The sequence below is a fragment of the Danio aesculapii genome, chromosome 24, assembly GCF_903798145.1.
Source record: "Danio aesculapii chromosome 24, fDanAes4.1, whole genome shotgun sequence".
Classification (NCBI taxonomy): Eukaryota; Metazoa; Chordata; class Actinopteri; order Cypriniformes; family Danionidae; genus Danio; species Danio aesculapii.
Genome location: NC_079458.1, coordinates 32880345 through 33024523, shown reverse-complemented (window position 1 = coordinate 33024523; position 144179 = coordinate 32880345). Strand labels below are relative to the sequence as shown.

Genomic DNA, 144179 nt, shown 5'->3' with positions numbered 1-144179 from the left:
ATGGTATAATAATTTCTTTGTGCAAATTATATTGTTTTACACGCACACGCATTTATACACGCAATATTAGTTTTGGGAAAAAACATGCACTCGTTTTCCATATTAGTTGTAATATATGTAAATGGAACATATAGAGCTCATGTTTCCTTTACAAATATTATTGAGAGCATTACATATTATGAAGATTGCTAAAACTGAACTGTAAAAATACTTTGAAAGCAAATTACACCAAAGAGAGATGACTTTAATGCTTTTTTTCCCAAGTTTAAATGACAGAATGTTCTAAATGTGTAGGGCATAGGGGGGATAACTGGGAATATAACACAGCCAGGAACTATGTTTCTAACTACAGCTCGTTGGAACAATAGATTCAGGAAACGCCAAATCATTGAACTATGTTTGTAACAAAGGAAATTGCAACCATAGTTGGCTAACAGTGGTTTTCGGAAATGCACCTTAGATTACGCCCCTCCTTAAACCTAACCAATAGTGTTTTAAAAAGCACCGATTGACCAGATCACCCCCTTCCCTAAACCCAACCGACAATGTTTTCAAAAGCAATCCAGAAAAAGAAAAGCCCCCTGATATTTACCAAATTTTCAGATTTTACCAAATTCTCACCCTGTTATTTACCTGTTTAATTTCTTTTTTGGCTGTTGTTTTTGTCTTATCTGCATTCTGGAACCGTTCTTTGCAGGACTTGAACCCTGTCATTGCGGTCAACTCCTCTCTGCATCTCAAGTCCGCCAATATACGCAGTGAGCCACCGAACAAACTGGTGACTGCAGAAAGCCATCAATATGGAGGTAAGCGGTCAGCTGGTAAGCACAAAAAGGAAACGCCGTCACACCACCCTGTCCCGTTCCTTTTAAAGACAAAATGCAGCCATAAGTATTTCTGGCTGCATAATTCACGATCTCCAAAAATGTATATAGGGATACGTTTTCAGAATGAGCCTATGTTTATGAAATCACTCCTTTTTTACCTTTGCCTCACCAGACGGGTTTTCATATCACAGAATTGGGAAAAAATTTACAATTTTTTTTAGCAACATTATTCATTGCAGGCTATAGGTCAATTAGCATTGCACTATAAGTATGTATATTTAAATATATTGTATGCTTATACAATACTATGAATGGTTGTAAAGAACAGAAATAATCCAAATGTTGCCACAAGTGTTTGTTTATTGTCTTCATGTTTGATCCGTCTCTATCATATTTATCCTCTTTGCCCTGCAGCATGTCTTTTCTTGAGTAACATATGTGTGGCGTTTATACATGAGGACACTCTCTAGTGTCCAGTATAAATGAAACAGAAATAACATTACAATGTGTGATCACAACACTATTTCAGAGGTTTCAGACTCTGCTCCTGGGTACCCTGGCCTGCAAAGTTTATTTCCATCCTGCTTTATCATATCTACTTGTTTATAGGATTCTGAAAAGTTTGATTATCTGCTTTAGTGTGTTTGAGCTTCCATCCAGAAGTAAGAAAATAAAGCAAAAAAATACAATAAAATTAATAAAATATAACAATAAAAAATATATATAAATTTAGAATTTTCTCTAAAAATACAGGACATTGCAGCATAGGCTCATTCTGAAAACGTACCCCTATAAACATTTCTGGAGATCGCAAAATATGTAGCCAGAGGTACGTATGGCTGCATTTCGCCTTTAAAACAAATGCTACAAGGCGGTATGACGCCGTTACTTTTCACGCTTACCAGCTGATCGTTTACCTCCTGATTTTCCGCTTTCACCCGTTTGTCCAGTGGCTTGCCGCGTACGTTGGCGGACTTGTGACGTAGAGTGGCGTTGAACGCAACGACAGGGTTCAAGTCCGTCGAAGAACGGTTCCAGAAAGCAGGTTATACAAAAGCAAAAGCCAAAAAATAAAGTAAACTAGTAAATAACAGGGTGAGAATGTGGTAAGATCTGAAAATGTGGTAAAAATCAGGCAGCCACGAGAGCTTTTCTTTTATTGGATTGCTTTTGAAAACACTGTCGGTTGGGTTTAGGGAAGGAGCGGGTGGGTCATTCAGTCAGCCAGTCAACGGTCTCTGATGCATTTATGCAAGAAGAGTAGGCGCAAATGGCACTCGCAAGAGAAATTTGACATCTCAAAAAGCATACACATCGGCTTCTGGTGCATTCGCGAAAATAAAAACTGCAAAAAAAACATACCTCCAGGGATTTATTTGGTGCTCTCCAGAAATGTATATAGGGGTACGTATTCAATATGATCCTGTGTTGAGACATTTTGTCTCTTATTGAATGCTCATGAATTGTATTTTCACTAATATCGCAGTAAATACTCAATAATAGCATATATTTGATATATATATATATATTTGATACGTTTGAGCCTATTCCTACTTTTAACCAAAAAGATTTCAGTAACAAGAAGAGAAAGGGTTGTGTTTGGCTTCAGAACTGCCAATTGTATTCTTGAACCAAATTTGAAGCATGTGATTCTTTGTCAGATTTTGTACAAAAATTATTACTTTAAAATCTGAAACCAGAACATCTGACACAGATGAAGAAAAAAGCATTTGCTTTTTGGGCCACTGTGTCCACAGTTTTCAGTTATCAAGAATTCATATTTTGGTGTATCACTAGTTTCATTGTTTGGAATGATCTAATCTTCCAGAATGAATAAAAATGATGAGCCAGGACCAATTCTTCACTAGAAAAATCAAGATGGGTGTAGCACAGGACTGAATCCTCATGAAAAAGAAAGATGTCGATTTTGGAGGAAATTCTAGTGCATGGAGCAGGCACGGATTGACATCTGGCTCATATTGTACAGGGGTCAGGAACTGACAAGGCAATGATGAATGAGGAACTAATCTGCTCACTTCCTCTGGTCAAGTGATAAGACAGCGAGAGACAAGAACCCTCTCTGGTCTATTTGTACCCAAAGTATCAGAGATCCATCACACCATATTACTTTCTATATAGGTCTGAATCAAATCCATCTCTCTGTTATGTGCTTCTAAAGAAAAGGTTAATGTGCCATCATAATGTGAACATAAGATCTCTTTTAAAGACGTGCTGAACTCAGGATGAACTCTCCACCACCATAGTCGGCTATCTGTTTGTCATGTTGTGCCAGCTAGAAGCTGAGGGAATTAATACGATAAACTCTCCACTACCACGAACAGAACTGAGGAATTTGAAGGCTACGAAATATGATAATGCAGAAAACTCCTCCCTAATTATGATGTGCGCATGGGTGGAGTTTTGATGGAAATAATGACGGTCTTGAGGGTGGAACTAAAAGCAGCAGGTGTTTTGGGGAATTCGATGACAACGTCAATGTGCCTGGACACGCTTGTTTGAAAGACGGGAAGAAATGATGTTCTGACATAGCTACAAATATTCATCTTCTCAGTTTTGAGCGTTCACCAGAAAATAAGTCCAGGAAAAGATTGACCTACACTTTATCCAATCGAAGATCTTCAGACAACAATAATCTCAGTTTAGCCCTTTATATGCTCAGAAACTGATGAATGAGGACCTGCTGCAAATTAAGCTGGCTGGTGATATCTTACTAAATTAGCTTTCCAAACACTTTATTTCTTTCATACAGCTCATATCCTGTTTACTTTCCCCTTCCCTTCCAAATAAACACCGAGACAAAGTGCTTCGGGCTTGCAGTGTGTGCAGCCTGCGCTCCTCTAATATCTCTGTAAGCATCTTTCATGTTTTCCTCCCTTCTCTCTCTTTCTCATTTAATCATCTATTACTGTCAACTCATCACATAAGTCACCAATGATAGGCACCCTACTAGCCCTGACCATCTTACCACAGAGAAAGAGACAGACAATGCATAAAGGCTTGTCTGAGGGGGACTCTCGTGCCGCTATTCAGGATGGTGACACCCAGCTGTTTAGCTGCGTCCTGCAGACTGTGGTCCATTGTGTTCTTTTAGTCACATCTTGGCCCAATAGACTCCCCCTGATGATCTATAGCTGGGCGCCAGTGCTGACCCAGACCGGCTCCATGGATCTTGCTGGGTGTCTCACTCCCGGGGTTGACGAATAGCCTGTCAGTTACCACAATAGTGCCTTAAATGATAGACTCATCTGTCAATATTGTACTTCTCTTCCACTACCTACTGGGTCTCTATCTAAAAAATCAGTTTTCAAACTTTGGATTCTTATCCCAGTGTTTTGATTTCGACTTAAAGACATTTTTAATCTACCTGGTTTCAATTAAGACCACATAGAACAATTGCAATGGATTAAAGAAAGGGAATACACAATAGCTACATAGATCTAAAGTGTCCAGTTAGAGTGAGCAGCCATTAAGGGCAAATGCTGTATGTGCACATTGTTAAACCAGAAATGGCTCGTTGGAAATATGTGCTTCAGTGTACATTTTTGGGACATTTTCTAGGTAAAATGAACACTTAAAACATTAATGATTTGTATATGATTTGTACATTTGAAAAAATGCTATTTTCAAGAGTTATTTTTTACTGCAAACTTGGGTACAAAAGTGACATGTTTATAGAATTTCACGAACAATAAAAAAAATGGGATTAAGTCAGTTATTTTTATCGTTTTGTGTATCAGTTTATATTTCCAAACATTATTTTTGTTATTAATTGTAATAAACCAATAAGATTTTGATATGCACAAGGAGTCTGACATATATGATATATTGTACCCAAATTTGTGGTTGAAACTACACTGTGAAGGCAACACGCTTGCTCAGTGGTTAGCACTGTTGCCTTACAGCAAGAAGGTCGGTGATTCGAGTCTCGGCTGGGCTAGTTAGCATTTCTGTGTACTGTGTATAAAGTACTAAGCTCGCTTATGTGATCATAGAAAGGGGTGCGTTCTTAAATTTATTTAGCCAACTTCATTTCATTTTTGTTTAACTATTTGTTGTTTTGAAGGGTTAGTTCACCCCAAAATATTAATTCGGTTATTAATTACTCACCCTCATGTTGTTCCTGAGGCCTTCGCTAATTTTCTGAATACAAATTAAGATGTTTTAAATCAAATCCTAGAGCTCTCTTATTCTCCATAGAAAGCAATCGTACAAAATAACGAAAATAACAACTTTATTTAACAGTTTCTTCACCTCATTGTCAGTATAGGGTGCACATTGTCAAGATTATTGAACAACTGAAGGCACATGATCTGTTTTGAGGATGTTTTTAGGCATTTGAACAATCTGAGGCATGGTGGCGCAGTGGGTAGGGCTGTTGCTTCACAGCAAGAAGGTCGCTAGTTTGAGCCTTGGCTTGGTCAGTTGGCATTTCTGTGTGGAGTTTGCATGTTGTCCTGTGTTTGCGTAGGTTTCCACCGGGTGCTCCGGTTTCCCTCACAGTCCAAAGACGTGGTACAGGTGAATTGAATAAAGTAAATTGGCCTTAGTGTATGAGTGTGTATGAATGTTTCTGAGTACTGGGTTGCAGCAGGAAGGGCATTCCGCTGTGTAAAACATATGCTGGATAAGTTGGCGGTTCATTCTGCTGTGGTCACCCCTGATGAATAAAGGGAATAAGCCGAAGGAAAATGAATGAATGAACAACACTGTGAAAAATATATAGTAAAAAATGGCAGCTGTAATTGCCGCAATTGTACCATTAAACATTTAGTAGAAACGTAAAACAAAATGTCAAAATTTTACTGTAAATTGCTGTATTTCATACATTTATAGTCGTACACCACTGTTTTGAAGTACTAATTGATAAGAAAAAAACTACAGAGAACTATAGCAATGTCATACATGCAGGGAATTTGGGGAATGTCAATATACGGTTAAGAAAACTTACTGTTGACAAGATTACAGATTTTTATTGCAGCATTTTTACCGTTAAAACATTTTTACAGTGAACAAAGTATTTTAAGTGTATAGTACTAAAAAAATATTAAATTTCATAAATACAGTAAGTTACTGTCTCCCAAGTACACTTTTCTTTGATTTTAATAATACTGTACATTGTCATATCTACATTACACAATGATGCACACACAAATGTGTGCATGTTTGTGTGAGTGTTAAAGAAAATAAAAAAAAAATAAATAAAATAAAAGCTTGCTTCAGATATTGCCTTACTTAACAATAAGAAATCAGCCAGTCAGAAAATGTTCTGACGTGCTGCACCCAAACAGTAGGAATAACGTGACTGTAAAGCATGAAGATTTTTTGTTTTGCCGTATGCCATTTGTGTTTTGCAGTATGCCCTGTTGTCTATAGCTGTTTATTCTAGAGTAGATTCAGTGATATGAGATGACAAGACAAAGAGTGGGGGAATCACCCCTAGGGCACTTGTGCTTAAAGTCATGTCATTTCCCTTCATGGCAGGCAGCACTAAATAAGTAACTTATAAGCATTTATTGATGCACAAGTGTGGCATCTGTTCCTGGGCTGCAGCTCTGACTGCAATTAACTCAAACCTTACATTTCAAGCAAGCTTCACGCTTTTTAAAAGATGACCGTTCGTACCCTCACTCTGCTTTTATCGTTTGTCACAGTTCACACAACAATATCCTTGAAGCAGCATAGTAGGCTCTGATTGACTTTTGATTAGTATCCTCATTATTTTCATTAGTGCTTTAAAAAACAGCAAACAGTCTCAATTTTTTTGTTTTGTTTTTGTACAACAGTAAATGTGATTTGTTATTAAAGGGATAGTTCACCCAAAAATTAATAAGTAAAGTTATTTTAAACCCATAGGTCATATAGGGGGTTACTTTTTCTCTAGTAGTACATTAAATAATTTTTTCAGCTGATCCTTGATGATTCATATAATGGCAGTCAATGGTTATTTTTTTTCTTTTTGATAAAAAATAAACAAACAAACATGTCAAAATCAATAATCATGACACCTGGCAACACATTGAAGTCTTATGAAGTGAAACGATCGGTCTGTGAAGAATATTGAACATCATTTACAATATTATTAGCTATAATCTATAATCGCCTGAGAGTGAGCTTCAGGTTGCTTGATGTTGATTTAAATTAATGTTTTCTATAGGAAGCTTTGCAATAATATATTTGTGCACATACAGTTGAAGTCAGAATTATTAAACCCGTATATTATTAGCCCCCCGGTCCACCCCCCCAATTTCTGTTTAATGGAGAGAAGATTTTTTTCAACACATTTGTAATAACTGATTTGTCTTTGCCATGATGACAGTAAATAATATTTTACTAGATATTTTTCAAGACACTTCTATCTTCATTTATCGGGTTTTACTGTGCTCAAATTGCTTCATTTACTCAAATGGATTATGTTCACAGTACTCATTAGGATTAGTTTTTGAACTTAAATGGTTTGGTGCAATCGGTTTCCTCAGTAAAACCCAATAAATGAAGAGAACTCAAACCAACTGAGTACTGTAAAACCCAGTAAGTTAAGGCAACTTAAACCGTTTGAGGAAAGCGATTGCAACAAACCATTTGAGTAAAAAAAAATTAATCTTTATAAGTACTGTGAACTTGCTCCATTTAAGTTGAAGTAATGAGGTATTTATTTAACTCATTACCTTCAACACTGAGTTCAAAACTCTTGTCATGTGAGTAGAATTAACTTTCAGTAAATTTTGAGCTAACTACACTTATTTTATTTGATAAAGTTGATTGTTGGGTTTACAGTGTACTAAAACTAAAAATTACAGAAATAGAATGATTTTTTTTCCATTTCTTGATATTCTTTCAAGCTAAACACTGTCTTGCTCGACATTCATGTGAATGTATATTCTCCTTTGAAGTCAAACTGTCAGACACTTTGTTTGACACTCTCCCTCATTATATGTGCTCTCTCTTTGTCTCTATCTGTCTCATAAGCACGTGTTCAAACATATACTGAATTGTTGCAGATCTGGTTAATCAACTTCTATTTGCATATTTGAGCACAAGCTGGTCTCGGCAGCTCTCAGAGTAAATAAACTCATAAATGAGGTCAGGGTGGGGTGGCACAGTGGCTCAGTGGTTAGCACTGTTGCCTCACAGAAAGAAGGTCGCTGGTTCGAGTCCTGACTGGGTCAGTTGGCATTTCTGTGTGGAGTTTGCATGTTCTCCCCATGTTCGTTTGGGTTTCCTCCAGGTGCTCCAATTTCCCCCACAGTCCAAGGACATGCAGTACAGGTGAATTGAACAAGCTAAATTGGCCGTTGTGTATGTGTGTGAATGAGAGTGCATGGGTGTTTCCCAGTACTGGCTTGCTGCTGGAAGGACATCCACTGCATGAAACATATGCTGGATAATTTGGCAGTTCATTCTGCTGTGGCGACCTTTGATAAATAAAGGGACTAAACTGAAGAAGAATGAATGAGGTCAGAGTAAAGAACTCCTCATAAAAATGTAATCTTCATTGAATAAGGAAAGACGTATTGTTTCTTTGCATATTCGTTAAAATCCATTAAATATCATCTTTATATTGCTGACATGAACCACAAAACTATTCTTTTTCATCCATGCACGTCATTATTTTACTAAATTAATGTACCCTCATAATCTTTAATCAAAATAGCATGATTATACAGGTATAACTTTTCTTCTCTGATGATGTTTATGGTGAGACAATCATGGTTACTCGAATATATTGTAGAAATAGCGAGTATCAGGGATTAAATTTACAATGAACTACAAGTGACACTCTGGGCCCTGTCATACACCCGGCGCAATTAGACGCAAAACCTGTTTGGCATGATTTGTGGCTATTTTCAGACCAACGCAACCCTAATTTTCACGTTTTGCACCACGTTGTTTAAATAGTAAATCCATTTGCACCACTGTGTGGACTCATGAGTGTTCCAGTCTAGAAAGAAGGTATGTTAAGGTGCAATAGTAAGGTACTATTGTGAGGAACTGAAATAGACTGCGCAGGTCCAGCACAGATCGTTTAGTTCTGCACCTTAAACACATACACATTGCTTAATACACACAGGATGTACAGAAATATGCAATTATCTTTACAAATGAAAAAGAATTTAGGGAATAAATTATTACAAAAATTATTATTTTCTGCATAAATATAAAAATCATTGTCTCCATGCCTTTTTCATCTCGGGGGGCTTTTTCAGTTTATTTTTATAATGCTATTATTTGTAGTAGTAGTAGTATTTATTATATGTATATTTATATATTTTTTTATAAAATCAAGTTTAGATTTGAAGTTTTTTTATCACATTTGTGTTATTTATTTATTGTATTCATCATTGTGTATCATTTATTCGTTTGCTGAAAATTAGAACTGAATTGAGAATAAGTTATAAAACAAATCTTCGCACTTAACAAACAAAATTAAATGTATAGGCTGATGAATGTCTTTAGTGGAGTGCGTACAACACCATTTCCTTGTCCACGAAAGTTAAGTAAAGAGTAAAAGTAAAGTAAAAAGAAAGTAAAGAAGCCGAATGGAGGAGGCTCATTATTTATACTCGCAGCAGATGGTCTGCTTAACTGTTTTCTTGCTAGTGAAGTGTCCAGTTTTTTACTTACAAAGTCCGCCATGTAAATAGCAAATGCACCATGGCATGACGCAACTACCTCTTAAGGGGAATGGGAGATGAGACGCATTAAGAGAATAAGCACAACCCTGTTAGACCATGTGACATAGCACGAATCGTATTTTTTTCATCCTTAAAATAGCAAAAGTGGATTCCCACACGCCATTAATGCTTTTGCACCATGCACTTTACACTTTGCGCCTAAATCATTAAAATAGAGCCCTCTATCTTTTCTCTTAATCAAGAAGCTGTTTAACTTAGTTATTCCTTTTTCTGTTTTAATAAATCGTTAAGGATCATAACATATAATATATCAGCCTGATCTCATGAGAAAACGTAAGTATTTTACGTTTAGTCAGTTTAGTGGCTAATTCTTACGAATTCGTACGAGTTCAGTCGTAAGAAATTGTACGATTTTAAAAAGGAGGCGTGGCACCTAACCCCACCCCTAAACCCAACCATCATTGGGGGATGAGCAAATTGTACTAAATTGTATGAATTAGATTGTACGAATTCATACGAATTAGCCACTAAATCAAAAAGTTACGAATTGCCGTGAGATTGTGTTGTATATATAGGAAAAATTTCACTGTTGACCTATTTCCTAAAAGTCTAGCTATATTTCTAAGTATGTTTTCCAGTACATTAGTGTTTAGTTGTTTAGTTTTGTTTTTTTGTATGTGCTCTGTGTGGTGTGTTTTTTTTTTTATCTGTAAAGTACAATGTATATTTCAAAGTACATTTTCCAGTGTGTTAGTTTGTGTTTTGTGCTCTGTGGGGTATTTCTTATCATACAATATATCTATAATATATCTAATACATATCTAAAATATTGTGAGAACATTCTGTGCATAGACAGCAGAATTGTATGGCTCTTTGTTTGCTTTGTCATTCTAAAATAAGAAAAGGCACACATGAAATGCACTAAAACACAGCTACAGCTGGCACATTGTGTATTATCTATTTAAAAATTCATGCATATTTTGCAAGTGTCAGTTAGGAAAATACATAATTATCAGTCACTGATTTGGTTAAACTTGCGTGAGAAAATGTTTAGTTGACATGAGAACGAGTGGGAAGTGGAGCAGCTAATTAAATGTTCAGGAATCACCCTTATCTGAGCAACTCAGCTGAGTTCGCTGCGGCTTGGCCTGGTCCAGCACTCTAGCCATCCCGTCACGGTAAAACTCTGCACAGATTAGATCACTGCATCATAGCTCAGCAGCACAACCAACTTTTCCATGACATCATTCATCAAGCATTAACACTGTTAGTTGGCCATTATTTCTCTCTGTTTTCCTCTCCATGTGCATCTCACCTTTCCCTCTTTGTGTTTTGTTGTGGATTTATATGTGTGTAGTGACATTGTGCCAGAGATCTGTGTGTGCGTGTGTGCCCTGTGCTGCTAAAGGTCAGGCTGAGGCAGTGTTGGGGCAGGAGTCAGTGACTCACTCTTTCTGCTATAGCAACTCTCTGTCATATCCTCTGCTGTTTTCCAGACTCACACTTGAAAAACCTCTCTTGCAAACATTTACTGTGTATATAAATACTCTTCGATAAATTCAATGCTGTTTGAAGGAGCTGCTAGCAGGTTTAGTCATTTTGCTTGCCTTCAACCACATGCCATCTCTCTAAATTCCCACCTCACCCAAAAAATGTCAGCACACCTGATCTCAGCAAACCTGAACATTCTGAACAAAACAACTGAGTCTGTAAACCCTTTAGTCTTTAATATAAGACAGTGCAAGCATGTGTATGTGTGTACAGTTGAAGTCAGAATTATTACCCCCCCCTGAATTATTAGCCCCCTGTTTATTTTTTCCCCAATTTCTTTTTAATTGAGAGCAGATTTTTTTCAACACATTTCTAAACATAATAGATTTAATAACTCATTTCTAATAACTGATTTATTTTATCTTTGTCATGATGACAGTAAATAATATTTGACTAGATATTTTTCAAGACTCTTCTATACAGCTTAAAGTGACATTTAAAGGGTTAACTAGGTTAATTAGGTTAACTAGGCAGGATAGGGTAATTTGGCAAGTTATTGTATAACGCTGGTTTGTTCTGTAGACTATTGAAAAAATATAGCTTAAAGGGACTAATAATTTTGACCTTAAAATGGCTTTTAAAAAATTAAAAACTGCTTTTATTGTAGCTGAAATAAACCAAATAAGACTTTCTCTAGAAGAAAAAATATTATCGGACATACTGTGAAAATGTCCTTGCTCTGTTAAACATCATTTGGGAAATATTTAAAGAAGAAAAGAAAATACAAAGGGGGGCTAATAATTCTAACTGTATCATTTCTTTGTATATGCTGTCAAGCTCAAAATTATTCATACCCCAGGCAAAAAGTTACTTTAAGTAACTTTTATTCAACCAGCACGGAAATGACACAGGCTTCTCCCAAAAGATAATAAGATGATGTACAAGAGGCATCATTGTGGATTTTTATTTCTGAGCCTGTATTTACATTTGATCAAAAACTATAAATTGTATGAATAATTTCAGGCTACACTCCCTATCCAAGTTTTAGGAACAACAAATAATAACTGGACTTCTAGTCGATCATTTGGTATCAGAAGTGGCTTACAGTGGAAAAAGAATTAATTTTGTGTATGACTCACTTGAGCTTGGAGGACTGAATCCATACATCTTTGCAATGACTCAAATAACTTAATATAGTCATCTGGAATGGCCAAGAAAGCGTTCTTGCAGGACTCCCAGAGTTCATCAAGATTCTTTGGATTTCACTTCAATGCCTCCTCCTTCATCTTAGATGCTCAATAATGTTCTATTCTGGTGACTGGGCTGGCCAATCCTGGAGCACCTTGACCTTCTTTGCTTTCAGGAACTTTGTGAAGGCTAAAGTATGAGAAGGAGCGCTATCCTCCTGAAGAATTTGCCCTCTCCTGTGGTTTGCAATGTAATGGGCAGCACAAATGTCTTGATACCTCAAGACTATTGATGTTGCCATCCACTCTGCAGATCTCTCACACGCCCCCATACTGAATGTAAACCCAAACAATGATTTTTTTCTTCACAAAACTTGACTGATGTCTATAAGAATCTTGGGTCCATGTGGGTTCCAATAGGTCTTCTGCAGTATTTGTGATGATTGAGATGCAGTTAAAAAGATGATTCATCAGAAAAATCTACCTTCTGCCACTTTTCCAAATGATCAACTAGAAGTCAAGTTATTATTTGTTGCTCTTACAACTGGGATCAACAACAGTACTTTTGTCAGGTAGTGTATATATGTGTGTGTATTGCACAGCTATACACCGCCTTTTAACTATACACCCTGTTTTACAAATGACGATTTTATCAATTTCTCAAATAGACAAAAACAAAACAGTTTTATTAAATAGTTATATTCATTAAAATGAGAGTTTGGTCACCAAACATCATTCTGAATAGAAAGATGTTACATTTTCATTTTAATGAGGTATTACACAAAAAATACAAGCTACGAAATTTCAACAAAATTTTATATATTTGTATGTTTCTCTAGATTTTTCCTCTTTATAAGCTTCATGTAATATTTTTCCCTAATGAAATCATTTGTGTGTATGATTTTGTTTGACTGTGATCTTAGGTTATTTTGGTTAATTAGCTTTACATTTACATTGTCATTTAGCAGATGCTTTTATCCAAAGCGACTTACAAATGAGTACAAGGAAGCAATTTACACAACTATAAGAGCAACAGTGAACAAGTGCTGTAGGCAAGTTTCAGGTGCAAAGTCTAAGAAGCAAAGCATTAGTAATGTACTTTTTTTGAGAGAGAGAGAGAGTTACATTTAGCTTTAGAACTGGCTTTAATCTAATGTGTATATACACACCTATATTATTCTAAAGCATCTAATAGAAAATATTCATTTAAAACAGAGATTCGTGAGGGTGTACTCATTTATGCTATGTGTGCGTGTGCGTGTGTGTGTGTATTTTTAACAAATTTGCTAAACTCTTAACGCACCCAACACACAAATTTCATGCTCAAAATCACTCCCTGCAAACTATATACAATAACACGCTGACACTAAACCATACATCTACCAAAACACTGCAAGCACACCTCAAAATCAAATTATTATTGCTAAACGCTAACATATGTTCTCTTCTGGAATGAACATGTAACCAATCACAACACAGTTAACGTAAAACGCTCACGATGAAATTACAGAAACGTTCTGCTTTTATTGTCAGTTCTAACTAATAATAGATATAATACTGCAGTGACTGTAAATTGTGTATTGTAGCACATTTTATTTGTTTGTTTTTTTCTGAATGTTTGTTTAGTAAATGCATGTATTTAGTTCATTTTGCTGCTTCTTTACAGTTCTGTGTACAAAATAAAACAACTGACAGACAAAGGAATAGCTGCAATAAAGGCTTTATTTGCCACAGGACATTAGAAAAAAATAAGAACTCATGAAAACCAATAAAATGGCATAATTCTCTGTCATGTACATGTCACATAAAATACAAAACAGAAAAAGTCACAGAAGGATAAAAACGAGAAAAACAGCATTTGCATTGTCAACAATCACAATGTTAACAATAACAGGTTTCTTTTCTTCATATAGGAGCTTTCCCTTTTCAATAAAAATGTTGAATCTTTAGACACAGAAAATAGATTTAAATATGTATAATATATAGCGTAGAGTATAAAATAAATATCTAGAGTGGTGACATACAGTCACTGTAATATATGGTAAAAGGATGTAAAACTTGCAATTGGACGAGCTCTTAAACAATAGCTTACCTGTTGGTTTCTCAGAAAAACAGACATGCCACTTGATGTGTCTTGGTTGAGATGTTTATAACATGATCTATTATGTATAGTAGCTCTTATTTCATCAGTTACCTGAGCTCTGGCCTTTCTTTTAATGCCATGCGTTCAAACTCTCCCTTTTTATAGTACTCCCCTTTCTGTCTTTGGCACAGGATTTTTTGTTTGTTTGATTTTGATTGCTTTTGGAGCTCTTTATTGTTCATTTATCACACAAAATCAGCCCAAAGTGGACTATTTTTGCGTTATACCATAAGCTCACGTGATTGAAAGAAACTCAACTCAACTTTACTAGAACCAGCTATAATTTACGGAAATATGTTGTTTCTTATTAGCAGTGAAATAAAATACACTGGACGTATTTGTTTTTCAACTCACAACAGCTTTTTACTTTGATTCTAAGTTAGATCATGATGTTATCAGTTGGAAAAAATGCAAATATAAATAACAAAATTGCTCTGTAATGGACAGAAAAAGATTGAATAATGACCAAATCAGTGTCCATACAATCTCTTAAATGCACAGGGCACTTTATAAATATAGTTTATTATCTTACAATATTTTTTTCATACATGTTTGTAAATATTTGTTATTTTTTAAAGATTTTTTTTTTCCATAAAATCGTTTTTGTAAGAGGTTGTAAATTGACGGCATCCCTTGAACGTCTTCATCAATGCAATCAATGCACGCAACCTCTTAATAAATGACTTGGTACACTTATACAGTTTAATTACTGGTGTATTTACCAAGATTTTAAGAAATTGTTCTGAAATTTCATAATTTAATCAAGGATAATAATGGACTATGACTGCACATGTAAAAGGCTTAACTTGTGGACATCCTCTTACGACTGGAATGGAACCCAAGAGAACTGTAGATATTTGCAAACATGTATTACAGTTTTTTATTGATTGCTAACACACAATTCATTTACCTTATTCTCACAATGATAAACACAATCTCAAAACTGTATACCGACTAGCACAAACCTCAAACTCCCAGCTCAAAAACAAATATTCTAGTCAAAAACATGTTCTCTTCTGTCGATGATCCATGAACCTAACAAATACACAGACTGCTTTGAGCCTAGAAAACACCAGAGGTCGATTCAAAACACTGTTGCTAAAAACTCTTACTGGTAGTCAGGAATCAGTGAAGACACAACAAAATACAAGGAGAGGTATTTAAATTTTTAAAGAATTATTACATGACTATAATTCATTTATGCACCTTTCAAACTAGCAAACAAACAAAAAAACAGATATTTATCTTTCTTATCTTCGGTCTCTGTCCTCTCTGTCTCCAAGTTCTTTCTATTTTCCACTTTGAGATTCTGATGAAAGTGTCGTCAATTTTGCTTCTTAATGTTAACATGAGCAAAATTGTTTGTTGATTATGTTCTGACTGTTATAGCTTGAGTTACTTATGTGTATGATATTGTATGTTTTCAATTATTGAACTGAATTATTAGTTTGGAAAATATGGCCAACTTAATCAATAATATTGTATAAGCATTTAAAAAAAACTGTAGGAAATGTTTTGTTACATATTTTTACAGATTCATGCCTTCCTATCGCAACAATTTTGCCGTCAGACCAATGTTTACTTGGATAGGGCTAGATTTATTGATTGATTAATAGATTTTAATTATCATTTTGTCATTAAAACAGTACCGGCATTATTTACTAATTACATGTGTCAAGGAATATTAATGTAAAGGGGTAGGCGCATCTGTTTTTGTGCCTGACCTTCCTGAATATGCATTTCATTTGTAGGAGTTTTCCGGTCAGACTAAAAATGTTTATGGATGTAGATTATTTAAATCAGCCGAACTGTTCTCATAATGTACATCTCGTGGGCTATCTTATAAATATAGTCAGATTTGGCTAACTGTAAGTAAACTTAAAGCGTGCAAACTGAGCACATGGGTGCTGTCAGGTTTTCACTTTTGTATTTAAATTGTTTCTGTCATTGACGACTTGTGGTCACTTATATTAAGCTTGTTTATATTAAGCTAATAATCACAATTACATAATCACAAAGTTAATAAATAAGTACCTAAATGAATTAAAACTACTTTTGTTCAATATGTGCACCATAGCTGCTTTTATTAAATAACTTCATTAACATCATGAATATTCATATTTGAGGAAAAAAATATATTGTTGCATGCTTGGTTAAAGTATATCATTCGCACCTTAAGACCATATGCTTATTTGCCACTATGCTCAACATAGGCTCATTCTGAAAACGTAGCCCTATATACATTTACCCATATAGAGTTACCAGTTTGAGTAGCTCACCATGTACTTTGGCGGACTTTAGACGCAGAGAGGAGTTGACCACCTAGGTGGGGTTTGAGTCTGGAAAAGAGCAGTTCCAGAAAGCAAAAAAATTAAATGAAGTAAATAACACAGTGAGAATGTGGTAAAATCTGAAAACATGGTAAAAATCAGGTGAGGGCATTTTTTTTCTGGATGGCTTTTGAAAACGCTGTTGATTGGGTTTAGGAAAGGGGATGGGCAGGTCAATCAGTGCATTTGAAAACACAATTGGTTGGGTTTAGGGAAGGAGGAGGGTGGGTCAGTTGATTCGTCAGTCAGTCGACAGCAGCCTCTGGTGGATTTACGTGAGAACAGCAGGTGCGAATGGCACACGCGAGAGAAATTTCAGATCTCAACAAGTACACAGCGGCCTCAGGTGGATTCGCAAAAACAAAAACTGAAAAAAAAAAAAAACGTACGCTCTGGGAAATATTTGGCGCTCTCTAGAAATGTATATAACGGTACGTTTTAAGAATGAGCCTGGGTTGACTAAGCTAGTTTGAGCTGCACTTATTGAGATGTAATCGATATATAAATAAGATGTTACATCTTTGTTCTTTAATTTGCGTATTGTTGGTAAATCATCCACAGAAATTTCCACATCCATCAGGTCTGTTATGGAATTGTGCTTTTGCAAGTATTTGACCAGCTGGGTAGGTTAAATCTTGGCCAAAGTGTGAAAGCATTGAATTATTTGGCAATACAATTATGACAATGACAAAGACAGTTTATTTATAAAATATTTTTTATTTATAATTAAAAACAACCCAAGTTTACCAATGTGCTTAACAATAGCTAAAAACCACAAACAACATAAGTCAAAGACAAAAACAATAAAAAAGCAAAGAATAAATGAAAATAAAAGCTTTCTCCTGGTCAAAAGCCAGTAAAATATTCAATAAAACTCATTCATGTGTAAAATATTTTGTCAAACAGAAAAGTTTTTAGCTTAGATTTCCAAAACAGGCAAATCAATCCAAACTTTAGGAGCAGCTATAGAAAAAAGCTTGATTTGAGAAAGAGAAAGCTACTTTGTTTTGGTCTTGGTTGGGCTTGTGTTTAAAAGAAATGCAAGCTTTTTAAATGTGTGTTAAGTGTATGCATTTTGTTTCAGAGCAACAAGAAATGTGTTAATTGGGAAGCCTACTCAGACCGATGTTGTGCTAACTGCATTAAGAGTTTTACAAAATTGTTTAAAACATTGAAAAAAATCTTCATAGTGATCATAAAAAAGTGATTCAGTATACAATGAGAGAACAAGGCACAAGTTTAACGTGCACATTAAAATCTGTACCTGGTGTCAACAAGTGACATGCTGTATCAACATTTTTCTTATTCTTTTCTGATCTCATTTCTTTCCGTTTTTTTTCCTCTCTCTCTTTTTACTTAGCTTTCTCTTATTCTTTTCCCTTTAAATTGATTTCTTCTTGTTTGTCTTGGCAGTAATGAGATCAGCTGCGGGATTACATTTCAATGGCATAGCACCTTCAACCCCAGGCAAATGATTTGTCCAAACTTAATAATAAAACACTTACGATGTATTGTCAGAGGTAAACAGTAGTTGTAATAAAACGTTGCCTGGGGTACAGACTTCTTTTAACTTGTAAAACCCTATTTGGCTTGGCCTATACACCTGTAGCCATACCAACATGATAAACTGAACTGCATTTAGATGAACAGGTAGTCCAAATATTAGCTATGGAGAGAAATAAAACAAGATATCTTGGTAAACAGGACAACTTGTTTATTTTTTTATTTTGTTTGATGTGAAGTGCTCAGCATAACTGAGTAAAGCTCCTTTTGACAAGGAATATTTTTATCAATTTCCAGTGAATATAGCTAATATATGTTGGTGCATTTAAACTAAACAGTTTTATTAAAAGTGGTACTATTTAGTACTGACTAATCTAATGTATATGCTCAAATATTTTATAGTAATGCATCCTATAGAAACTAATGATTTAAAAGAGCGATCTGTGTGGGGTGTACTCATTTATGCTGAGCGCTATATGTGAGTGTGATCAAAGTTTGTGGTTTGCTGTTTCTATAAAATATATGCATAAGCAAACTTGTTAGCATTTACTTGTAGAAGCTAAATACAGTAAAAATACGTGAAGAGGGAATATCTTTTTAAAAGTTTAATTGTCGGATTTGATCCCTTTAGGTATGTTTTATTTGTACTACATCATTACACGGTAGCTTGGGGGGAAAAAAAGAGTGTGAAGACTACGGTGGCTAAGAGAGCTTAACGTGCTGCAATTTAAGAAAACACAATCAATTACAAAAAACCTCAGCAAATTGAGAAAAGATCTTCATCCATTTAACAGCATATGCAAACACGTTTAAAAAAAAAACAAATTACAAAAACGCACTGCATTTTCTCACAACGCAAGCACATTAAGAAAACGCACTGCTTTTTCTTAAAATGCAAACAAATTAATAAAACACACTGCATTTTCTCACAATGCAAACAAATTATGAAAACACAATGCATTTTCTAACAACGCAAACAAATTTCGAAAACGCACTGCATTTTCTAACAACGCAAACAAATTATGAAAACACACTGCATTTTCTAACAGCGCAAACAAATTTCGAAAACGCACTGCATTTTCTAACAACTCAAACAAATTACGAAAACGCACTGCATTTTCTCACAACGTAAACAAATTACGAAAACACACTGCATGTTCTCACAACGCAAACAAATTACAAAAACGCTCTGCATTTTCTAACAACGCAAACAAATTACAAAAACATAATGCATTTTCCCACAATGCAAATTATGAAAACGCTCTGCATTTTCTAACAACGCAAACAAATTACAAAAACACACTGCCTTTTCTCACAACGCAAACAAATTACGAAAACGCACTGCATTTTCTAACGCAAACAAATTATGAAAACACAATGCATTTTCTAACAACGCAAACAAATTATGAAAACACATTGCATTTTCTCACAACGCAAACAAATTATGAAAACGCACTGCATTTTCTAACAACGCAAACAAATTACAAAAACACACTGCCTTTTCTCACAACGCAAACAAATTACAAAAACACACTGCCTTTTCTCACAACGCAAACAAATTACAAAAACACACTGCCTTTTCTCACAACGCAAACAAATTACGAAAACGCACTGCATTTTCTAACGCAAACAAATTATGAAAACACAATGCATTTTCTAACAACGCAAACAAATTATGAAAACACATTGCATTTTCTCACAATGCAAACAAATTACGAAAACGCACTGCATTTTCTAACGCAAACAAATTATGAAAACACAATGCATTTTCTAACAACGCAAACAAATTATGAAAACACATTGCATTTTCTCACAACGCAAACAAATTATGAAAACGCACTGCATTTTCTAACAACGCAAACAAATTACAAAAACACACTGCCTTTTCTCACAACGCAAACAAATTACAAAAACACACTGCCTTTTCTCACAACGCAAACAAATTACGAAAACGCACTGCATTTTCTAACGCAAACAAATTATGAAAACACAATGCATTTTCTAACAACGCAAACAAATTATGAAAACACATTGCATTTTCTCACAACGCAAACAAATTATGAAAACACATTGCATTTTCTCACAACGCAAACAAATTATGAAAACGCACTGCATTTTCTAACAATGAAAACAAATTACGAAAACGCACTGCATTTTCTAATGCAAACAAATTACGAAAACGCACTGCATTTTCTCACAATCCAAACAAATTACAAAAACGCACTGCATTTTCTAACAACGCAAACAAGTTACAAAAACGCACTGCATTTTCTAACAATGCAAACAAATTACAAAAACACACTGCATTTTCTAACGCAAACAAATTACAAAAACGCACTGCATATTCTAACAACGCAAACAAATTACGAAAACGCACTGCATTTTCTAACAACGCAAACAAATTACGAAAACGCACTGCATTTTCTCACAATGTCAACAAATTACGAAAACGCACTGCATATTCTAACAACGCAAACAAATTACAAAAACGCACTGCATTTTCTAACAATGAAAACAAATTACGAAAACGCACTGCATTTTCTCACAATGCCAACAAATTACGAAAACGCACTGCATTTTCTCACAATGCCAACAAATTACGAAAACGCACTGCATTTTCTCACAATGCCAACAAATTACAAAAACTCACTGCATTTTCTCACAACGCAAACAAATTACGAAAACACACTGCATTTTCTCACAACGCAAACAAATTACGAAAACACACTGCATTTTCTCACAATGCAAACAAATTACGAAAACAAACTGCATTTTCTCACAATGCAAACAAATTAATTAAACATGCTGCATTTTCTCACAACGCAAACAAATTATGAAAACGCACTGCATTTTCTAACAACGCAAACAAATTACAAAAACACACTGCCTTTTCTCACAACGCAAACAAATTACAAAAACACACTGCCTTTTCTCACAACGCAAACAAATTACGAAAACGCACTGCATTTTCTAACGCAAACAAATTATGAAAACACAATGCATTTTCTAACAACGCAAACAAATTATGAAAACACATTGCATTTTCTCACAACGCAAACAAATTATGAAAACACATTGCATTTTCTCACAACGCAAACAAATTATGAAAACGCACTGCATTTTCTAATGCAAACAAATTATGAAAACACAATGCATTTTCTAACAATGAAAACAAATTACGAAAACGCACTGCATTTTCTAATGCAAACAAATTACGAAAACGCACTGCATTTTCTCACAATCCAAACAAATTACAAAAACGCACTGCATTTTCTAACAACGCAAACAAGTTACAAAAACGCACTGCATTTTCTAACAATGCAAACAAATTACAAAAACACACTGCATTTTCTAACGCAAACAAATTACAAAAACGCACTGCATATTCTAACAACGCAAACAAATTACGAAAACGCACTGCATTTTCTAACAACGCAAACAAATTACGAAAACGCACTGCATTTTCTCACAATGCCAACAAATTACGAAAACGCACTGCATATTCTAACAACGCAAACAAATTACAAAAACGCACTGCATTTTCTAACAACGCAAACAAATTACGAAAACGCACTGCATTTTCTCACAATGCCAACAAATTACGAAAACGCACTGCATTTTCTCACAATGCCAACAAATTACGAAAACGCACTGCATTTTCTCACAATGCCAACAAATTACAAAAACTCACTGCATTTTCTCACAACGCAAACAAATTACGAAAACACACTGCATTTTCTCACAACGCAAACAAATTACGAAAACACACTGCATTTTCTCACAATGCAAACAAATTACGAAAACACACTGCATTTTCTCACAATGCAAACAAATTAATTAAACATGCTGCATTTTCTTACAACGCAAATACATTACGAAAATGCACTGCATTTTCTCAAAACATAAATTACGAAAACGCGATGAATTTTCTCACAATACAAACAAATTAATAATAAAACACGCTGCATTTTTTTTACTTAAAACGCAACCAAATTACAAAAACACATTTTCTCACAACACTTGCAAAAACAACGGAGCACAACAGGAATGTTTCAAGGGGACCCTAAAATGTGACCGACGCTGCTATGCCATGACTATTGCTCCGTGAAGTTGTAGGTGATCATTGAAAGGTGAGTTTTTGTTTATTTAATTTAACTTTCTGATTCCTTGTCTTTTGTATTTATTAGCCTGAACAAACATAACCTAAATAGTCGGGTCTGTCATGTTTTAGGGTCCCCTTCAAACAGTTCTATTGTGTTCTGTTCTTTTTTGCTAAATTGCAGGCGTTTTTTCGTAATTTGTTTGCATTCTGAGAAAATGCAGATTTTTTTTATATATATATTTGCGTTGTGAGAATTTGCAACAAGTTTGCTGTCAAACAAAAAAATTATTTTCTCAATTTGCTGGCTTTTTTTGTAATTGCATGTGTTTTCTTAAATTGCAGCACGTCTCTCTGTCACCGTAGAAAACAGCTGAACTAATATCCACTAATATCACTTCTCCTGATACATTTTGACTCAACTATATAGCATTTTCACATAAATAATATTAAGTGTTGTAATATTACAATAGCTATGTGCACTATAATGTGAAGGTTGAAGTTGAAAACCTGTGTGAGTGGTTCTTTAAGTCAGTGTTTCCCAACCCTGTTCCTGAAGGCACACCAACAGTCCACATTTTCAACCTCTCCCTAATCAAACACACCTGAATCAACTCATCATAACATCTGAAGAGACTCCAACACCTGAAGTTAATGGGTCAGAAAAGGGAGACATCCAAAATATGTACTGTTGGTGTGCCTCCAGGAACAGGGTTGGGAAACACTGCTTTAAGTATGCTTCCGTGCATGTGCCATTAACTCTGGTATACAGAGGTGTTCTCATATGGAGGTTTCAGAGTAGATTAGTTAAACACCTGTTTGCAGTGGTGGAGAACAGCAACCGTTAATGGCCTATCGTAAATCGCTCACCCTGTTGTGCTGTCACCAAGTTCCAGTTCCACATTTTTGTGGCCTGGACTTTCAGTTCAGATCAGGTTTTTTATTAAGCGCCCTAAAATGCAAAATGTGTTTCATAGACAGTTTTTAAAAAAAAGATCATTATGAACATGCATAAGTTTAAAATACAAACTGTTCTTGAAAAATTGTTTCGCATTTGTTTGTGTGTCTTTCTGAACAGCCTTACTGAATTCATTCTAATTTTAATTCTTCCCATTCATTTGTGCGAGAAAACCCTGTTTTTCTTTCTTTTTTCTCTCTCATTTGAGTAAGCAGCACTAAACAGGTCTGACTGTGGAGCTGCTTAAACCTGTTAGCCAGCACTTAAGTATTGGGATTTACACCTACAGTACCTAACTCTAAATAGTAACAGTTCTTGACCCCAGTGAGCTACAAACAAAAATTAGGTATCAGTAGAATGAAGACACTATGAGCTTTATTATGGTTCATCTATAACATTTCATGCTGAAAAAAATATGTATAAAAAGTTATACATTATGAAAAATTGTACTGTTCAGTATTTGTTTTCTGGGCAACGCAGTGGCGCATATGTAGTTGGTAGCCGGTTCGAGCCTCGGCTGGGTCGGTTGGCGTTTCTGTGTGGAGTTTGTATGTTCTCCCTTCGTTCGCGTGGGTTTCCTCCGGGTGCTCCGGTTTCCCCCAACAGTCCAAAGACATCCGGTACAGGTGAATTGGGTAAGCTAAATTGTCCATAGTGGATGAGTGTGGGTGAGTGTGTATGGATGTTTCCCAGAGATGGGTTGCGGCTGGAAGGGCATTCGCTGCGTGAAACATGTGCTGGATAAGTTGGCGGTTCATTCCGCTGTGGTGACCCTGGATTAATAAAGGGACTAAGCCGAAAAGAAAATGAATGAATGAGTATTTGTTTTCCATATACAAACACATGGAATCAGTCATATAATAGTCTAGAAATATGCCTTGGAAGCCAAGTGTCTCATGAGTTTATATTTCAAATTTGATGGAGATAGCATGCAAAATAAGATTTTGCTAAAGGTTTTCAGAGACTGTATCAGTGTCCTTTTCTTTCTCACCATCAGAAGCACTTTTTTAAAAAATGACCTTCCCAAACTAAACCAGTAACAGTTGCTGATAAATTTGTTCATGGGTGCCCAAACTTTTTCGATATGAAGGGCCAAAAATCAAATATCATTACTAGCCATAGGCCAAAGATAAATATACCAAACTATTTTACATTAAAACTGCCATGGGGAATTTCCTAATTCATTTCATAATATTAAAAAATAAATAGAAAGCTTTACTTTGAATCGTATTAACTAATGCAGTATATCTTTTTCATGATAACGTATTAGAATAAAAACATAAACAGTCATGTTTATAACACAGTGGAGTTCAATGCTGAATACACCAGTCAAGCAGAAGCTGCATTTGCCTTAATTCGCTCACCAAAGTCTCTGCATTTTCCTCTACCTGTTGTATGTACATTTTAAACTAAATCTGATTAATTGACACCATTTATACACTGTAAAACTGATTAGTTAAGGAAACCGATTGCAGCAAACGATTTAAGTTCAAAAACTAATCCTAATGAGTACTGTGAACTTAATCCATTTGAGTCAACAAAGCAAGTAAAACCCAATAAATAAAGAGAACTCAAAACAACTGAGTACTGTAAAGCCCAATAAGTTAAGGCAACTCAAACCGTTTGAGGAAACAGATTGCTACAAACCATTTGAGTTAAAAAAAACTAATCTATATGAGTACTGTGAACTTACTCTATTTAAGTTGAAGTACTGAAGTATTTAATTTAAGTTCAAAAACTAATCCTAATGAGTACTGTGAACTTAATCCATTTGAGTCAACAAAGCAAGTAAAACCCAATAAATGAAGAGAACTCAAAACAACTGAGTACTGTAAAACCCAATAAGTTAAGGCAACTCGAACTGTTTGAGGAAACAGATTGCTACAAACCATTTTGAGTTAAAAAAAACTAATCTATATGAGTACTGTGAACTTACTCTATTTAAGTTGAAGTAATGAAGTATTTAATTAACACATTACCTTCAACATCAAGTTCAAAACTCTTTTCAAATGAGTAGAATTAACTTTCAGTCGTTTTTGAGTTAGCTACACTCGTTTCATTTAATAAAGTTGACTGTTGGGTTTTACAGTGTATTGAAACATTTAATTTCAGTTAGCTTTTTTGTAGCTTAACAATAAAACAAACAAATATAAAGTTGCATTAAATTTGAAATAGCAATCTCTAAACCATTCTCAGATGGCATGGGAGGCCAAATCAAAGATTACCATGGGCCAACTTTGGCCCGCAGGCCCTAGTTCGGGCATCTCTGTTCTACATTCACAGTTCATGTAGCTTTGTATAGAAGACACTTTGGGCTGTACAATCCTTCATCTAGAGTTTATAATGCTCAAAATGAAAATAAAATGCTTAAGTAATCTACAAAACATTAATAAACGAATATATAATTAAAAATAATAGGTCAAAAGCCACACATCTCCTGAGTATATGTTTTGAATTTGATGGCAATATCACGCAAAATCACATTTCTGGAATGATTTTTCTGAGGCAACGTCCTGACGCCGGCTAAGAGGTTACATTTGACTGGTTATAATATGTTAAACACAGGATAGATACATATAACTTTTTACATATGTTACCAACATAATTTTTTTCCCACGCACCATGATTTACATTCTCTAACAATGCCAATCTGAAGCTCAAGTTAATCAGTTTTATCGAAGCAAATTCTTTTGACTTGAATGATACGAAGCATCAAATTGGAGGAAATGAAGTCAGACAGTCCCAGTAAAAGAGCAATTTGAAACAGACGGCCCTCTCCCTGTGGTTAACACATAAACACAAAAATCAGCAGCATTCTCTTTTTTCTTCACATCACACAAAAGAAAGCAAGCAAGAAGGGAGGGAGAAGGATAAAAAGCAGCACCAGAGATGGAATTAGTTGTGCTTGGTTAAAAAAAAAAAGACTCACCTTTTGGAGCGAGCCCATTTAAAGATGAAACTAAAGAACAAGAGAAAGTGGGTGGAGGACAACAGGACACAGGGGCTGCGCAGACTCTGCCGCTGTCTCTGTCTGGTGAATGCGGGTAGGCTGTAATAAAAAGCCACCATGTGCCAATTGAGCTTCCACAATTAACAGATTAGGGTGATAAAGAGGTGCATGACTGCGAGGCAGGGCTGCCCCCCTAGGCCTCAGGGCATCATGGGTATAGGGAGTGGGCCGTTCTCCTGATGAGGGGGCCAGATAATCTCCTTCTCTCTCGCTTTCCATCCATTCTTAACCTCTCTCCCCCTCACAACCTTGTGCCCTGGAGCACCTCTGCAAATACCTGCTCAATATTCAAGCGAAAAGTGTGTTCAGGGCAAGTGGCACGTCTGCAAAGGAGAGATACAAAAGCCGGGCGGAAACAAAAAAGTGTGGCATCTGCTAAAATGATTGCGAGTAAATATGTTTGACAATTATTGTTTACAGTGACGGTGGTAACAGTTCATGAGATCCAACCACATTTCTGTTTGCACTGAGGCAGATGGGCCTACAGTGATTCATTAGCAGCCTGTCAAAAGCTTCATTCCCAACTTTTTTTTTGTATTTTTTATTGTGTGGATCTGTTCAACAGTAGGAGGAAGCTGCTTAAATGGCTTGATTTTACTGGTACGAATCACTTTTTTGCCTTTCTTTTCGCTGCCCTTTTTTAGACTTTACATTTTCCTGTTTCTCTCCCAATCTTTCGAGTCTGCCACTGTAAATATTTACTCTTTGCTGATGGTTCCTTGATTTTGTGTCTTTGGGCTGTAAGTTAGATTTGGCTTTTGTGTTACTGAAGGATGACTTTAACCTTCGAGAAAACTTGAAAAGGGAAATAGTCCTGATGAGGTTCTGAAGTGAAGCATCAGAATCTTTTGTCAGCCAGAGGAATATTCCAGACATTTCTATACAAAATATTGGACTCCACACAGTCCCAACTCAAATCAATTTAGTTTACTTTATTGTTTTACAAATTTGAACATAAAACAATTAAGTTGGTTAAAAAAAACTCACGAATTGTGCTGATTCAGTCCATTTTCAATATGAACAAGCAGAACAATCGTTTGGCTTGCATTGGAATGATTCGCCACTGTCAGTGTACTTTTTTCCTCTACACTGTAAAACCCAACCGACAACTTTAATCAAATGAAATGAGTGTAGTTAACTCAAAATTTACTAAAAGTTAACTCTACTTATTTGAAAAGACTTTTGAACTCAGTGTTGAAGGTGATGAGATAAATAAATACCTCTTTACTTCAGCTTTAATGGAGTAAGTTCACAGTACTCATATGGATTAGTTTTTTTAACTCAAATGGCTTGTAGCAATCGGTTTCCTCAAATGGTTTGAGTTGCCTTAACTTATTGGGTTTTACAGTACTCAGTTGGTTTGAGTTCTCTTCATTTATTGGGTTGTACTGTACTCAAATTGCTTTGTTGACTCAAATAGAGTAAGTTCACAGCACTCATTGGGATTAGTTTGTGAACATAAATGGTTTGTTACAATCTGTTTCCTCAAACGGTTTGAGTTACCTTACCTTATTGGATTTTTCAGTACTCAGTTGGTTTGAGTTCTCTTCATTTATTGGGTTTTACTGTGCTCAAATTGCTTCATTTACTCAAATGGATTAAGTTCACAGTACTCATTATAATTAGTCTTTGAACTGAAATGGTTTGTTGCAATCAGGTTCCTCAAATGGTTTGAGTTACCTTAACTTTTTAGGTTTTACAGTGTACAAACTTCACAATCTGTAGGCATACATAATTTTTAATCTCTAAGTGTAATGTTGTTCCGTTCATTTTTATTTGATTAAATTGATTTTGTATTTGTCCTATTACACTACCGAGACTCTACAGGGGTAGGTGTGTGCAGTTATGGACATGCAAAGCGCATGGTTTGAATGTGGCACGCAAATGTGCCTGGCGTGATCTGACACAAGACGCTTTGAGAGTAACACAAAGACAATGTTTAGCCACCATCTTTAACACTGTGAAACATGGCCACAAATAGAGACTAATAAATGAGACCCTCTCCCCTTGAGTCCCCATCGCTGCTGATCTGATCCACTCAATCAAATGTGTTAAGTCATAATTAACCCCAGCTCCCATTGCTCTAATTGAAGCCTATTAGACAGCTTGTGATTCCGCCACAAACAGAGGAGGAGACAAACAACCGTTGGATTGGTAAGCAAAGTACAGTGATACCTCACACAGCGAGCAAGCAACACTTAATTATCAATGAGCTTTTCTCAGCTCTCTACCCTTTTTCATTCTCTCTCCCTCTCTCTTTCCTGCTGTTACCGAGCTTCAGGCTCTACATGTAATGGACTTTAATGAAACTTGTGTTAAACGAACAGGAATAGGATGTTTATTGTGCATTTGATAACACGTATCAGTGAGGGACGTGACAGGCAACTACCTGCTGTTTACCTGACCGTCCGTGCTTTGAATGTGCACATATTGTAATCTAAATACCCACATAATGAAGCTGATAAAAGGACAAATCAAAACAAGTGACATGCCTACATTGAATTATGGCCTGCAACTTGCTTTGCATTCTTCAAATTAAAGTATGGCTTATTAACAAGGTATGAACCTGTGATTAAAAAATAGCCAAATAAACCAAACATTGACATGTCATTTGCTGTATAAGTCTGCTGACAACATATATTTTTTAATAATTCCTGAGGTATTTCTATTAGCAGTGAAATGCTGAACAGTCCGCACAATACCTTGATGTTGTTCCAACACAAATCAAACAACTTATTGTAATTATTTTTACAAATTGAGGTGGATTAAATATAAAACAATTAATTTGTCCAAAAAACAACTCCAGAATTGTGTTGTTTCAGCTCATTTTAAATAAGGAGTTTGAAAAAGAAGCAAAAATATTTATTAAATAAATGATAAAGGGTTAGATGGAACTGTTGGGCAACACCTTCTATAACTTAAAATTTTTTCACAATAATGGCACAGCAAAAGTCAACAATTATATTAAATTTCCAATTGCTGTATTTTTTGCATATTGGTATGATTAATTTTTACCTCTAACAAAAATAAAACCTTTTTTTCTGGATCCTTCAACTGGTTATCAGTATTGTTGCATGATGTAATCAACAAGGCTGAAATGTTTTGAGAAAATAAAAACAGAGAGAAAAGACAAGAAACATAGTCACAACCCAAATAGTTGACTTATTAAAGCAGTGGAAGTTTTTACACAAGGTGAAACTGATCATCCCTAGTTGAATTAACATGGAACTACATAGAACCTGAAGTTGTTAATTCAACTAGGTTAGGGTTAGGGTCTGTTTAGTTTTACCTAGTGTAAAAAACTAAATTGTGTAAGGGAACATTTTCCAGCAATTTTCTATTCAAATCAACTATTTCGGTTACGTGTGCATGTTTTCTCCAAACATTGCATGTTAGATGGAAGAGAAAGGGTTTGGGTATTACCAAACAGAGAATGAATGCATGTATATTTGTCTTCAAGTCTTGGAAATCTTCTTTAAACGCAAAAGACTGCAAAAAGTAATTAGTCGCCTTAGACAACAGCCTCTTCATTTCAGCATATACTTAGAAGCTTTACATTTTTATAATGAGTTGTTTTAATTATTCACAGCTGCCTTTGCATTTTTGTGAAGTTTTGTGAAGTAATCAATTGACCGTGCGTGTTTTAAAACGGATGAGTTTGAATTTAATAATATAGTAAAACTATTAATAATAAAAATACAAATTAAATAAAGGTAGAAATTATGCAATTAACATAATTTACACCTGTTAATGTGTCCATTCGTCATTCGTTCTCTTCAGCCTTTCGGAGTTGGTTGACACAAATTTCGGCTTTTCAGCGTTTCAGTTCAAACGCGTTTAAAAGTACGCAACTAATCTAAAGGTCCTATTATTGATGGTTTAAAATGTTTTTTTTATCTGATGTGAAACCCTGCACAGCTAAATTATTCAAATCATTTTCTTTATGCACAATTTAGCCTGTGGACAGGCGAAATTATTTTTTTTAATTTGTTATTAATAGTATTATAATTTAGATTGTTTACAAAGTTTCGTTTTTTAATATTTTTTGTCAAACATTTATAATGGTTACTTTTTGCTGGCTTCACAAAAATTAATTGTTTGCGAAGTTACAAAACTGTATGTATATGTGTGTGTGTGCGTGTGTGTATGTGTGTGTGTGAGAGAGAGAGAGAGAGAGAGAGAGGGAGAGAGAGAGAGAGAGAGAGAGAGAGAGAGAGAGAGACTACGTAGCACAGAAGAGTAACCATCAACCCTACATTTAAAAAATAACCAAATAGATTCTAATGTAAACATATTCGCATTTGTGCAGTGTTCGCTGTGATGTTTGTATAAATATATCCGGCAGAGGTGCAATAAGCCAGACTGAGTGTTGTGTGTATAGTGAAAAAATGAAGAGAGCAACACAAGTGATCTGGCGAGCCTGTGTGTAAGTCGTTTATCAGGGTCGGGCACTGGCGCTGCCTGCAGCTATTAGTCGCCTGGAGGAAGATTCAGACCATCATCATCAAACTTCATCATAACAGCACAGCTGCGCTCTGATGGAACAGATAGAGCCACATGAAATAGTGTTCTTCTTTAGTGTGAAATTATCACGTCTATTAATTCAGTCTTCTCTCTCTTTTCTATCCCCATATCCGTAGTCATGCGATTGCCAAGCAAATGGGCCGTTTGACTAATTTTTTTCATCGATGATTCACAAAGAAGTTTTAAGACAGCAAAATGACAGGGTTCAACAAGTCAAGAAAACTATTTTGCCCATTTTCATTGTATACATTATTATTATTATTATTATTATTATTATTATTATTATTATTATTATTATTATTATTATTATTATTATTATTATTATTAGCCTATTATTGTTATTGTTGTTGTTAGTTTTAAACTTTGTTTAAAACAAATAATCCCCATAACTTTGTCTATATGACATGCAAAAACCTTAAAGCTGCTATATCAAAATACAGTTAGAACATTTTTAATTCCAAGCAACCTTATGAAACCAATTATTATTAGAAGGCCATTTTTCTTGTTCTAAAAAGATAAAGGTACAAGAAATTACTGGTGCTTTTTCGTGTGTGCACGCTAAAATGGTGGGCTAACATCTATATTAGCTAACTGGTTTTATCCAAAATATTTAATTAACCAACTTACTTTGATTTTAACAAAACTAATTTAGAAGTAGCTTTTTGAAATTAGAGGTTACCACAGTTATAAGGTTTTTTTATTTTCTGTCCGCAGCATGCCCACAGCCATTACCTTTGGAACTTTTGGTAGACATTTACATTCATTTTCTGGATCCAAACTCCAAAGAGATATTTTGACTGCAGAAACGTCTCTTGACAGTCCATATTTCGATTCAAAATATTTCGATTTCAAAATAACATATTGCATTAATATATGACTAAATAGATTTAATTATTTGCTGTACGTTTTACCAGAACGTATTTTATTGATGTGTATTTTCACAGTGAAATTTTTATTTGAAGAATAAATGTTGTTATCGCTAAATGTATTTATTGGCGTCGATTATTTATATTCTAGGGTCAGCTCAAGTAGTTACCAAAATGGCTGATAGTGTAGGCATTTGTCACAAGATTTGCTTTTGATAATTTCACAGTCATAATTTGGCTCGTCGGTGAAATCGTCACCATGAGGCAAACCTTTTGGTAGGCTATATATCCGGATGAATATACTGCATGTAAATGTGTGCGCGCGCGCGTGTGTGTGTGTATATATATATATATATATATATATATATATATATATATATATATATATATATATATATATATATAAATATATAAATAAGATGCGATATCATCTTTTTGGTGAGTCGGTTTGTTGAATGTTCACATCACTGGCGAGGTTTTGAGGTTTGATAAAAAGAGACAGCCCTCAAAGAAGTTGATTGAAATGGCGTGTGCCTGGCTGACGAGAGCCAGAACGGGACAAAGCCTGCGAAAGCACGGCCACTCCAGCAATTATTCCTGCACGCTGAATTTGGATTAGTGCAATGGAAAGAAGCATATGTTTGGCCCGCGGCGACACTCCCCCCGGCTGGCTTTAGAGAATGAGAGGAGAGAGAGGGAGGAAGAAACTAGAATATCAACTATTTGAAGGAAAATGGCGAAGCATAGCGCAGTCGTAGACGCTTTATTTTGAGGTACACACGAATATGTGTGAAGACCCTGGGTTGTGGAGGTCAGGAGGTGTAGCCAATTTTTTCATTTTTTTTTTTTTTTTCGTTTTTTAATGAATGAAAAATAAAAGACGTTTATTCTGCTACTACATTGATGGGTTCAATCAATGTAGTAAGCCATACGTGACATCGTATGCTGTTCAATTGTCATGTTTGTATCTGCTTCTTTCTTTTACACCATCATTCGCTTTAATTACTTCACGTGCTTTTTTCAGTTTACTTCCCTCTTAACCACAGAACCACGTGTAGCCTGTGTGTGTATATACTTATTTATTCGTTTACTTATTGTCATATTTTTTTATATTACATTATAATCATAATAATGTATAATGATCAAATTGGATACTCAATAGGGCCCCATCCCATCCGACACTGCAAAGTAAATCCGTATATTTTACATGTTCTGTGAATGCTCTACACCCTTTGGCAATAGTGTAAATGTTAACAATCAACCAATGAAACGCACACACACACACACACACACATATATATATATATATATATATATATATATATATATATATATATATATATAGAGAGAGAGAGAGAGAGAGAGGAGAGAGGAGAGAGAGAGAGAGAGAGAGAGAGAGAGAGAGAGATTACACCCTTACTTCCTAATGTATCTAAATGCAAAAAAAAACTGCATTAATTGAGGAGCCCATTTATTTAGAATAATCTGTTTATTCAAAGACTCTTAATGTTATAATCGATTACCCTATGTCTTAAGTAATCATGGGTGATTTGATGAAGCTTCTGACCTCTTTTGACATTAAGGGGCCCTCTCTATTTAGTCGGGACGGGTCAGTTGAAGGGGTGGTAAAGTTACGGGTCCGGATCAATTAACCATTTTGTGCTCAATTGAAAACGTACAGAATTACGTCATACGATTTCATAGGCTACTTGTGTCATTATTCCAGGCGTTCGTGTATTTTCGTCCTAGAAACAATCAGACATCGCTGTTTAAATAAGCATTCTCTCTATAAGACAATATAAAACTTGCAACCATAATCAAATAAACATCTTGTTTGAGTCATTACTCTAATAATTTGTATAATGACAAAGATCGTTTAGCATCATCTTCTTAATTGTTTTTAAAAAAGTGACAAAATGTTAAATTAAAATGGAAAAACGGTATAAAGACAGCAAATCAACGAAATGCATTAATTTGTACAAATAAAAACTATGGGTTAAATAAGGTGTATATATCGACTTTTACTATGCGGTGAAAATCGCATTTACTGGTTGGTTTTGATATTGTCGTATCGATGAAGCAGTGGTCACTAAATCTGCAGCACATCGCTCAACAAAACGTAAACGTTCGATACGGGAGCTGTCAGGTGCTGAAATGAGGTCAAAATCATCATCGGTATCAGTTGGTCTTTCCAACACATTTGTGAAATACTGCCAAACAAAATGTAGACTAGCTGTGCGTTTACTTCTACTATTAAATTTGTTTAATATTAAACCACAAAGCCTGGTCATTGCAATCTGTAAATTATAAACTATGTATATTAACAGAAGTAGACAATAATGAACGCTTAATGAGATTATCCTACATGCCATGTGTTGGATATAGTTATCAGGGGCTAGGCAAATGCCATGAAACCTGTATTTGTGGCTTTTTGTTTGGGAAAATTAAAAGATGCATGCACGCACAAACAGGATTAAAATGCTGTAATAAAACGAATGATAATTTAATATACAATAACCTCAATATAATAGCATATAATTTATAATGACAGTCGACGTTACTTTTAAAGAGTGTATAAATCATTTTTCACATGAATACAACAGGTTTGGTATGATTATTATAAGATGGCAAGAAAAGTTCCAATTAACATTTCGAGACTTTCGTTTCTACTAGAATAAGGTAACGCAAGTTCAAAAATAAAACGAGTTAAAAGTTGGAAGCAGATCCAAACGCGCTTGCGTAAATGTCTCATGCTCAAACCCTCTTTTATGGACACACATTCTTTACACACATCAAATAACAGACTGTGTGTGTGAGGGTGAGAGAAATACTGTACAGAAAACGTGTGGTAGAACATTGTAACATTTTAAGAATCATTTAAGACGTTTTGCATTTTATGTCACTTTCTTCAAATCTTTATTTGAAGATATAATGAATTTGCTCAACAGAATTCTGCACGTTAATTATTACACACAAAGTGTGTAATTGGTAATGCTGATCGAATCGTAAAAACTCAAATTTCACTAGCCCACGCTCTGGTTATTAATTTTTTATTTTTTTATTTATTATTATTTTTTTATTTTTCCAAGGCATTATTCTTTTCAAATAAACTATTTGAATTATAAATAAATAGGCAAAACAATGGTAACACGTAGAACTACATAGTGTAATGACACACATGCACGTAAAGGAATTCCTAATTCCGATGAATACGATTTAAAATGATTGTGATTTCCCCTAAAATGACTATTCATGCTCTTTTTTTTCTACGCCTGAACAGGAGGAGCAGCCGGGTATCCTTTCTGAGAGAGCTATTGTGCCCGAGGTTAGAATCCCACACACAATCTGAGAAGCAGCCAACAAAAACAGTCTTGACAGACAATGCCTCGCTTCACCTGCTGCTGCACTGTGCATTGCAATTATGCCAAGGACATGTACAGTTAGGCTCCGTTCATGTTATTTGAAAACAACTGCATCTGAGTCAAACAGACTGTCAGAGCACAGAAAAGAAAAGGAAAAAAAAAACATTTTAAACCAATGGTCACTATGGTGAAAATTTTGTACAGGCAGTTCTTCCCTCGGTGCCATGACAAATATCTGCTGTGCTGCACATAAGCAGAATACAGCCAGCAAATTCAGCAAGCACCGGTGGAGATTGATTTCGAGACGTATGCTATCAATAAACAATCAAACTCTATTTGAATTTGAGTTATGCAATGCACAAAATAACCATTCGTGTTTGGGCATGACATTATCTGCAAGGGTACGCAGTGACTCAACGAAATTGCATGAGTAAAATTATGACACGAGTGCTGGTTTTTGCGTTTACGCTAAGGTGCCATAAACACAATTTAATTCCAACGAACTGTAAACTGATTTCAGCAAACCCATAGATTTACATTACAATGACATAAATATTTATCACGGCATTGCTGACAGTGTATGAGGAAAAGTAAGGTGGCGTCTACAAATAAAGGCATGGAAATGGCAACTGCACTAACCTTCAGCTGGATTCTACATCTGACTGATTTAAAGAGCACTCTTGCTCGAGGGCTAAAACTACACACATTCACTTCAAACACGAAAAAGAATTCATTGTTTTCTGTGTCATTTGGCTTGGCAAAAAAGCTCCCTGCCATATTTGAATGATCTTGTTCTCTGAACTAAGAGTTGAAAGTAAGTTTTTTTTTCTTTTTTATATTTGAGGGAAACAATGGGTTCAACTGCTTATTGCATGGAGCAATCGTCAAGGGAGAGTTAAACTCAATTACAGTAACTGTGTTGAATAGAAAAGAGAGAGAGGAATAAATCGCAGCAAGCAGTGAATAAAAAAAAGTAATGAATAAAAATCGACATGAAGCGTATCAAATATTTATTTTTTTTCTGGGCAACAAAGAACTATAATACATTGACAGGCATGGGAGCTATTGCCAGCACAGGTTTATACAATACAGATAAAACCGCCTCCAATTTAGACAGTGGACACACAAAATATCAGATGGTCCCAAATGTTGAATTTATTCTAAAGAGAGAAAAAAAATCCATAGACAATATCCATTTATTGCTCTTGTGGTGCTTTGAGGGAAGAACAAGAGGTGATTGGCACAACACATAAAAAGCTTGTATAAAAAAACAAGAAGATAGAAACACAAAACTAGCATCGTCGGGGTCTCTTTAATGACCTTCTTCGATCTAAAACTGAATGGCATAAGGATCATATGTAGAAAATGGATGTTTATTTCTTTTCAATTTGTTCACTTGCTTCAGTGTCGCCTCAACATGCTACAAGAGGGCTGAATTGAAATATCCCAGAGAAGAATACCCCAAACTTCTGTTTTCTAAGAACCATAAAACCACATGAAGAACTAAGCGAATATTCAAACCCACTAAAACAGGAGGCACCAGATAAATTAAAAAAAATGTTTGAACAGACGTACCATATTTACATTTCCCATTAAATTACACATAAATAAATATATACATACATGAACACAGATTCCCTCATATAACCGTGAATCGTGTTGAAATTCAAAGTTCAAGTTGGTCGCTTAGTCGAGTGAAAAGTCAGTTTTTAAAAGTCATGGCATGGAGCTGTAGATTTCTTTTTCAAGTTTATTATTCACAATACTGATAGAAAATCTTCCTCTTTCAGCTTCTTCTTGTCACATGGCTACAATCGTAAATTGGGATACTGAAGGGAAATCGCTGAATTTCAGTCCGTTGAACTCATACAAAGGAGGTTCATGGAAAGTCCAGTTGTGGCAGATCTGTACTCCTTTTATTGGCACACTGCTTTACTTTAATTTAGAGAAATGCATTGTCCGCAAATCCCAAAATTAACTGTGTTTTATTAATTTAAAAAAATCTAAATGCCAAGATCGGAAGGTGGTGGGTTCAGTGTTTCATCTTGATCACTAGTGTGTTTGTTATATGTAGTTTGTCATATTAGTTGGGAGGTGGTGGTTGGATATCACTTTCTGTGCTTCTCATCTTTGTCACCCGCTTTTGACCCCGTCTCACTGTGGCTGTTGGGATTGTTGTTCAGGTACATTTTGTCCATTGCTTTAATTGCCTCCGTCAGATAGTTCTGCAGAGCTGTGAGGGCCGCACAGACGGCCGGAGTTCCGAATCCGTGAGAAATAAGACTGAAGTGGGTCAAACAGCTCTGAATCCCGGGCTCGAGAATGGGTTGTGGACGTGAATTCCCCAAGGGCGAGCGGTCTTGAGACAGCAGGTCCGTGAACTCTTTGCAGATTTGTCTAGAAGGAGACACAATGCAGGATGCGTGTCAGGAGGAAGCTAATTACAGCTGATGCTATGACGTCAGACATGTATTAGTAAGACTATGTGGTCCATATGTGTCCCTTAATCGATGACACACGTATTTCGTTTGACAGTAGCTCGATGGGCAGTGTCGTGACATAGCGATGGACAACTCACGTTCAGTTTGGGAGAGTCGCATCTATGTCAGAAATAGGCTACACAAGAGAGTCGTCTTGTACGTTTTAATTCTAAACTAGGCCTATTGTTAATTGCAGTATTGTGTGTTTTAATTGACACTGGTGCTCATCTTTTATATTTTGACTTTTAATTATTTTTCATTGCAGCAAACTCATCTATATATTTCATTGCAAATGAAAAGGCTCCAAAAGCCGGAATTAAACCAGCTCTGTTTATTAAACGCTAAATGTTGCACATTTTAGCACACGTATGGGCGATTCAGCATAAGGAAAACTCAAATAAACACGGAAATAAGTCATTAACAGTGAAACACGCTTTGGCTTCTGGATAGAGAGAATAGCACTTACTTCGTAGCCAATAACATGTTTTTTCTTTGGACTTGTTCATTTGGGTCGGAATGCTGTCGGTTCATGTATTCAGCTATCGCCTTGGCTGGAAACTCAGTCTCACATACATAACCGAAATCTCTGGCCAGATGCACAGCTTCACCTAGAAGAAAATTGGAGTTAGTTTGTGTAACGTTACTAAAATGCAGTACAGTAATTTACAATTTTCATGATCGTCATCTAATTAACGTCCTCGTCCAACAAGCAGGATACGGCTCTCAGTCCATTTTGATAATATTGCATCTCTATTTTCCATTACCTAAAATAATTCGAGTTTTGCCACATAAATTCGTTAGAATGTACCTTCTTTTTGAGATTTTAGACTAAAAGTAGACCTTCCTATAGGCCCGGTATATGCATGACAGGCTTCTACGAATAGGTCTGTGCTTAGTTGATTTTTACTAAAGCCTTTGGTTTTAATTTCCTGAAACAGTTGGGTTTTTACTGCGAGCCTTCCTGTCATAAGCCTAGAATCTGGAAGAACGCATGCGCCAATTAGCATCAAAGCTCAACTCTACTAAACTGCTTTCCATAAAATGGAGCAGATCATAAACAATAACAGCACTTCAGAAAGCCAGTGTCCTCCGACTAAATCAGCGTCTGCTTGCGTGTCCACCACCCCCACCCTCGCCCTTATCTCACAGGAATCATACATTTCTTCAGGCTCATTACCATACAAGACTAAATTTCAATGAAGCACGATGAATATTACATTCAGTCTTCAGCGTCAATGATTAACAGGAACCAATGAACCGTCTCCAGCTTTCACCTTTAAAACCCATGGCACACCAAATACCACTGCACGGAATAATCACCTCCAACTTTACAAGCAAAATGGATTTATTCAAAAGCAATGGCATCTTCGCAGTGCAACATAATTAACTCATTTATTTTTTATAATAGGCTTTCAACCTACAGGTCAACTGCATTAAACCGACAAGGATAAAATAAACATAGTGGTAGCAGTAATAACATTAATAATAATAATCATAACAATAATAACAACAACAATAACGTTTGACATCTTTTTTATGTTGCAGCACAAAATTTTATCTGCTGCACAAAAAGTCCAAAAAAAAACATCCACGCTGCCTAAACAGCACAAAGTAGGCCCTACGACACCCGATTCCATACAATTCTCAAATTTAAAGACAAGTGTTTATGTTAAAATGGAGAGGTTGCTATTTCCCCTGTTATGATTCGATTATTGTTTCATATGATGATTCACCTTGCAAAACAGACACTCTCCATTTCAGGAATAATGCAAATTTATACCGGCTCATACGTATCCACAATAAGCAGCTGCTTTATTAAAATATATATATTCAACAGAAAACTTACCTTCCACCAATGACGTCAGGAGAGTGACATTGGCAGCTTTGCGTCTCCCTGCTGGTAGATTTAATCCGATTTTATCTAGTTTTTCTCTTAAAGATCGTCCTCCATTCTTAGATTTGGCCCTATAAATAAGGAAAAAATATGTATGTCTGTTAACCACGAAACACAGCTACTAAAAATTTACTATTAGTGTTAATTCATTGCAAATATGCTAAATGCTTTGTATTTAAAAGATCTGAGCGCGCGTGAGCAAAATTAATCATTTTAGGCTAAACGCAAAACCTTTATTTTAAAACGGGGTTGGCACTGTCATCAAGTATTAATTTCCAAACTATGGTTACAAGTGTCCATCAAATTGTTTTGCATGGAGACATGACAGCATGTGCTCAATGCAACTGAGTAGGCCACTACACAATTATACGAAAATAAAATAAGATGTAGACATAGACTGTAGGCTAATATAGGAAAAATGCATAATCGGCGAGTTTGGTGACCGCATGATAATATAAATTACTCATGTAACAATGAAAATCCACCTCACCTCCTCAAGACGCCGCCGAGCAAGGAGGCGTTCAGGCACTCAGGCGGAGAAAGACGTCTCTGAACCTCCGCTACTGTGACTTTGTACTTTGACGTTGAGCTGAGAAGAGACAGGCGACCCGGAACCGAACAGAACACTTCGTTCGGGTTTACCACACCTCCAAACAGCCCGTCTTTATTTATCGGTATGGCAGAGACATTACTGTTGTTCTTGGATATGGAAACGGGACCTTAAAAAAAAGAACATGATTAGGCCCCCATTCGAGACTACAGCGCCAACCAAATGGAAAAAGATGAATTGCTTTGCAGCAGGCAGCCTTTGAGTAAGATTAGACATATGCGTTTATATGCACATCATCTCGTACGCCTCTGTGGAATCAAAGGCAATGTGGTCTTATCAGAGAGGATGGAAAATAGATACTACTGCAATAGCTTTTCATTCAGCCCATGAATGTAGCTGCTAGAATATGTCCCAAGTAATGAAGTGGCCCAGCCATCAAAATGTGTCACATTCTCGCAATGGTGACTCAACACCAAGCTCGGAGAAAATGACGGTTCAACATGCATGGAATAGGGGGAATTTTCCACTAACTGCGCAGTTTAGCTTCTGCTGCTGGATTTCATATTTTAAAAAATATGCTGTATTTCTACTATTTCAATTAATATTATTACAGTAATATAATAATAATAATAATAATAATAATAATAATAATGATGATTAAACCAAATACTTCCGACAAATAAACCTGCGTATTATTTATCATAATTCTAAAACTAGGCTACTTTTAAGCTTTGAACTCTTGCTAACTTATATAAACCAGCACATGGGTGGAACCATACACAGAAATACAAACAGGCAACACACACTCAAATACACGTCTATAAGTAAGTGTTCAGGCCTAAACCCCCATGCAGCGCTCGTTGTTTCTTTATGTGCTAACCGGAAACAAAAGCGCAGGGACTTTTGGATAGATCACTAGTGACATTAATAGCTCAAGGGAGACTAATAGAAAAAAGAGGAGTTAAACGAACTCGTGAGATCGCAATTATTACGTTCATGTGCAACGAGTATTTTTGTACATATGTGCATGGCGCAACACATTAAAAAATAAAACATTTCACATTGTTAAAACAAAACACATTCTTTTTTAATTGAAAAAAAAAATCAAATTTTCCTGCAGCCCACTTGACAAACTGGAATCCAAGTCAAACAATGAGGCGCATAATTGCAAAGTAAAAAAGATGAATAAAAAATTATTGTGTGAAAAAAAAATCTAATAAAGATATGCGCCTTTAATCAACTTGCGTTTCTCGTCACCTTTTGAATAAGACATTTTACAAATTTCATTAAACAATTTTAAATAAAGTCACAGACCAAGTTAAGCCAAGCGCCATTTTAACGTGCATATATTACATAAATAGCTACTAGCCTACCGGATATGGAACGCTTAGTAAAATGGTTTGTGTCTTATCACCAGGCTATCTTCAAGGCCTACAAATTAACCCAGTCCGCGTCCCAGCAAGGACGAGTAGACTTTATGATCGGAGGGCTTCCATTGGAAGTACGCACGGAATTTGAGAGGAAATTGCTTACCTTTTTTGATTACAGTCTGGTCTGGGATGTGAATTCCTTGATCTTCAACTTGCTGCAAACATAGAAAAGCGTATTAATAATCATCGAATGTTTGAAAACATCGCACTTGCTAACGAAATTAAAAGCGATATTTGAAAATATATAAAAAATGCACCAACGGTATATATATATATATATATATATATATATATATATATATATATATATATATATATATATATATATATATATATACTTCATTTTTTTTAGAAATAGATATGTCCAATAACCTATTTTATGTATCGCTTATTAAAACTTGAAAAGCTTGAACACTGTTTTAAAGCAATTCGATAATAGCAAATATCTATACTTAAGTTAATTTAACAATAAAGTAAAGAGAAAAAACATGCAATGGTTAAGGAACAATTTTTTTTTGGTCTAGGTGCTCTATTCGTCAGTTCTCTTCAGCAGGCACACTGCAATCAGATTACTTATGAAAAGGGGGGCAGCCAAGAATCACGTCCAAATGTGACAGAGTATATTAATCAAAAAGCTCAGTACATCACTCAGTTTGTGTTTCTGGGGTGAACAACAGCGAAGAAAAATACAATAATAAATACATGAACTAAAGAGATTTTCTTTGTATTCTTTTTTATTACTCACGCTTTCGTTCCTGAATATAATTTTGCAATAATATATTTTTTTAATTAAATAAGAAAACATGCTGTGATTGAGTCAAAAAAATCGAACATATATTTTTATTTTATTAAATTTAAATTTTAAAGTTTATTAGGCCTAGCCTACGTTCTAGTGACATTAAAGAAACTGTCACATTTTACACACCAAGTTGCCAATATACAGTGACAAAATTCTCTTTTCTTCATTACTATTATGTAAATAAAACAGCAGATTTAATTAGCGCAACTTAAACAGCCCAACATTTGACTATCCGGTCAATGCATTAGCAGAAAATCTGAATTATCGCGTTGAACGGCTGCACATTGTAAGATTTGAGCTTTTCTTCTTACCTGAACATCTTCTAAAGAGTGAGGTATTCCATGGATAGGGATTGAATCCGTGAGTCCAGTATCAATGCCGTGACCCGAGGGTAGAAGCACTTCTCTGCGGTACTCTCGACATAGTTGATGCGGTAACCCGCGGTGTTGGTGCAGCAGGCTGCTCTCCTGACTTTGTCGCTGGCCGGGCCATCCCGGGTGTTGTGGCTGAGACTGGGCATGCAGAGAGTTGAGGGAGTATGGGTCATTAACGTGAGAGTAAGGGTCCTGCGACTGCGGATAGATGGGCTGGTAGGGTGGCGGAAAGTATGGCGGCTGGAAGTCTGAATTGGGCGTATGAGACAGCGGAGGAGCGCTGGTGTACGGAGACTGGCCCACGCTGCCCAGCTGGGGTAACCGGGCTGTGCCATTGCTGGTGCCGTCATGGCGATCCTTTGGAGAGAGAGAACGATAAAGCGTCATTTTAGAGCTCTTATACATATTTTTATTTTTTATTATTATTATTATTATTTATTATTTCCATTGATAATATATTATTAGTAGGCATATTATTATCATGATGATGGTGATGATTATTATTATCATTATTATAATTATTTATGAAAACAACAATAATAATAATAATAATAATAATAATAATAATAATAATAATAATAATAATAATAACAGCCTAATATAACCAGAAGGGATTTATCGCTCGTAGGCGCTAGCCTATTTTTCATTTCAACAGGAAAGCTAACAACCATTTGATTTGTTGGAGAACAATAATAACAAGAATAAAAATATAGCCTAACAAAAAACATTCTAATTATTAATATCCACTATATCAGGATACTTAAAATGTACGTCAAATGTTTGTTATTCTTTTACCAGTTACCGAAAGGCAACGGAAATTAACAATTAAGCACCGCTCACATCAAGAAAATCTTTGTAATAGCATTTGATACCATGAACGGCTTGCATGATGGAACAGAGTAAACGACAGGATGAAACAACAACAACAACAACAATCGGAAGTAGGCTAAATGTTAAGTGCAGAAAGATCTGTACTCCCGACAGTCACTCACCATCGCGGAAAAACTGTGCACTAACATCTGTGAAGATTCCCGAGGACTTCAAAAGACGAGAAATTCAGAGGGACAAATCGAAAATGAACGTGCAAATTAAATCAAGCCAACAATAATTGTAGGGCGAGGTGGCGGTGGCCAGCGTTCAAATAAAGCAATAATCCATCAGAATCTGGGTAAATTCCCACTGTTCTTCGTCTGCCCTTTAGATGCAATGCTTTTCTCTAAAGTTTCTTAGATCCCCTTGGCGTCTCCCGGCTCTGTCAGTAAGCTGTTCCCTCGCTTGAGCTCATGTTAGCACAAATGTGCCTCTTCCTCTGCACTCCTAATAGTAGATATTCATGACTATTAATATTACACGAATACTTAATAAGAGAAGAATGGTCGGAAATCGAGCGTGAAGCGAGGAAGCAACTCAAGGCAGACTGCACTAAATGACGTCCATTGAATGAGGAATCAGTATATCTAATCAGATGAGGAGAGAGGGAGTGAGTGGGAGAGAGAGGGAGAGAGAGACAAAAAAGAGGGACATTCTCCTGCGTCTGACGAATCAGAGAGAGGGGGGAACATTTTAAAAGGTTCGAGGGCAAGCAAAAGTGAAAGAAAGACAGAACGAGGGGGAAGAACACAAGGAAGGAAACAATATGCACCTCCGATTCTGGTGAAAATCCAGCAAACGCTGAGGGCATCTGGGCTGGCACATTTTTACTGTTCACTGGATGCTCGTCTACCTCATTGTTTTTCATATTAATCCTCGTCTGTTCGTTCTCCATGGCCCACTAGAATCCCTCGCCACGAATTTACGCCGATGCTGATGAACTCGCCGCCAGAGCGCATATTCAATAAAGTTTACAGCTATTTATTCTACATATTTTGCTCAGCGTCCATGACATGCGCAATTACAAAACTGGGCTATTTATTACAGTCAAAACTAGTCTGTGCGCTGAAAGAAATTCGTAAAGACACGTGGAGAAACAGAGGTTCATTCCTGATCATGGCGTGTGATTCTCAGCGAAAACACGTTTTACTGGCTTCGCCACTCCGCAAACTACTCCCATATAACTGCATTCACCACAAACACAACATGGAGGGGGGAAAGACATGAAGAAGAAAAAGAAAAAAACGCATACATTTTAAAAGTAATTTGACTACTGCTAAAATGCACGCGTGATTGGTGATAATGTGTTTTTGACAATGAACAAACTTACCAAATTTACGTTTAGCAAAAATTATTATTAATATTATTATTATTATGATTATTATTATTATACAGAATTTCTGGCAATTTATGATCAACGTGTATTTATTATTTTTCTTTTTTATTAGCTGTTGTTATTATTATTATTATTATTATTATTATTATTATTATTATTATTATTATTAGGCTGGAAACAATTAAGCCATGTGCTATGGATCATGCAGTTTTTAATCACTTATCACAAAATTGCATTTATCACTTCCTGATCTAAATTAAATAGCAAAACAGCAACCCAGTAAAATAAAAACAAACTGAACGAGAAAAGTTAAACCGTTCCGAATTTTAATAAATATCATGCAACATTTTGTATCAAAAGCCTGGTTAAGCCGCTTACCTCGAAGTCTTCATATTTAATATTATCAGTTAATTTCCAAAGCATTTTCATTGGTTGTGGATAGAGTGCAGTGCGCCTTCGCTTGAGTTTGACACAGTGCATACAAGGCTTGAGCTGCGCGCTCAGATCTCCCTCTAATGGTGGAAGAGAGAGACTCGATCGCTACTGTAATAACCCTCATTAGCATATCAAGAGAGCAAAGCCAATGAATATACACAGGTAGAAACTGCAACGAGAATTCCAGCAAGAATACCTTTACTGCGTTTCATTTGTATTTCAAAAGGTAACGGTAAATTACAGGGACTGATATAAATGGTGAATGAGAGCTTCTCCTGTTTATTTGAATCATCCAGTTGGAATAATTCTAGGACTTGAACCATGAACAAAATATCATTCAAACAGTATTTAAAAATGTCAAATTTACACTCCACAAGCAGTTTGTAAAACAGGCTATTTATTCAACAATACGCTTCTGTTGCATTCTCGTGATTCAGTTGGCCAAAATAAAATTGCGCCCAGTCTGACAACTGTAAAATGTTGTTTTAGTCCTACAGTGAACGTTTGCCTGTAAAATACTCGCAATAATGTTATGCAAAAAGTCAATTCTTCAGTAGGTATACATCTATTTACAACGTGTAGCGGCGCAATTTGATAAGTGTAAATAATTAACACAACAACATGGCTTGTTAAATGTGAATGAGGTCAGAAGACAGGTCGCCGAGTCTAAGGCGTTGTCTTTCCATTACCTCCATTACCATTTTTGGTGGGGTGAGTCCAGTTGTCATTAATGAGAGGCCGAAAGAAACTAAGACACAATGATGATTAAGAGAGGCAGAGAAACGCGCAGTAGAAATGAATGGGGTGTGCTGCTTTGTTGTTCGCTGCTTATTGATTGGGGGTCCGCATCGCTGAAACCAGTCGCACAAAAGAAAATTTAGAACTAGTCTGCATTCCTAAAACTTTGTCGTAATTTTCAAAATGAGAAAATTGTATAATCGTGTCGCAAGAATCTAACATTTTCGATATAGTGCTTTAATCACAAAATATTTTATTTTTGTTTGTGTTGCTTTTTTTCAGATTCCCCTTGACCACAATACTTAGGACAGTGTTTGACACAGAAGGACACAGGAAAAACAGTGAGAAAACACATATATAAAGAAAGTAGTGATATAGTCTTTTCCATTTATCCTGACATATGAAAATGTATGCGAAGGCCTGCACAGAATGAAACTGCATTAAGCTAATAACCGAACAACAATAAACAGCAAATAGCCTAAAATAAAACATTTAAAGCAGAAAGTAAAATAGGCTAAATAAGTAGGCATAACTATTTTCTAATAGCAAAGTTGCCCCTCTCTGACTATCTACATAATGAGTGCTTGTTTTAGAGAAATCTGATTTTCTTTTCATCCCTTTCTTTCTGTTGCCGTTACTTATCTTTCAGTCTAAACGCAGAGCTGGGTGATAAATACATTTTTCTTTTTAGCATTTTATTTAAAAGCTTTTTAATCATTAATTTAAATTAATGAATATACAAAACGTTGCCATGGAGAAGTAATACAATTAAAAGTCAAAGCAGCATCACCCTCATATCTTAAGGAAGAGAACGTACCTGCCAGTCTCCCATTTTGCCCATTAGTGACATTCTTGTCTCTTCTTTCTGAATGTGGTACATGACACAGTGTTATCTCATTGGGTCTTGTGTCCTTAAGCAAAATTCCACTTTACCTGAACAAAATCTACTCACCTGGTAATAAAAACAGAGAACCACCTCACGGCGCATGCGCTCTATTGGCACGTGTACGACAACGACACCTGAAAAGGTAAAAGTTGAGATTCCTGATACAAGAGCAGGAGCAGTGTGGCATTTCGCACTTGTTGTTTTAATTGTGACTATTAAAATATTTATAACCTCAGATATTATAACTGAGTTAGCCTACATCACGAGACGTTTACGTTTAATCATTTTCACTTTATTTACATTCACTTTTATTAAGTCATACTGGTATTTTTTCCTGTCATTTTGATCATCTAAAGAATTACTGAGCGAAAACTAAGTAAATATTCTAACCACCCGTAAATCCTTACGGGTCTGTAGGCTGGTGCCGGTCTGTGCATATCAATCTTTTTTCAACATCTTAAGAAATTAGATTTTACAATATGGGTACAATACGGGTACCCCTGTCGCTTTGTTACATTAATTTAACTGTATAAATTATTAACACATGTTAGCGTTGTAAAGTTGCAAATTAACCGAAGTAAGTGGAAGTGTCAAAGTAATTTTCAGAAAGCGGCATTAAACACAAACTGTGTGCAAAATGCATAGGCAACCTCAGTCTGATATCAATTTTGTATTCAGAGATGCCATTCTGATGTTTTTGTTTTTCTGAAAATAATCTTTTTATGACAGCACAACTTAAATGCTTACCGATAACAGGCTATGTAGAATATAAACGGACAATTAACTATTATCGTTGTTGATTGCTAATATATATTATTATTGTTGTTTGCTAATATATAGCCAAGCAGAACATCAGCTTGTGTCTGACTAAATGTCTCCGAAAAGCACCATTATAATCGAGCTCCATTAAAAATTGGCAAAATAAACAAAAATGATAGTTCCAGTATCAGTATTGACTATTGCAAATGTAATTACAATCAAAGCAGGTTTTCTTTTCATGACAGGCCAGCAGTGAAATATAAAATAGCCTTCTCTTTTAGTCTGCACATTTTAGGAAATAAAGTTAGTTCAGAGATCAAGAAAACGGGTTCCCTCTTAAGACATATAACGTTCTCTTGGGCCCTCTATTGGACAATGTTAGAAGTAGACTCTTTCTCTATCACATTTCCATCTTATCGACAAATCGACAAATTATTATCGCATTTTGCTTAATTTATTGTGGCTTAACGACAGCCTAACATATTTCTAATGTGCTAAAAATGTAAGCCGATATAGATTATTATCATAGTTCAGGCTACTTTTTTAACGAGTAGGGAAATAAATAAATAAATAAATGTAGAAAACATATGCTGAACCCTAACCCACACAAACACAACATGTTTCTAAATGTGACAGTGCGTGTGCAGGTGCAGATTTAACAAATAAGCAAGGTAAGCGGCCGCTTAGGGTTGTCCTGGGGGTCCCCACTAAATATCTAGAAGTATAAATTATACCTATAAACTATATATTACATTGTTTTCTATCATATTTTGTATAAGAGCCAAACAAATAAAATTATTACGTAATTCAATATTATTTAATATTTAATATACAATAAAATATATAATTTTTTATAATGCAATGTTATGTAATAATAATATTATGAAAAAATATCCATATATATATATATATATATATATATATATATATATATATATATATATATATTATATATATATATATATATATATATATATATATATATATATATATATATATATATATATATATATATGAGTGCATTTCAGGACTTGGGGCCTATGGCTGGAGTTGCTTAGCCCCCTACCCCCCAATCAATGAATCCGCTTGCAACGACTGCAGAGACCCGCGACAAAAGACAAACGTTTCTCATTTGGTCATCTGGCGCCATCTAATGTGCATTTTAAAAAGTGGCAGAAGATTAAACTGGAACTATTTAAAAATAAAAATAAAAACTTTTAGGCATGGCTGGAAGAAAATAATCATGGGTTATATCTGCGTACGTTTAGCTTTAAGAAGCCTTGTTGAATAAATCGGCAGTTAAGTTTTTTCTTATTTAACTTTAATGCCATACTACAAATGCTACAGTTACTTTATGTAGGTTATTGTTTTGAAATAAAAAGTAAAACGTTATAAAAATAACCGTCATTAAATTAAATTAATTAACTGGACTTGGTTGCTTCCAGATTATCTATTTTAGCTGTGCTTCCAGAAAATAAACCAATGAACAAAAACAATGACAGATTGCTGTCTTGCTAAACTGTTTGATTTCTCTTAGCTGAAGTCTTTTCATGGTGAAAAGCTGTTACAAGACTAATTAAAATATAGCACATAAATTAACACATATATAAAAATATAGCTGATATATTTGACCATGTATATATTTGTAATTCCAGTGGTTGAAATAGATATGTCTGCAGCCATTTTTGCAATATTTTGAAATATGTTGCAAATATGACATACTGTATTTTATATATCCAAATATGAACTTGCAATCCATAGTGTGTATAACTAAATTTGAATGTCGTTAATGCTATCACAACAGAGATTAAAAAATTAAAATAGAAAAGAAAAGCAGTCAACTGAAGCATTGCTGACTGTCTGTCATATGTTTTCATCAGTCCGTTCTTGTGGATTTGGCCACAGGTTCTCATTCACATCACAGTTGATGCTTTCATTAGCCAAACATCTTTGAAAGAGCTTTCTGGCATGTTGAATCCAGTCTTATGTCAGTTACAAGGGATTTCTTGCATACAGTTGGCAAACATGAAAACTTTAAAATGTGTACCATATCTGGCAAAGTATATGAGAATGAAATATATCATCTATTGATATGCAGGGTCATGTTCTGTGGTAACTGCTACCATCTGACCTGCACTGTAAAACCCAACAGTCAACTTTATCAAGTGAAATGAGTGTAGTTAACTCAAAATTTACTGAAAGTTAATTCTACTCATTTGAAAAGAGTTTTGAACTCAATGTTGAAGGTAATGAGTTAATTAAGTGCCTCATTACTTCAACTTAAATGGATTAAGTTCACAGTACTTATATAGATTAGTTTTTGAAGTTAAATTGTTTGTTTCAATCTGTTTCCTTAAATGGTTTGAGTTGCCTTAACTTTTTGGGTTATACAGTGTGAAACGTTCATGATCTAAACAAATGTGTACATCAGTTTCAATAAAACTATGCATCAAATTGCAAAAGTCGCTTTTAATTTTGTGCTTGTATCAGTTTAGTTACATAATTTGAATTTAATGACTACACTATTAGTGTCAGGTGTAGTGTGTGAGTTACATTTTGAAAGTTTGGTATTGATTTGATGCTTTGTTTATTGAAATAAAATCAATTGTTCAAAATAAAGTATCTTTGAAGTGAGTTTTGCAAGAATGTGCGATTCCGGGTGGTTCGGAGGACCCACCCCTCACTGACAAAGGTCCAGAATCTGTCCTATACAGTACATGAGCTCATTGTCCTATTTTGACTACTATGCTATCATAAATAGTAAAAATAAACCACCGAAAAAGACTTTAAGACCAGGCGGAATCCTGGTGTGACTTTAGCTAATCAGTTTTGGCCAATGCAAACAATTATTTTTCATGAGTACCATCTTTCGCTACTGAACTGTTTTAAGTATAGAGAAAACATTTGACAAGTAACTTTTATTCTAAATCTTGGACCTTATTCTTGAAAGAAAACATGACCAATAAAAAAGTGTGAAGCACCAAAAGCAGCCCATATTAAATTCAAGCTGAATACTATTTTGACTATTGTTGTTATCCATGAATTTTCAAATGCACTTTTTTTTACAAGAGAGGCTAGAAAAATTATGAAGCGCTAAATTATATATATATATATATATATATATATATATATATATATATATATATATATATATATATATATTTTTTTTTTTTTTTTTTTTTTTTTTTTTTTTTTTTTAATGGCGTTTGTTATTTGCCTAATACATTACGATAGGCTACCGTTTTTAATTTAAAACCAAATGATGATTTTGATATATGATGTTATGAATTTGTTTTTAAAAAAATAAATATTTGTTATGTTTTTTATTCCAAATATTTAGGAAATATTTTTTTGTACATCAAAAAGTGTGGTTAGGATGAACATCTGACAAGCTGATCAGCTAACAAAAGTGCTTAAAATCTAACTAAATTCAGTATTTAAATCTTATAATTAAATAGAAAATGAGACGAATAACTGCAAAAAAAAAAAATGTACATCATTTTCAACAAGCTGGCTACGGGCCTGAAAATGATTGTAAAAAAAAAACTGTAAAAGTTCCTACAGAATACACGATGGGAATACATAAAGGGAGACATTAGCAAAAGTAATTATAATTGATGCATTTCTTTAAAATATAATTATCATTCAGTAAAAGTTTAGACATTAATCAATCATAAGCAAGAAAAGGGAGGATAAAGGAAAGAAAGGAGTGGGGGTATTTATTTCGCTTTAAAATAAAAGGTTGAACCAACTTCATTTCCCATAAGTAAACAGGAGACGCAAGTACGTCACGTGCGTAAATTTTCATTGGCGTTTGTGTGTCGTTCATTATGACGTCTTACGGAACGTCGCACACTGCGAGTTGACTACACGAAGCAACCAAGGACATCCAGCAGAATATACTCTCAAGCTGCAAGTATTAGTCCAATATTAACAAACATTTTACACTGGTGTATCTTGAGTAATCAAATACGCTGAATAAACACCGTGCCGGTCTCTGTTCTCACTCTTTATAGTATAAATGCAAGCTCACGCTGAGATAAGCTGAAGTTTATCAGTAACGTTTAAGTGTGTATGTCATTCAGACAGTCACTCTTCATTGTTATAAGTGTGGTTCTATACTCTGCTTATGAATTCTACTGCAGTTGTCGTTTTTATACAGGTGTGCTTTGGCATTCAGTTGACAGGGGCTGTAAACTGTCACCGTCTGAGGTTAAAATGTGTCGATATGTGTCCACAGGTGTTGGGGATGGCAGTGGATTGGGCTGGATATGGATACGCAGCGCTAGTTGCATCTGGTGGAGTCATTGGATATGTTAAAGCAGGTAATGTGAAAGCTCGATGAATTTATTTTATTCCAAACATTTAAACCGGATATGCTAGTGATTGTTTGATTATGGTATTGTAGGTTCGTTTTAGATTGAGACATGATTATATTCAGACTTTCTCTTTAATAATATAATTTCAAAAAAGTATTAATTGCAAATTCTAAATAGTGAAATTATATTAGCAGCCAATCACTATCAAAGTACAACATTGTTAACAGTCAATTAAATAGTGCTAATGTTTATTTGAAGGCATGTCATTTCGGTCCAAATATTCAGTATCACAGTTAACAATATAGGGAGTATGTCACACTGAGGTAAAGTTGGTTTTATATTCACACATTCAGACTTTTTCCTGAATAATATAATTTCAGAGAAGTATTCTTTGCAAATTCTAAATAGCGAAATCATATTAGCAGCCAATGACTATCAAAATACAACAATGTTCAGTCAAATAAATTGTGATAATGTTCTCATGAAGTCATACTTTCATGTTATTTCATACAGAATCTTCAAAGTACCACGGTAAACAAAATAGGTAGCATGTCACAAGTTGTCACTGAACGAATGTGCGAATAAAACCAACGTTACTTCAATTAGTTTTACCCGTATGAAACTTAATCATGGTTTTAATACAAAATAATAATAAAAAAGCACAACCATGTGGTTTTTCAAATGTATTTTTTAAAATGGTTACACTTCTATTTTAAAGTAAATTTTTGTCTATAATAAAACCATGGTTAATTTTAGGAAGTGATACCTTTTGAACACTTTATTTATTTACTGTTTTATTTGGAGTAATTATAAATTTGTTTGAACAAATTAGGGGTCTGTTCTTCGTACATCGCTTAAATGATCTAAGATGATATGGCAGATCCTGGATCTTTTATTTTTGATAACTGATCTCTGGCAAATTTGGTTTTTCAAACAAGTTCGTGAATCAGATTAAAATGTCTGGATAAACTGATCTGAGATCGCGGCGTGTGTTGTGAAGGACAGATCTATCGATCCACAAAATCCTGATCAGCAATGCAATGATTGGCTGACGGCATTGGAGTGTAATGACATCATCCGATTAATATTCAATTATCCATGTGAGCAAAATTACATAAAATTAGCTGTAAACAGTTTGTTATGACACACAATAACTTTACACATTTGTTGTGAGCTGCAGGATTTACACTTTCATGTGTCAAGAGTATTCTTCATGTATTTTAATGCATATAAATGTATTTAGTTCTACAATTAGAGAAGATTTTCTTTATTATAGTAGCCTAGGCCTACTCAAGTTTTTTTAATTGGCGTAAGGAATAACTAAATTTATTTCGCATCAAAAAAGTATTTTGATATCGGTAAATGTCAATCACTGGCATATTAGCAGTCAAAACACAACCACGACTGCATGAATTATTATCCTTTTCAAAAAAAAAAAGTCGAATATTGTGCATGTACGCGTTTGTATCCAAAAAGTTAATATCAATAAATTTCTCGTTGAACCACCAGGTGGCAGCCTTTATACTATTACTTAGGAGTGCAGTTTGCGTAAGTTTTATTAATGTATATATTTTTTAACGAATGCTGTTTATATGAAATGAGCCTGCTCCCTAGCAGGTTTGAGTTACCAGAACTGTTGCTATGACAACAAGTCTCAGATGAGTTTAGAAGAACTAAACGATCTTGGATCATGTCAAATCGTCAATATTCAAATCCAGTTAATCGAGTAATCCACGTACGAAGAACGGACCCCAGAATTGAGCTATGCTGGATTTAAGTGTTGTCAGTGTTTCAGTATTCTTCCCTTTAAACTGATTTGTCTTTTAGGCAGTGTCCCCTCTTTGGCAGCAGGGCTTGTCTTTGGAGGTTTGGCTGGTTTTGGTGCTTACCAAACATCACAAGATCCTGGAAATATTTGGGTGTCTTTAGGTTTGCACTTATTTCTGGATCAATATAGGCTCTTTCTGTATCTTGAAGCAGCTTGCATGTATTTTATAAAATTAGGTCATAGTGTTTACTACAACCACATGTCTTCATCGTTTTTTTTTTATTATTATTCCCCAGCTGCATCTGGGACGCTTGCTGCTATCATGGGGAAGAGATTCTACAACTCACGCAAAATCATTCCAGCTGGTCTCATTGCTGGAGCGAGGTAACTAACACATCTCGCAGTTAATTAGTTTAAGAAAGGATATCCATTATTTTTAATCACCCAAATCCCTTATACAAAGCAGTAATTTTATGATAGCGTTGCTTTTAACAACATATCTGATCTTCACTTTTGCTGACCGAGTCCCATAACGTGCATGTCAAATTTTTTTCCATTACTAATAGCTGTTTAACTCACAAACACTCGTATAAAACAAGTTTTTTTGGGGGGTTTTGCAGTTGAACTCCAAATTTATGAGCAAGAACTCTTTCTTTAAAAAGGACATTTATTTTTTTTATTTATTTTTTTTTACACTTCCATATGGACCAAAAGTGGAAAATAATAGGTAATGCACTAAGTTGGTTGAAATCAATGGCAATATGTAATGATTCATGTTGATCTAGATGTTGACCAAGCAGTAATGGACTAACAGCAGCAGGAAAGTTATAACCTTAAACAAGTTTGCAAGGAAAGGTGCTAATTTTTGTGTATGTTTTGCATCAGGAAAATCGCTAAAATATGCTTGGTAGAAGGAGTTAATTAATACACACTTGCTTTTACTTATGCTTTAGTGCACCGTTTGTATAGAGAGGTCACATGTAACAGCACAATATATTTGTCAAGGTCTGTTACACACCACATCTTGCGTCAGTTATCTGTCCTTCACACAATTAGAAGGGAAGTGCCCCTTAAAGGGACACTCCACCTCTTTTTTCACCTCTTCTAGAGTTAAACAGTGGACTTAACCCATTTTTTGAATACATTCAGCTAATTTCTTGTTCTGGCGGCGTCAGATTTTGCTTGGCATAATGAATTGAACTGGTTTTGACCATTAACATTAGCATTTTGTTTAAAAAGTTTTGGTAATTGTCCTATTTAAAGCTCGAGTCTTCTGTAGTTACATTGTATAATAAAACCAATGGAAAATATGACGGTTTTCTACTCCAATATGACTAGAAACTATACTCTCATTCTGGCATAGTAGTCCAGAAACTTGAAACTTGGCATGATATTATGCAAACAACTAAACTAAACCATTTTATTTATTTATTTTTTTTTAAAAAAGGAAAATTACAGTGACAGTGGCTAAACACCATATAATGCTCAATATTTGGACCGATTTGGTTGGGCATTTTTGGTTTTAAGTTAAGCCACAAGTTAAGTAAAAAAAGCCAAGTTGAGTCAAAAAAAGTAAATTTCTCTCACTCAAATTATTTTTAATAATAATAAAAAAATTATTAATTTGAAATGCATTCAATTAACAAAGTACCACCTACGTCGAACGCATTCTGTGATTGTTTTAGAGAAGCTGTTTCTCTTTGAGGCATGTGAAATACAGACTGAAACGGCAATTCAAACACCTGACTGCAATTTAAAGTATGTTTCTGTTACTGATACGCAAACTAAATTTCATGGTTGAGTAAAGCAAAAAGTTTTGATGAATGACATTCTGTCTTACTGTTACTGTTTTTACCTTGATTATAGTGCACTCGTCACTTTGATTAATTCAATACTGTATTTCTGATAGAACATCAAAAACATCCTGATGTAAAGGCTTCATTTGTTCCTAACACCAAGACCAAGATTAATCATTTTAAATAATCAATGGACATTTTGTTTTAGAAATAATGTAATATTCATTGTTCATTTTGAAGGAATTTGGAGGAAGGCAGTTAAACAAAAATGATTTATTTTGTGAAAAACAATGATAAATGAACAGCAATGGTTGTAGCGTATATAAAGGTTTGAAGAAATCTTGTTGCAGAAGCTTTGATATACATTTGCATTCACTCTGCCATGGTGCTGCACTTCTCTTTTGTGGATTTGAGGTAAAGAATATTCTAGAAAACCAACTTCTCTTGCTGTGGCTGAAAGGGTCATCCCTTTGGCCTTTATCTGGACAACCTGCTTTCGAAAGATTTCATCACATTAATGGCTCACAATATTGCAAAGTCAGAGAAAACGGCAAGTTAAATAATGTTATAGGGCTATGCGCTCATATTGGCAAAATACAAAGTCTATTTCATATTCTGCTATAGCGTGGTGTTGCTAAATACATTGGTTACGGTAATACTTCATTCGTCTTATAGATGATCAATCTGGATGCAGGCAGAAATGTGAATAACAGCATGTAGAAAAAGTTGCCAGCTTGAAAGTACAATGTTTAAATTTAGCACACACACACACATATACTCACACTGTTGAAGTCAGAATCATTAGCCCCTCTTTGAATTTTTTTTCTTTTTAAAATATTTCCTAAATGATGTTTAACAGAGCAAGGAATTTTTTACAGTATGTCTAATCATTGTTTCTTCTGGAGAAAGTCTTATTTGTTTTATTTTGGCTAGAATAAAACAGTTTTTTTTTGATAGTCTACAGAACAAACCATCGTTACAATAACTTGCCTAATTACCCTAACCTGCCTAGTTAACTTAATTAAATTAGTTAAGCCTTTAAATGTCTTGAAAAAATATCTAGTCAAACATTATTTACTGTCATCATGACAAAGATAAAAGAAATCAGTTATTAGAGTTATTAAAACTGAATTGTGTTTTACAATTCGTAAAAAATTTTTTTACAAATCCTTTACAGGAGGGGGCTAATAATTCTGACTTTAGCTGTGTGTGTATACCTAAACAATTGCCCAGAATTTCTACTAAAGGTGAGAAAAAATAATAAAATATGATTGCGCTTATTTGAGCATATACTTTAAAATGTCAAAGAGAAATAATCCTATCCATGTGGTCAATATTACTACTAATTGAATATGTAGTTATCAGGATACGCAGTGACTTGTATCATGATAGATTTTTATCATATCGCCCACCCCAGTTTTCTCTGGGTTTTCAGTGAATGACTTTCCTGCTCCAATGGCACAAAAACCATCGTTATAAACCTGACTGTGAAGTAAAAAAAAAAACAAGACTCATCATAATAGTCCAAATGCCTTTCTGCTGTACTTTTGTCATAAAGCAGTTGAGAGGAAGGGGGAAAAAAGATTTAACTTTAACTACTGCTTGGTGTATTTTTAATGTGTATTTTCATTTTTGGTTGTAATGAATCCTTTAACCGTTTCTTGCAGTGTCCTGATGCTGGCAAAACTTGGAGCCGGAATGTTGCAGAAACCTCAGAAATCATGATACTGAAACAAAAATTATGTCTGCTATTGTTCAAAGTGATCATTCTTTCTGAACAACATTATTATAACTCATTGTCATTATAAGTATTTTTTGTATAAGTATACAATATAAGTTTTGTATAATTATGTACAATTAAAAAAAATCTCTAAATTAAAGACGTTTGTTTAAAATAATGGCCATCTTGTTATAGAATACTATAGTGTTTTGAGTTCAGTCCAACTCATTTTCTGCCATCTACATTATTGTGATGCTTCCCAGTAGAGCCTACAGAAAAACTGAAAGATGGACGCTAATATCAGTGATTACAGTAAAATAAAAAATAATGCTGCCTTGTAACAGTACTGAATTAAAAAAAAAAACAAGAATAAAAGAAATAAAATGTCAAAAGGGATACAAAATAGATGCAGTATATAAGATAGATTTGCCCATTTCATCGTAAAAGAACAGCAGGCATCTGAACAAGATGATGATTAGGAAGTTGATGAAACTTAAGTTTGTAAGCAGCCAGCGTTCACAGATTCTTGCCTTTATTGAACAATGAAGCAGCCATGGGCTTACACGGTGTGGTGTAGGTCTATCCTAGTCGCTCCTCAAAGGAAAAGATGCGATATGATACAGTGTGATGTGTTTATACAGCATTTCCGAGCGTCGAAAGTAGTCCCCGTGGCATTAAAACTAACGATGGCTTCCATATTTTGCTGCCCAGTCAATTCGCCCATGCACTGGCTGAACTGATGGCGCATGAGTGATGAGATTGGCAGAATTTTTGCCCAGGGCTGAGTAGCTTGTTCCTTTAAGTTGGGTTCGTTCTGCTCTCCTTTTCCATCCATCATAATCTAAAAAGAAAGAAAGAGCATTTCAAGCTTGTGCAAAAGCAAGTAAAGCTGCATAATTAAGTCCAAAGTGAACAATTTCCAAGAGCCAAATAAATATATAACATTGTATTATTATTACTTTTAAATTAAAGAGCCCATATTATGGGTTTTTGAAAATGCCCTTCCATGTAGTGTGTAACACAGCTCTAAGTGAAGTGAAATATCCAGCTAAGGCTTAAATCTGTAAGTGTAGTGTTTAAAATTATTGATTCATCTATAAAAGAGTCGACTCATAGTGCTTGAAACGAGTCGTCTTGATAACGAGTCATTAGGTGTTTCGCGATGACGCGGCTACGAAACACAAGCCTCGCCAGTACTTACGCGCGCAAACCAGGGAGATTTGAAACCTGCGGCCCCGCCCACTAACACAGAAAAAACACTAGACACACACACACAGACGCCGCCGGTCGAATGAAGTCACGCTGTGCTCAGATGGAGAATATTTACAGTCTCTACCCAAAGATGAAACTGTAAAGAGTCAGTGGTTGAGGTTTATTCACTAGTGTAAGTGCGATTAAAATTGTTGCCTCGTTTACTCTAGCTTGCAAATTATGTATTTATTGTGTTTTGTTACTTGTTAACCTGGTACAGTACACGTGGTTACTCTTTATATTCTCTTATCGCATTTAAGCCACGTTGAAAACGCGACGCGTGCCGCTTTGTTTATGGATTTAACGTTAAATGCTTTTGTGAGCTCGCGTTCCACTGCCGTTTGTCGTTGCTATGGCCATCGTAAGCTAGGAGACAGGAGACTCGTGTCGATCTCCCTAGTTCTGAGGAGGAGCCTGATGTGTGATTGTGTGTGTGAGAAAGAGCAGGTCGAGTGTGTGACGGCTAGGAGACAGGAGACTCGCGTCGCTCTCCCTAGTTCTTCTGAGGAGCGTTGTGTGTGTGAGAGAGAGAGAGAGAGAGAGAAAAAGAGCAGGTAGAGTGTGTGACGGCTAGGAGACTCGCGTTGATCTCCCCAGTTCTTATGAGGAGGGTTGTGTGTGTGAAAAAAGCCTTACAATATGAAGCGTGAATGCACTGTGACTACTTTTATATTGTTGATTAGCAGCTGGGCATTTCACTCTGTCTCGCGCTGAAGCCTGTCACTGTCGACCAATCGCAGCAAGCTGTCATTGGTCCAATCAGCGCAGATTAGCTTTGCGCTGAGGAGGGGTTTGAGAACAAATGAATCGCTGAACGATTCATATGGGAGTCGCTGGGATAATTAGGTAAAAATAAATGCAGATTATAAGACCATCAAAGTGTTGTTTGACCTTGCATGCATATTAGACTGTTGTTGGAGACCCTTACAACCTAAATATGACCCTATTTCATGTATAATATGGGCTCTTTAAAATCAAGGATTTTGCAGCATTTAATCATTCATATTATAATTATTATAGACTGCTATTGATCTAAGCTTTTACCTTCAGAGTTATCATTGACTGAAACTGTAGAGGAAGGTTTGGACTTTGAAGGTTTAGCTTTGCCAGTTTTACAGTCAGCAGTGGCAGACAGATCAACTAAGAGGGGATAGAAATGAAACAGATTTGAGTGGACAGACAGAATGAATGAATGAATGAATGTAGAAAGATACGACAGATCTGTAAAAAGCTTTTAATAAAACAAACACATGCCATATTTTGTAAAGAGCAAGAAAGAAAAAGCTAAAAACCTTGAAGGCTCTAAGAGGAATTTAAACGTTTGGGGTCTAAGAATAATGGTTTGAATAAAGGTGAACTGTGTAGATTGTGTCAGGTTTTTAAGAGTTAAACAAGTAGACCAGGGGTCACCAATCTCGGTCCTGGAGGGCCGGTGTCCATGCAGGGTTTAGCACCAACTTGCCATAACACACCTGCCTGGATGTTTCAAGTATAACTAGTAAGACCTTGATTAGCTTGTTCAGGTGGGTTTGATTAGGGTTGGAGCTAAAATCTGCAGGACACCAGCGCTCCAGGAACAAGTTTGGTGACCCCTGAAGTAGACAATCCCACCAAAATCTCAGGAGATTAATTTGAAGCAGTGTTGCCATGTCAGACTTCTCATAATATACAACTGCTTTTATTTGTATGTATTTGATTTTGATTATTATAAATTATTATTTTCCATTCCACAAAGTCAATTGCATTGTGAGTACAGTGAATTATTACATTCTTAAAATAAAACGTCATCCCTGTGAAAACTACACACTTCACCTTTAAATTCAATATGTCCAAGCCATTTAGAAAAGCATAACATGGTCATTCCAAAATGTGATCAGTCCTCAGAAAGGCAAAGTCAAAGCACAGAAATAATAAATTAGTAGATGCTGTTAAAGTGTAAAACTCTTACGTGCATGCTGGTGTCCAAGAGGAGCGAGCTGAATCCTCTGGCCTACGGAACCCACTTCCTTCTTCTGAAAGGAAGGTATGTATCCTCCAGAGAGATTGTATGTTGTAGTTACAAAGTTCCCTGTGAGCAGAGGTAACGAATTTTATTCAGTAAAGAGGAAATAACATCTAGGGCTGCACAATATATGGTTTCTGCATTGATATCGCAATGTGCGTATATGCTATAGTCACATCGCAGGATATGCAATGTCAAGTTGGGATTATATTAACCAGCCACCACAGTTCAGAACACAGGACTTGTGGGGTCGTGAAAGATTTCAAGCAAATTTAAACCAAGAAATTAGAAAGTTTTAACAAAGATTAATTGCATTTATTTATACAATAAAGACCATACAGTGTTATTTTACATTTGATTATTGAATTTCTGTACCTAAATACTGTAAAAGTGCCCAGAAAATCATAAAACAGAGTTTATTTCATGTACAGTTGAAGTCAGAATTATTAGTCCCCCCTGTTTATTTTTTTTACCCAATTTCTGTTTAACAGAAAGAAGACTCTTTCAACACATTTCTAAACATAATAGTTTTAATAACTCATTTCTAATAACTGATTTCTTTTATCTTTGCCCTGATGACAGTGAATAATATTTGACTAGATTTTTTTTCAAGAGGCTTCTCTACAGCTTAAAGTGACATTTAAAGGTTTAACTAGGCTAATTAGGTTAACTAGGCAGGTTATTGTATAACGGTGGTTTGTTCTGTAGACAATCGAAAACAAGTTTAGCTCAAAGGAGCTAATAATTTTGACCTTAAAATGGTTTTTAAAAAAATTAAAAACTGTTTTTATTCTAGCTGAAATAAAACAAATAAGACTTTCTCCAGAAGAAAAAATATTATCGAACATACTGTGAAAATTTCCTTGCTCTGTTAAACATCATTTGGGAAATATTTGAAAATAAAATAAAATGGGGGGCTAATAATTCTGACTTCAACTATATATTTTTATTTAATTGTATTCATCTCTCATTGTAATTTGTTTATTGTATTTAATGCAGATTCTCCCCTTCGAAATAATCCAAATCAATCTAACATGATATATTCTTTCCAAATAGAGTTATAAGTCATATTGTCATATTATATTTGCATCGCAAATTAGCACCAATTAGCAACACATTAGCTATGTTTCCATCCAAAAAATGGGAATTAAATTCATGCGCAAAACTGGAATATCCAACGCAATTTCACAACAATTCGTAACTTTTTGATTTAGTGCCTAATTCGTATTTATGTGCTCAATCTTTTTTTTTTTTGCTCATCACCCGATAATGGTTAGGTGCCACGCTCCCTATTTAAATTTGTACACTTTCATATGACTGAACTCGTCCGAATTTGTATGAATTAGTCATTAAATCGACAACATAAAATACTTACGTTTTCTCGTGAGATCAGGCTGGAATATCCCATAAAAGACGTGCAAATAAAGCAACGTTTCTATCCAAAGAGAGAGACTTTGCCTGATAATCTGGTGCCAAATATCTACAGAAAAATCTTTTCTTTATTTAATAACTGACTTGCACCTCGGAAGAAAATGCCGACATGCAATGAATGCGTGGTGGCGTTTGAAGGCGTGAGACGGGGAGCACAGATGCTCTTGACAGTTCTGGAGGTCGCCTAATTAATATTACAACACTAATAATGAAATGGTTAAGGCCAAAACAACACTTCAGATGTTTTACAATGTGGTCAGCCTGCTGGTTTGTCCACTGACACACATTTTTATCATCACATTAACATAAGTTGGATAAACAATGCAAGAATAAGTCCAAAGATGAAACTGCTCTAAGCAAGGGCATAGAAGAAAGAAATGTATACAACGTCTCATTTACTGATTCTAGAATGCATACAGTAAACCAAACAGACCAATGTGTTTTTCAGGTTTTAAAGTAAACTCGTCATCAGAATCAACTGATATTTCTTTTATTTATTTATTTTTTAATCAGTCAACAAAGGTTGCAAAAAGGTACCCATGAAAAGTTCAAATCATTTATGGTTTGCACATAATATGGTGAATGAAAGTTTAGACTAAATTCTTATATATCTTATAAATCTTATAAATACTTATCAACAAGAAATATATTCATTTTAAAGGGCCATGAACACAAGGATCTCAAGGCCGTGACACAGCTTAGAAATTTATTTTCAAATCGGCGGAACGAATTTGCTTGAAATAACGCAAAAATCAACCAAATTCACTTTTTTTTGAGAAATAAATTCATCCTAATAGTGTTTTTAGCAACGTGGGACATATATATGACTGTCAACATATATATAAGAAAACCACCAAGTACAGCGCAGTTCATTTTAACATTTGACGCATTCTAGAGAACGTAAGCATGAGATCTTAAGAATGGATGCAAATGAATTTGAAGGTATTGATGAAGTCTCAGCTTGAACTCATCTCTGATATGAGGTGCGTGGCTGTGTGCTCACCTGGGCTGATTCTGGACATTGGTGCTCCTCCAATGGGCGCAAGAGGTTTACTCATCAGAGCTGAAGTGTCCCAGAAGTCTTGTTGAGACTCCTTGTTACTCAAAGACTGTGTGTTCTTGCTTATTAACCCTAGGATAGACACAATCATTCTGTAAAACCTCAGATTTATTTAAGGAAAACAGCCTAATAGTTGCTGACTTGAGTAGCAATTTGCTGCGTCGAAAGATCATTTGATAGAATTTTTCAGTGATTTATGTTTAGTGAAGGGAAGCAATGAAGCTCAATGAGGTTCAAGTTGCAAAAACAGTTATAAGTGATGTAATTAACATAGAGTCGGTTGAAAATCTATTAAAACTGGTAGAAATGTTGAACGAATCGCGATACATTTCTTTCAACAGAGGGGGCGCTGTGTTTACAGGCACAAACTCGCTTTACCTGCACATCAGCGCGCCAGCAAGAGGTGTAGCGGCAGAGTAAAATGACAGCAGTGAAGTGCGCCAGACAAAACACAAACTGTGTGCAAATACTGCAAAAATACATTGGCTTACACTAACTGAAGAACGAATCTGATGCACATATAAACCGCCAGCACAGTAAAAAACGTCTGTCACAGACGTCTACAAGCAAAAACACTATTACAGTTTTCCTCAGTGGCTTTGGTGCATTTCTCAGTACACTATTTACATTTGCACAACAGTTAATGCATTTCTTAAAACAATTAGTGATTTTTGCACATCATAGTAGCAGTTTCTCATTCCTTCCAACAAATTGCAAATGCTTTTGGACATGCATCAACTGCTTTCATACAACTCTCTGCTGTTTATAACATTATCATTTGCTTATGTCATGTCAGTCAAAATTAACCAAACTTGTGAATGTTGAATAGTCATTACATATAAAATTAACTGTAATTTCATTACTCGAGTCATTACATACAGAAATGTTGAATAGTTGTCAAAATCTGTCAATTTTTAAATCTTGTTTTTCCTGAAAATGTCTTCTAAAATGAACAATTTAATGAATGATTTACAGACCTGTGTATGTTGTAGGTTCAGTTCCAATATGTACTGCCATATTATATACAGTTGTGCACAGTTCTACCCAAAGGAAGTTATGTTTGTTGTAAATACGTGTGTATTTATTCTTTTGCACAATGCTGTGAATAAATTAGAATTGCAAAGAGCAAATGCAGTAAAACTGTGAAACATACATATTCAGTGTCTTGTACTCAGATACCTCACTAAATGCAGTGATGTCTAACTTAACTATAGTTTTCAAATGGCTGTGCAAATAGTATATAGTGCTGTCTTTAGCATTTTCAGCGAGTGTCAACAAAATCTGACTTTATTGCTTTAAAAATATATACAGAGTAAACTGACATAATGAAAACATGACAGCCATTTGACTATCTTGTTCATAAACAATGGTGTCTTTCAATCTCGATGACTCTGACACTTTCATTGACATCAATACTTGCTTTGGGGGAATGAGCTCTCCATTTTGAGCAAGTGACACGCTTTTGCAGGTTATCAACTAGGTTTTGCAGTTTGTACTAATTGTTTTTAGACATACATTAACTGTTGTGCAAATGCAAATAGTGTTGTGAGAAATGCACCAAAGCCACTGAGGAAAACTGTAATAACCCAAACCACACGGACCGGATATCTTGCAGCTCCACTTGCTTCGAGTGCTACGGAGATCACAGTGCATCAGTGTTTTCATATGAAAGTGTGAAGATGTTTTTCAGACTGAATGAGAAAGGTGTTCTGTTACAGAACCAGCTATTAGACTATTTTACCCTCTCCTTTTCAAATTAGTTTATGCATATGTTAATAATTTGCTTATTAATATTGAATATTTAAAACTGTTGAAGTTTATCTCTTCTTAAGTGCATCACACTGATACTTTCATTCATTCCTTTTCTTTTCGGCGTAGTCCCTTTATTAATCTGGGGTCGCCACAGCGGAATGAACTGCCAACTTATCCAGCCCATGTTTTACGCAGCGGATGCCCTTCCTGCTTGAAATCACTGGGAAACATCCATACACACTCATTCACACACATACCCAGTGGACAATTTTAGCTTACTTAATTCACCTATACCACATATCTTTGGACTTGTAGTGGAAACCTACGCGAACGCAGGGAGAACATGCAAACTCCACACAGAAATGCCAACTGACCCAGCCAAGGCTCGAACCAGCGACCTTCTTGCTGTGAGGCGACAGCACTACCCACTGCGTCACCCACACTGATACACTCTAATTAATTATACAAGTAATATTAATTATTCACCTTCATAATCATGTTCAACTCCTCTGTCTACTCTTCTATATTAGTCATTTTATAATCAGTTGTTTTTATGCCAGTGGCCAGTCACTTGGAGTAGAGGTCCTATTGGCCACCTCTGCACACAGCGCTCTCTGGTTTAGGAAAGGCTTTTCTCTCCACACCAGCCATTTCAGTCCTCAGTGAAAGAGATTTTTCATCAGCAGGGGACATCGTAAATGTGCAAAGATCTCAGCTTATGCCAGAAAACACAGATATGCTGATATTTATTTTTAAAAAACATAAAATCCCAGCACAGACACAGTTTTAGTTTGTTTATATTTATGTTTACTAAATTGTGAATCGTGAGATTAGTATGGTGAATCGCATCGAATCGTAAATCAGGTGAATCGTTACATCCCTAGTTATAAGTGATGCTACTTTTATAAATATATATACAATTGAGGTCAGAATTATTAGCCCCCTGAATTATTAGCCCCCTGTTAACTTTTTTCCCCAATTTCTGTTTAATGGAGAGAAGATTTTTTTTCAACACATTTCTAAACGTAATAGTTTTAATAACTCATCTCTAATAACTGATTTATTTTATCTTTGCCATGATGACAGTAAATAATATTTGACTAGATATTTTTCAAGACACTTCTATACAGCTTAAAGTGACATTTAAAGGCTTAACTAGGTTAATTAGGTTAGTGTAATTAGGTAAGTTATTGTATAACGATGGTTTGTTCTGTAGACTATCGAAAAAAATATAGCTTAATAATAACTAATAATGTTGACCTTAAAATGGTTTTTAAAAAATTTTAAACTGCTTTTATTCTAGCCAAAATAAAACAAATAAGGTAAAATTCTGGACTTTCTCCAGAAGAAAAATTTTTAATCAGACATACTGTGAAAATTTCCTTGCGCTGCTAAACATAATTTAGGAAATATTTTAAAAAGAAAAAAAAAAATTCAAAGGGGGGCCAATAATTCTGACTTATTATATATATATATATAAAAGTAGGGCCAGACAGAATCTGCAGCCATTTTTTTTGCCATTTCTGCGCAGAAAATTGCAAAAAAAAAAAAAAAAAGTCTGTGGATTTTAGTAGAAGAACTAAATACTTAAAAATTTAATATGTGAAATAAATTTTTTTATACCTTTTTAACTTTTGTTTAATGCTTACACTGTAAATCAAATTAGATCCACCTAGCAAGTTTCTCACACAATATATCCACATATTATATCTACTAAAAGACAGAAAATATGACTTTACAATCTCTACTGTAAATAAATCAAATGTACATTTTCATATTACTCAATAACATTAATGAAATATAATAAATACTGAATAAATATAAATGTACACACATTTACACAGGTAAATAAATACTCAATGATGGGCTAATTTGTGGATTTCTGTGTCCACAGATTCTGTGTGCGCCTATTTAAGTGACTAAATAAAATTGAGCTCCTACCTGGCATGTATCTGGATTGGCGTAGGTAATGCTGTCTGGCTGAGGAGGTGCTCTGATGACTGGAGTCTGACTGGTTCAGCCTGCTGGTGTTCGGTAACTTGGTTACAGTGCTAAATGTGTAAAGGGGTTTCTGGTCCTTTGGTCTGCAAAGATTTTCATAACATAAATAAAGAAAAGGATGTCATCTCAAAAGGAATTACTGACAAGTACAAGAAACACAAACTCCCTTTCAGAAGTGCTAATCACAGAACTGTGACAATATCCTTGACAATACTAAAACACACACATATGTACAGTAATAAATAAATAAGTATTGAATTAGGGCTGCACGATATATCGTTTCAGCATCGATATTGCAATGAGTGCATTCGCAATAGTCATATCGCAGGATCTACAAAGTTAAGTTAGGATTATAGTTCGAGTAGAAGACTGTACAGTGTTATTTTACATCACATTTGATTATTCAATGACTGTACTATGGTTGGGTCAATAGAGGATGCCATTGTCCATCGACGATGACCAATAGGCATCATGATGCTGAGCAGGCATCAAGATCCTCCGCCTTGTCCCCATCTCAGCCCGCTCATGAAAAGTACACACATGGGCCCCATTTACTCTGATTTGTCTTAGTTTAAAAATGGCATCTCAGAACGAAAACGATCCACATCCACATTGGCACTTCATCTAGCATTTATGAACAGCCCTCCATCGACACTATACTGCTGTTAAACACACATCATGACCAGACACACACACACACACACACACACTCTGTCATGCGCTCTAGCATGTATGCGCAAGTCTGAGGCTGACCTCCAGGCAGTCAGCGGATGCTCTGAGCACAAAACCACACAGAGCAGTGCACGGTTTATCAAGGATTATCAAGGTTGTTAAATATGATATTTAATTAATCTTGTCTATTTAATAACGACTCTTTTGTCTTTGTAATCTATCAGGTAACGCGTCACAGCGTCAGTACACTACTTCAATCTTTCGCTTTCACGCTTAGACTTTTTTTCACGCTTAGTAATTTTAGCGAAAATCTCAGATACCGTTGGTTGGTTCCTGTTGGTTGTGAACTTTTTTTTACCAACCAAGTTTGTTGACGCCATTATAATGACACAGATCACTCTGCTTATTCATGCCAGAGTCCCGCGGCAAAAGTGACTGACAGGTGGTAATTTGTGTGTAACTTATCTTTATTTATTTATGATATGGTTGTGGGTAAAACAAAAGACCATGCGGGTCCGGTAGTTGAAACGGTAGGCTACAAATAATTAATTTGTTATGAATAAATCAATCATAAATAATAAATTCATCGCCGCCTATGACAACGATGCCATCATCCATAGCAATGTTTGACATTAGACATCGTACAACGCCAAATTGTTCGACATCGCCCAACACTAGACTGTACCTGAATATCTGACTCTTCGGAAAACCATAAAGCACTGCTTATTTCACTTTTGATTCACTACACTACAAAATTATCCCAATCAATCGAAATTAATGATCATCTGCTCATCTGCTGAAATCGTATTCATGTCGCAATATAGTCGCAGAACGATAAAATACCTCCATGTCTGATTTTTTCAATATTGTGCAGCCCTATATTGAATACGTCATGAATTTCCCTGATAAACATATTTCCAATGGAGCTGTTGACATGAAAATGACCCAGACACATGTAGACCAAACAGAAAATAAACAGAAAAATAAGTTGTGAGCAATAAAAACCGAGTTAGGAATTCAACTTCTGAATTATTTCAAGACAACAGCACCTTTGGAATTATGTCTTATGAGAAAAATGGTGGCGTGCTCAATACTTATTTTACTCACTATTTAAAAACGTTTAACTGAATACATTCATTCATTTTCTTTTCGGCTTAGTCCCTTTATTAATCTGGGGTCGCCACAACGGAATGAACCGTCAACTTATCCAGCACATGTTTTACGCAGCGGATGCCCTTCCAGCTGCAAGCAAACACTAGGAAACACCCATACACTCCTGCATTTACACACATATACTACAGCCATTTTAGATTATTCAATTCACCTATAGCGCATGTCTTTGGACTGTTGGCGAGACCGGAGCACCCAGAGGAAACCTACACCAACACGGGGAGAACATGCAAACTCCACACAGAAATGCCAACTGACCCAGCCGGGGCTAAAGCAGCGACCTTATTGCTGTGAGGTGATCAAGCTACCCACTGCGCCATCATGACACCCTAACTGAATACAATGCAACCTAAAAACATGCTACCTTAGTATTTAGGTGTTCTATGCAATTGTATCTCTATTAGAGCAGTATATTACATTAGCAACAAGCTAATGACAAAAACAAAGCAATTAAGAGCATTTCATTCAAGTTCTGATGCTGTTTTAGTAGACAGCAAGGCTGCTCATTAGGTTTTACAACAGTATGCTCATTGTACAGTAGAAGTAATCAGTTTAAATACTACTAATATTAATCTTGGAAAGTGATCATACTGTGGAGTAGTTTTCTCCTCCTCAGGACCTTTGCTGGGTTTTTTAGAGAGGGATGCTGCAGTATCAGAGCAGTCGGAGTCATCCCAGCTGTCTGAGGGTTTCATGTTGGTCTGTCCCCACCTTCGACGTCCATTCTTCAGCCCCATCAAACCATTCTCTCCTCCAACCACCTCATTTTAGAAACACAAAGTATCATTCAAATTATGTTCATATGAGTGCTCAAGTGTAAAATAGATCTACTACAGGTAATCTTTTACATTTTATTTAGGATCACAAGCTACTTTAAAGGTAAAAGGAATGTAGATATGCCTCAGGGGGTTTATAATTAGGGACTCTGAGTCACAATTGTATCTGTTGCACAATGTAAATTGTTATTTGCTAAACCCAAAATAATAATAAATAATAATAATAATAATAATAATAAATAATAATAAAAATCACTTATGTGCCTATGTAGGCCCAAACGCTTACACATTGCTTAATAAACACAGGATGCTCCTTGAAAAAAACGAGGCACTGAATGTGAATATAAAGTAAGGACTGGTGGAAGGGTGTTGTTTTAATGGAATTTGATACCCAAATGAAAAAAAAACAAGTGATGCGGGTGTCCTTTACTGACACAGTAGATGCAGAGAACAGCATCAAAAAGCTGCAACGAAAAGTCTTACATGATGGTAATAATTTAAAGTGTTTACATGTTTGTACCGCACTTCAATAATGCCACTAAAATAGGTATACTCCACATGTCTTAATTCGATTTCTGTTTAGTTTGATTATGACTTAACTATGAAAGTAACTACAGTTACACAGTAGCCAAGACAAAGTTGGTGACATCCTCACACTAAACACTAGAGATTTGTTTATGTCTAAATGCGCCATGATATTAAAAAATTCAATATTTCATCAGGGTGTTTTGAGGGATGTAAATAATAACAATGGTCAACATACTTCCTGTTTTACATACAAAAAGGTACACATGTTGTTAAATAATGTTATGGCAGCTGTTTTAACATTAAGTTATGATTGAACTGCCTCTTGTTACAGTTGTGAAATAGTTTGATAACAAGCAGGAAATGTTCATGGGCCAATGACATTACCACATTGAAATGGTCTTTCAAATAACAAACATTTCTTTTGATTATGTGTGCTACAGCTAAATAAGTACACAGTTAATAAATATGAAATGGGTATGCAACTGTTAAATAAAGTTGCATTCACAGAATGACAGAATGAACAAATCCATCATTTAAACCTCAGCTTTTTCAAATATATTGACAAAATTCAATCAGGAGTAGGAGGTTTTGTACCTTTTGTGTGTGTAGAGCAACAGTGTCCGTCTGCGTGAGAGACTGAGGCAGAGGAATCTGCTGGAGTGGCTGATGCGAGTTTCTGCTTTGGCCTTTAGTCTGTGATGGCAGCACTGGTTCCGAGACAGACTGCATCTCTGATCGGAGTTCACCAGGCAGGACTGTCTTCACCGGAGCCTTCCGTACATCAGGGGTCATCGGACGGGGACCCAAAAGTTGTCCCACTTGGAAATATGGATATCTGAGTGCCTAAAATTATATTTAGAAACAATTACTACTTGCACAAATTACAATTCTGTCTAATGAGATCAAATCTTAAAAAGTGTGTAGATGTCAAACGTTGAAATAATAACCCTTTTAAGGTTGTGTAATTGTTTTATATTTGGGTTAATGAGCCAAAACTACTTTAATTCTACACGCCCAATAGATAGACTGAGCATGTGCATCTTGTGGCAAAACAAATGTAACTGCACTGACAGCCCGTCTAAAGCATGCAGACATGAGTAGTTGTTACATATTCTGGTGAAATGTCAGCAAAAAAAGCCTCCGGTTATAACACACATAACAATAGCCCAACTATATTATTTTGAGGTTTATGTTTTGTAACCAAATATCGCACAGGTAACTTCTCTTGCAGTAAATCTGGATGGTTCAATAGTGTGATATGCAGTATTATCGCAAGACACCCTCACATTTAAAGCTTGCACACTGCATATACATCTCTGGTGTTGAGATGTAGCGCAGTGAGCCGCCTGACAAAAAAAAAGCCCTTCTGAATCAAATTAGCAGGACTTACATGGACATCCTAAATTAGTTATTTGCCTTAATAGACAAAAATATAATTAGGGTGTTTACGTGAAGTGCTTTCCTGTAAGAGTTTCGTGTTATTTTGGGTGACTTTAACTGCAGTTCGGCAGTTTCACTTTCACTCATGAACATTTCATTCATGCCCCCGTGACAAACTGGGGTATATGACGCAAATAAGGAGTAAGGACTAGTGAGAGTCTTATGGAACTCAATAACGCTCGCAAAATGGAAAAAAAAAAATTTCTGCATTATGCGATGCGTGTGTGTGTGCGCTGTCCTTTACTGACAGCTACGTGTGGATGTTGTCGGAAAATATGTCGAAAAGTTGTACATGACGGTAATAGTTTTATCCCAGTGTTTACTTCAATAATGCCACTAATATATGCATACTCCACGTCTTAATTCCATTTCTGTTTAGCCGGATTAAGGTTTTAAAAAAAATAATAATAAATCTGTTTGGAGCTTATGTAGGACTACAGTTCAAAATTCAGAGATGAACCCCAGATCTAATGCGCCACCTGGCTTGAGAAATCCGTCCTCAAAGACTTCTATTTAGTCACTTGGGTAGTATACATATTCTGAATGCCTTCGGAAGAATTCAAATGAGCCATTTTAATCTAGATTAATTCCAAGGTTAGAGTGAGATTAATCTAGATTTAAAAAAAAAGAATCTATGCCCACCTATAATTGAAATAAATAAAAATATCCAGCCTACATTTTGAAATATTTTTAAAAAATTGAATGAACTTAATTGACTTAAAACTGACAGGCTTCGAATGTGCTTTTGCCAGATCTCCTTAAGTAGATAGGCTGCGTAACAGCAGCTGAAGGTATTTATACTCGTTCATCCACTGATGTATTTAACAGATTTTGCAAATGCTTCAGCTACTTCAAACCGTCGGCTGATTCTGACCTCAGTTGTCCTTTCTAAAGCTGCCCCGTGACTTGACACTTGTGGGGCAGCTGCACTTCCATGGCTGGATGGCAGTGAGGTGAAACCTCAGATATGATTTATTCATTCATTCATTTTCCTTCAGCTTAGTCCCTTTATTCATCAGCGGTCACCACAGGTTGAATGAACCGCCAACTTATCCAGCATATGTTTTACACAGCGGATGTCCTTCTATCTGCAACCCAGTACTGGAAAACATCCATACACTCATTCACACATACACTATGGTCAATTTAGTTTATTAAATTCACCTGCAGTCCTGTACCACATGTCTTTGAACAGTGGGGGAAACCGGAGAACCCGGAGGAAACCCACACAAACATGGGGAGAACAGCAAACACAGAAATGCCTGGGACTCAAACCAGCGACCATCTTGCTGTGAGGTGACAGTGCTAACCACTGAGCCACAGTGTTGACAGACTTGATTAATTAAATATTACTTTATTTAATATTCAGTGCATGATGATGAAGTTATCATGCACTTAAGCCACTTAAAATGGCCCAAAGGGAAACCACTGCAATATCACCACTTCAAGTTTAACCAGTTACATCTTGGCAACCAGTAACATTTTGATATATACTCTATACTGATAAAGACAGCACAACAAAACTGTTCGTGATAACAAACCAATGTAACAATTCAGAAGGGTTGAAACAAAGCACAAGAGAATTGATTGAGTGAGTAGCCCAATGCTCATCCATCCTTCTAGTCCTTATCCACAAATCATTCATTCATTCATTCATTCATTCATTTTCTTTTCGGCTTACTCCCTTTAATAATCCGGGGTCGTTTTTTATGCGCATTCCGCTGTGGCGACCCCTGATTAATAAAGGGACTAAGCCAAAAAGAAAATGAATGAATGAATGAATCTTTGCCTTCTAAAAGGACAGTTCACCCATAAATAAAACTTTTCATTACATACACATCCTTTACTTGATTAAAGTAAAACTTTTGTTAAACATAAAACAAGATATTTGGAAAAATGTTAATTTGGAAACCTGTAGCCATTGACTATAGTACTTGTTTTGGAAGTTAATGGTTAAAGTTGGGAAAGTTAAAGTTGGGGCGGCATGGTGGCTCAGTGTTTAGTACTCTCACCTCACAGCAAGAAGGTTGCCGTTTGGCGTACCGACTGGGCCAGTTGGTATTTCTGTGTGGAGTTTGCATGTTCTCCCTGTGTTGATGTGGGTTTCCTCAAGGTGCTCTGGTTTCATGCTCTATAGGTGAATTGAATAAACTAAATTAGCCGTAATGTATGAGTGTGTGTGTGTGTGAGAATGTGAGTGTGTGGGTGTTTCTCAGTACTGGGTTGTGGCTGGAAAAGCATCTGTTGCCTAAAACATATGCTGGAACAGTTGTTGGTTCATTCAGCTGTGGCAAAATCAAAGACTAAGCCGAAGGAAAATGAATGAATGAATACATAGCCTAGGACCTCAGAACATTCCAATACAGTTTTTGTTTTTAATAATTCCTTTGTGTTCAACAGAAGAAGGGTTTGAACCACTTGTGGGCGAGTAAATTTTCGTTTGTGGGTGAACTATGCCATTAAAACCCTTAATTTTCTCTAAATTGATGTGTAGATTTGACTTTTAATATTTTTAAGACACCACAGACACCCTGTACTACTTATAGTAACCAGACATATATATCAGTCACAGTGTCTGATTGTGAAATCAGCAATTTCTACCAGATAACAGGCATATGCACTGAATTTGTCAGGAGACAAAAAGTGAAAAAATACCTCAGACCAACGTTTCAAAAACCTGATTTTACAACCAATCCTATACGTTTATTTTGTTTGTCCAATCAATCTATTTGTTTCAAAATACATTACTGCATTTCATATGTACCTTCACAGCAGAGGGTCTTTTCTTTGGGTCCCATTGGAGGAGGTCTCTCATGATGTCCAAAGCCTCATTGGTGGCATTGGGGATCAGGGTTTTTAGCGGTGTAGGAACACACTGTGGGAAGCGGAAATTCATTGCAGCAGCTAGCTGATGACCCTCCGGCCAGTCTGACTGCAGGGGAAAATAAACAGCAATGTTAATATATGAAGCATTTCTACTCGTAAACCCTACATGAAAATAAATGATACTGTAATAAAGAGCAAACACATTACAAACAAATCAAAGACAACAACTTATTATCAAAGCTAATTTTAGCCTATATGAAGGATGTCTGAGGTCTTCAGAGGCACATACAAATTTATATTCACAACATACTGGTAGTTTTAATATTCTGATTTAAATAGTTTTTGAAGAATCGAAGAGACACGGGGAACATTACAACCACAGTAACTCAATGGCCCAACCAACTTAGTTAACAAGGCTTGAAGTTATCATTCTGTCACTGGAGCTGAATTTAGTAGTTATGACTAGGGCCAGACAGAATCTGCAGACATTTTTTGCTATTTTTGCACAGAATTTTGGTAAAAATCTCCAGATTTATTTTGGGAGTATCGTAACTAAAACCTTAATATATGAAATAAAAAGTAATACATTTTTAACTTGTATTTAATGTTTACAATGCAAATCCAATTAGATCCACTCTATTTGATAAACAAAGCAAGACTATAATAGAATATATCTACTAAAAGACAGAAAATATTACTTTGCAAACTGTATTGTAAATAAATTATATAAATATTTTCATATTAGTCAATAATATTATTGAAATTAATAAAAAAAAATAAAAAAATATGAATTTACACAAGTAAATAAACAGAATCAATGCTGGGCTAAAAATCTCTGCAATTCTGCGTGCGCAGATTCCGTGTGGGCCTAGTTATGACCAATTAGTCAAGTCATATTAGTTTACAGTGCTTTATGCAAAACAGGCTGTTTCGAAGCATGTTTAAAATAATAAAGAGGAAGAGTGCAAAATCCAGTGTCTTAAATATACTGTACAATCAACTTAAACTATATTAGTGTCATTATTTAGCACAAGTCAGTTCAGTGATGTTCAGCTCACTTCAATAGGTAACATCTTGAACTGTCCCTGTCTATAGGAGAACTCATTTATTAAAACTAATTTAGGTAACGGATCAACAATGTTTTAAGGCATGGGGTTTGATCACAGTAAATTTTCATTTAATGCCAGAGGCAGCATGCGAATTATACAATGACTACACAAAAACATTGATCGTACATAACCACAATCGTTGTTTTTTTTTTTTTTATTGGTACTATATCAGGACTTTTGGTCGCATATGCGCCTGAAATTTAATCTATGCGACCTCAAAATATATTTAGGAGCATTTGTGCGAGTGCATAAAATTGTTGCAGTGGGATCTGCCTTTACTGCAAAATGTTCCCCGCATGCACAGATTGAAAGACATTAATGCATAATGCATCTTAGCACCAAAAAAAAACGAAACGCAGTGCTCAGGAATGGTTTAAAATAGTTATCACGCCAACTTGCTACAGTAAACGAACTCTGTGACGCTTTGCCCCATCTTTGCGCTCTTCTGATTGGCCCACTGCTCTGGAACTGAGAGACAGTGCTTCACGTAAAAGTTGAAAATCTTTAACTTGACGTGGCATCTTAAAAACGTGAGGTTCTGAAAAAGACGTGCACGTCCGTCAAGTGCATGTTTACAAAGGAAAAAGTATGAAAGGTAGTGCATTTGAGTAGAAAAATGTGAATGAGTTGGTTACTATTAGCTGTCAATTACTCAGTCAGTGCCCTTAGCCTTCAGATGACAGACAAAAAATGTAAAGTGCTGAAGATGAAAATAACACTGACAGAGTTTGCAGGTAACCGCCACTGAGGGTGCTTTCACACTTGGTCTGAATGCCTGGTCCGAACCCAAGTTCGATTGTCCCCCCTCGGCTGGGTTGTATTTACAATGTCTTTTTTCCTTCTAAACCCTGGTACGCTTGCGTCGTCAAGCTTTGTATACAGCTGTCACTAGGTGACGGACACGAAAGCAATGCGACAAAATGGAGACGTATGCATACCACGGTCATTCTGCTTTTACTGAATCTTTTGCTTTTGTTATCAAAATTAAAATACAAAGAGTTCAGAACGTCACACAATGTCTGCAGATGTTGTTTTTGGTGGAGACATTACCACTGTTTGTACTGGGTAAGTCCCACTTGTCACCAAGGTAGGTGATACACAAATATAGAAACACAAATAAATGTTATGAAAACTAAGGTGTGTTGTACAGTTGGCGGTTCACTTCTGTTATTTGGTAAGATTGCATTCAAATCAAAAGTGAACCATACCAGAGTGCGCAAAATTCTGACATCGTTCATACTAGCTAAACGTACCATACTTTGACATCAAATGAATCCAGGTGCGGACCAAAAGTGCTAGTGTGAAAACACCCTGAATCTACACATTTTAAGTGGATGAGGTTTTATTTAACCCTTCATTTATTCAATTTAATTTAAGCACCGCTCATTAGAACCAAAGAATATAGAATACACAAGACATGTCACTCATATACTTTTGTATACTTTTGAATAGGGAAAAATGTAACTGTCAATATGGCGAATGAAGCCCCACCTTCTAGTACAGGAGCCAATCAGCAATTGTTATATGACAAATAAAGCCCGCCTTCTAGTACAGGAGCCAATCAGTGATTGCTATAGAATGACAATTCTACAGAGAAGGGGCTTGGAGCAGACGTGACTTTCTACAGATTTCGTGTGATACGAACATTTAGAAATGAAACTAAATAGACAGTTGTTGTATAATTTTATTGGTTATTCATAATTATTCAAAAAGCTTTATCGTAAGCTTGGCAAGTAGTTTTAGAGAATTTGATGTTTCCCCATTCAGACAGAATGCCCGAGCATACTGCCCGAGAGGCGTTTCAAAGATGGCCGCCGAGTGAAATGACTTGCCTAAAAGGGACTTTGTTAGAACACTGCAGTTAAATTATCGTCAGCTATTAACTATTAGCTATTAACCTATTCAGACTGGTGGGATGCAGATGTTTGATTTCAATAAATCTGTTACTTTAAAATGTGTAGTTGTGCTCTTAATTTTTGCTGGGTGCTGTTAAATTTTTGAAGTTGGGAGCACCAGTGCTATCAAGCAAAAACGTCAATTTTGAGCCCTGTATATAAATAAAGTTGTATTGAGTTACTTTACTTGACGTAAAGCAGTAATTCTCAATCGCTAATGCTTGTAGTATATTAACTTGTTGGATTTGTGCTGTTCAGACTAAGCATTAAAACATATGCAAGTAATATTATTCAATAAACTCCGCTCTTCCTTTTACATCATTCATCTTGTGGTCTTTTTTGGCTCTCAGCCAACTCCTGTATTGATAAGAAACTCTTGATTTTGCCCTGAGTTTGCCCTGAGTTTGCCTTGTTCTCTAGATACCCAGAAAAACATTTTCTGACAGAATCTGGCATCCAGGGCTGTACATCAGATTTATCTCGCATGAAGAGTGTGATCTAGCAGATCGTACCTTCTTTACTGTACCAAGGACCTGACAGATCTTGAAGATCTCATCCACCTCACTGTTGCCAGGAAACAGAGGTCGTAGCGTGTAGAGTTCAGCCATGATGCAGCCTACTGCCCAGATGTCTATGGGTGAACTATACACTGGTGACCTCAACAGCACCTCTGGAGCTCGATACCTGAACACAAACATAAAAGAACACATTTTTGGTGAGTTAAGCAAATTGGTGCCAATATGTTTATTTTAGTTTTTGCCTTTATTGTGTATGTACTCTATTATTTATCTATCTGGGTGTTATATTAGACAGCACATAGCGTTGTATCTCCTATGTCACAAAAAAACGCCTCGCTTCATCTGAGAAATATCGTCAAGTTACGAAGCATGCTACCTATCTCAGATGCAGAAAAAGCTAGTTCATGCTTTTATGACTTTTATGGCTGGATTACTGTAATGCTTTGTTCGCTAGTTGCCCAGCATCCACTATGAATAAACTTCAGTTTCTTACCGGATCAAGAAAATATGACCATTCATTCATTCATTCATTTTTGGCTTAGTCCCTTTATTAATCCGGGGTCACCACAGCGGAATGAACCGCCAACTTATCCAGCAAATGTTTTACTCAGCGGATGTCCTTCCAGCCGCAACCCATCCCTGGGAAATAAACACGACCATATCCCCCAATTTTATCCTCCTTACACTGGCTGCTGTTAAGGTCCACATTGATTATAAAATATTGCTGCTGACCTATGAAACTTTAAAAGATCTAGCTCCTGTTTATCTTACCAACTTTTTCTCGCTACAATCGCAAAATAAAGTGTTACCGCAAAGTCTACTAAAGGAGGTCGAGCCTTTCCATATATAGCTCCTAAACTCCGGAATAACCTTCCTGATAATGTCCGAGGTTGAGACACACTCTCAGTACAAAACTAGGCCTATCTGCATATTAAAGCATACACGCAATGTATAACATAACTGTAGGATGCGCGAGTGTGCTCCATGCAGGTGAGTGGACTTGACAAACCACCTGTTGGACTCATTCCTTCTGTCTTTTTGTTAAAAACATCTATGTTTTAATGTGTTTCTATATATATATGTTTATATATATGCTATCCTATTTTCATTTGTATCATTTAATTTAATGTCTTCAAATACATGTTAAACAGCAGCTATGCTAATTATTTTCTTTGTTCTCTATTTCCACCTGGGGATGTCCATCCCGAGACCTCTAGAGAATGTAAAGAGCCACTCATGCAAAAGACCTGTGCAAAGATGATGCCAACCATAGAGGACAATTTATACACTTAATATACTTCACTGAATGTGTAAACATCACATATATGCTATAAAACTGCAGGTTAACTATGTATGTATGTATGCATGTACACACACACACACACACACACACACACACGCACACACACACGCACACACACACGCACACCATCCGGAAAGTATTCATAGCAATTCACTTTTTTTTACAGCCTTATTCCAAAATAGATCAAATTCACTTATTTTCTCAAAATTCTGCAAGCAATACCCCATAATGACATGTGTGAACAAAATATTTTTTGTAACTGTTGCAAATTTATAAAAAATAAAAAACCTGAAAAAAAAAAAAAAAAAAAAAAAAAAAAAAACACAGCCCTTTCTGTGAAGCTCTAAATTGAGCTCAGTTTCTGTTTCCACTGATCATTCTTGAAATGTTTCAGCAGCTTAATTGGAGTTCACCTGTGGTAAATTCAGTTGATTGAATAAGGTTTGGAAAAGGCATACACCTTTCTATATAAGGTCCCAGGGTGGACAGTGCATGTCAAAGCACAAACCAAGCATGAAGACAAAGGAATTGTCTGTAGACCACCGAGACAGGATTGTCTCGAGGCACAAGGCTGAGGAAGTTTACAGAAAAATTTCTGCTGCTCTGAAAGTTCCAATGAGCACAGTGGCCTCCATCATCCGCAAGTGGAAGATGTTTGGAACTACCAGCACTCTTCCTAGAGCTGGCCGGCCATCTAAGCTGAGTGATCGAGGGAGAAGGGCCTTAGTCAGGGTCACTCTATCTGAGTTCCAGCGTTCTTCTGTGGAGAGAGCAGAACCTTACAGAAGCACAACCATCTGTGCAGCAATCACCACCAATCAGGCCTCTATGGTAGAGTGGCCAGACGGAAGCCACTCCCCACGTGGAATATGCCAAAAGGCATCTGAAGGACTCTCAGACCATAAGAAACAAAATTTTCTGGTCTGATGAGACTAAAATTAAACTCTTTGGAGTGATTGCCAGGTGTTACGTTTGGAGAAAGCCAGGCACCGCTCATCACCAGGCTAATACCATAATACCTACAGTGAAGCATGGTGGTGGCAGTATCATGCTGTGGGGATGTTTTTCAGCAGCAGGAACTGGAAGACTAGTCAGGATAGAGGGAAAGATGAATGCAACAATGTATAGATAAATCCTGAATGAACCTGCTTCAGAGTGCTCTTGACCTCAGACCGGGGCACTGGTTCATCTTCCAGCAGGACAATGACCCAAAGCACACCACCAAAATATCAATGGAGTGGCTTCACAAATCGATGAATGTCCTTGAGTGGCTCACTCAGAGCCTACAAGTCTAAATCCTATTGATTATCTCTTGAGAGATCTGAAAATGACTACACACCATCGCTTCCCATCCAACCTGATAGAACTTGAGAGGTACTGCAAAGAGGAATGGGCACAAATTCCAAAAGACGTGCCAAGCTTGTGGCATCATATTCACAAAGACTTGAGGCTGTAATTGCTGCCAAACGTGCATCAACAAAATATTGAGCAAAGGTTGTGAATACTTATGTACATCTGATTTTTCAGGTTTTCTATTTTTAATAAATTTGCAACAATTTCAAAAAATCTTTTTTTACATTGTCATTATGAGGTATTGTGTGTAGAATTTTGCGGAAATAAATGAATTTAGCCCATTTTGAAAGAAGGCTGTAACATAAAAAAGTGGAAAAAGTGAAGCGCTATGAATACTTTACGCATGGACTGTATATTATAACTTATGTCTGATTGTGACTTATAGCTTAATTGGACTGTAATGCAATAACTTGTACATTTGAAAAGCTGCTTTGAAAGAATAATTATTGTAAAAAGCACCATACAAATAAACTTGAATTAAGTTAAATATTATAATACTACTCAAATGAAAGAAAACTTTTCCAGATTCTTTAGGGTTTTTTTTAATAGAGCTGCACAATTAGCAAAACATTTATGTTGTTCTGACAATAGCGTATGCAATATATTATAATATTTTTGCAAGTCTTTTGTTTTTCTTATGTTGTGAATTTTAACCAAGTTGTGCAATCCCATATCAGAAAAACCTTAGCTCTCATAAAGAGTGCTAATGTGATGTCCCAATACAGTGTTTGCACTCTTACCATCGTGTTGAGACGTAGTCTGTGTAAGGTGGCCGAGAGCGGATCTCTCGTGCCAATCCAAAGTCAGCAATTTTCACCAGCTCAGGACCCATACATAACAAATTTTCTGGTTTCATATCACGGTGAAAAAATCCTACAGTATCACAGCAAAGAGATCATTTGCAGTTATTATAAAGTGTAAAGTGTTATAGAAGTTAAAAGTGTTACCGTTTGTGATATAAAGTTTATTAAGACCTGTTCACAGCAAGAACAATAAAAAAAAAAACTGTCTTGTTTCTAGTCTAAATATTAAAAAAAATTAGACAATCTTAAAAAGTCAAATAAAAAAAAAAAGAGTTTTCTTTTCTTTAAACAAGAAAAATAATCTAAAAACAAGTTTATTTTACTTATTTTAAGGAAAAACTAAATTAATTTTGACTATTACATATTTGGACAAAAAACAAGACAAAAACTCCAAGTAAGAAAAGCATTTTTTGCTGTGTAACTAAAGCCTGGTTTATACTCAAAGCGGCATATGTGAAAACATTGCTGTGTTTGCGGAGGTTCGCTTTGGGTGTGTGCGACAGGATTTCGGCTGGCAGAGTGCACAAAATTTTTTGAGATTCGAGCAAACAGTTCGCGTGGCTCTGCATTTCATTTCAGTTGATTATGAATCACTTTGAAGAGACTTTGTCTGAAACAGGTCCACCTGTACAGACATCTTTATGATGCATCCATGCGTGATCATAGGGATAACCAGATGACCAATAAATCTTGTCTAGAAATTGCAACAGCCATGAAAAAGGAAGAACGTTTTTGTAAGTTTGTAAAAACCTGAGGGATAAGTTTGTTAAAGCCAAAAGAGGCCATGGCAAAAGTGGACACTCAGGTGGCTTTAATACACAATTACAGAAATATGTTTTTTCACCATTTTATAACAATTGAATGGTTACAAAACTATAAGGAAGAAATAATTTCTTTGACAACTGAAAAAGAATAATTGAACCTATCGGTTTACAACATACAGATGCTCTGTTTTTCTGGGCTTCATTGGTGATAATGGTCACGAATGTTGGGCCATTATTGCCTTTTTAGAATTTAAGTACATGACACAAACTAGCCAGAGCGTATTGTGTCAATTGTGGAATGGGCTAAATCAAAAAAAAAAAAAACGTCAGTATTTTTAGTAAGTGTCCTTTTTTTTGTTGCTCTTATTCATACCATAATAAAAAATACATTTGTAAAAGTAACCCATGTTCAGTTGTTATTAATATGTAAATAAGTTTTAATCCGTAGAACGGTCCAAAATAGAGTTGGGTTGATAGACGATGCCATTGTCCATCGAAAATGGCCGATAGACATCACAATGCTGAGCCGGCATCATGATCCTTCGCCCCACCCCATTGCAGTAGCAACCAGCTCATGAAAAATACACACTTAAGCCCCGTTTACACTTATACGTCTTAGTTTTAAAATGGCATTTTAGAACGAAAACGATCCACACTGGTAAGAGATCAGTGCACGTCGGAACTATTATCAAGGATGTACCTCTGGATTGCGTCTGACTATAGTTGTTAAACGTGATATTTAATTAATCTCGTCTCTATCGAACAACTCTTCAGTCTTTTGAATCTAATCAGGTAACATGTCACAGCGTCAGTACACTGCTTCTAATCTTTCGCTTTCATGTGTGTACCAAGTTTGTCGACGCCATTATAACGGCACGGACCACTCTGCCTACTAATGCCAGAGTCTCACGACAAATGTAATTGACAGGTGGTAATTTGTGTGTAACTTTTATTTATTTATTTATGATTTGGTTATGGGTAAAACAAAGACCAATGCGGGTCCGGTAGTTGAAACGGTCGGCTACAAATAATTAATTCGTTATGAATTGATTAATTATTCATAAATTATTAATTCACCGCCGCCTACGACAACGATGCAGTCGTCAATCTCGATGGTCCACATCAGACATTGTGCAATGCCAAATTGGTCGACATCACCCGACCCTAGTCCGAAATATGAACAAAAGCAAGTGATGCAACAAAATTTGATTTAAAATTTTTTAAATGATTATAAAAATCTTTAAAATCATAAAAATAATTTGAAATAATTTATAAAAATTATTAAAATAATTAGTTCAAAAATCTTTAAATTATTTTAATGATATGACAGTTCCGGAAACTTTCTATATCTCTGTTTATCCGTCTGATTTTACAGTTGGTCTCTTTTGACCGCCCCTGTCGTTTAAAAGAATATCTCAATGGTGAACGCGTCAAGTATAAAACCCTCGTACATTTCGCAAGGTGTGCCACACTGAGCGGAAGTGCGCGATGCGGTGCAAGGCGAAAGCATAAATCAGCCTCAATGTAACTTGCTGAATAGATTCCAATCGGCTGTCCATGTTTTTGTTGTTTAACAGATGACAAAAATCAGAAAGTGTCTCCAAAGCTCATATTGCTGTGGTCTTTAAATTAGAACAATTACAAAAGTCATTATAGTTAGTGTTCTTGGTGTAAACAGGTGCTTAAAGAAAAACAAGTTATAGAGTATGAAAAAGAAAAACTCACCATGCTTGTGCACAAATGCCAAACCAGAGAGAACTTGAAACATGATGTTCCTTATTTCATTCTCAGTAAACATCTTATTTTCCCTTATGTCAGAGTATTTCACACACAAAAAAAAGACACAAAAGAAAAAAGAAACAGAGGAAGAGGATAAGAGAAGAGTAGTCCCAAAAGTAACCCATTAGATATGTGAGACTCAGTGGTTTTCTATTCTTTAGTTGCAGCTGTAGAGAAGGTAGTATAAACTGAGAAAGCTACAGCTGAAGCCACATTATTGGGATCACATAGAAAAATAAATGATGTGCCAAATGGGAAATGCTACGCATTTCAGGTTTTATAGGATTAAATTCAACTTTTTGGCAGCAAATGAGATACTCACACATCCTGTCACCCCAGAGATACAAGAACAACTGAGGGTTTTGTATTTATTTACTTTTCCAAAAATGTTTTGTTGAAAAAAAAAAACAGTTCCAAAATTCAGCCTGTAGTAGGTCTTCATTTGAAACAGGACTCAAACTCAGTTGTTCTAGTAGTGGACATGAATATGACAGCCCTGTGACCTACCATGCTTATGAATAAATGATAGTCCCTGCAATATTTGAAAGCTTATATTCCTGATGACTGACTCTGGGAACAATTTGGTTCTGGAGACAGAGAATCAGCACAGCTGTCAAACAACTGATGTTCATCAGCCACACTGACGGTCATTTAAACATTTTGAAACCTTGGGTAATTTTGACAACACCTACAGATTGAAGCATAATTTCTACTTTTTGTAAGGCATCATGGGCATGTAATAACAGAAAACAAGAATCTCATTGTTATAAAATATCATCATACCTGTCTTTCATGAGCTGGTAGAGGTTTTCTTTCATGTATTCAAAGACAAAGTACAAGTGATCATTCTCTCGTATCACCTCCTTTAACTTGACCACATTAGCATGGTTCAGTTTCTTCAGCGACTGCAAAACAGAATTGAAAAATTCACATCTAACTTCTATTTGTGCAACATCCAGACAAAAGAAAGAATGAATAATATCTAATAACAATCACCATATGAAGTACTTAAATGTATTTATTTTGAATTTGTGATACTGATAATCAAAAGCAAAACTTTACGTTTAAAATAAATTTACGTAAAAAAAAATTTTTTGTGACGTAAAAAAAAAAAAATTCTTAGTTGAGAAAATGAGTGTTCTCTCTATTTCAAATCTGAAAACAAATGTTTTGATGACTTTAAAAGTGCAGTATGTAAATTTGACACCCAGTGGTTGAACTAAGTATTGCACTCCTGGTTCAAAACAAATGCAAGCGCAGGTTGCCAGATTGACAACACCAACAGCAGTGTGCCTGACTGCGGAGCCTAAAAGCTGATTGAAGGCTGATTTAAACCTAAATTAAAGCAACAGTACACGATAGAAGGAATATTTTCCATATTAAAAGTAGAAAATTATATTTTAGAGACTGCTTCTATTTCTTGCAGCTGAACGACAGAAAACTGACAATGATCACCTCAGATACACCTCATGTACTTTATTCAGTGTTAAATGCTAATAATGTGAGTTTGAATGCCATTTTACAAGACATTTTTGAGGTGCGTCCCAAATCGCATATGTATGCTCTATTCTACACCATTTTGTAGTATAAATAGTACAAGCAGTGCATTCACACTGAAAACTCTTAAAAGTGTAAATTCACTTTAAATACTCGGATGATGCACTTATTCAACTGTTAAAATGAAGTGTGGAATGGTGGACACTTCATGCACTTAACGGCCACTGCTTTGCTCATGTAGCAGAAGGGGCGGAGCTTTTGGACACTGATGTTGGATTACTTTATTTATCTTGGATCGTGAAAGTAAATTCTCCTACGCCAGTGATTATACCACCGCCTGATAGTGAATGCAGTTATACTCATGGCAGGTATTATTTGGTAGTTTGGTCATTTCTTTCACTAATTTGTCAACCGTCAAAAACATCAGAATAGGAAACAGTTTGAATTTCTGCATAGTAAATTAACGCCAGTGTTCTATTTGGGATAACACTACATATAAGCCGCCTTTCCACTGCACATGACATTTGGACGAGACTTTGAATCACACTCCCTTGTGGCAGTGCACAGAATTATCACACCGTTTTGTCGCACACCATGGGAGAGAAGCTATTCTTGCAGTGTCCAAAATAAAGGAGTACAAAAGCAAGAGCGTTAATTCTTCGTGTGTTCACCATGGTATAATGAATGAATGAATACTAGAAACTCATAGACCCGAGGGAATGTGGAGACAGCATAGAATAGAAATGTTTTTTTTTTTTAATATAGACTTTTTTCTGATTAAAAAAGTAACGAAAAAAACTCCTATTTCTCATCTCGTGTGCACGGACCTGCTTGGACAACACTGGAATACATCACATCCAATCGGCTGGTCCAGGAGTTCAAATATTTCAACGTGTCCGTAGCTCAAATCAGATCTGAATTTTCAGCATAAGGAAATGATCGGAACTCCACACAGCTCCCGAATTACTCTCCATCGAAAATGATTGACTTCCATTCTGTCGCTTGTCGTTTGTCGTGTGCAGTGGAAAGGAGGTTAAACAATTGAAGTCAGAATTATTAACCCCCTTTGAATTTTTTTTTTAATATTTCCCAAATTATGTTTAACAGAGTAAGGAAATTTTCAGTGTGTCTCATAATATTTTGTCTTCTGGAGAAAGTCTTATTTGTTTTATTTCGGCTAGAATACAAGCAGTTTTTAGTTTTTGTCAAACTATTTTAAGGTCAAAATTATTAGCCCCTTTAAGCCTTTTTTTTTTGATAGTCTACAGAACAAACCATCATTATCCAGTAACTTGCCTAATTAACCTAGTTAAGCCTTTAAATGTCACTTTAAGCTGCATAGAAGTGTCTTGAAAAATATCTAGTCAAATATTATTTACTGTCATCATGGCAAAGATAAAATAAATCAGTTAATAGAAATTATTAAATTATTAGAAGTCATTAAAACTATTATGTTTAGAAATGTGTTGAAAAAAATCTCCGTTAAAAAATCTTCTCTCCGTTAAACAAAAATAAACAGGGGGGCTATTTATTCTGACTTCAACTGTATATATTATGCTGTGTTGAGTGTGTAAGTGCATAAGTACATAGTCCGTAAGTGCATAGTGTATAGTATGCCATTTGAGACGAAGCTATTGCCATACTACTGAAAGCAGCAGCAGATTTACCTCAGATCTTGAAAATAAAATAAACCATTTGACATTTAACTTTAGAGCTGTGACTCAGTGCAAGCCAACACATATCAGTGATTCAGCATGTAGATTTAACCATGTTAAAGAGGTTTAATATGCATTAACTAGATTATAAACCTTACCATTTTGTTGGCGTGCAGTAAATGCACTATTCTATGCTTCTGAATGGCTGTATTTGAATTTCTGTCGTGTTTCGGCTGGTGCAAAGACCCAAATTGCTCATCACTGAAAATCACATCATGATGTGTTTTGTTATGACACGGGGTTACAATGTAACATGCTCACCTAATGTTTAGGTTCATATTATTATTTGATAATTAATAACCACCTCATGTGGAACTCTGAATCTGCTTCTCATTTTTGGGCTGCTACTGTCCACCGGAGGTCGCATTTTCAGGTGCGGGCACATGCTTTAAGAGCCTTCAAGACTGAATGATTTAAATATGCTGTTTTTCATAAAGGCAACACCGGGTGCTGAAATATAATTGGCTAAACTGGCATTGGGCAGGTTTAAAAAACCAAAACAATGACAGCCATTCTGGAATGTAACTCACATTTTCAAAGCGGAATAACAGACTTTAGCATTGTTTTTCAGATAAAAAGAGATGTCACTTAGCACATTTCTTAAATATCTGCAAACATATTATGGTATTTTTATGCTTTAGAAGAGTCAAAAACTTACATACAGCACATTTAAAGAAAACAACTACTAGTTGAATATTGATGGCTTTTAAACTACTTTAAAGAAAGCCAAAGTTGTGTTCACTGAGTTTGCACCTTGACTTCTCTCAGATTCATGCACTCCTCCCACGAGTAGAACTTCCTCTTCATTCTGTAAGAAACACAATGAATGCTCTCATCTCCATGGTTTCATTATCAACAAATGGCTTAGGAAACTCAGAATCCCCACCCCATTATCATTAAACAATGCTAATATACCTTTACATATGATTTCAATAGGTTGTGTTCATGAATATACAGAATTATACATAGGTTAAAATAAAACACATTCATATACACTTGCCATTTTTCTACTTATGTAATAAATTTATTTTATCTTACTTTGTTTCTATACTGACCAGACCTAGTCTATAAGATTTTCCAGTTTAACAATACTTAAAATAAAAAGCACTTCAGCAGCTGGTATACAGGACTGAACGAGACCTGAGCCTGAAATTCCATGTGGAATTATGTAAGAGACAGCAGCACTGATACTTTCACTGTCACCCAGCCCACTTTCTCTGTCACCCAGGTATCAGTTTGCCTAGTGACTGCCTTTCCGTGCACAGGTACTACTACACCAAAGAAGGGCATTTATAATTCACATCACCAGCCCCCATTCAATGACCAGGCCTGTGTGTTGGGTGAAACTGCACTAAGATGCATTCTCAAGAGAAAGTCTGGGTAAAGCAGGTTTGATTTGACATTCATAATAACCAAAGTATCGAATATAACATATAGACACACACTGGAAGTCTATGAAAATGCTGTTTTGGTTGTTTTTATCAGAATTATTTAATATCAAGGGTTTGGGAAATTAAAGCTTAAGAGTTTTAAGCTGAAACATACAAACACAAGAGTCTGATTAATAGTGGACACTTCAGAAGAGAAAACACAAGAGTAAACCACACCATGGTTCTCATTACTAAACCAGCAATGAGGCCCTCTCTCATTACAATACATAGGTGGTAAACTGCATTTTAAGTTTACATTTTCTTTTCATAAGCTGATTTATAAAGTGAAACAGCATTTTTAAATAAATATAAAAACTAATTTAAGATATGTACAGCTGTTAATGTTACTTAAAATGAGCGTAAATCATCTTTGCCTGCATATTGAATGGATTACTGATATACTGGTCGTTTTGTCTAATAGTATGTGTTTGAGTGAGATATTGATCTGTTGTTTTTAGGTATTGTATTATTTTTTGGTGGATTGCTAACTTATTTTGGGAATGGTGTACATTGTATATATTTTTTAAATATTTTTAGCGTGACAATTTTACAGTCAGTCCAGGGACTGCAGATGCAAAATAGCATTCTGGCTAATACTGTCAAATTGTACAAACGAACCTGAAATAAAATCAAATAGGACTTTAAACATCAATTTTAAACATCAAGAAATGTCCATCGAAATTGATAAACTCAAAAATGTGGCATTTTCTTAAAAACTATGCATGTTGACTGACAGCTCATATTTTTGTGTGAATATAAGAGCGTAGTGGTTTTCTCTCACTTTGAGCACTCTCCACCACCACTCTATCATAAACATTATTAATCAAACAAATATGAACTATCCAATGCATAACAATCACAGAACACTACACTGAGGAATACATTTTTTTATAGAAAACCTATAAAAACAAAAACTATTATACACTCACCGGCCACTTTATTAGGTACACCAGTCCAACTGCTCGCTAACGCAAATTTCTAATTAGCCAATCACATGGCAGCAACTCAATGCATTTAGGCATGTAGACATGGTCAAGACATCCTGCTGCAGTTCAAACCAAGCATCAGAATGGGGAAGAAAGGTGATTTAAGTGACTTTAAAAGGTGGCATGGTTGTTGGTGCCAGACAGGCTGGTCTGAGTATTGCAGAAACTGCAGATCTACTTTTCATCTCTAGGGTTTACAGGGAATGGTCAAAAAAAAAAAGACAAAATATCAAGTGAGTGGCAGTTCTATGGTTGCAAATGCCTTGTTGATTCCAGAGGTCAGAGGAGAATGGCCAAACTGATTCGAGCTAATAGGAAGGCAACAGTTACTAAAATAACGTTTGACCGAGGTATGCAGAAGAGCATCTCTGAATACACAACATCGAACCTTGAGCTGGATGGGCTACAGCTGTAAAAGACCACACCAGGTGCCACTCCTGTCAGCTAAGAACAGGAAACTGGGGCTACAATTCGCACAGGTTCACTAATATTGGACAATAAAAGATTGGAAAAACGTTGCCTGGTCTGATGAGTCTCGATTTCTGCTGCGACATTCGGTTGGTAGGGTCAGAATTTGGCGTCAACAACATAAAATCATGGATCCATTCTACCTTGTAACAATGGTTCAGGCTGGTGGTGGTGGTGGTGTAATGGTGTGGGGGTTATTTTCTTGTCACACTTTGGGCTCATTAGTACCAATTAAGCATCGTGTCAACACCACAGCCTACCTGAGTATTGTTGCTGATCACGTCCATCCCTTTATGACCACAGTGTACCCATCTTCTGATGGCTACTTCCAGCAGGATAATGTGCCATGTCATAAAGCATGAATCATTTTAGACTGGTTTCTTAAACATGACAATGAGTTCACTGTACTCAAATGGCCTCCACAGTCACCAGATTCTCAATCCAATAGAGCACCTTTGGGATGTGGTGGAACGGGAGATTCACATCATGGATGTGCAGCCGACAAATCTGCAGCAACTGTGTAATGCTATTATGTCAATATGGACCAAACTCTGAGGAATATTTCTAGTATCTTATTGAATCTATGACACGAAGAATTAAGGCAGGTCTGAAGGCAAAATGGGGTCCTACCCGGTACTAGTAAGGTGTACCTAAAAAGTGGTGAGAGTATATCCACAGCAAAAATAGCTTTTCTTATTTAGATTTGTTGTCTTATTTCTTGTCTTAACATAAAAAAAAATTTGTTTTAAGGAATAATTTGACTCAATATGGCGTTTCGGGATTAATCATGATTAATTCCAAAGAAAGTGTAATTAATTCGTTTTAATTGATTAGTTATTTTTTTCAATCATTTGACAGCCCTAATATATATATATATATATATATATATATATATATATATATATATATATATATATATATATATATATATATATATATATATATATATATATATATATATATATATATATATATATATATATATATATATATATATATATGTTCACCTAAATAATAACAATGTGTGCACTGCTTTGCTACAAAATAAACATAGTATATTTTGATTTCACATGGACTTTAAAGCAGGATAAGCGAATTCATTCTTTTATTAATCCATGTTTTGGCTTACTTATTTGTTCTATATTATCAGACCTCATGTTGCATCATGTAAGAAGCCTAACTTATGTCAGTCAATGTGTCAATGATTAGCAGGGAAGAAATACAAATTATTTTAGACACAGCTTATTTGTCTGACACACCTCTTGATGGCCACTAGTTCTCCAGACTCGTTGCTCTTCCCCATTAGAACGCTGCCATAGGTTCCATCACCCAGCTGCTTGAGTGTTGTGTAACGGTTCATTTTCACCTTTTCACGCGGAGAAACGGTACTGACAGACGGGCGTCTCTCCTCTCAGATTATCTGATCATTGCTGTCCTGTAGACAAACTTTGGAGAAGTCAAGCAAGAAATGCCACTCCATCCCACTATTGGCACTGAAAACAAAAACAGAAAATACAACATAACAGTTTACTGTACCTATTCAGCAACAGCACTGTAGTGCACACTTAAAAAAAAAAAAAACACATTTTTGTAAAAATTGTTTTTGAATGATGGTGGTCATTGGTATTTGGGTAATAATGGTAAGCCTAATGTATCAAAGTATGTTTTTAAAAAGATTTTAGTTTACAGACTGCATGAAACAGAAGTTGTGACCTACTTTGTTACTGCATGTCAGAGAGAAAAGGCCATCAAACAAGTTGTTTACAATAAGAGCAGTAATATGCTATTAGTATAATCCTATGAAGAATTCATAAAAAAAATAAAAACTCAAATGATCCCACACCACAAATTGAACGAGATCTCACAAAGAAAAACATGGTACAATATCAGGGTTTCCAGGCATTCACCAACAGTAGATTTAAGGACTTTTAAGGATTTTTTAAAGCACCATTAAATTTAAATAAAGCACCTTTGTACTTCATACCCCAGCATTTGTAGTGCCACGAAAGTCCTTATTGTACTTAACACTAAAAATGTCATTTTAAACAATTCACTGTCTTTCAGAAGTCATGTTAAAGAGCTTTAATAAAATTTGTTGAATTCAATAATAGTAATTTAAATGCAGAAAATTCAAAATATTGCTCAAATGTGGATTATTTGTCAGCATTTTTGTACAAGATTTAAATGTAAGATTTTTAATTTAAGAATTTCTCTGTTTATTAGTTCTGTTTTTGATAGTTGAGAACAATTGATGAAATAAACAAGTTTTAATTTTAAATTTAATTCAAGCACTTTCAAGGAGCTGTGTTTGCGTTTAAGTACTTTCCAGGCCTTAAATCCATATGTCTGAAATTCAAGTACTTTCAAGAAGCACGGGAACCCTGATTACAGTGCATGCGGAAAGTATTAATAGCACATCACTTTTTCCATATTTTTTGTTACAGCCTTATTCCAAAATGGATTAAATTCATTTCCTCAAAACTTCTACACACAATACCTAATAATGACAATGTGAAAATTTGTTTTTTGAAATAGTTGCAAATTTATTAAAAATAAAAAACATGAAAAAAAAAAAAAATCACATCATGTCATTATGGGGTATTGTGTGTAGAAGGGTTTATGACTTGTATTGAAGCCAGGCCTCAGGGGGCGATCAAACAGTCGGGGGCATCACTCAAAAGGAGAGTCATCACTCAAAACCTCACGGGTTCAAGTTTCAATCAAACTACATTTAGTAGTTTTAATATGCTAGTGCAATATGTGAATTAATCTATTTATTTACAGAAATTTATTCTTTCACACTTCTCTTGTGAATTTTGCCTGTTTCTTTTTATTCAGATTGGGGTGTTTATAGGAAGCATTTTCATTCAGAGTACTCTTATAAACTGATAAAAATGATCAGTTTTTTTAAATGATAAAACATGTGTTGCAGAATGCAGACATTTCAATAGATAGATGTTTATATATGCAATGTTTCACAATATAATAATTTTGAGCCAAGAATATTGGTCAAGACAATCATGCAGAACCTTGGCACACACAAATCAGTGGCTGCTTTGTCCCTAACCACCTCCACAAATCATTCAAATTTACATACATCATTAAATCCTAAAAAAACAAGCTTGTAGTCTAAACAATCCAATTGTTTCAGTTGTTGAAAAGGATTTTCTTTTTATTAAACATCTCACTTTGACGTGGACTTTCAAAATCCTTTTATTTGAGTATATATATTTGAAATCAAACATAAAAACTACACATAAAATATAATTTTAAAAAGTGAAAAAGCATAACTGAACCCCTTTACTGCGATGGCACATTTCTTCCAAATTCTCTGTACAATGCTGCATTTGGATGCATATGCAAAGTGAAACATGTTGCTTTTTTTAATTATAATTTGCTTCAGTTACTACAAAACATAATAGCTTGTAAATATGACAATGCATATTCTTGAACAGGGTATATACAGGAATCAGAGATTGAAATCCTTATTTTAAGGCTCTTTCCATACATTTTAAGACCTCATTGCCTCTTTAGGTTTGAACCGGTAACACTGCTGATATTTTAACTTACAGTATATTTCAAGAGTTCACACTTAGACATTATTTGACAACTGTTAGCAGGTTTGGCATGCTGTCCCAGGAGAGAACCCTGAGCTCGGAGATAGCTGAGCCCAGGGCTCCCGCCTGGTCCATAGAGCATATGAGGGGAGTACAAGATCGGTGGTTCTCGAGAGCTCCCCGTGGTAAAGGAAGAAAGGAGGAGAAGGGGTGGATGGGGGGTTTCTTTGGAAAATGAAGATAAGAGAGTAGTTCTAGCTAGGCTACTTATAGTGAGTTGGGGTTAATCTGATTGGCTAACTAGTGAATGTAGATGAGTGCCCAGCTGCAGTAAATCATATCACGTGCGCCTCTCGAAATTAGTTTCTGAAACTTCACTTAGTGAATACTGGTTGTAAGAAACTATCTTAAACTAAAACATTACTCATATGCTGAATAAAAATGCTAATCCAGCAGGTGGCATCTACAACAGCAGAAATAACAGTGTTCCCCTGGTTACTGTAGTAAACAAATGTCAAATCTAGCAGGATTTTAGCGATTTCATAAACTACACAGCATACTCAAAGATTAAATTCAGCCAAATTTTGCATACTAATCCAAAATCTAATACATTGCAAAATAGCATTTAAGACTTTTTAATAATTCAGAATCAGAATCAGAAAGAGCTTTATTGCCAGGTATGTTCACACATATGAGGAATTTGTTTTCGTAACAGAGCTTCTACAGTGCAACAGGATTACAGAGACAGGACAAAAAACAGATAATAAATCAATAAAAAAAAAAAAAAAAAAAAAAGTAGTGAGTGCAAATCTACAGATTGACAAGTGTATGTACATGTTTATTACTATATACAACTTTATATGTGCAGCTGTTATGTGCAAATTGGCATGTAAAGTGTGTTGTTAAATAAGTGTATAAAAATGTATAGCAAGTAGTGATGTTGGTTTCGCAATTATTATCATCAAGTGTTCATGAGATGGATTGCCTGAGGGAAGAAACTGTTTCTGTGTCGGGCTGTTCTGGTGCACAGTGCTCTGTAGCGTCGACCAGAAGGTAGAAGTTCAAAGAGGCAGTGTGCTGGGTGTGAGGGGTCCAGAGTGATTTTGGCAGCCCTCCTGCTCGCTCTGGATAAGTACAGTTCTTGGGGAGTAGGAAGGGTTGTACCAGTGATTCGCTCAGCATTCCGAACTATTCGACGTAGTCTTTTAAAGGGCCTTAAATTTCTCTAAAGTGGTTTATGAATATTTAACACTTTTTAAGACCCCGCAGACACCCTGTTGAAAGACTTCATCACACTCTGATAAAAGATCTATAAACGTTTGACCAGGGGTACATTCTTCATGCATCATTTAAACAATCTAAGATGATTTAGCAGATCCTTGATTTTTTTTATATTGATAACTGATCTCTGGCTATTTTGGTTCTTCAAACAAGTTTGCAAATCAGGAAAAATTGATCGAAGATTGCTGTGTGTGCTTGTGTTTGTTGTGAAGGACAGATCTATTGGCTGACAGCAAGACAGCAGCGTAATGACATCATCTGATGAATATACAATTATAATCCATGTTAGCAAATCTACATAACATTCACAGTAAATGAAACTGTTTGTTGAATAAGACACACAGTAACTTTTTATATAAATATTTCTTATTAAAGAATGTACACTCTTAGAAACATTACTAAAACTGGGGCTACCTTCTTAAAGTATGTTTTTTTTTTTTTTAAAGTCCATATTGGTATCTTAAAAGGATATATTAGAACAATTCCATGTCAATCTTGCCATAAAAAAAATCAGTTTTCACCAAAATATGGAAACAGTTTCTAAGTTTGTGTAAGCAAGTATTTTATAGTAGTTTAGAAATACTCAAAGATGTCTCTGTCAATGTTTTCAAACCATTATATTTGAGTTACCAAAGTCACACAAGTGGCAACTTCACATCCGTCACATCCATAACAGTGAGGTGCCACATCCATAACGGCACTTATTCCTCACAAATGCAAAAATATAAATCAAATAAAATCAATCATATTTGTTCTATAGAGAGTTGACTCTTATCCTTTTGATTAGCATTATTTCTTTTGGGTTGTGCAGTTTAAACACATGCTTATTTCCCTCATTTAAAATACTAAACATGTTTAGAGATTGATATTTTTCTGATCCCTGGTTAGTTGTTGTGGAAAATATAAACAGATGTTTCAATATAATGTTAACATAGACATTCTCTGTGAATTTGTTTTTGAGTTTTTACTGCAAATGTCACATCCATAACGCTGGATTTGCTCAATAGCAGCCTACCTAAAGTACACATATTAGTCATTAATAGTACAAATAAAACTTAACTTTGAAGCCCTTAGGGGTCCCACTGCCATGACAGTTTTGTACCTTTATTAAGTTTTAATTTTTAATGAATTATTAATTTTAAATTCTATTTTTACATTGTTTTCCTATATTGCTATTTTGCTCATTTTTATATAGCACTGCTGTAAGAAAGTATCAGAGGTTTGTACATGCTTTCAGTATCACCTTTGCTTGAAATGACACAATCAAACCTTGTATATAAGAAATAAGTCTAAGGTTTGAGCTGCCAGATCTGTTGCCATGACAACAACTCAGAGGTAAAGTTGGTTTAATATTCGGATATTCAGACATTCTCCTTAATAACAATTTCAGAAAAGTATTCTCTGCAAATTCTAAATAGGGAAATCATGTAAGCAGCCAATGACTATCAAAGTACAACATTGTTCACAGTCAATTATATAGTGTCAATGTTGTTTTGAAGTCATACTTGCATGCTAATTCCGTTCGAATGTTCAAAGTAACATGGTAAACTGGTAGAGACTTCTAAATAAACGAAGGTGCGAATATAAAACCAACTTTAGCTCCATCAGCAACTCTGGGATAAGTTTCGAAGAACGAAACTATCCTGGATCGTGTCAAATCGTCAATTATCAAATCCAGCTAAGTTAATTGAGTAAACCACGTAGGAGGAACGGAGCCCAGAACGGTTTCATAAGGTTAAACCATCCTAACAGAATATAAACACCACATAGAAAAGTCACTGCTAATAACCCCAAATTAAGCATACATTATAAATAATGAGCCAAAAACGCATGAGGCCCTAAAATGACTAGCGTTCAGTGAAGAAACGGAGTAAAGGTTCACGAACCGATCAGTAATCTGGTTTAAGAGGTATTAGTGGATCGTCACGGGGCACATGGAGTTAAGATGCTTTTCAAGGTCACTCAATAAGCTGAGCAAGTGTCAATTAACATGGAGAGGTATAAACCAACATATTAACGGTGCAATAACATGTAATAAGGCACATTATTTTACGCGTGTTCCATGTATTTAACGTTAAACACAGTCAGGATAATCTATCAGCCATTGTGGTAATGCATTTGCATTTAAACATCAATATGTTACTATTAAAAAGCCATAACAGTTGCTACACTTATAATTATTAAGTATTATTACTCCAAACTGTGTTTTCGTTTGATTTTTGTGATCTTGCTGCAATGTTTTGCCCAAGCACATGATCGTGCTCGCTTAAACTCACCCGTTTGATGGCACTCCTCCCCGATGATCGTTGCCTGTGTGTGTAGATATGACAGATGTGTTTACGAGAGATAAAATAACAGTTTATCTCTCTGTTATAAAGGCGTGATCCATCCTCACCCAGGCAACCGACGACACTCGCGACGGCCAACAACACACAACCGGTCGGAAGTTTGGAGTCACGTGCATCCGCAAAGGTTCATGGGGCTTGTTGTTCAAATTTTAAATACTAAACGCTACGTTAAGTTTCCTGCTAGGCACTTGTGTTACTTATATTCATTAATTAATTTTCTTTTCGGGTTAGTCCCGTTATTAATCAGGTGTCGCCACAGCAGAATGGAGCGCCAACTTATCCAGCATGTTTTATGCAGCGGATGCCCTTCCAGCTGCAACTCATCACTGGAAAACATTCATAGACACTCGTTCACACACATACACTACGGACAATTTAGCTTACCCAATTCACCTGTACCACATGTTTTGGACTTGTGGGGGGAACTGGAGCACCCGGAACTTATATTATTTATTATTTTATTGTATTATTATTATTATTATTATTATTATTATTATTATTATTATTATTATTATTATCAGTAGTAGTAGTGGTATTATAAATAAAGCTAAACGATTTTATTTATTATTGACTAAAATGTAATTTTTTTAATGAGAAAAGTCATGAGAATGTAAAAAGCCTATGCCCAAAAGAGACTATTTTACATTTGAGTGAATAACGATATAGGTTAGGTTATTAGTTTAATGCTGCTTATATAATAATAATAATAATAATAATAATAATAATAATAATAATAATAATAATAATTTTCCTTTGTTTTAAGTCTAAACAGGTACTCATATAAACAAATGGTTTTATGTATGATCAAATGTGTTGCTCCATTCAGAATTTCAGGCATTAGGAAAAAGGGATTTCTTGTTTTGTTTTGTTTTTTTTTTGGTTGTTTTTTTTTTTTTTTTTTTTTTTTTTTTTGCATGTTTCGGATAATCAAAGTAATGTAAATATTAGTCAAAGATAACACAAGTAGATGGTTCATTCTGCTGTGGTGACCCCTGATGAACAAAGGGACTAAGCCGAAGGAAAAAGACCAGATAATAGCAAGTCATTTTGGCCCACTGATCTTTGCAGAATTCAGCCACATTGGATTGTTTTCGAGATCTGAACCGATTTTTACATCTCAATTGGGTTTATATTAGGACTTTGTATTGGTCATTCCGGTTTTAAGATAGGCGTGTTGTCTATGACTTGAATGATTCTGCTTTGCCTACACCAGAGATGCCCAATCTAGGGCCCAAAAAGTTGGCCCATGGTAACATTTGATTTGGCCCACCATTTCATCAGAGAAGAGAGGGAGAATTAAGAGAGGGAGGATGGTTTAGAGACTGTAATTTATAATTGAATGTAACCTTGTTTGTTTGTTTGTTTGTTTGTTTGTTTGTTTGTTTGTTTGTTTGTTTGTTTTATTGCTAAGATACAAAAAACTAACTGAAATATGAAATGTTTCAAAGAAATGTAAATAAATCAGATTTTTTTTAATGTACGCACTGCCACCCCAAGGATAGAGAACAATGCAGTGAGCAAATGAAGGCAATAGCAGATTCTGCTTGACTAGTAATCAGCATTGATCTCCAATGTGTTACAGGTTTTTTATTGAATAAAGTTTTTATTTACAGCATTAGTTATTACGATTTAAAGCAATGTTTTCGATTTATTTTTAATGATATTTCAATGATATTTCGTTTTTGGCCCTTCATACGAAAAAGTTTGGGCACCCCTGGTCTACACAGTGCTATGTTACCAAAAGATGGCGCAATCGGCTCACTAAGCTCCATGTCACTTCTCAACTTAATCTGGAAAGCAATTTACCCCAGACCAGTGTTTGTGATTTTTAAAAGCAATGTGATTTAAATTAGGACCTTAGTCTTGCGTATCTGCTGACCTCATAGATAAGCTGTTTTGCAGTACACAGTGACAAAGGTGTTAATTAAACTGTATAGTTTTTTTAATTAGCATATTACTTATTAATTAATTATTTATAATTTTTTAGTAAAAAAAATTATGCTCAACCACTAGCACTTTATTTTTTTAAATAGAAATAGAGAGAGAGAGAGAGAGAGAGAGAGAGAGAGAGAGAGAGAGAGAGAGAGAGAGAGAGAGAGAGAGAGAGAGAGAGATTGGATGCTCATAGAGACTGTCATAGAACACGGGAAGTTGGGCCGGAAAAGCAACTGAATGTTTATACCAAAATTTGATGAATATGCGCAGGTGAAAGCCTGTTTCATACAGGCTTATGAAGGTCAAGCTGGATGGGCAGTAAGGTAGTTGAAAATATTGTATGTCAACATGATGGTAGTTACTATTCTTTGTTTTTGCACTTTGATCGGAAGGGCTTTGGCGCTTATGCCTCACCCAAAACAAAACACACCCTAATAGTAGCAGTGACTACAGTACCAATATTACAAGGATTTTTTAAGTAAATATTTATATAATATAAAGGGTATTTATATTCTATATGATATGCAGTGGTGATTTCATTAAATCTGTTTTCCAAAGTTTGTTTTACTGAATTTATTATTATTTTTTACAATTTTTATTATAAAACAATATTTTTTTTCACACAGCGAACTTTGAAGATGCTGTCATGCGTAGTTTTTACTTAACTGTAAATTGTCTCATAAAACAACAACAAAAAATATCTACATATGTTTAGCACTTGTAAAACAGCCTGAGTTTTAAAATTCACCTGAGGTTAAAAAGGCGAAGAACGAACAAATCAGAACTGTATACTGTAATACTACTTCGAATTAGTCTGTGTTATCTCTTAAGATTTTGGCTTTTTAAAACCTGGCAATCCTGGGTAATTGATACAGGCTTAATCTGTTTGCTTAATGCAAGAGTGGTTCGTCTGCCATGTAGAATCTCAGCATGATTTGATGATCAGTTTCTCTGCAGTACAATCCATGACATGAACTGTGATTTTCTAAAAAAAAAAAAAAGCCAAAGACGACATGCATGTGAAGTGTCGACAGGGGGGATTTTCAGATTGCACTCGGTGCTCCACAGATAGTCTGAGCTTAATGCCATTTCAGTAAGGGATTATGATTTAAGAACTTCCAGACAAACAGAATTTCATTTGATTGATTTATTTGGTCAGAAGAGATGGGTCTTCAACATAAGAAAAACAACACAAACTTGTTGATTGTTAAATAGTAATGTAGAAACACCTCAAGCAAGACAAACAATGTGTAGGTTTGGATTTAAATGTATGCATTTTCAGGTTTGGTGTTGTTCATATTTGTTGTGTAAACACAGATGTGCACAGTGTGTCATTTTACTACACAGACTATGATCTTCTTGATTTCAGCTAACTAGGTTACCGCTTTAAAGTTTGATAACATGCTATTTTTGCCCTTTGGTGATTCTAAATAGACTATATGGTTGATTGATCTGCACAACACAATTTTATTACACTGTAAAACCCAAAAAGTTAAGGTAACTCAAACCATTTGAGGAAGCCAATTGCAACAAGCTATTTAAGTTCAAAAACTAATCCAAATAAGAACTGTGAACTTAAACCATTTAAGTAAACAAAGCAATTTGAGCACAGTAAACCCCAATAAATGAAGAGAACTCAAACCTTTTGAGGAAACTGATTGCAACAAATTATTTGAGTAAAAAAACGAATCTATATGAGTACTGTGAACTTACTCCATTTAAGTTGAGGTAAAGGGGTATTTAATTTACTCATTACATTCAAAACTGAGTTCAAAACTCTTTTCAAATGAGTAGAATTACAGTAACTTTCAGTAAATTTTGAGAGAACTACAATCATTTCATTTTATAAAGTTGACTTGGGTTTTACAGTGTGTAGATCTATCTATCTATCTATCTATCTATCTATCTATCTATCTATCTATCTATCTATCTATCTATCTATCTATCTATCTATCTATCTATCTATCTATCTATCTATCTATCTATCTATCTATAAAATAGTAAATTGCCACATGAAGCTTAGATATTTAGAGAAATTGTTATGCATAACAGTTTAAGAAGAGGATTGATTTTCAGCATGGGTCTTGTTTTTTTCCATGAGCTAAGAGGGTGCAACTGGGCAGTAATTGAAAATATATGATTAAATGTTTAGCAGTCTGCAAATTAAAAGTGCATTGAGACTACTATTTAGAATCAAGTTATTTAAACATCTATCCAGTTAGTACAATGATACAGACTTTTACGTAATATTTTAAAATCATCACTTCATCATAAATCAAACATCACCCCTAACCTTTGACCCCCAAAGAAAAAATACACACACACCTGACTGTGCTACACCTGACAGCCAGGTGTGCCTGTTCATGTTGAGTTTTGCACTGTCCATCGATTATAAGTGTGAGTGGGTGTGATGTGTGTTTATAGTACGCATCAGATTACAAAGAGCAGAATTAGGGGCCGTTGACTGCACTCAGCCTTGTTGGGCTCATAGTTTGCACTAAATACTTTCCCCTGTATGTTTATGTTGGGCAGCTCCTGCTTGTTGTTCTTTGTTCCCCCTCATTACCCTAGAACTCCAAACACCAGTGCAGCCTAAAGGCAGGGGCACAGACTGGAGGTCACTACAAAGGGGTATTTTATCATTGAAAACCATTAAAATTTAATATTTGCACTGTGTAATGACAAACAAAGGTACATACTGTCAATGGCATTTTAAAACATCAGAATTCCTGAATCTAGTCTGTCAATTAATGTAAAATGTCTTTTTCACTGCACTGCTATGCTTGACATCCTCAATGCCTTTACATTTATACATGAAATGGCTGAACAATATTATATCTCAGACTTTATTGCTGTGATAATTGATTGATTACCCCACAAATACAAGGATATTGTCTTTAAATGGCATTTTAGGGAAAATAACAAGTATATGCTCCCAACCATTTTAAATCATAGTATGGTTATCTCTAAATCGTTTGTTAATTGTCAATATAAAGAAAGGAAAAATCACTATCATCTATCTCAGTATCTCTTATGTCTGTTCAAAACAGACTTTCTGTGTTCAAAAATGTACAATGTAAAACACTTACAAAAATTACTTTCAGGGTTAATTATGGGTATTGAAGTTAATAAAGACTGCCGATTTAGTTGTTTAAATCACTACCGTTTAAAAGACAAATTGGATTGAATTATAGACATCAACCGTCAGTGTAAAGTAACAATTTGCTAAGTAGTTTTAAACATTTAAAAACTTTTAATTTCCCTTGAGTACATTTTATTGCTGTATCTGTAATTTTAATAATAATAATAATAATTCATCAGATTTATTTAACACTTTTCTGGACTCTCAGAGCGCTTTTACACATTGGGGGCAATATCCTCATCTGCCACCACCACTGTGCAGCATTCACCTGGATGACATGACGGCAGCTGATTGGTGGACAGGACACAGAGTGATAAAGCCAATTATGATATGGGGGTGGTTAGGAGGCCATGATGGACAGAGGCCAGTGGGCAAATTTGGCCAGGATTCCGGGGTTAAACCCCTTCTCTTTTTCGAAGAACATCCTGGGATTTTTTAACGACCACAGAGAGTAAGGATCTCGGTTTAACATCTCATCCAAAAGACGGCGCTCACTGAGCAGTATAGAGTCCCCTTCATTATACTGGGGCATTAGGACCCATACAGACCGCAGGTTGGGCACCCCCTGCTCGCCTCCCTAACACCACTTCCAGCAGCAACTTAGCTTTCCCATGTGGTCTCCCATCCATGTACTGACTGGGTGCAGCCCTGCCTAGCTTCAGTGGGCGACCATGTGAGAGTTGCAGAGAGCTAGCTGCCAGCCAGTTTTACTACTACTACTACTACTACTACCACAACTTTCCTTCAACCTATAGTCACTACTTCTTTATTGTCTATGGTGATTGGCTAAAGTAGAAAAATCCATCCTGCCATTCCTATCCAATCAAATTGCACATAGAAAGTACATCGCATCATACTGAACAACCTCAAGACATGGGCACTTTATAAATGCAGCAAATCTTTTAAAAGCATTAAAATGTCCAAGATGATGTCCAAAATCTTTACACACAACAACCCTGATACTGTTTATAGACGGCATGTTACTGATGAGAAAATGAAGGATGCCGACTGTATGATGACTGAAATTGCTATACAGCCACTATCACTAAATTGAATCACTAAATCACTAAATTGAACGAATGAAGAATGGAAGGAAGGTCAAAATGTAGGAAGGACTAAACTAACGAAAGAAGGAAGGACCAAATGAATGAGGGAAAGATTCAAGGAAGGACTGAACAAACTAAGAAACGAATGAATAAATGAACAAGGATCCAAATGAAGGAAGGAAAGAATAAATAACCGAATGAATGAAGAGAGGAATGGAGGAAGGAACAGATGCATGAAGGAACGAATGGATGAAGGACAGAACAAACAAACAATGGAAGAAAGGAAGGAAAGAACAAACGAATATATAAAGATCACTAAATGTACTACAGAATGTTACGTTTACACATCCCTGCACAGACTGCATGTAAATGCATCCACTTTTCACAGTGTCATACTCACCACTCACTCTTGAGTACTTTTAAAAGGGCTACTTTTTACTCATACTTTGAGTAATGTTTACAACAGATACTTTTTTTTTGGGCAAGTAATGGTACTTTTACTTAAGTATGATTTTTTAGTACTCTTTCCACCACTGTAAACCATAAGCAAAGCCTATATGCAAAAAATGTGACACCATCTTAACAAATCATCTACTTAAAAGGTATCTGTACCTGTTCAACAGCATCACAGTACAGTCCACTTTCATCAGTGCAGAAGACAATAATATCAAATAAAATTCTTATCAACCGCTGAAGTACAGCATCACTGTGGATCCATCAAAGCAGCAGAGGTTGAAATCCGGGGCCCGTATCTCTGGCAATCAGAAATCTCTCTGCCTAGAAAACATGGTAATGAGAATGAGCCTTTGGAAAAAGGAAAAGAAGACCAAGGCAGATAAAATACAATCAATGGAAACATGCATGTCGTGGTGTGTTCTAATCTGTTCTTGTCAGTATAAATCAAATAAAAACTTTTGTTTCCTTTTTCAAAAGAACATGCGAGTGCTTCTTACCTGCTTAACAGTCGCATCCATGCTAAGATGCATTGGGTCGTTGCTCAGGTGTTTGCAATTTTTTTTTGTGGCTGTCTTATTGTCTGTAAAACTACAGTGCACATCTTCCCAAAAATCTAAGAATCGGAGGTAGCTTTCATGTCTGTCGTACAAATAATCATAACAATAAAAAAAGACTTTTACAATAAACAGCTCTTATTGGTTCTTTTCCTAATGGCCCCTATAGCTCCAGGATCCACGGGTATGACCAGATGAGTCTCCTATCTCTCTATGGTCAGGACGGATCTATTACACAGGCAATTTTTGATCACCTTTTTTCTCATCTGATGAAAGCTCATCTGTGTAGAGCTAATCGGAGCATCTCACTTTACACACAAATGATTTCTTTTGTACATAGAATAAATCACCATATCAGTGTAACGTGATCACATTTCCAAACAACCACAGGTTTTTTTTTTCTTAAAAACTCCAATAATGTAAAGACAGAAAGAGGTAAACCAAATCCTGCCCCTTCTGTGCCTCAGATGTGGCTTCTAGCTAATGGCTGTTTTGGTAGTAATGCCACTTTGTGATGATAAAAAAAAGAAGAAAAAAAACAGGGGAAGCAGAAGGAGAAAGACTGAAGGAAAAGAGGAGAAAAAGCAAATATCCTAATGGAATCCAGGGTTCAGGAGGGAGGCAGCTGGCAGATTGCTTATCAGTGGAGATGCACAATATCCTGACTATAAGATGACTATCAGAAAGGTGGTGGCTTAGCCGGCAGATTCATGCCTCTTTAAGAAGACAGTACATTTTTGGCTTTCTCTTCCTGCTAAGATAAGGATTCTCACGGAAAGGTGTCCTCTTCAGTCTTATCTCAATGAGCCATCAAGCAAGCTCAGAAATGCTGTTTTTGTGAAGTTCTGCTTAATTACAGGACAAAAGTGATGGGTCAGCTTTGGATTACAAAGAAGAAGAAGACCATATACTTCTTAACTGTTCAAGGAAAAAATGAACTGAGCTTTACGTTTGACTGGATTGGTTCTTAAATTTAGCACTGGGGTTTGAATACCTTTCTTGTCTATCACACACATTCAGTTCAAAGAATTAGCTCTTTAATAGGAGATTATCTGAATTGGGTGTCTTAATTAATAAGACACTAAATATGCAGAGCAGTACAGGACTGAAGCTGAAAACAATTGGACTATAAAATGTATTGCACTCTTTTATCATACACTGTAAAACCCAACAGTCAACTTTATCAAATGAAATGAGTGTAGTTAACTCCAAATTTACTGAAAGTTCTACTCATTTGAAACGTGTTTTGAACTCAGTGTTGAAGGTAATGAGTTAATTAAATACTTCATTACTTCAACTTAAATGGAGTAAGTTCACAATACTCATATAGATTCGTTTTTTTTTTAAACTCAAATGGTTTGTTGCAATCGGTTTCCTCAAACGATTTTACAGCACTCAGTTGGTTTGGGTTCTCTTCATTTATCAGGATTTACTGTGCTCAGAATTCTTCATTTACTCAAATGCATTAAGTTCACAGTACTTATTAGCATTAGTTTTCAAACTTAAATGGTTTGTTGCAACCGTTTTTCTCAAACAGTTTGAGTCACCTCAACTTTTTGGGTTTTACAGTGTACATTAAATATAGTATAACCTTTTGTGACTAATTAAATGTGGGATTCGAAATACTATTATGGTAGGTGTTATCAGTATTGCTGTTTGAGTCCTCTCTAAATACACATTTACTGTATTAACACTCAGAACCAAATACTACAATGGTGACAAAAACAAACATGATCTTTTGCTTAAGCAAAATAAATAAACAAAAAAGTGACACAGAACAGAAACATTGTTATAGTTACAATATTATTTACTGCTAATATGTGCAAATAAAATATATTACTCTAATATTACAGTCATACAAAAACAATAAATTGTGTAAGTCACCACTGACCTGGGCAAAGTAAAGTGAGTTGTGGGCTTGACAAGAATTTTAAAATATCTTATTGGTAGTTATTGGTAACTTATACTGTACAGCCTCATAATCTAGTATTATAACTTTTATAATTAAATAAATTTTAGACATAAATATTAAAAGTGTTGCATTGCAACTGATAATGTGTTTCATAGGTTTTGACAGTGGAAGTACATAAGTAAGCATAAAACAGTTTGATCTTTATAGATAACAAACCGTTTATCTTTAACGGTAGCAGGTCAAGGGCACATTGACAGAACACAATCCCAGGTCACCTCTATGTGCTACTAAACGTGCAACCATTGTGCCCACATTCATAACTATGGGGTTACCACCACCACATCATACATCCTGTAGAGAAACGCTTGTAAGCTTTATGCGTATGGGCTCAAAACATAGCCTTGTGATGCTACCTCTTTATTCATGAGGGCAGTTACCTGCATAATAACAAAATCATGCAATAGGCAAGATTACTGTCAATACTGCCTCTTTGTTGGTACACTTAGTACAAAGCTAAATTTAATCTCAGCTAGGAATGAAGCCAAAATGTACTCTTTGCAATTTCCAAAAACATTTTTGCTAGGTTTTCTTCTTTCCCTAATCAATTATTAAAATAAAAAAGAAAGATTTTTTTTCACACAGTATTTTTTAAAAAGAAGCATTTTATATATAGACAAAAAGAAAATAAAAACTACTGTGGTCACTGAAATAAATTGAAAATGAAAAAAGCAATGATTGATCAAAAATTACTAAAAATAAACTAATGAAATCAGATATTGCTTTAGAATTGGGGTTCAACAGAGGTATTAAAAAAGGCCTATATATATATGTGATTTTTTTTTTTTTTTCAAATTTTTCCCAAATGATTTACAGTATTTCCTGTAATATTTTTTCTTTTGGAGAAAAAATAATTTTAACCCTAACCCTAACCATTGTTATACAACAAATTGCCTAATTACCCCACCTTGTCTAATTATCCTAGTTAAGCCTTTAAACTTCAATTTTAGCTGAATACTTGTATCTTGAAAAATAGTAAAATATTATTTACTGTCATCATGACAAAGATAAAAATTATTATTTTTTGAAAGTTACTGGAAATTAATTATTAAAACTATTATGTTTAGGAATGTGTTATTAGTACATATATATATATATATATATATATATATATATATATATATATATATATACTGTGAAAATTTCCTTGCTCTGTTAAACATAATTTTGGAAATATTAAAAAAGAAAAAAAAGATTCAAAGGGGTGCTAATAATTCTGACTTCAACTGTATATAAGAAGAATATATATAAAGGGAATAATTTTAAGGTGATTATTATTAAGGTAAAACAAAATACAAAACCAAATAGCCTTGTGTGAACCAGTGTTTAAAAAGTCAGATGAAGAAGTCAGTTAAGGTGAGTGTTCATGACACCACCATAAGAAAGCGTTTGGGCAAAATGGTTTCCATGGCAGAGTTCCAAAGAAAAAACCACTGCTAAGCAAAAAGAACATAAAGGCTCTTCTTAGTTTTGCCATATAACATCTTGATGATCCCAAGACTTGCTGTGATAAATGGAACCAAGAATTCTATTGTGTACAAACATGTCCTGGAGGAGAATGTCTGGCCATCTGTTGGAACCTCAAGCTAAAGCGAATTTAGATTCTGTTGCAGCCTAGTCAAAGTTCTGACCTGAATCCAATTAAGAAGCTGTGGCATGACCTTAAAAAGGCAGTTCATGCTCCAAACCCTTCAGTGTGGCTGAATTACAACAATTTTGCAAAGATGAGTGGGCCAAAATTCCTCCACAGGACTGTAGCAGACTCCTTGCTCCTATCGATGATCAATTGATATATACAGTTAAAGTCAGAATTTTTTTCGATGGTCTACAGAACAAACCATTATTATACAATAACTTGCCTAATTATCCTACCCTGCCTAATTAACCTAATTGACCTAGTTAAGCCTTCAAATGTCACTTTAAGCTATAAAGAAGGGTCTTAAAAAATATTTAGTCAAATATTATTTACTGTCATCATGGTAAAGATAAAATAAATCAGTTATTAGAGATGAGTTATTAAAATATTATGTTTAAAAATGTGTTGAAAAAATCTTCTCTCCGTTAAACAAAAGTTTGGGATAAAAAATTAACAGGAAGCTAATAATTCTGATATATATATATATATATATATATATATATATATATATATATATATATATATATATATATATATATATATATACACATACATATATGAATAATTTATCAGTAGATCATCTCACTTTGTCCATAAACCAGTTTAACATCGTTTCCAACCAACACTAAACACTGGAAGGGTATATGCATGAAGCGATATGCGCACAAATGTTTACTATGAATGCAGGAGTTGCTGATGCCGAACTGTTCAGGTTAGACTCACTGAAATGCCTTTAATCTTACCGACAAGACCGAAAATCATTGCCAGTTCACACTGAATATCTGTGATCTGCACGTAGACATTACTGATGCTTATGGGCCACATGCCAATACGCAGCCAAGAAAACTCCTGTTCATGCAGGTAGCTTTGATAAAGTATCAGCATTTCCACATCATCTAAACAAGAGAGCCTGTTTTGTGAATCAGTGATGTCTGGAGATTTCAAAGAATGAAACTATATACAAAGACCAGACACATAAACTAGGCTTAAAATGTTATTGCCGCCATTTTGCCATCTTTATGAAGTTATGCTCATAATTTTGCACGGAACACCTCAACAGATGTTCTAAGCATTGTGCTCTATCCGTTCATCTAGGATTGGGTTACAAAAGGACTGGTGGGATGTTTTGACACAATTTTCAGGTCGGCTTGCTGTCTGTCTGGAACGTGGCCAAATTCTTCTGTTGTTTAAGATGCTGATGACAAACGTTATACCCAAGACAGTGCAAGTAACCAAGAATGATTAATATGCCAGCACTAAAGCATGTAAGAATTGGCATTGTGCAATCCACTAAAGAGTAAACAAACTCTCTTTTTCAGCATAGCAAGACTTCTTTCTAGTTTACATATTTTGAGGAATTGTCATATGTCACATGGTGGATACCATCCCTTGATTTTTATCCCTGCTTTCAATCTTAAAGTTCACCGACAGGTCTTCAAAGGCCTGTTAGGAAATCCATTTCCTGTGCAGAAGCTGTATCATTATAACATTCTGTTTGATTTGATTTTCAAAAGCTTGAAATAAATTCTACAAGAATTATTTTATTATTTTTCACCTGACTAGATTAAAGCAAAATATTGGTGTACGATTCCTGTACTGTTACTCCTGCTAATGAGCAACTAATACTAAAGGAAACCCTAAAACTTTCATAAATAAACTAAATGTTGTCAAGTAATATTTTTCTATGCAAGTAACAAGGACATATTGAAATCAGCTTTTATTTATTTATTGCTTCACACAAAATAATAATAACATAACCTCCTATGCACATGCATGAAAGGCTGATTACAAGTTCATTCATTAATAATAGTAGGTAATAGAAACATCTAACTGTGTAGATAACTGTGTAAATAACCATTCAAAATGTTAAGCTTAGAGCCCATTATCTAAAAATATTTAACCAGTTGTTTTATTAATGAGCCAGAAAGTTGTAAAATAACTGAGGTTATTAGCAATTCTTACTTTTCTACTTACTAACCTTTACTTACTCCCTATACTGTAAAAAATGCAGGGTTCCACACAATTCATTCATGTTGTCCCAACACAAATTTTTAATAAATCCATGTGGAATGAAACATAAAAAAATTAAGTTGTCCCAATGAAATCTCAAGAATTGTGTTGTTTCAGCTGATTTTTATTAAGTAGTTTGAACAAGTAAAAAACATCCTAACCAGATCCCATAAAACAGCAATCTTTTATTATTATCCCAACAAGTCATTCAGAGAGAACATATTAACTGCTTGAGATTTGTGCCTGGTTAGGACAGAATACTGTATAATAATAATTTCTTTGCCTCTGTTATCAAAACAGTATTTTTTTCAGAGCTAACATAAATACTGTTCAAAAGGTAAAACAGATTAGTCATTCTGATCTGGTTTTGAATCTGGTTTTGAAAACTTATCAGAACTCTTTATCAAAAACTCTTCAGTTTCCCATAATAGCTCTTTGATGACTTCAGCCCAAACGACACCTTAAGTAATGTGCTATACAAGGTCATGTTTGGTTCAGATGTGGAGATTAAAAGCAGAATGTGTGTGGTTCAAAGGCAAGGTCATGCAAACTTTTCTTGGGCAGAGTAAGAATGCATGCATGAAGATTTCACAGTGGTTGATTTTCAGCTAGCAGCTAAAGCTATGGATGGATAGAATTAGCAGACGTCTTTTTGACAGTTATTATATTTTAATCATGTACACTGTCAAATTTATTAAGTCATGAGTCCGATTAAAATCATACAAAAATAACCCAAGAATTTTCAATTAAATTAAATGTATCTTTATTTGTATAGCACTATTACAATGTAGATTGTGTCACATAGAAAATTATAGTAAATTGAAACAGTGTCAGTTCAGTTTTCAGAAGTTCAGTTCAGTTCAGTTCAGTGTGCTTTAATTTTAACTGCTGAGAGTTCAAACAATGAAGAGTAAATCCATTGATGCGCAGCTCCACGGGTCCCGAACCATGCAAGCCAGTGGCGACAGCGGCAAGGAAAAAACTTCACCAATTGGCGAAAGTGAAGAATTAAAAAACCTCAAGAGAAACCAGGCTCAGTTGGGCACGACCATTTCTCCTATCGCCAAACGTCTTGTGCAGAGTTGCAGTCTAGGCGCCGGAGGCTTTAGAGCGCTGGACGTCCATCGTGGAGAAGCTGCAGGTGGGAGAGGTCACCGGCTAGTGTACAGGCTGTCCCTTCAGGATCAATGCGAGGACTCGTCTGTCTCTGGGGTCTTACAAGTCTCATGCTCCTCCATGACCACCACAGCAGCTGCTCAGGATATGGCCTGGTCCAGGATTATGGAAACCTCGGGAATAATAAAAAAAGACTAACATAAGCACAGATGCCATTCAAATTATAATGTCTTTAGGGAAGTGTTCCCAGCTCAATTGATTGTTCCTTTGTATTAATCGCCAACTTCACGCTCTTTTATTTAAATTAATTGCAACACCATGTTTATTGACACTGCATTTATAACTGCATGTGACTTCTTGTTGGTGGTGTAACTCTGTGTGCTGTTGTGGTTAGTTTGATGCAGGTATGGGATATATAGCTGTTAATGTTGCCCACTGGAGGACTATTGTGTCCCAGTGTGACTTTAATAAAAATAACTCAGAACCTTTTGATTGTTTTTTCTTGTATTTTCTTATTACTTGTATGCTGAAGATACTGAACTCTACAATTGTAGCCTCGTGATCCAATCATAGCTGCTCACATCTCACCTTGTCTGGTTTATTTATTTATTTGTTTGTTTGTTTGTTTTAGATGATTGAAGAACAATTACCTTCAACTAACCCTGCTGACACAGTTTCCTGTTTCCTGCAGTTTTGTACCAAATAAAGAGACTAGCCAATGAAAGCACACATCTCAACCAGAAGAATTTATTTTCTTTTTCTTTTTTCTAGGTTGGGATGATTTAGAATAGAAAATAAATATTCATATTTAAAAAATTACAAATAGTAATAGTGTCTTATATTAGATTTGAGTCTACATTTTGTAAGAGCAATAACAAAACAACTTTTTTATCTCTACATTCTCTCACTAAAAAAAGAGATAAATAAATTCAAATGACACACAAGTACAGTGGAGTTAAAGCTTTTGATGTCTTTTAAAATTCTTTCTTATCCCACATTATTTTAACAATGTACTGTAGACCCACAATCCTTCAAAGAATAGAGAAGTCTTTGTGTTTAACAGCATGTTTACAAAAAGTATAGTCAGGCCCCATGATCATTTGCCTAATTTATTGTCCTAAATATATCATTTTTTGGTTTGTTAATAATTAAAAAACACACTTATCCACTGTGACCACAAAGATTATAAAATGAATCACAAAACACACTTTAAGAAATATGATTTTTTTTCAGTTCAGCAAATGTAATTCCTTCACAAACCCTTACATAAATATGGTTTTCAAGAGTTCACACAGCTGATGATTGATTATAAAGCATCTTTGGCATGCTGTCCTGGGAGAGAGCCCTGAGCTCATAAGATCCTCGAGCTCGCAGCTCCATCCCGTTTGCAGGGTGAGAGGGGAGTTTGAGCTCAGGTTGATCTCCCCTGCTGTTTGTAGCTTATGAACAATAAGCAATTTTTATGAAGAGATAAGTACTTACTAGGAGTATGTCTATGGTGCCGATATGGGTTAGTCAATTAACTTAAGTCACATGTTTTTGGATGGTGGGAGGAAACTGGGGGTCCCAGGGGAACCCACGTGAGCATGAGGAGAACATGTAAACTCCACACAGAAACCTTGACTGGCATGGTAAGGACTTGAACCAGTGACATTCTTGCTGTGAGGCAACATTGCTAACCACTGTGCTGCCGTGCCACCCACCTAGGAATGCAGGAGAAGTAGGGGTCGAGAAGGGGGGATTCTTCAAAACGAAGATGACTGTGGTATGCAACTTAGAATCGTCTGATTGCTGAATCGTGAATTGGCTAATGCGGGACCAGCCATGATCAATCATAAACATGTGATCCTCTCAAAATTAGTTTATAAATAAACTTCCATACTGAGTGACAAAAAAGTCTGTGTACTGTCTTTGATTAATGAAAGCTGCATATAAGCAAGAAGATTAGCCTGAAACCAACTGTGTGCAATGTGGAATTGAAAGTGACTGAATATTTATTCAAAGAACATGTAATGTTTTAATTACTGTTTTACCATACTTGATTGAATTTGAAACATTTTCACAGACCATGGGTGCTTAGCAAATTCCAAATAATGTTATAAATGTTGCTTCCAAAAGGTCCAAGGCAAGAAAGCAGTAAGACATGTCTGAAAAAAAACTGCTTCACTTTCTGTCCCAGGAGGTTTCTTCTTCTAATTGAATTTTGAAGACTACATACATGTGACCTTCGATAAAAAGGGTGCCTCAATTGCCTCTTGGGTGCCATTTTGTGTGTAAATGTATGTTTTTTAACAAACGCTTTATGCTTTCAATGCCATTTCTAGCGAGAGGTTTGCACTGAAGTAAGCAAATATCCTCTTAGTAATCCTCATAGCTCTATCTATTTTGTATATAATACATTTATGCTCTAAAATCTTCGTGTATAAACGCCGAGGCAAGAAGTCAGCTGCCTAAGCTTTCTGATGCAGCCAAAGTGTGAGCGCTGAACACTGGAACCATAAGTATGGTGCTGTTGATTTAAGGATTACCTTGTAATAGTCATATCCCACTTAATACAAGTTAAGTTTTTTCTTTTTTTCCTGTACGACATTACGTCTCCATGCTCAAAACTTCTTTCAGCACCTAAACAGCATTAAACCTAACATTACTTGTAAGCATCACAACTCTCATGTGTGTACATGTCCCTAAGACATTGATTTTGAAGCTCAAAATATCAACTGGCATCCCAAAGACATTGACCTTTTCCCCTGTAGTGTCATTTAATGCATTATGTTAGGTAGATCTGTAGATGTGCTATGTTTTGGTAGATCTATTTGTGGTAAATAAAATATTTCTTAAACTTTGGCATGATTTGCAATGCTTTCAGAATCTGTTTTCTCTGCACTGCTTCACTCTTAGAAATGGGAGTCTAAATAATGTATAAAATACAATATTCATGTAAATATCAACTATACACATGAAAGTAATGTACATCAAGCATAGTTCCTGCACCAAAGATCAAGCAAAAGTGAGTAAAGTATGGGTCGTTGCTTTACAAAAATCCGTTAGCACTTTGTTTTAGTACAGAGACAAAACATGCCTAATGTGCTTTGCTCTCTCCATGAACCAGGAAGCTACTATATATGGCTTAAAGAACTATAAGAGTGATGAGAACAGGAGTGAGAAAAGAAAAAACTCTACAATTTAAGACACACACCTGCCTGGCTTCTCATTTTACCAAAGTGATGTCTGTAACCTGTGGACTTGGTACGGTTCACTTCTCTTTGGGGGTAGTGTACAAGTTGTATCCGCTGAGAGAGTTGAACTGCTGAAAAGTTTGGGATATGATTTCATAGACATACCCAAGCTTCTGCATAGACATTTCAGTAGTCATATATAAACAGATATGAGTATGTGTTGTTTAGGTGGTGCAATTGTACCAATATATGGATTTTTATTGTTGTGACAGTGACAGAATCCTACTCAGGTGTATTTTAATTTCACATTGCAAATTTTCATTTTGTAAGATTTGTAAGTTTATTGAATTTTCTTGGGCTGATTTTTTCTACACTGGCTGCCAATCCAGTCTAGAATTCAGTACAAAGTACTGCTGTATGTTTTTAAATCCTTTCACCCAGCTAGCAAAATTCACGTGGCTCAAATCTGGGCCACACTAGACTCTTAAATCCGGCCCACATACCGCATGGAATGATGGCAATTGGGCAGTCCACTCCAGTTTGCCAGATATGGGCCATAATTAAGCCATAGCCATACCACATGACAGCCAGAATTCAACCAAATGAACCCGAACTGACCCTATTCTGGGCCACAGTTAGCTTTTATTCTGGCCCAGATCCGGCCCACACCAAACACTTACATCCGGCCCACATACCACATGGAATTATGGCACTTGTGCGGTCCGCTCCTGTTTTCCAGATATGAGCCACAAGTAAGCCAAAGCAATACTACATATCAGCCACAATTTAACCAAATGAACCAGAAGTGACCCTATTCTGGGCAACAGTTTGCTTTTATTCTGGCCTACACCTTACACTTGCTGGGTGTGGCAAAGTACAAAAATCCCAGCATGCATTTTAGTATGAATAAATTATATAGCTTATTGATGCGACAGTTTATGCTGTTTATGTTGACGTTGTTGATTTTTTTCGCTTTTAGTATCCTGTTTGTGATGTTTGTGAGTTTTGTTCATTTTGTTAATTGTCACCGTTGTTGAGGTTCATACGCTGATTATTGATGTCTCTGTGAGCAGAGCTTTACCATAGAATTTTTTTAGCTTACAAACCTTCATAATTCTGTGGCATGTGTAAGCATGTTATTACATTACTTCTAATAATCGATTAAACATTGGTTAACATCAGTGAATTATATCATTTCATCACATGTTGTGCCTCACTTAATTTTATTTATTTATTTATTTATTTGGCTTGTTTGCTGTAATGAATAAACTTCAACTTCAAGCAAAGTTCTTAAAAGTTATAGCAGCCCAAAAGAACATTTATATTAAGAGGGTCAGGGCTATGAGCCCAACTAAAGCAAACACTTTTCTCCATGATGGTGATTTTAGTCTATGTGGCCCACATATAATTTAAGATAACTGGCCCCCCTTTGCCATTGTACAGGTGGGTCACTCCAGGCTCACATTCGTTTTGTCTGGGCCGAAGGAATACCAACAGAGCCGCATAACTACCTGGCCCACATTCGTATGCTATCTGGGCATGGCCTGGCCCCTGAGTATATTTCTGAGCTAATTAATATACACCAACTTGTGAGATCACTTCGCTCAAAGGATCGTCTCTATTTGCAAGTTCCACGATCACGGTTGAAATTTCGAGGTGATAGAGCTTTTTCAGTAGCATCTCCAAGACTTTGGATCGATCTTCCACTCTCCTTAAGAACAGCTCCAACTTTTGAGTCTTTTCAGAGGTCACTGAAAACACACTTATTTTCTTTAGCTTTTAATCATGTGTTGTGAGTTTATGTATTTTAGTTCTGTGTATGTTTGCATGTGTTTTATGTGTTTTTATGTACAGCACTTTGGTACTCATTGTGGTTTGTTGAAAGTGCTCTAGAAATAAATTGAGTTGAGTTGAGTTGAATTTTCTTGGGCTGATGATAAACGTTCCCTAAGTGAGCAGCTTCTTTGCTTTTGTAGAAATAAATACACACATTGTCTATTTTTAGTATTGATAACCCAACATTGTATTATTCAGCAGTGATGAATATTAATCAAAAAGTGAATGTCAGTTATATTTGTTTTTAAATTTTGTGCTAATATACACAATATTTCTTGTTCATTGATCTGCAGGCAATCTCTTAAGACAACCTCTTTTAAATTGATGATAATGTTTGTTTAAAAAAGGCACACATATCACTAAACATATGTTATTTATTGATGATTTTGTTATGTTTGCAAATGTTTAAAATGAATCATTTGACAGAAATTTCTGTTTGTTTATTTGCTACAGCACCAACACACCGGAGCTTAACCCAACGCAGGTGACTCACCTGTGCGACATGATGGTGTAGCTACAGTAAACGTTTCGTATACATATCAAAGGGCACAATTTCAAAAGCACTTAACAGTAGTTTGACCTGGGTCAAGGGCATCTACATACAAAAGTTACAGCATTCTACAGGTAATTATAGACCATTTTGAGGCATATAAGCAATAAGAGTGGTCCTAATGCATTTCCTGTTTTACATTTTTAATTTCCGTAGCTTTCGAGATTTCAAAAAGTTCAACATTGATAAATGATGTTATGATAGCTGTTTTAACATGAGGTTATGACACTTATTACAGTTATGAATAGTTTGACAACAAACAGGAAATGTTCATGGGCCAATGACATCACCACATTGAAAACAAGTGGTCTTTTAAAATACATCATGATATACTTTCATGATGTTGACTCTTCCATCTGAATAAAACTTCAAAAAATGTCTGTGTGTCAAATCCACAGGGGGGGACTTAACCAATAAGCGAGGTAAGCAACCGCTTAGTGCCCCGGGAAAATAGGGGCCCTCGACCAATGCCAAGAAGTCTATAATAATCATCCTGAAGCTATTTTATAATTTTTCTATCATATGTTGTAAAATCTGTCTATAAGCATTAAGATTTTTAACGTTATTCTTTTCTAAACCAGGGGGCCCCATGAATAGTGGAAGGTTCCTTCCTTACTGCACATGCAAATATTAATATTTAATCATAAGTATGGCTAATTAACTTTACATAGTTTGTGAGCTTACTTTTTATTTGCGAATACATTGTAATTAATTTTTAATTAAGAAGGTTTCACTTAAAATATATTTTTAAATATGAAGTTTATTTACAAAAACTGAATCTAGATAGAAAACAAATATCTATAAAGAGAGTGTTTTGAGTTTCAATGCTAGGGCCTCCCTAAAATTGATTAGAGCCCCAAATCACTAAGTCCACTCCTGCATATCCACACGCCCATACATCTGGGGTGCGTTTCCAAAACCATCGTTAGCCAACTAAGGTTGCAAGTTCTGTCGTTACTAGGGGCGTAGCAATCGGGGAGGACGGGGGGATGCGTCCCCCTCACTTTTAGAGACAGACGACTTAGAAACAGCTGATTAAGAATGTAAACCTTTGGATTTCATATAGCCGTCCCCCCCACTTTTAAAATGTCCACTACACCCCTGGTCGTTACTAACATAGTTCGTTGAATTGCCGTTTCCCAAATCCATCGTTCCAACAAACATTCGCAAACTGTGTCGCAAACTTGTATGCTTTTAACTACACCCCTGGAGCTGTAGTTAGAAACATTGTTCCTGGCTGTGTTCTATTCCCAGTTATCCCCCTCTGCTCTATTCGTTTAGAACATTCTAACATTTAAACAAAAAAACATTAAAATCCCTGTTAGGTGTAATTTGTTTTCAAAGTATTTTTACAGTTCAGTTTTAGCAATCTTCATGTTTACAACTGCGTTTCCTTCGCAGTGCACTTTAAAAACATTGATGTCATTTTGAACACAGCCGTGGCTCATGACGAAAGCCATAGGTGACCCATTATTTAAAAGCGGAATTTATGTTATGTCTCCAAAGCTTGTGAAAACAAAATATATAGCGTACATTAATGCTTTTGATTTATAGAAGGTTATTTATTAAGTATCTTATTAAGTATCTGTACTGTATATGACATGGGCCTGTTGTTTAGAACATTTCTGCAGTGGTTTGCATGTGTCACATTGTTATAGTAGACCTAATAAATAATAAATATTATATTTAATTTCTTAATAAATAGCCTCATTATTTATTTATTTATATGATTTATACATGATATTAGAATACAAGATAGCTTTTGTAAGTGTTTTTTGTTTTAGAATAGAATATGTTATGATGAATATGTTATAAAGTTCTCAATAATATTTGTGAAGGAAACATGGGCTCTATACTGTATGTTCCAATTACATATATTTCAATTAATATGGAAAATGAGTGCATGTTTTTACCAAAACTAAGATTGAATTTTTTTATAATTTTTTTTTCCGTGTGCGTGTAAAACAATATAATTTGTACAAAGAAATTATGGGTTCTTCTCTAAAAAAAATTTTACCACCCCGTATAGAGCATCATTATGGGCTATTTACATTATAACTAACGTGGTTCAAACGATAGATCTACGAAACTATGAGTTTTGGGAAACACCCGTCACAACCTTGTTCTTTTCCCAAATGATGCATCCTACTATTATAGATCAGTTATGTCGTTGTTTGGGAAACACTACTGAACTGCAGCTCATTTCTTAATCAGATATGCTGTTGACAAAATACAAAACATTTCTTTAACCATTTAGTTGAACTGACAAATATGAATAAATTATAGAAAATAAAGAAGAAATTGTGACCAGAGGAAACATTTTTTGGTTCACTGATAACCAGTTATCTTGATGTGAACAAAGTTTATTTTTCAAGAAGATGTGCTGTACAGTTTTAGCTGTTAAAACCTGTTCAAAATTAGTCACTTCAGCATGATGAATGGGATGAAACATGCTGTGTACGGCTGCAGCTCTGATTCATTCCACACACGGCAGTAAATACGAGATACTATCTGATGACTGTTCTCTGCTACACACATGTAAAATGAGGCAAATCATGTCTACCTGATTCTGAGATATGGACACAAATTCCCTCACGTCCTTAGTAAAGACCATTTTGATCTATTCAATGATTTTTTAAAATTCTTTGGGAAAAAAATTGCTCTTTTTTTTTTTACTTTTGCAGTGCTACCAAACAAACTGGGTGCAAACTCCTACCAGAAAAGCCCCCTCAAAGCCAGGATTGACATGTGAACACTATGAGCACAATGAGAGAACGTTCAAACTCATACCAGATTAACAGACAGAATCTTTTTTGAGCCATGCTGCCTCAGTTCAAAGACAATGGATTATTTATTTACAACTGTTACCTCTGTAATGACAATACTTTAAATATTGTTACATGTGAAGTGTAGATGGTAACACCAGTGTCTGTTTTTCCTATTGTTGTCTAAAATGCAACACACCCCTGGAGATGACATCAGGGATAAATGCTGATATTTTTGAAATGTTGGCGACAGGTCCATTTAGTAAACACAGAATCTGAAACATTGGTGGGGATTAGGGATTAGTTTAGTCATTTGGAACTGAGGGTATTGTTTACATACCTTGTTACACTTCAGCCAGTATTTAGACTGACTTTGGCTACATTTGCGGGAGCCTGAGACCTGCCCTTCATAGCTAGTAATAAAGCAGGCAACTTATGCAATTTCTGTACTTTTTCTAGTATCTTTGATAGAAAAGGCAGGTTTGAAATAGGTCTATAATTTACTAATTCTGTGAGGTCAAGCTGTTTTTTTAATAGATACTTAATGACAGCTAGTTTAAAGGTTTTAGGCACATATCCAAAGAGTAGGGATGAATTCATAATGTTAAAAACAGGTTCAGCAAAGTTCTGACAACAACAGTTTTAATAATTTGGTCAGTATAGTATTGAACATGGATGTTGGTGATTAGGAGGATCTTACCATTTAAGACAGTTCCCAGCAGGCACAACATCATAAGATGTTAATATTAGGTTAGATTTAGGTCATGACATCAGGTGACCAAAATTCAATGTCTAGCCAGCGTCTAAGGCCAATGTTTTTTTGACGTCAAATAACAGCATCAAATTACGTTGATATTTGGTTGATTTTAGGTTGTGTTAGAAAGGGACCAAATTCCAACATCTGATAGATGTCATAGTGATAACGTCCAAACAACGTCAAGAAGTAATATGATTAGACCTTGACATTTGGTTGATTTTAGGTAGCTTTTAACCCGATTTTTTTATTTCCAAGCAAAATTCAATGTTCTCATGATGTTGCTGTACGTTGGGGTAGAATGTCAATATGACCTCATGTTGACATCCTGTGCCTGCAGGGTTCTTCCTCTCCTACTGCTGAGAAAGTCTGAAGTTTATCCATTAAAGATCTACAGTGCTCTATTTGGGATGATGCTGTAGGAGACAGGTTGATGGTGCTTATTTTATTTCATCCCATATATTATTTCATCAAATATTGTTAGGTTAAATGTTCTATAAAGGCCTTAGAGACTATGGAAGCTTGAGTAATAGGACATGGTCTAAGATGAGTAATAAATAAGTAATAAATACTGTATTCACACAAAAGTTTAAACCTTCACCCATTAAGTTGCATCCTGCTGACTGAATAATCAACAGAAAAAAATTGGTGCACAGTTGATCAGAAAAGTCAAACCTTCAATATACATAAAAATGTGTACAAACACATATCTCTCCCATGGTATCAGTAAGAAATGATCGTGGATGCTTTAAACTGAATATTGTACCACCCGTTTTCTTTTGAATTTCTTGTGCTCCAAATCTATTAAACGCAACTCTTGTAAATTAGCAACATCCACATGAAATGTTTTAAGCTTTTTTCAATTCATCTTTATTTCTAGCATTTTTACAATGTAGATTGTGTCAAGTCAGCTTAATATAGTTGAAGTTCTAGTAAATTAAAACTGTTTCAGGTCAGTTGTCACAGTTGAAGTTCAGTTTAGTCCAGTTTAGTGCAATGCAAATGTCACTGTTGAAAGCCAAAACACTAAAGTGCAACTCCACCAATGCGCAGCTCAACCATTCCCAGCCAAGCAAGCCAGAGGCAACAGTGGCAAAGAACTTCACTAATTGACAGAAGTAAAAAAAAAAAAAAACTAAAGAGAAAGCTGCACTCTGAACATCGGAGGCTTGAGAACGATGAGCATCTGTCATGGTGGTAAAGGTGCAGCTCCAAGTAGGTCATCTGGCGGGTATACTGTACAGACTCACCAATGGGATCAATGCTGAGACTTGTCTGTCACTGATGTCTTTGCAGGAATCAGTCTTATCCTCTCGACTCATCGATGACCATGACAGCAATCTACTTCAGCAGACCTAAGGAAAACAGTTTGACTAACATGCGCATATATGCCATTCAGATTAGAGTGTCTTAATCTTAAGTGTTCCACTCTCTGGTTGCCCTGATTAATGCAGCATTACAATCCTTTAGAGGATTTGAATTTTAAAGTTATGAATTCATGTTTTATGTATATGCTAATGCAAATAGATGTGTCTTTTAGTTTAGATTTAAACTGACAGAGTGTATCTGCCTCCTGAACTGTGCTAGGAAGGTTGTGCTAGATGAGTTGATTCTGCCTACAGTTTATTTTGTTTTTCTGGAAATTATCAATTGTCCAGAAGAAAATTTGCATTGTGAAAACAAGGGGCTGTAATGCACCAGGAGCTCACTCAAATATTGGAGAGCTAAGATATAAAGGAATTTGTAAGTAGTCAGTGAGATTTTGAAATGTATACAATATTTAATAGGGAGCCAATGCAATGCTGACAGGATCGGACTAGTAATTTGGAGAACACCGAGAAGAAAACAACATAAGCTCATTCTGAAAACATAGCCCTATATACTTCTCTGGAGATCGCGAAATGGCTGTATTTTGTTTTTAAAACAAACACTACAAGGCGGTATGATGCTGTTCCTTTTACCAGCTGAACACTTACCGCCATAGGGACGGCTTTCCCGCAGCTCCCAGTTTATCCAGTAGCTCGCACATCACATGTGATGAGCACATCATTGCCAAGGACTGCCAAACCGTTCTGGTGGACCATATGCACCCAATGGTTCAAACATTTTATCCCGAAGTCAGTGTTGTGTATAAGGATGATTATGCACCAATACACACAGCAAGACTGGTGACAGACTGGTTTAATGAACATGAAAGTGAAGTTCAACATCTCCCATGGCCTGCACAGTTACCAGACTAAACATTATTAAGCCACTTTGAGGTGTTTTGAAGGAGCAAATCAGGAAACATTTACCTCCACATCAGCATTACATAGTAACCTGGCCGCTATTCTGCAAGAGGGATGACTCAAAATCCCTCTGGCCTCTGTGCAGGACTTGTATCCCTAATTTCCCAGACAAAGTGATGCTGTATTAGATGCAAAAGGAGGCCATACACCATACTAATCACTTATTGTCTTTAAGAGAAGACATCACAAATTGCTGCATTATTTAACATTTTCTGATTAAGGAAACTCAGTATAGTGCTATTGTAAATGTAGTTTTGAGTGTCATTCTACACTGTAAAGTCCTTATGTGGTGTAAAAAGGTGTTTGTCCCTTACTTTCTTTTTGTCAGGTTTGTCACACTTTAATGTTTATCATGTTTCAGCCTTGGCGACACAGTGGCGCAGTAGGTAGTGCTGTCGCCTCACAGCAAGAAGGTCGCCGGTTCGAGCCTTGGCCTAGTTGGTTGGCGTTTCTGTGTGGAGTTTGCATGTTCTCCCTGCGTTCGTGTGGGTTTCCTCCGGGTGCTCCAGTTTTCCCCACAGTCCAAAGACATGCGGTACAGGTGAATTGGGTAGGCTAAATTGTCCATAGTGGGTGAGTTTGTATGGATGTTTCCCAGAGATGGGTTGCGGCTGGAAAGGCATCCGCTGGATAAGTTGGCGGTTCATTCTGCTGTGGTGACCCTGGATTAATAAAGGGACTAAGCCGAAAAGAAAATGAATGAATGAATGTTTCAGCCTTGAGTTAAAAAAAATGTTAGCCCTAAACCTAATAACTGGTTAGGCCACCCTTAGCAGAAACAACTGCAATCAAGTGCTTTCAATAAATTGCAGTGAGTCTATTACAGCACTGTGGAGGAATTTTGGTCCACTCATCTTTGCAGATTTGCTGCATACATAATTAACTATAATTAGTTATAAATAAATATAATATTTACCTGTACGCTTTTTCTTGACAACTATGACAACACTACACAGAGCATGAAGCAAATTTCGGCATGATTAATGACTCCAGTTATGAGCAAACAACTCGAACAACTTCAAGTTTGATACAAGTAAGGCTTTATTATCTACAATGACCACTTAAACTAATATAACTGTAACAATAACCAGCAATCTAGGGACTGTAGATCACTGGTGAACTACATACAAACCACAAGAACTACAACTACCATGATGCTGTGTGACAGTCAACACCCGCTCCAGCTGACCATCATTTGGAAACTCACTCACACAGACACACACACAGCTGCGGTTCATTCCCACTTATTACTAGGACTAGTTATACCAGTTTGTGTTTCCCTCTCGTTGTCTGTTTTTTTTTTTTTTTTTTTTGCTCCCACGATGTCTGTGTGTTTTCTGGTTTGTTTTGCCTTGTTTTAGTTTTTCATTAAATGTGTTAAATGCTGCATTTGGATTCGCACTTTGTTTCTCTCCTCTGCACTACACATCGGACCACTACAGAACAATAGACCAATTAGGATTTATTTTGGAGCAGCTTTATTGAAAATGGTCCCAGCAATCTGGCTCATTAGGACACACCAACATGACTGTGCCCTGGAGGACCATATGAAGGACTTCTTAAAACTTGCTCAGCTAACAAATCTCCCTGATTACGTATTGATTGAAATTTTCTGTTGTGGACTGAACAAACCTTTATAGACCACCCTAACCCATTATGGTCCTCGAGGGTCTCTTAATCTACCATACTACCCTCTCACACTACCACCTAGCACCTCATCACTGCTAGAGCCTTCTTAACTGCCAGAGTCTTCATTGCCGCCACCACCACCAGCTTCTTGATCAGCCGCCAACGCCTGAGCTTCCTAATCGGCCACCGTTGCCTGAGCTTACTGATCGGCCGCCGCTACCGAATGGCAGGTGCCAGATCCCTCTGAATCCCTCGAATGGAGAGCGCCAGATCTCTCTGAACTCCCTGAATGGCGGGTGCCAGATCCTCATGAGTCCCACAAATGGTCAGAGCCACCACCTGAGTCCCATGAATGGCCAGAGCCGCCACCTGAGTCCCACAAATAGCTGCCAGAGCTGTGTGACTTCCCAGTGCTGCCAGAGCCGTGTGAATTCTCAGTGCTTTCTGAACCAAAACCTCCTGACCCACTGGGGTTGTGCAAACCGCCAGTGACTCCTGAACCAAAGCGTCATGACCCACTGGGGTTACACAAACTGCCAGTGCTTCCTGAACCAAACCCTCCCAACCCACTGGGATTATATGAACTGCCAGTGTCTCCTAAACCTAAGCCTCCCAATCCACTGGGGTTATCCGAACAGTCAATGTCTACTAAACCAAAGCTCCATGCTTCAGGTTCTCCTCAGCTCCATGCTCTAGGTCTTCTGCAGCTCCACACTCCAGGTCCTCCGTAGCTCCATGCTTCATGCTTTGGGTCCTCTGCAGCTCCACGCTTTAGGCTCACCTCCACTGCATGGACCTGGCCCTCCGTCCCCCCCTCTGGGATTGCATTGTGAGTGTCTGGAAGCCACTCCTAGATGGGGGGAATGCTGTACAGTAGCGTGTCATATATTTGTTTTGGTTGTCTTCATTTTATTTGTTTCGTGATGATGCAATGGTGTGCTTTATCTGCCTGATTCCCGTTGAAGTGGGCGGGTTGTGTGATGATTGATTTAGGGGATGTGTGATGTTTTGATTTTCATTCTGGGGCGGGGTTTGCATGACGTGCTGCGAGCTATTAGCCCGATAGTGGAAACGCGACATGATTTCGGCCTCACTAGTCAACCTCCCGGGCGATTGGCCCGGCCCGGCCCGATAAAAGCCCTGGTTCGCACTGGCCCGACCATGGAAATGCGGCTAATGTTAAGCCATTAATCAATCTCGCAGCCTGCTGTGCTTGCAAAAAGCCAGCATGGGCCCTGAACATTACATTCAAGTATTTGAATGCTCCCATGGTATATACCAGGTCTACTGTGTTAGCAAGTCTAAAATATCCAGCAACGAAGTAGCACAATCCATGTTATCAAAATCAAAGTTTAAGGCCCTGTCCACACAAACATGAGTATTCTCAAAACCACACTTTTACACAAAACTGCAATGTCAGGTGACTGAAAAGATTTTTACGAAGAGATGTTTTCACCTCATGAGCACGTGTGCTGTTTTTTTTCCTTTCTGATCAGCCAACACGGCTGGTTTACACTAAATACAGAGGATGCAAATGAGGTAAAATTCTGCACATTCACAGCAAACACACTGCATATTTCATGTAACTCACATCACTTTGTGTCTATAACATGCATCCCAGTGCATTCTTGCATTTTCATGTGGATGGAGATTTTTTTAAAAACAAAAGCAGGGAAAAGCCTGTTTATAAAAATACTCATGACCACGTGGACATGGCCTAAGACACCAGTTATAAGAACAACTAGACAGATTGCATTGGCAAGCATCAGAAGCTCAGTAAATTCTGAGAAAAACACAGGGTAGGACTTTGGAGGACAATAAATGTTTAAGATCAGGACTGGCATGAGATCAAATGATAAAAAAACAAGGCAGTGAGACTTTCAGCCACATCAGGATGGGAAATAACAGCAAGACTGGCACCTCTACCAGTATCGCAGTTAGTCGAAATATGTGTAGCCAGGCAGAACACACAGATTAAGGCAGTCATTTGTCTGATGCCACATTACACACAGGCAGACAAAATCAAGTTTACTGTGCACAACTATATTACAAAAAGAAGCTGCTTTCTTGTTTATGAAGCGAGTGTTGCAATGTGCAAACCTGACTTTGATGAGGCTCTCTACTCTGGGAGCAGTAGACTTCTGAAGGAAGGTGAGATTCACTGAATAACCCCAACATAGAGATCAATGATAATGAACCAAAGCGCCTTTCAAACTAAACTGAGTTGATACCATTACTGCTTTCTTGCAGATTCCAGCCAGAGCCCTGATGAATGTATTTTGGATAGGTTTTATTTGTAACACACTGCAGCCCGAATGATTTATGCATATATCATGTTTCGATTCTTTTCTAATCTCTTTTCTACAAATATTTACAAAAATCTTAATACATTACAAAATATCTGATATACCAATTCTCAATTATGTGTTAGAATGTGTTCTGTCTTTTATTGACCCTATTATTTGATATATGTCAAGTAAAGGGCGTCATGTTTAATCTGTGCTACAAGAGAGATCAGAGCTGCTGGGTTTACTAAATGTTTATTCATAATTTTCTTCCAAAATACATGAAAGTAAGTGACTTTATGTGAATTAAACACATCATCCATTCATTCATTCATTCATTTCTTTTCGGCTTAGTCCCTGTATTCATCTGGGGTCGCCACATCGGAATGAACCACCAACTTATCCAACATATGTTTTATGCAGCAGATGCCCTTCCAGCTGCAACCCAGTAATGGGAAACATCCATACACACTCATTCCCATACATACACTAGGGCCAATTAGGATTATTCAATTCACCTCTACCGCATGTCTTTAGACTGTGGGGGAAACTGAAGCACCTGGAGGAAACCCACGCGAACACAGAAATGCCAACTGACCCAGCCGGGGCTTGAACCAGCGATCTTCTTGCTGTGAGGCGATCGTGCTACCCACTGCGCCACCATGTCACCTATAACAAATCATGCAGTTAAATTTAAAAATAATTATTATTGCCATTTCCACAGACATCAGTGTGCATGTTACAAGCTTTAAATGTTGTGTTTTGCTAGTAGTAGTTATGTGTATTTGAATGTCTGAAGCCCATAATAAATGTTATTTGTTTGAAAACAGTCATAAATTGTAATTCATAACAAAACACATCTCTTTCTATGCCTCACCGTGAAGCATAAGATTTGCAGTTGACGTGTTCTGAGTCCGAATCTCACCGGTGTGATTGTATGCTCCAGGGAGTACCCTAGGCTGATCACACCTTTGCGATTGTACATGTGAAAGGGTTAATCAGGTTTTTTTCGCTATGATAACTTACTCTATATAGCCCTTATATTTATACTTATATTATATATGAATATTAGATTTGGATGCACATTTTAATTGTCAAGTAGCATTAGTAACGGCTTTTAAAATGGAGAGGGTGGGGTGGGGGGAATAAGTATTTAACTTGTCATCATTTTTCTCAGAAAACATATTTCTAAAGGTGCCATTGATTTAAAATTTTCCCTTGATGTTGGTAACAACCCAAGAAATCCATATATGCAAAGAAATCAAATCGAAATAGTTTACAAATTAAGTTATGCATAATAAAATTAAATTACGCAGGGAAAAAGTATTGAACACATGAAGAAAGGGAGATTAGCGTAGCTGCAGTTGATAATTTATTTGAACAAGAGACATTAATGTCAATGTGAAAGAATGCATTTGGAGAGATTGCATTTAACTGTATAATACAATTGTATAATGCATTATCTATATGCTTTTCTAAAAAGATAGGTCTTTAATCTAGTTTTAAACTAGTGAGAGATTATGTCTGAGCCTCGGACATTATCAAAGACAGATTATAGAGTTTATGTGCCAGAAATGAAAACGCTCTGCCTCCTTTAGTGGACTTTGCACATTTTAGTACTACCAGAAGCCCAGAGTTTTGAGATCTTAGATTGTGGGTTGGATTGTAGTGAGACAGAAGGTTGGTTAAATAAACAGGAGCTCAACTATTTAGAGCCTTGTAGGTGAGATGCAATATTTTATGCCAACAGTATTTAATGTGCAAGGTCAGAAAGCATCCATACTACTAGTTACTACATCAAGGTAATTTGCCTTTGTGCACAGAGATAGAAAAAGATCAGGTAAGTTACACATGAATTTATCTTTAGAGGATGGAATGATGGTTCTACCTGGTCGATAATTTTGTCCAGATCGGCTAATCTCGAGTATACATAGCTTATATAATAAGAGGTAGTGATCTTACATCATCACTTTGAGGTATAATATCTAGATCAATGCCTTCAGTTCCATGTGACAAAATTAGATCTAATGTATGGATTAAGCAATAGGTTGGCCTTTATCTCAAGTGAATGTAATAAATCAGTAAATCCGAGTCCTAATGTATCAGTTGTGTCAACTTTGTGGTTAATGAAATCTCCCACAATTAGTATTTTATCAGTATTAACTTCAAGGTTGCTGAAAATTGACATAGGGTCCTGGGGGACTATACCAGCATAGGCTCATTCTAAAAACGTACTCCTATATACATTTACATGGAGATCGCGATTTATGTAGCTTTGTATGGCTGCATCTTTAAAACTAACTCTACTGGGTGGTGTGATGCCGTTCCTTTTCTCACTTACCAGCTGACCGCTTACCTCTGTATGGACGGCTTTTCCACTGTTACCAGTCTGTCCAATAGCTCAACACGTACGATGGCGGACTTGAGATGCAGAGTGGAGTTGACCGTGACAATGGGGTTTGAGTCCAGTGAAGAACGGTTCTAGAAAGCATGGACAGTAAAAAACAAAATAAACAAGAAAATAACTGGGTTAAGAATGTGGTAAAATGTGAAAAAATTAGGGGGCTTTTCTTTTTCTGGATGGCTTTTGAAAACACTGTGCCTGGGTTTAGGAAAGGGGGTGGCTTTTAAAACACTATTAGTTGAGTTTAGGGAAGGGGGATGGGGAGGGAATCGGTTGGTTGGTTAGTCAGTAAGTCAGTCAGTCAACAGTGGCCTCTGGTGTATTTAAGTGAGAAGAGCAGATGCGAATGACACTCGCGAGATTGAGATCTAAAAATGCATACACAGCGGCCTCCGTTTGAATCGCCAAAACAAAAACGGCAAAAAATGTAGCTCCTGGGGTATATTTTGCTCTCTCTGGAAATGTATAAAGGGGTACATTTTCAGAATGATTTCTTGTTATCATCAAAATACTTCCAACACAATAGAAAAACAATAAATACAACGTCTGTAATTTAAATGGTGAATGTTTTTCAAGAAGGGTGCATCCACAAATTGTTTCGTCATTATTCTGCTCTATAACTCATCAACAACCTGCCTGTTCTGTCTGAGGCCTATGAAGAACATACTGTGCACATGAAGCAAAAAGGCTTGGTCCATCCTAAGTGCAGTGCATCGATACAGTTCTAAGTGCAGGCTGCACCTGTGGTCAATATGGAGTAACCAAAAGCCTCCATAACGCATGGCTAATGTATAAAACCATAATAAAGTGCAGAAATTTCCGAAAGGATGTCAGGAACTGGATAGCCTATTTTTGACTGCCTACTCCTATTCAAATTGCATTGGGGTTCTGACTGCTAATGTGTGTTATATGGAAAATTAATCATATGTCGCAAAAAAACTGCTCAGGTCCCGCGGTTGATTGCAAACCTCTACTTTGGTTTGTAGTTACAATGGCCCCAAACATGTCGCTTTAAGTATTCTTTGACCTTTGTGACAGTTAAACTTGATTAATGTTTCCTTTCTTGCCTCCCATTCACACACATTCCACCACCAATCAGTAGCCAATATCTCATACCATGGAATAAAGACTAACCTGTTGTTATGCAGCCGTTCATAGCAATTGAACAGTGTCTATAGGCTGGCGTTCCATTTTCAAGCATTCCTTCTATGGTTCATAGCTAAGGACAAAACAACAGAATCCATCAGTGAAACGACTTCCTCTGAAACCAATGTGTCATATCTGATGTGCAGTCAGAGAAATGTCACATGTCCGGTTTGTGCTATTCATGTAAACCTCAAGAGTCAAGAGTCTTCCCAAGGAAAGAAACTTTTTTGGAGTTTTTTGGACCATGCCACTCCTGTGGTCAAATTTCTGGCCTTCTTATGAACTTCATGATGAGTTATTATTACTAAACATTTCAATTGCATTTCATCCAGAGGGAGCCATAATTTTGACAAAAACTATTTTTCTGTAATCTGGGTCAGAGTGGATAAGTCTGAAAGACACCCTTGCAATTTGTGTGTATCCATTTATACTTTTTAAAATGATGATGTCATTACTCCATGTCTCAGACACCAGACAACTTTAATAATTTTGTCAATGTCACAGTTGTGGAAGATTGTTATTTGTTATAAGTTGTTATTTATATGCACAGAAACGTCTTGAGACAATGCTGGGTTTGGGGAATTTTAGATTCAAATCTCCTACTGAAGCACTTAACATAATATATAATATATATACATATATATATATATATAAAAAAACAATTTTTTAAAGATCTTTCCTAGTCATTTTATAATAAGCAGAATATTTTATTTGGATTTTCTTTAACTATTACTGTAAAAAGACTTCAATTCATGTTTATTTCTTTAGCGCTTTTACAATGTAGCTTGTGTCAAAACAGCTTAAGGTAGAAGTTATAGTAAATTGAATCTGTGCCAGTCCAGTTTTCAGAATTGAAGTTCAGTTTAGTTCAGTTCAGTTCAGTATGGTTTAAATTTCATTGCTGAAAGTCCTAACACTGAAGAGCAAATCCATCAATGCGCAGCTCCACAAGTGTCAAACCATGCAAGCCAGTAGCGACAGTGGCGAGGAGCAAAACTTCACCAATTGACGAAAGTGAAGGGAAACAAACCTAGAGAGAAACCAGGCGCAGTTGGGCCATTTCTCCTCTGGAAAAACTTCTTGTGCAGAGCTGCAGTCTAGGTGTCGGAGGATGGAAAATGCTGGATGTCCATCGTGGAGAAGCTGCAGGTGTGAGTAGGTCACCGTGTTCAGGCTGGCCCACGCGATCAATGCAAAGACTCGTCTGTCACTAGGGTTTTTCAGGAATCAGTCTCAAGCTCTCCAGTCCTCCATGACCGCCACAGCATTTGCTCAGATATGGCCTGGTCCAGGATTATGGATGACTCTAGTGTTGTTACATCATTCCAAACAAATTGTTTGTGGATATGAGCAGTATTTTAAAGTGAAGGTCATGGTAACCCACTAGTAATACAGTAGCTGAGGTTTACCAAATCATCAGAATGAATTAAAATGTTACAAAAACCATTAGGGAGTTATGCTTTCACTTTGAAATACTGTTAATGAAGGATTTTCTAATGCTTGTGGTTTACCATGATCTTTACTATTGTATGTATCATGCAATATTTGGCAATATTTTGCACTATTCACATAATTTGTGAAACTGTATAGCTTTAAAAATAATTATATGAAATTATTTCAGGAGTAATAAAAACACTAACAGTGGATTAATGCATTGAGTTGCATCCCATTGCTTACATTAATTAGTAATAAAATTTGTTGTTAATAGTAGGAACTAGAACGCTTTTATTTTGTTAATCATTGGTTCCTCTGTATTTATTAAAGCTATGATATTAGCAGGGCTTTACATTAACACCGGCCAACCGCCGGTGTTAATGTAAACCGACGGCCGACGGCCATTGAGCCCATAAATTTTTAATTTGTAGTTTATTTTAAAATGTAGTTTATTTGTTTCGCTTTAACCATTCTTTGAACAGAACAGATCATGGCTAACGTAAACTGTGTGCACCTGATCATCCTTCCATTATCACACACGGGATGTTTTTCACCTGTTTTATTTTGCTAACGGTTATTTTTGTTAATTTTCAATAACATTGCATTAATAGGAGATTAACTCTCCATTTATGTATAGTTAACTGGTGATCTGAAAGATCTTTAGCCTGGACATTTTACTGTGTATTATTTAAACGTAATTGTTTTTTAGGAAATGTTTTGTTGAATAAAAAGTGCATGTATACAGCTTTATCTTGCTTGTTTTTACATATTATTTAATATTTGCAGCTAAGAAATATTTATTTATTTTGGTGTGGTCAGAGATAAATTAGGTAAATCCTTAGTGTTGAGCCCTGAAAAGTCATGTGAAATAAAAACAAATTGCAATGTGACACTGAAACCATAACCCATTTACTCATGCACATTAAGCAAGTTCAAAAACATAAAAAGTGAAATAAATGAGGAGGCATGTGGATATATCACAAAGTCTAAATCAAGTCATTTTAGCATGCCAAAGTCAAATTTATGCATATAAATATATATTTTCCAACAACAAAATTGGCTAGTGAAATTGGCGAGTAGCTAGTAATGTTGAAAATCAATATTTATTTTATAAATGTTTTAATAGAAACATCGAAACCCATCCATATACAGTTGAAGTCAGAATAATTAGCCCCCTGAATTATTAGCCCCGTTTATTTTTTCCCCCAATTTCTGTTTAACGGAGAGCAGAATTTTTCAACACATTTCTAAACATAATAGATTTAATAACTCATGTCTAATAATAATAATTTTATCTTTGCCATAATTACAGTAAATAATATTTGACTAGATATTTTTCAAGACACTTCTATACAGCTTAAATTGTCATTTTAAGGCTTAACTAATTAGGTTAACTAAGCAGGTTAGGGTAATTAGGCAAGTTATTGTATAACGATGGTTTGATCTGTAGATTATTGAGAAAAAAAAATAGCTTAAAGGGGCTAATAATTTTGACCTTAAAATGGTTTTTAAAACATCAAAAACTGCTTTTATTCTAGCCGAATTAAAACAAACAAGACTTTCTCCAGAAGAAAAAATATTATCAGACATACTGTGAAAATGTCCTTGCTCTGTTAAACATAATTTGGGAAATATTTAAAAAGGAAAATAAAATCAAAGAGGGGCTAATAATTCTGACTTCAACTGTACATGCTAAGTATACGGCATGTGCTTTCTCTTAGAAACTTGTAAAAAGATTTTAAACTCCACACTTTACCGGGTCAAAGAGGCATGTGTGCATTTTCAAAGGGCTTTCTAGCACATCTAGTACTCTAGCTGCTGACCTGATTGAAAAAAGAGAGGTTGAGACACAAAGAACAAAACAGAGTTGATGCATGCTCTCATGAGTTTGTGAGCACCAGACTGCAGGTGGAGAGTATGAGGAGCAGGAGACGTAATGGCTGATATAAAGGAACAATGGAGACAGTAAGAGGTCATTACTCAGACTGTCACAGCACACACCACCTGCGCTCTCTCCTGCTAATGCTTTAGACAGGCAGATGACAGAGAGTGGGGGGTTGATGTTGTGAGTGTCAGCAGGCTTCATCGTACGCATATAATACAACATCATCATGGAAGATGAAGTTTTATAAAATTTGTTTATTTTATAAATGATTTAATGTGTCATTTAATTGAATTAAGGTCTAACTCATTCATTAATTTGGCTTAGTCTCTATTTTAGAGGTCACCACAGTGGAATGAACCACCAACTATTCCAGCATATGTTTTACAAAGCATATGTTTTCTTCCAGCCACAACCTATTACTGGCAAACACCCATACACACTTATTCACATACTTATATACTACAGCAATTATAGTTTATTCAATTCACCTATATACCGCATGTCTTTGGACCATGGGGGAAACTGGAGCACCCAAAGGAAACCCACGCGAACACAGGGAGAACATGCAAACTCCACACAGAAATCCCAACTCGAACCAGCAACCTTCTTGCTGTGAGGCGACAGTGCTAATTACTGAGCCATTGTGCCACCCATACTAAGGTCTAAACACCATAAAACCATAGAAGAAAAGCATGAGTATAAAGTATTATTACTTTAACACCATGGAACACGAGGAGGATCTACATGTAATGAATATGTATGGAATAACAAGGTAAGGCATCCGCTGCTTAAAACATATGCTGAATAAGTTGGCTGCTCATTCCACTCTGGCAACCCTACATTAATAAAGTGACTCAGCTGAAAAGAAAATGAATAAATGAATATATATTTCTGCTCATGGTAAAATGACTCACAATTTTAACAGAAGATGCTTCATCTATTATTGACAGGTTGTACTAAAATATTTCTGGGCAGTCCCTGCTGAAAAATCCATCTTAAACCAGCCTAGGCTGGTTGGCTGGTTTTAACTGGTTGACCAGCCTGGTTTTAGAGGGGTTTTGGCCATTTCCAGGCTGGTTTCCAGCTATTTCCAGCCTGGTCTTAGCTGGTCAGGCTGGAAAATGACCAGCTAAATCCAACTAAAACCAGCTTGACCAGCCTGGTTTAAGCTGGACATAGCTGGTTTAGGCTGGGCTCCCAGCCAGACTAGGCTGGTCAAGCTGGTTTTAGCTGGTGGTCTCCCAGCCTGACCAGCTAAGACCAGGCTGGAAATGGCTGGAACCCAGCATGGAAGTGGCCAAAACCCCTCTAAAACCAGCCTGGTCGACCAGCTAAAACCAGCCAACCAGCCTAGGCTGGTTTAAGCTGGATTTTTCAGCAGGGACGTGTCACATGTTTTTTTTTTTTTTTTTTTACCGCATAGTGTTGCCATATGGCAACGTGATATTTATGTTAATTTCCCTGTCACTGTTTCTTTAAGACCAACACTGATTTTTTGTTTATTTTTTTATTTTTTGGAAAGAGAAGACCTTTGTGTAGAAAATTATGTGCTTTTGTTAAGTCACATGACATGCAGTGTTTTTCTGTAGCGCGAATTCTGACAGACTGCCGTTTATTGTGAGCAGTTGCTGAATGCAAATGTAAACGTCAGTAAAAACAAAGGATCAAATTATGACAGATCCACAAAAAATTTGAAACATCACCTCCAGTAAGTTATGATGACATATACACAACTAATTTTTTTTTTATCAAATTAGTTTTTTGTAAATCGATCAAATGAATGAGTTGCCAAATGGCAAAGCTGCACTGTAAAAAAAATTGTAAAAAAAAGGTCAATTGACTGGCAAACAAAAAACATAAAATTACGGTAAAATGTCTTTGTTGAAATAAAGTGCAAACAATAATAAATCTACAGATATTTTCATTAAAATGTTTACAGAAAAACACTGTTATTTTATAGACTTTTCCTAGATTATTATGATAGTCATAGTAAGTCCAACTCCAGTTTGATTTTGGTTCTTAATTTTCAGACTTTTAATGGAAACCAAAGCAAATATGGGGTATGCAGGGGAGTCCAAACCCAGCATGTCTCTGATCATATACTCGTGAAAATGCCTTTGATGTGCTATATGATTCCAAAGATTATCATGCTGCTGCCTTTGAGCCTGCTCTATCTCCCATTCACTGTTTGTAAACATCACTGCTTGAAGTTAGCAGCAGATCATGATGGCTACAGCCTACTGCAGAAATATAGGGGTGACAGAGATAAAGAGTAGAATTAGTCAAATATGACATCATTCAATATCCAGTAAAACTGCTCCCGTGACTTTTAATAACAATACTTTTCTCTCTATGGAGCAACATTCTGTAAAGAAAAAATATATATATATATATATATATATATATATATATATATATATATATATATATATATATATATATATATATATATATATATATATATATATATATATATATATATATTGCATCTTAGCAAGCGTTCAAATTACTTGATGCAAGTTAATTATGAGAATAAACATTTGAACATGTTTGAAACATGTTTGAAACATGTTCTTCAACCTGTAACAATAACAGATATTTGTTTCATTAATATTATTATTATTATTATTATTATTATTAGCATTAGTTTGACATTTTTTATTTTGTTTGGTCTTATATCTTGCAGGCTCTGCTAAGGTTTTAAATAACATAAAAACACTTTGTAAATATCAACTGCACATGCAAGTTATGTACTTCCAATAGTTTTTACTAACTTAAAAAGCTCTCTTACAACAATTATTAGCTGAATACATTTATAAATGATAACAAAAATGAACATATACATAATAAATGCAATTCAATTCATCTTTATTGTGTCAAAACATAGCCGTTCTAGTAAATTGAAATTGAAATTGTGTCAGACCAATTTTTAGAGTTTAGTTTTAGTTTCAATTTAGTTTAGTTCAGTGTGGTTTAATTTTCACTGCTGAAAGTCCAAACACTGAAGAGCAAATCCATCGATGCGCAGCTCCACCAAGCAAACCAAGCAAGCCAGTGGTGACTGGCAAGGAACAAAACTTCACCAACTGGCAAAAGTGTATGAAAAAAAAGAAAGTAAAACATAAACAAATATATGAATACGACCATAATCAGAAATAATTAGCTGCAGTGAAGACTGTTTTCCAGTGAAATCTTCACAATCCTTTTGCCTTTACAATCCTCATGCCTTCATGTCCATTTTTATGAGTGTAGACTGGTAAAGTGAGTGAGTGCAAAGTGAGTGGCTTTTTCTCTCTGCAGATGACGAGGTCACATGATTTCACACAATCTGAAAAACAAATGGGTTTGACATTACATTCTGTCTGTTCCATTTGTTTAGGTAAAAACAAGTATGTTTATGAATGCCAAAAGTAGCCAAAATTTACAGTGTGTTATACTATTTTGTGTTAAAAAGAAAAAGTCAAGTCAGGATCATAAACTAAATAGGTCTACCCAGTCGAGAAGGTGAGAGTGTTATCCTCAACTGAACAGCTGATCAACTAAAAAGAAAAAAAAATGAACATGATTGGCAGGAAACAAGTTACATGTTGAAAGTTACTGTAAATGCACAGATATTTTAAGAAATGTTTAATTTACCTATTGAGAGAGTGTTGACAGTCTGTGTAGTTGAAGGTTTAGCTTCAGAAAACGAGTCATGATGTGCTTTGTAAGTTGCTGATCAGAAAAACAAAAAGGCTGGAAATAAGTAAAAAATTCAACCACAAATAATTATTAGGCTCTTGTGGGATGATACAGTTCTAAATACTGTATGTCAAAGAACACCATCCATCTATCTTTTAAAATTATTTTTATCCATCAAATTATTATTTTAATTTCTTTTTCGTTTTTCTTTTGCCTATTCCCAGGTTCTGCTTTTTTAATTTTATCATCCTTTAGGAAGGATCATCTTCATTAAGTATCAGCAATATTAGAGTATGCAGTGAGAGAAATGTATTTGTGAGATTTCTCTACTGGGTGATGGTCAAGAACAATCACAATGTCTAACTGATGCATTAGAATGATACTGGATATACAGTTGAAGTTAAAATCATAAGTCCTCTGAATATTTTATTCTTTTTCAATTATTACTCAAGTGATGTTTGTCAGAACAAGCACAATTTCACGGTACTTCCTAGAATAGATTCTTCTTCTGGGGAAAGTCTTGTATGCAAAAATAGCTTGTGTAATTTTAGGGTCAATTTTATTAGCCCCTCTAAGATTTTAATTTTTTTTTATTTTTGTCAGAACAAACCACTATTATCCAATAAGTTCCCTAATTATCCTATCTTGCCTAATTAACATAATAAGTTAGGTCTGTACATAGTACTTTAAGCTGAATACTGTTATTTCAAAAAATAGGTAAAAAAAACATTACGCACTGTCATCATGGCAAAGACTAAAGAAATTTGTTATTAGAAAGTAGCTAAACATATTGCACAAAAATATGTTGAAAAAAAGCAACACTTGGGAAATATTGTGCGTTAAATTTATTTGATTTTCTTTTTACAAAAAATATATACAGTTGAAGTCAGAATTATTAGCCCCCCTTTGAATTTTTTGAATATTTTTAATATTTCCTAAATTATATTTAACAGAGGGAGGACATTCTCACAGTATGTCTGATAATATCTTTTCTTCTGGAAAAAAAGTTATTTCGGCTAGAATAAAAATTTTTTATTTTTTGAAAAACCATTTTAAGGTCAAAATGATTAGCCTCTTTAAGCTATATATTTTTGATAGTCTACAGAACGAACCATCGTATAACTTGCCTAATTACCCTAACCTGCCTAGTTAACCTAATTAACCCAGTTAAGCCTTTAAATGTCACTTTAAGCTGTATAGAAGTGTCTTGAAAATAAAATATTATTTACTGTCATCATGGCTAAGCTAAAATAAATCAGTCATTAGAAATGAATTAAAACTAATAAGCTTAGAAATGTGTTGAAAAAAAATCTTCTCTCTGTTAAACAGAAATTGGGAAAGAAATAAACAGGGGGCTAATAATTTAGAGGGACTTCAGAATCAAAATCAGAATCAGAATTGGTTTTATTGCCAAGTGTGCGTACACACACAAGGAATTTGATTTGGCTATAGAAAGTTCCAGTGTACATAAAGTGACAGGTGACAACACGAAAATAAATATGAAAAACTGTATGTAACAAATATGTGACAAATAAATATGACTTCAACTGTATGTATGCGCTATTAAAAAAAAGAAAAAAAAACTGGTGACTGGTATTGTGCTAATAAGTACACCCTTTGTGTGGCCTAAACTTTCTGAAAAGGAAAATAGCTTAAGTGTGCATTAGTTCAATCCTGTGTTTGTCTGTTACAAAGTGGCTGTGAAGAGAGGTGCTGTCAACAGCAGGTATTATATCCGATGCCTGTTCACAGTCTAGATGCTTTTATATTTCTGTGTTCTTTTTTTGTTGGTTTCTTGCTGTCAGATATTTTATCTGTCCGTTTAATTGTATCTCTTTTCTTTAACTTTTCTAGTTAGAGGTCTGTCAGGGCGCCTCTCTTATTCAAAGCAGCCGATTAATTGCTCATGATTATCCTTGATCCCTTCTGACAGCTGAATATTCTTCACTTGATTCTATCGGCTTATAAAGAGTGTGTTCTCTTTCTCTCAAATGTCTTAAAAGCTTTCAGTCATGAAGCCCATGATTACATGCTTTTACGTCATCTTTTAGACTTACTATATGGACGTGCTGAACAAACAGCAGCATTTTTGAGAACTGTTTTTTTTTTTTATCAAAGCTACAATGAGATTTCTGTTTTGTCTATTCCCAAATGTGATGATGAACTGTGAATTTATATGATTTCCTAAAATAATCGTGATTCTAAAAGTTTTTAGTGTTCTTCAGTTGTAAAAGGCAACGTGTCTGCTCTACGATAAGTATCACACTGTGAATACCTGTTTTGTGAGAGAGAGCAATTTAATAAAAAAAGCATGCTAAATATCTCACCTAAATGCTTAACACATGCACTTTATTTCTTTCAAGGACAATAACGAATCACAGATTTCAAACACATTCAATGGAAATGTACTCAACACTGATGTCAGCGTCTTAAATCATCATGGATTAAAAGTTAACACAAAAATATTTCTTTATTTTTTTACTTTAAAACTAAAACATTTAAAGAGCTCAAATACTGAACATAAATAGCACATTGGTATATACTTGCTGAGATTTTTTCCTTCTGTTGGACACCATCTTTTTTTTTTTTTAGTCTCTCAGTATTCCCCGCTGTCATATCTGAAAGGATGTGACATTCTTTCAGGGTAACTGTTTGAGCTGTAACTGCTGTATCGATAACCCTCAAAGTTTTCAGACCGCTCCATTTTAGCTGGAAGTGTGTCCTGGTATGACAGAGCAGATTTGATTACTCCTGAATCCTCAGGAATCTTCAGGTCCGAGTAGGAGTTAGGAGATGGCTCTTCTAAGATTGAGTTACAGTTAGATAGACCTTTCACGTCATAAATGTTCTCTCCGTACTTGACGACAGATGGCTTCGGACATGGCTGGTAGGACACTTTTGTGGTTGTGGTTATTATGGTCTGCAACGCTGCTGGGGTTGGAGCGGCAGGCCCCGTGTACCTACATGGGTAGTCACTATTGTAGTAGTGGTGGTTGGCGTTAGTTGGCAGTTGAGAGTAGTCTCCTCTGTCCCCATAGCCACCTTTACTAAGAATTTGCTTCCAACCGTGATGTTTTCCTGAAGATTCAGCATAGCTCCGTTCATGACTGCCTAATGGACTTGAGCCATGAGACACTCCACTTAGGCCAGACCCTGACTTATTGGGTTCTGTCTCTGTTTGTGGGCTAGAAGGATCCTTATACAATGCTGCTGGATAAGGCCCCGAGCCAAGGTATCCTGGGACTGCAAAGTCATAACCACAAGGAGGACGAGTCACATACAGACGGTGGTTAGCAGGCTTCTGTAGCGAGCTCTGAGTATCCGCCATGGCTGCTGCATGCGTGTCATATGGGAATTTGTAGGGCTCAGGGTTCTGAAATGTAGGATAGTGTTGGGTCTGTATTGGAAAGTTGGACTCTGCAATGATGCTGAAGCGCTCTGGACCCTCCATGGTGAGCTGGTGGATATTTGGAAAGGCCATGTCATGATATCGTCCAGGCTGGTGACAAAAGAAAATTAAATGCAAAAATTAAATTGAAGTTTTCTGAAAATTGGCATTCATCTGAAGAACACCCAGAGAAAGCTTGCACCGTATCTCCTCAAAATTGTTACATTAACAGCAAACCACACAGCTTTTGAATACAAAAATGAAGAGACTAATTTTTCTGACTTAATACTATATACTTTTTATTCTTACATCCTTGATTTTTCTATTATTTGTAATTACACAAGTTACTTTTTTTGGTTTTACAAATTATCATTACACAATTATACATGATATAGAAGTTTGTTTATTATTGAATTATGAAGGAATTGTAATGTCTTAACTAACAATAACAATGCATTAAAAATGCACAAATTATAGTTAATTATTATTATTAATTATTATTTTTATTATTATGTGCTGATCTATGTCTACTATATTAGCTTATACTTTGTGTATTTACAATTAACTTAAGTACTACAGAATATAGCAACAGTTTTACCTCTGGCTCCACCAGTCTTCTTTTCTGTGAAAAGGGTGGTGAAGACATCCTTCTTTTCACCGCACTCCTTCTTGCCTCTGTTTCAGACTTACTCTCTGGTCTGGGGTGGTCATGTACTCCTTTAGCCTGAAACAGACATCCAGCATATAGGGAATTGAACATCTCTCAATGGCATGATTTTCATAACTTATAACTATTCAAATATTTAACTCTATGTAAATCTAATACACATTTATGTTGTATGGGGACATAATTCTGTGCAATTTAGGTTAACAGGTTTTAATTTACCAGAACTTGACAAATTGTAATATACTCTTTATATATATATATATATATATATATATATATATATATATATATATATATATATATACTCTCTCTCTCTCTCTCTCTCTCTCTCTCTCTCTCTCTCTCTCTCTCTCTCTCTCTCTCTCTCTCTCTCTCTCTCTATATATATATATATATATATATATATATATATATATATATATATATATATATATATATATATAGTCACATTTCTAAACATAATAATTTTAATAAATAATTTCTAATAACTGATTTTGTATGTTTGCCATGATGATAGTACATGATATTTTACTAGATTTTTTCAGGATACTAGTATTCACCTTAAAGTGCAATTCAAATGCGTACCTAGATCAATAAGGTTAATTAAGCAAGTTTGGGAAATTAGGCAAGTTATTGTATGACGATGGTTTGTTCTGTAGACAATCGAAAAATATTGCTTAAGGGGGCTAATAATGCTGATCTTAAAATGGTTTAAATATTTAGATTTTTTCCAATTTATCTCCTCTAGCTCTCCTGCGTTTCTAGCCGTAATAAATATTCTATTATTTTAGGAAATTAACTAAATCGATAGAATGATGATGATGATGGTGATGAGGAGGATGATAACAAAAAATATAAATAAATAAATAAATATATAAATAAATAAATAAATATCTTCGGAGCCAGCCTCACCTGGAAAAATATAGCCTTCCCATCTACTCTCCAAAAGTTGGTAACAGGATAACCACTGTGACCTCGGCACGGAATCAATTCAAGTGCTGAATTACAGTTCGGACAAAGCTTTTCTGCAAAGACAAGACATTGTGTTGGACATCGAGCTTTTTAACAAGCGTGCATGCATACATATGTACATAAATAAATTGCTGTTTTACGGAAAATGTCATGTTCATCAAACTGACTAACAAGTCTAAGTGTTTCTCGGCTGAGTCATGAATGAGCGGATAAAATTCAAAGCATAGACATTTAGTGACCTAAGGTTGTAGTTTGGCTAGAGTATATTCCCTCGGTAAATTTCTAAGTTAACTAAAATTTTAGCGTTAAAGAGTAATGTTCCCAAAAGAGTTTACCGTTTACAACCATTTATGAATTCCAGTGGTATACGGCTGATAATTTCAAATTAAAATATTTGTGTCCAGCCCTTCCTCGGTTAAAAAATTATACAAAATGCACACTGATTTGAAGCGACAGCAATCTGAAATACTGCTTTTGTTGATTAAAACACGAACTAAAAATTGCTAAAGCAATTACACATGAGTAAAATACACATGAGGCGTTTTTCCAACTAAGCGTTTTAATATATATATATATATATATATATATATATATATATATATATATATATATATATATATATATATATATATATATATATATATATATATATATATATATATATATATATATTCTTTCTTATCAGATTTCCTAACGCGATTAACTCATTTAGGAATGCATATTTGGTGGTGGGGAAATTCTGAACATACTCTGCTGTTTCTGTCGCGCTTTGTCACAGATGGCTGGTCTCAGCTGAAGTTTGGCTCCGTCTGGAAGAGAGCAGGTTCGTGAGCACACCACCACACCAAGACAAGACTTTTTCAGGATCTGACAGTTATGGTTGTTCGTGTTCCTCATGGCCCATCCGCTCAGGTGTCTTTGCGCATTCTTATCTTCACTACTGTAGATGTAACGCACATAACCATCTGTCCACTCCTGAAAAGCATCATAATGCTTCGTGTCCTGAAAACAACAGTATTATTATATTATTATTAGGCCTATTTATGAACTGTAAGCGTTCCCTCTTTAGCTTGGTGAATTAAACTTTTACACTGCAAAAATAATTAATCAATAAATTAAAAACTATGTAATATTCCGTTCTGCTTACAAATGCATGAAAGAAAATGCAAAATATTTACCTGTGGAAGCTTGGGGTCGTTTATATCCCAAGTCAACTTCATTCCGAATGAACACACGCAGTCTGAGCTGTCAAACTGATCTGAGGATTTGGACATGATTTGAGTCAACTCCGGATGATAATAACCATTTAAAAAATCAGTTTCAAGGCAAAATTCAGCTCGGTATCTAGATCAATTTACTAAATGGATCGTACATCTCACGTCCTTAGAAGCTATACTTCCAGACTCTTTTTCTCTCTTGTAAAATCCACGTTATGCGAGTCCGTACAGGTGCGCTTCACACAGGTAATGGTCTCAGGTAAATACTGCTGTGTCTATGTAAAGAAGAAGGCAGGGCTTACACACACGCACACATAACCTCAAATACTTCTTTCACTTTACGTAATCCGTGTGTTTCACCTCCAATAACGAACGAGTCTCTTCGCAACAAAACCAAAAAGCTTTGACTTTATGGATGAAGCAGTACAGTTTTTGTTATATAGATTTTCCTTATGTGTCTCAGATTTTATCTCCGCGTTTACAGTTTAAAAGGAAAATGACAGCCTCTTCTAAAGGTGAACCCGACGGTGTGGTATTTCACGCGTTGTCAGCGAAATTTATGCAAGACACTTTCACTGGGACTGAGCCGAAGCTGATGGTCACAGAACAGGACTGGTCCAGTAAGTGAGGTAATGTGATCTACTGCAGGTCATTAGTTGTTGTGTGTAAACGAAAAGCCGCAGTGCTGACAAAACACGGACTGGTCGTTAACACAACAAACACAACGCGGCTCATCAACAAGCACCTTTTCTATGTATCTATTGCCGATCATTGATGTCATTGATTGAAAATGTCAAGTAATGATTTCAGGTGATACATTCACCCGGGGGCGAACTTCAAATGAATGCAACTGTTTTTCCCTGCTTGTAACAGAAATTTGTATTAACGTTAATATTTTTCTTCTTAATGTTCTTCTTCTTTATCATCATCATCATCATCATCTTCATCATGTTTATTATTATTATTATTATTAGGCTTTTTAATAGAATTAGTATTATAGGCCTATTATTATTATTATTATTATTATTATTATTATTATTATTATTATTATTATTTGTTAGTCAAAATTAATTGTAAGATCATTGGAATTAAATTAAATAGACTTTGAAGGGCCTACTCCCGTAAGTCGCCTTCATATATTGATTTTTAAATATTCCAAAATATAGCAGTAGACTAAAATATAATCAAATTGAAGGTAGCTTATATACACTGAAAAAAAATATTCAAAGATGATTCCTTGGATTTACTCAATTTTTTAACGTTGAGTGGTTGTAAACAATTTATTTGGGCTGAATTTAAACAAACAAATTAAGTTGAATATTATTAAATTTAATTTGTTTGTTTAAATTCAACACAAATAAATTGTTTGCAACAGTTTTGCATGCAACACTTTTTTCAGTGTAGCAAGAGAAACT

General features: G+C 35.6%; 4 protein-coding genes across 11 annotated transcripts; 1 reads left to right on the top strand and 3 right to left on the bottom strand.

Annotated features, from left to right (window-relative positions):
- Positions 1-35947: 35947 nt before the first annotated feature.
- Positions 35948-44407, bottom strand: tfap2a (transcription factor AP-2 alpha). Of its 2 annotated transcripts, none has more exons than XM_056450483.1 (7): positions 44124-44407; positions 42419-42838; positions 41412-41463; positions 39819-40047; positions 39281-39399; positions 37901-38042; positions 35948-37351 (listed from the first exon to the last, which is right to left on the bottom strand). In XM_056450483.1, the coding sequence occupies exons 1-7, from the start codon at positions 44244-44246 to the stop codon at positions 37063-37065; spliced, it is 1374 nt and encodes a 457-aa protein (XP_056306458.1). In that variant the 5' UTR covers positions 44247-44407; the 3' UTR covers positions 35948-37062. The 2 variants fall into 2 exon arrangements, with proteins under 2 accessions (XP_056306458.1, XP_056306459.1); XM_056450484.1 differs by lacking the exon at positions 44124-44407 and adding an exon at positions 43474-43988.
- A 6921-nt stretch (positions 44408-51328) lies between these two features.
- Positions 51329-57145, top strand: tmem14ca (transmembrane protein 14Ca). Of its 3 annotated transcripts, none has more exons than XM_056450439.1 (5): positions 51329-51415; positions 51744-51830; positions 53652-53753; positions 53889-53976; positions 57056-57145. In XM_056450439.1, the coding sequence occupies exons 2-5, from the start codon at positions 51755-51757 to the stop codon at positions 57111-57113; spliced, it is 324 nt and encodes a 107-aa protein (XP_056306414.1). In that variant the 5' UTR covers positions 51329-51415; positions 51744-51754; the 3' UTR covers positions 57114-57145. The 3 variants fall into 3 exon arrangements, with proteins under 3 accessions (XP_056306414.1, XP_056306415.1, XP_056306413.1); XM_056450440.1 differs by having other exon boundaries at positions 51346-51421; positions 51746-51830; XM_056450438.1 differs by lacking the exon at positions 51329-51415 and adding an exon at positions 51585-51667 and having other exon boundaries at positions 51746-51830.
- mak (male germ cell-associated kinase) lies at positions 55647-96909 on the bottom strand. Of its 4 annotated transcripts, none has more exons than XM_056450434.1 (15): positions 96752-96909; positions 90897-91130; positions 87507-87561; positions 84325-84446; positions 84049-84128; positions 80936-81068; positions 77534-77705; positions 73956-74123; positions 70346-70594; positions 69039-69208; positions 66546-66688; positions 62796-62924; positions 60308-60427; positions 59404-59499; positions 55647-57949 (listed from the first exon to the last, which is right to left on the bottom strand). In XM_056450434.1, exons 2-15 carry the CDS (start codon positions 90995-90997, stop codon positions 57789-57791), a joined length of 1899 nt encoding a protein of 632 aa, XP_056306409.1. In that variant the 5' UTR covers positions 90998-91130; positions 96752-96909; the 3' UTR covers positions 55647-57788. The 4 variants fall into 4 exon arrangements, with proteins under 4 accessions (XP_056306409.1, XP_056306408.1, XP_056306410.1 ...); XM_056450433.1 differs by lacking the exon at positions 84049-84128 and adding an exon at positions 83488-83570; XM_056450435.1 differs by lacking the exons at positions 59404-59499; positions 84049-84128 and adding an exon at positions 83488-83570.
- A 41961-nt stretch (positions 96910-138870) lies between these two features.
- gcm2 (glial cells missing transcription factor 2) lies at positions 138871-143371 on the bottom strand. 2 transcript variants are annotated; one of them, XM_056450777.1, is made up of 6 exons: positions 142920-143371; positions 142726-142805; positions 142297-142549; positions 141488-141600; positions 140507-140632; positions 138871-140019 (listed from the first exon to the last, which is right to left on the bottom strand). In XM_056450777.1, the coding sequence occupies exons 2-6, from the start codon at positions 142765-142767 to the stop codon at positions 139117-139119; spliced, it is 1437 nt and encodes a 478-aa protein (XP_056306752.1). In that variant the 5' UTR covers positions 142768-142805; positions 142920-143371; the 3' UTR covers positions 138871-139116. The 2 variants fall into 2 exon arrangements, with proteins under 2 accessions (XP_056306752.1, XP_056306750.1); XM_056450775.1 differs by having other exon boundaries at positions 142726-143039; positions 143125-143371.
- Positions 143372-144179: the final 808 nt, after the last annotated feature.

Bases quoted from the DNA above. Each gene is read 5' to 3' on its own strand.
- mak (XM_056450433.1), bottom strand. From the start codon at position 90,997: ATGAACCGTTACACAACACTCAAGCAGCTGGGTGATGGAACCTATGGC. The intron at 84,447-87,506 runs GTGCAAACTCAG...TCTGTTTTGCAG, and splicing joins TGAATCTGAGAGAAGTCAAG to TCGCTGAAGAAACTGAACCA. The intron at 62,925-66,545 runs GTAGGAGCTCAA...TGTCTATCCTAG, and splicing joins CCAATCCAGATACATGCCAG to GGTTAATAAGCAAGAACACA.
- gcm2 (XM_056450775.1), bottom strand. From the start codon at position 142,821: ATGTCCAAATCCTCAGATCAGTTTGACAGCTCAGACTGCGTGTGTTCA. The intron at 142,550-142,725 runs GTAAATATTTTG...TGTTGTTTTCAG, and splicing joins ACGACCCCAAGCTTCCACAG to GACACGAAGCATTATGATGC. The intron at 140,020-140,506 runs GTAAAACTGTTG...TTTTGTCACCAG, and splicing joins GAAGACTGGTGGAGCCAGAG to CCTGGACGATATCATGACAT.
- tmem14ca (XM_056450438.1), top strand. From the start codon at position 51,635: ATGAATTCTACTGCAGTTGTCGTTTTTATACAG. The intron at 51,668-51,745 runs GTGTGCTTTGGC...ATGTGTCCACAG, and splicing joins CAGTTGTCGTTTTTATACAG to GTGTTGGGGATGGCAGTGGA. The intron at 51,831-53,651 runs GTAATGTGAAAG...TTTGTCTTTTAG, and splicing joins CATTGGATATGTTAAAGCAG to GCAGTGTCCCCTCTTTGGCA.
- tfap2a (XM_056450483.1), bottom strand. From the start codon at position 44,246: ATGGAGAACGAACAGACGAGGATTAATATGAAAAACAATGAGGTAGAC. The intron at 42,839-44,123 runs GTGCATATTGTT...CTCTCTCCAAAG, and splicing joins GATTTTCACCAGAATCGGAG to GATCGCCATGACGGCACCAG. The intron at 40,048-41,411 runs GTAAGCAATTTC...CTTTTTTTTAAG, and splicing joins CCAGACTGTAATCAAAAAAG to GTCCCGTTTCCATATCCAAG.